We start from the raw sequence: 101986 nt of genomic DNA, 5'->3' as shown, positions 1-101986 counted from the left end.
GGGTTCAATCCTTATTATGAATATGGTTTAATGCCAAATATGTTACCAAATTTATTACATAAAAAATCTGAATTAAAAGAATATTTAAAAAAAAATAAAACTAAAAATGTTAAATAGCCTAATGTTTATTAAATTATTTTTATACAATTTAAATAGTACAATTTTTTGTATTATTAGAATCTATCTTAAACGCATTAAATAACTATTTAAAAAATAAAATATATAGTATTAGTATATATGTGTTCAGATAACCGAATAAGAGGAAGGCCAAGAATTTTTACTAAAGAACAAATCAAACAACATAGAACTTCATATATGCTCTCAAAACCATGGCATTGTGATTCATGTAATAAAACATATAGTTTAGCATATAAAACTTTACATCTTAGAACTAGAAAACATTTCAGAAATTCAAAAATTAAAAATAATATAGTTTTATAAAAAGTTTTAAATATAGATTTATTTCTATAATTAAAATTAGTGCGTTTAAAAAAATAAAAATAAATATATATATATATATATGAATAGAGATTATTTAAATCGAAAGGTACTTAAAGACAAACCTATATTATATAATATGCCTAATATGAATAAAGATAAAACAAAACATAAGGTACTTAAAGACATGAGTATTTTATATAGTATGCCTAATATGAATAAAGATAAACTTCAAAAGTTGACTAAAGACGATTTAATTAATATAATTTTAAATCAAAAACCTAAGGTTGAAGTTAATAATACTTCAATTTCCAAACCAGTACAAAAGTACTATCACAATCCAATATCAAACAAATGAATGTATCTCAGTTAAAAGTTATTGCTAAAGAAAAAAGGTTAAAGGTTATTATAAACTTAGAAAAACGAATTAATCAAAGTATTAACACCAGTCCCAAAACCAAGAAAGAGTGTAAAAGAGATGATTAAAGAGTATGAGAACAATACACAGATGCTATCAGATAAAAATAAAAACCAATACCAACACCAAGAGTTAAAATAAAGAAACACACAATGCTCTTAAAGGTTATACAAAGTCATATGAAATAAGCATTATTAACAATAAAGATCCATTGAAACAATTACAGAACACTAGAAAGTATCTTACATATTATATTAAAGAAATATTAACAACAATAAAAGGAATTAAATTTGTCGAAACGCTAAAGGTAACATTTGAAAAATTTGAAATAAAAGAGGGCGGTACTGCTGGTTTTTAAAAAAAAATGCTTATTTCAACAGTCCAGCTTTAACAATTACTAATTCTAATGAAATCAATGAATCCTTACAAATTTCAGAAAAAAATATATTAAATAAGATTGATAAATATACACAAGAAGGTTCTGGATGGCTTATTCGTTCTATAGATAATCATTATCTTAATGTTGTTAAATACAAGCCATTACAAGGATCTTCATACATTAATTTACCACAAGAACTTAAAAATAGTAAAAAAGGTTTGATAAATATCAAAAATAGAGATAATGAATGCTTTAGATGGTGTCATATTAGACATATTAACCCGCAAAATAATACCCCACAACGAATAAAAAAATCTGATAAGGAATATATTAAAAAGCTTAATTATGAAGGGGTTGATTTTCCAGTGACTGTTAAACATTATAATAAAATCGAAAAGCAAAACAGAATTAACATTAACGTTTTCGGTTATGAAGATAAACAACCATATCCATTATTCATTTCAAAAGAAAAATTTGAAGACCATATGGAACTACTATTGATAACTGATAATGAAAACAAACATTATATTCTAATAAAAAATTTTAATGCATTTATGTATAATCATACAAAGCATAAGGAAAGGAAACACTTTTTATGCGCTGCCTTCAATGTTTTAGTTCTGAAAAATATTAAATAACCATATAGAAAACTGTATATTAATAAATGGTACACAAGCAGTAAAATGCCTGATAAAAATAATAACATACTGAACTTCAACAACTATCATAAACAACAAGCTGTTCCGTTTGTTATATACGCTGATTTTGAAGCTATTACAGAAAAGATATCTGGTTGTAACAAGATAATGGTAACTCATATACAGAAGCCTATCAAAACATACTGACTGTGGTTATGGGTATAAAGTTGTTTGTTGCTATGATGATCAATTTACTAAACAAATTCAACTATATAGAGGTGAAAAGGCTGTTTACAAATTTATGGAAGCTATGTTAAAAGAAGTTAAATATTGTAAAAATATTATGAAAACTTACTTTAATAAACCATTAAAATGACCTCTGATGATGAAGAAGAATTTAAAAAAGCTGATGAATGTCATATCTGTAACAAAAAATATACTAACAAAGATATTCGAGTTCGAGACCATTGTCATATCACTGGAAAATATAGAGGGTCAGCTCATCAAGATTGTAATTTAAAACTTAGAATAGACTCTGATAAATTTAAAATCCCAGTAATATTTCACAATCTGCGTGGGTATGACAGCCATTTTATTATGCAAGAAATCGGAGCTATTGTTAATAAGCATACATACAAAAACAAAAAGGTGAAGAAACATATGAATATAAATGCTATACCTAATAATATGGAAAAGTATATGGCTTTTATGTTAGGAAACCATTTAACATTTCTTGATAGTTTTCAATTTATGAGCTCTAGTCTTGAAAAGCTTGTTTGTAATTTACCTAAAGATTCATTTAAATATACCTATAAGCAGTTTCAAGGTGAAAAATTTAATTTAATGACTCAAAAAGGTATATACCCATATGATTATATGGATAGCTTTGAAAAGTTTGATGAAAAATTACCTTCAAAAAAAGACTTTTATAGTATTCTTACTGCTGATAATATATCAGATGAACAATACCATCATGCACAAAAAGTGTGGGATACATTCAATATGAAAAACATGGGTGAGTATCACGACCTATATCTGAAATCAGACGTTTTGTTATTAGCTGATGTATTTGAAAACTTTCGAAAAACATGTCTTGAATATTATAAATTAGACCCATGCCACTATTTCACATCTCCTGGGTTGTCTTGGGATGCTATGTTAAAGATGACAGATATTAAATTAGAATTAATGACAGATATTGATATGTTTCAATTCATTGAAAAGGGTATGAGAGGAGGCGTTAGTTATATTGCTAATCGATATGGTAAAGCTAATAACAAATATCAATCATCTTATGATAATAATAAGCCATCGAAGTATTTAACGTATTTAGATGCTAACAATCTGTATGGCTGGGCTATGTCACAAAACTTACCTACTGGTAATTTCAAATGGTTAACTGATAAACAGATTAACAACATAAACCTTGCTAAATATCAAGCAGATAGTAAAAAAGGTTTAATTTTAGAAGTTGATTTAGAATACAATAAAGAACTACATGATTTACATAACGATTATCCTGTTGCACCAGAAAAAGTTAAAGTAACTAGCGACATGCTGTCAAAATATTGTAAGACAATTGCTTCTAATTATAATATATCAACAGGTTTAGTTTCAAAATTAATTCCTACATTACAAAATAAATACAAATACGTTTTACATTATAGAAATCTTCAACTATATTTAGATCTTGGGTTAAAGTTAAAAAGTACATAGAGTACTTGAATTTAATCAATCTCCATGGTTGAAAAAATACATAGACTTTAATACTCAAAAAAGAACTAATGCAAAAAATTCTTTTGAAAAGACTTCTTCAAATTAATGAATAATTCGGTATTCGGTAAAACCATGGAAAACTTACGAAAACGAGTAGATGTTAGACTAGTAACTAATAAAAATAAATTATTAAAATTAGCTTCAAAACCTACTTATGTAAGTAGTAAAATCTTCAATGAGAACCTTGTGGCTGTGCATAAGATCAAAGAAACACTAACCCTTAACAGGCCTGCATATGTTGGCATGTGTATCTTAGATTTAAGTAAAACGTTGATGTATGATTTTCATTACAATTATATCAAGAAGAAATATGGTGATAAAGCTAAACTTTTTTCACAGACACAGATAGTTTAACATATGAAATTGAAACTGAAGATGTCTATCAAGATTTTTGGAATGATAAAGATAAATTTGATTTCAGTGATTACCCAGAATACCATAAATATCATGATAAAACTAATAAAAAAGTTATTGGTAAAATGAAAGATGAAGCTGCTGGAATAGTAGTTAAAGAATTTGTTGGTTTAAGAAGCAAGATGTATAGTTATATTAAAGATAATAATAAAGGAGATAGAAAAGCTAAAGGAATTAAAAAAAATATTATTAAGAGTGAAATAAAACATGAAGACTATAAAACAGCATTATTTGAAAACAAACAAATGCATCATACAATGAAAACTATTAGAAGTGTAAACCATCAACTTAATAGTTATGAAATTAATAAAGTATCACTCAGCTGTTTTGATGATAAACGATATATATTAGATGATGGTGTAACAACATTAGCTTATGGCTATTATAATATCGGTTCAAATAACTAAATATTAACAAACAGTTATAATGTGTAGTAAGCATGTAGCGTGGGCCTCTGTTAGAGTAAAATCATACATACCTGCTCCTCATGTTTGACTACATATCACATAACTCTTTGTAATAAGTAATTAATACAAAAGCGATATACAAAAAGATTCAAAATCCTGAAACAATTAGTAAAAACACTTTTAACAAAAATTATATAAAACATTGTTAAACATGTACATGTGACAAACGCTTGACAGACAAATTAAAAAAAACATATAGATTCCATATTTTTAAACGATAGATTGTAAAAGAGCATATATTAATCCTCTGTTATTCGATGAATATTCTTCGAATATTCATCGAATCCAATGGGGGCGACCCCAATTTTTCACTTCGTGAAAAATTTTCCCATCGTCGCCCTAGAATTTTCGGGGGCTCCATCCCCTGCTCGATCACTTCGTGATCTGCGCTGCCGAGCCCCCTCAAAACCGATGCTTTATTAACACTTGATTATTAACACTTGATTTTTGAAGAGCCTTTTTTAAGCCTCTGTTATTCGATGAATATTCTTCGAATATTCATCGAATCCAATGGGGGCGACCCAAATTTTTCACTTCGTGAAAAATTTTCCCATCGTCGCCCTAGAATTTTTGGGGGCTCCATCCCCTGCTCGATCACTTCGTGATCTGCGCTGCCGAGCCCCCTCAAAACTGATGCTTTATTAACACTTGATTATTAACACTTGATTTTTGAAGAGCATTTTTTAAGCCTCTGTTATTCGATGAATATTCTTCGAATATTCATCGAATCAATAGAACGACCCAATTTTCACTTCGTGAAAAATTTTCCCATCGTCGCCCTAGAATTTTCGGGGGCTCCATCCCCTGCTCGATCACTTCGTGATCTGCGCTGCCGAGCCCCCTCAAAACCGATGCTTTCTTAACACTTGATTATTAACACTTGATTTTTGAAGAGCATTTTTTAAGCCTCTGTCGTCCTTCGGACAAAACGGGGGCGAGCCGAAAATTCTAGCTAAAGCTAGAATTTTTTACCCACCGGGCTCGCATGAATTCTCGGGGGCTCCATCCCCCTGCTCGAGCACTTCGTGCTCTGCGCTGCCGAGCCCCCTCCGAAACAATGCTTTCTTAACATTTATTTCTAAAGATAGTTTTTAAAATTTAAACGCACCTATATATTTCAAAAACATATAGATTCCATATTTTTAAACGATAGATTGTAAAAGAGCATATATTAATCCTCTGTTATTCTCGAATTCTTCGAATTCTCGAATGCCACTTTGAACCCCGAATTTTTCACTTCGTGAAAAATTTTACCCACCGGGGTTCAGGGATTCTCGGGAATTCCATCCCCCTGCTCGAGCATCTGAGCAATATCATTTCATGATATTGCATTATGCTCTGCGCTGCCGAATTCCCACCGAACCGATGCTTTCTTAACATTTATTTCTAAAGATGGTTTTTAAAACATATAGATTCCATATTTTTAAACGACAGATTGTAACCTCGAGATTTTTACCCCCCTTTGAAACAATTGTTTGTTAAAGATAGCTTTTACCCAAGGTTAAAAGTAGTATCGTACATGGGGGATATGAGAGCACTTTCTGTGCTCTCGAACCCCCATGTACTATACTACTATCACGTGATAAAATGTGATTGGCCAACAGAATCTTAGGGGCCGTTCACACTTAGCACACTTTGAGATCGACTTAAATTAGAGCGATCTCAAACCGACCGAGATCTATGCTCGCACGTTTTTCGGAATATCCACACTTCAACAAAATCGTAACCAAATTACCGGATAAGCGTGAATTTGGAATGGAGTCGAAGATGGCGCATCTTCATGATCTGGGACTGGGTAAATTATAATAATATAAATTTGCTCCATATTTAATATGGCTGCAGAAAAGGAGTTTTTTGCGAGCTTAGCGCTTGTTTCAAACCGTGTATGTGAAAGATTTATGCAGAAACAGAGACAGCAAAAGATTAAAGCATATTTAAAACTGTTGCTAGCTTGCAGTTAAACGAAATAAAATCGGGTTTCTTTGTTTTTTCAAGCTTTGTAAAGTTCATTTACGACGGGAAACAGTACCGAGGAAGTTCTAGAAAGAACCAAGCAGAGAGCAGAGCCTTTTTTGGAAAAGAACTGCGAGCCAATGGGCGATTACCTCTGAATTGAGAATTTACGCAAGTCCAGGAATTCCTTTTTTCTAGTATGTAGAGATTTACATGAAGCATTATATAAAAAGGATACAAGATTTCGTAAAGCTGTTCCAGTTGAAAAAAGTGGCTGTTTGTTCGTGGCACCTAGCGACAGGCGAAAAATTGAGATCCTTATGCTAGCGATTTGATATTGCCAAATACACAGCTTGTCAAATTGTTAATGAGCTGTGTGAAGCAGTAGTTGACGTGCTTGTGCCTAGTGTCATTAAATGGCCAGAAGAAGAAGCATTGAAATCAGTTATAAATGGTTCTGCAACTCAATGTTATTTTCCTCAGTGTGGTGGTGCTATAGATGGAACTCACATCCCCATTACTTTCCCATTAAAATACTCAAAAAATTACTACAATAGGAAGTGTTTCTTTTCCATTATCATGCAGGTAGTCGTCGACCATGCATACAGGTAAACTACTGAGTTCAGAATATGTTAACGTCAGAAATAATAAAGTACAGTAGCTATGAACTTAAAGGATCTAAACAGTATTAAAGGAAAAGAATGGTCAAATTAGAACTAGGATTCGTCTGTCCTCTCACTAGAAACATGAAAGATGTAAGTAATCAGTAGTGAAATATCTTCTATCTTCTAGTCATCTTATCTCTATTTACAATCATCTCTCGTAAATATTACTATCAACTAACAAAAAAATACTACAGGCAATTCAAAATACATCAAGTAATCTACTTTATATTTTACTAACATGTAATGCATGCTTCTTCTAAGAATAACCTTAGGCACTATTTACTTTGAGGTTTACAAATATTAATATATAATGGCCAGGAAAGGTACATGATGCGAGGGTGTTCTCTAATTCATCGCTGTTTTTGAAGAGGTAACAAGATAAACTTTTTCCCACTGTAAGTATGAATATCACATTGAATTTGTTTTTAAATGATATGTAAGAAATTTTGTATTACGTAAAATGTGTTCAGGGCAGAAAAATTAATTTTATATGCAACGTAATGCACACCTAATGATGAAAAATTCGTACCATGCAGTTTTGAAAGCACCTGCATTAAACTACTGGTGATTGGTTTCTATGTTTGCTCATTTTCCTAATAACTCTGCCTTTGCTAAGTTCCATATCTTAGTTTTGACGTGCAAATGTTGGTAGTAAAAACTTAATTAAAATTGCAGGGCTCATCCTGAAGATATAAGGAGTAATTTTTTGCAGGTAATTTGTGCAAAATTTAAGTCTTTCATAATTATTTGGGACTCTAGCCCACCCCCCTCCCCCTGGTGTCTGCCACTGAAACATGCAATGCTGCAACAAGAAATTATAAAACTCTTGCCATTAAAACATTTTTTCATCTCCCAGTGGACAGAGAACATGAATAACTGTGTCCTAATTTTATTAATTGGAGATGCTGCATATCCTTTTTACTCTGGCTTATAAAGGGCTTTCCAGATAACGGCAATCTAACAAGAACTCAGATACATTTCAGTAAATCTCTCAGTAGTACACGCATGGTAGTTGAGGGAGCATTTAGTCGGTTAAAATGTCGATTTCGCTGTCTTCTAAAACGAAATGATATCAGTCTGGAAAAATTACCCGTCAAAATTGCAGGATGCTGTGCTCTGCATAATGTTTGTAAGATTAATGGTGAAATTTTTCGACAAGAATTGCTAGTAAATCATATTGATGATCTCAATGATATTAACAATGAATATGTCCCTATTGAATGTCCCCAATGAATGTCTCTGCCACATAAATTATGCAAGCACTTGCTAATTTTATAAATCAATAAGTATAAAGACACTAACTGTAACATTGCGCCATCAGTATTTTAGAAAAGATGTCATTATCATGGATTAGCAGATTAGCTTGCTGTTTTATTTCTGCAAGGAACTTCTCATCTGATTCCTTTTGGAATTCCTTTGTAAACTCCATCATGCACTTGGTAAATTCTTCATATTTTGATAATTTTTGCTTCTTTTTGTCACTTCTAATAGACCTTTCACATTTTTTTTTCACATGGAGATGATTCAATTGCTACAGAAGCCTGCAACTCTGAGTCGAATACTACCTCGGGGTCAGGTTTTTCCTGCTCTGACAGCAATTCAGAGGCATCATCATGATCATCAACATTTCCTTCGTCGTAAGACCTGTCACTTTCATGAGCATCATCTTCTAAAATAAATTATAGCATGTAATACGTTCTACTGTACCATTACAAGGTAATGACCATGTATATAGATCATGTCATACCTGGTATTGTAAAACCACAAGAGGAACATTCGAACTCATCGTGCTAACTGAACACACTAATGCATCCAGTATCTCCAGCATGCACACTAGGGGCCGGTTGTATAAAACTCTTGACTACTTTTTAACTACATTTTTTGCAGATAAAAAGTACTTAAATTTAACCACGCGATTAAGTCGGTTGTATAAAAAAGTAGTTAGTGCTAACTGCAGTTAAAAGGTAGTCAAAGTTAACTATGCTATGGAGCATAGTTAACTTTTCAAAACACAGTTAAATATGGCAGCTTAGCTTCTCAAAGACAATTATGGCGAGATGTTGTTGATCAACAATGTTTTAATTTGAGTTTTTAATCACATATGTATCTTCCATGGCAAAGGCTTTTAGAATAAGAGTATTATGGACGGTGTACTACATTCGTCAGTGCTGTAAACATCCCAAGTTTTGCTGCCGAAAAACAGCCTACAACTTATCCGCGTAACCAATGCTTTAGAACTAAATTTATCTGATGGGGTTCTTCTCTTGACTAAGCTGAAGCCATGAAATTATGAAAAATGCGTGACGTCGTCGTATGACATTATCATGGATGTTCACAACGTTTCACTAAAATGACCCATAGATGTCAGATCATAACTCATAGGTCTTACAAGTAACGACCACTACTTTGATAAATGTTTGAAATAGACTTACACTCAGTCATATTACACTATGGTTGACAAAGCTCGTCAGATAAAAAGTTAACAATCTGCGAGAAAATGAGTCTGCTACATAACATAAGTTATGATTTAGAAATGATTATCATTTGACAAACAGTAACGATAGCAAAAAACATTACGTATCGTTGTATAGTAAATACTATTACTCTACTACTACTAAATCATTTGCATTCTACAACAGCTTACTTTTTCATTTTATCATCTGATAAAACGTCGGCTTATAATCTGAACCAATTTAATAATCTCTTATCTTCCCTGAATTGAGTAGAGTTATGTACAAAACTCGTCTTAAACTCAAAAAGTTAAAAAAGAAGACAGATTCAGAAAATGCACATGCTGCACAACACTAATACTAAAAAAGAAATTTGGTTAAAACACTTTATCGCTTCCGCTTAATCATAGCAAAATCCAAATCCAAAGGAGGTTCTGAGGACAATGAGCTCTGATTCTGTGCGCATGACAATAAAGAGTACTCTCTTTGGGATAGAAATTAGCAATGTGTGAAAGCACATGTCGGTTTAAAAAAATAGAAATAACAAATATAACATAATTGAAAGTAATTATTTTACACAATTTAAACAAAATTTTTACGAATAAAGTTTTTCTGTATAGCACAGAAAAGGTGGGGTGATAAAAACGCCATAAGCCTCCTGAACTAAGGAGGCCGACCCATTCCATCAGCCGCAGAAACGCCTGTACAATAAATATAAGAACACATATGATTTTAAAACGAGCAAGACAAATTGTTAAGAAGATGATACCTAATAACCATGAAAATACCACAACTGTTAATATATGAGGGAGATAAAGATTTATCAATTCCACGTGCTTTGCTGTTAATTGTGAACGTAGCCCCTGCATCCGAACACAGAATGAACACAATGCAAAAGGAAATCATGCAGCCCCCGCATCAGCTAAACGACAACAAGTAAGATCATTTCGCCTAACCACAACTTTAACAGAATATGTACTATGCTCATTCGTCTTGCCAAACAAGAATGCAGCCACCGTAAGTCCCAAGCCATTACAACGAAGAAACATTTAAACTTGGAGCTCTAATGTATTTGAGAAATGCATCCGATTGCCAACGACCCATCGTACTTATCTGGACATCAGAAAAACCCCGCACTGCTGCAAACGTGGCTGCTCCGATCCAAAAACTATGCCCTTTGTATTTGGATGAATCCAGGCCACACGCTCTAAACACTGAAACTAAGAAATTGGTAAATAAAGTGCGTGGAACAGGGTTGCCTGAACTTAGTTGAAACAACGGTCCATTAGAGGAATCTACAACAGAAATGTAATCCAACAAGCTTTGAACCGGACAGATATCTGAACGTCGTGATAGCGTTAAAACGGCAGGTCGTTCGTTATACGAATGCTTGAAGTCATTTAATGTTATCTTAATTTCGATTGTTTTATTAGTTTCATCTACCACCTTAATTACCTGGTTAATATTGATAACTGAAGGTGACCTATGGCAAGTTGTTATCTCACCTATACGTAAAAAGGCAAATGCAGTGGTGCACATGGCTTGAAAAAGCCTCTTGCCATACACAGTGGAAGTTAATGTTGCCATATTTTGCAGAATACTGCGAAGGAATGGCAAAGCAATTGGCAACAGAAAATCAATTCGAGTTCCCATCTTTTTATAGCCTTTTAAAATCTGAACAATCTAAAAAGCTTTACTAGGGTCAGGGTAATCCGCCAGTCGATTACAGTACCCCAGAGCGGACACATATGTAAGCACCGTAGAAGGCGCATATTTACGTTGGAACAAGAAAGCAATAAATAAACTGAGATCTGTCGGTAAAATGGGAAGTGAAACGAAAGCTCTTTGACGAGCCTCGTGCGAAAATTGTCGGTATAATTTCCAAGCACGACGATGGCTACAAACTAGATTGTAGTAAAATAGAAGTTACAGCTTCCATTTGTGCGGTAGTAGATGTTCGGGAACAATCGACGGTAAATTGTGAACGTTAGCAGGGGCTAGCTATATAAATGTTGAAACCTGAAAATGCGACAAGGCATCAGCTAGATGGTTATAAACACCTGAGATATGTTTGGCACGGAAAAAATGTTAAATTTTAAACAAGCTAGCACCAAGCGACGAACAACTATCATCACTGTCGGGTCCCGAGACGTAGATCTACTTATAATTTCGACCAATGCTGCGTTGTCTGTTTTGAATAGTATGCGTTGATCACGCAAAAGGCGACCCCATAACAATACGCTTAGAAAAATTGGGTAAAATTCCAAAATAACAATGTTTAATTTTTTTCAGTGCTCAGGCCACGCCCCGTAACACCGAAATTTACAGAAAATGGCTCCAAAGCCAAAGGTTGTAGAAGCATCCGTGCACAAATTCAAAACATTAGATGGAAGCCAATATTCGGAAAGAAAAAATGACCGACCGTTAAAATTATCAAGAAAAGATTTTCAAAGATTCAAATCTGCTTTCACAGACCGTGTTAAACGAATGTGGCAATGATTTACCTTACCTCCCTTGTGATGTCAATTAGCTGACGAAGAAATGCTATGCCTGGTACGACGACCATTCATGCTAAGTTCAATAAGCCAATCAAAGACTGGAATTCTTTTAACGTGGCCTTTTTCCTTTTTAGGAATTCTCCGAGAAGCGTGCCTGTTTTGAGGATATTATTGACCTTACGTTCTACCGGACAGCAATGCGAACGCCAACGGCAACGTAGGCCTAAATACGTGTACGCATGCGACGATTAAAATAGTGCCGTTCTCGCTAAGCGTGTCCGACGCCATTCTCTTTAATTTGATGTTGTGCGAGAATGGCATTAATAAATTGCACAACTAATCGATATCTTCAGAAAGAACAACTTCAAGGTGAATTGTTTTGATATTAGACTATTTATTTAATATAATTTTACAGGTATTGAGACTTTAAAATATCATGTTACGTCAAAGCTTCACTTGCTTTTGTACTTCTGTCGATATTTTTATTATATCTTTGAAGGATGAATAATTTAACTGCAAAATACTTCGAGGTTATTACTATTTTGCTATGAAATCGTATTTTTCTGTTCAATTAGTGTTCCTATGAAATGGACTGAGCTGCATGATCAGATATTTGTATGAGAAATTTTGTTGATTCAACCATGGAGCAGTAGGAAAGCATCTCCTGAAAGAGGAGAAGCATGGATGAAGATAGCTACTTCATTAAATTCTTTGGAAACACCAACATCTCGTGTAACTCAAAGGTCTGTACGTGATCGATATGCTGTGCTTGAAAAGAAACATAAGAAGAAGATACATGATGAAAATCTTGCAAGTGGAATATCATGCCAGGAGAATGAAGTAGACTTGGCATGGATGAAATTATCACATTGTTTCATGAAGCTGATATGGAGCACGGAAGAGAATTAATGGAAAAGATGAGAAAACGTGAGGAGGAAGCCAGTCAGGCAGCTGAAATGAGACAGCAATACCTTGAATCATTTGATGAAACTTGCAGGAGATCAGAGCTTACTGATTCTGAGATAAAAACGGCCAAAAGAAAACGCAGTAGTGGTTCTGACATGGTTTTGTATTTGAGTGAAAAAAGTGAGAGAGAGGCTGAGTTGAAGAAGAAGGAATTGAAAATAATGCAGCAGCAAACTGCCAAAGATTATGATTTAAAAGAAAATGACATGAAACTTAGAAAAGAAGCAATGGAAGTAGTCCAAAATCAAAATAATTCTGTGCTGAATCAGCTTATCAAATTGCAAAGGAATCAACAACAGCAGTTCACGCAGTTGATGAGGCACCAGCAGGAGCAAAGTCCATGCATGATGGCCCTTTTGAATAAGTTAATTTCTCGAAAACGAACATTGACATAGACTATTACCGGAGAACAGCCTCCTCTTTTTGTTTATGCTGTGATGATAACAGATCAAAGTAAACTTGTTTACGAATCTCAATTGTTTCAGGTTTTTAAAGTAAATATGTAAAAAAAGTATATGAAGTTCATGCTTTCTTTCATATTTTACAACTATTGTGCAAATGTTTAACTTTTTGCATTTAAGTCAATTTATTATTGTTCTGTTTTGAAAAAATTCTTAAGGACAATGGCCTTTTTTATTCATTTACATGAAGTAATTGTGTATAATGGGTGGGTCAATGCCAAAGTATTTTGCTGTTGCCTTGCCATACAGGCATGCCCTTGCATTTTCTATAAGAGCACACACAACATATATTTTCCCAACTGCACTCAAACGTACTTACAATGTCACCAAACAGCCATTCAACAGCTATTTTCTCTTGACTCATAGATTCGTTCCATTGTTTTTGTTGTTCTGTAACTACAGCTCCTCGGAAAGGGCCTTGTAATTGTGGTCTTAGTGGGTATGCACTATCACCATATATGCATAAAATATCCCATTACATGTTAAATGAACATTGCTGCAACATGTTGAGAATACCAGATTGGGCAAGCATTGCACTATCACGCCTTTTTCCTTCGACTGGACCATAAAGATTAGCTATCATGCCTGATGGTGTTGCATTGGATTCAAACTTAATAGCATGTACTTTCTTGTGTCCATTATAAAGTGTACGTTGCAATCGACCTGGTCGTGCAACAGGATGAACAGACCGGTCGATGAACCCCCAGAAGTTGTTAAGAGCTGCAACCTTTTGGTGTATAACTGTGGCAAACTCCTCTAAGTGTTCTGGTTGCAACTATGCCTGGTTAAGATCAGTGAGCAAATGATGTCATCGTTTATGAATTATGTTCAGAACTTGATTCGATATCATGCACAACTGTGGTTCAGGTCTGGCAAATCTATGAATCATATCAACATATCTGCAGGGATAAGTAAACCTCTTCCAAAAATACCTAGCTCCTCAATGTTGTCTACTTTTAGTCCAAAAGGTGAAACATGCAAGTTTGGAAGTGGAATTTGAGGAAAGGGACCTGCAATTCTACCTGCCGCAATCTCTTTTTCAAGCTTAGCGCTGACCACATCCGGATTTTGATGCGCCGAAACTAAATTATGCGCCTGAAAGGGGCTATAAACACCCTCAGGATGAAGAGGAAAACCATGCCTAAAGCCTTCCAATAACTCTAAAACGCTTTGGGCATTGTATCCTTGTAATAAAGGTGGTAAACAGTTTATTCTTACGGGGGGTTGAAGGTTGTACAATTGTTGCAGATTTTCCAGCTGTGCGAAACTTGCCTGAAGGACGAAAATTACACTCTTTAGCTGGATGCTGCGAACCACATTTAAAACAAGTATGTTTGTAAGAGCAACCTGAGCATTTAAATCCTCTGTGAAAGACTTGACAAAAAGCCAATGGAACGAAGATCTCCGATGGAGAAGACTGACATTGTCCGGGACTTGACCGATTTACGATATTATGACTATAACTTTGCGCTCTGATTCACAACTCAAAATGAGTTGTCCCCCAAGGCATATCGCGCAACTGAGATCCGCGCATACAATGAAACTGTGTGTCATAAAATTACCAGTTTGCACCACGCGCGGCTAAAGCGCGAACAACCTCAGAACACTTCATCAATGCAGGGGAATCCTAGGGAAACTTACTGGTGTATATCCCAACAAAAATCTGAAAGGCAGAAGTCCATATCACAATTTTTGTTTTGGGCTTAACCTTTGTAGTAGGTTCCAAAGAGAGGGTGGGAATGAAGTCATCATTTTGAGTTACTGAGAGTTGATATTGACTGTCACAGCCCCTTGAACTAATAAGAGAAATGAAGTCAATAAATTCGTTTGCCCAGATCTTAGCTTTAATTTTTGAGCTTACTTGAGCATCAATGGGAATCGAAACTGAATTAAAATCTTTACATGAAGAATGTGGACTTTCCACCGCCTGACGAAGTTGCTGCTTACCTGCCAAGTGTTCTAAGGAAGATGTCACTGGCCCCTGTATTTGGGCATCAACCTCATTACTATTAAGAGGTACTTCTCTTGTGTCGCTTACTGTCGCAGATGTCTGCAAACTTTCTTTCACAGCTTGAGCCACCGCTGTGGTGATTTCGATATGATTGCATCGTTGATATTGGTCGCGGTAGACGATGACATCGAGGATTCGGGCATAGCTGACGACTCATTTTCTGTTGACGTGGGTATAGAACCAGTACGAGTTCGTTGACCCCGAGGCCTTGGTGTCGATACCTGTGCTTGGCGTTGAATCCTGGTGCTTGGTCTAGTAGCAGGCATCATTACACTGATATACTAAAAGGAAACAAATGGAGAAGCTAAAAGCTTCAAGGAAACGATAAAATGCAATTGCAAACAATGAAAAGGAGTAATTACACAACTTAGGACAACAAAGTTTTTAGTGAATGGCATAAAACAAAGGTAGCCGATATAAATGATCAAAAGTACAGAAACGGTGACTAGCCCCCGGTTTATTGAAACCAGACGAAGCATCTTAAACATTCTATGAAAACCATACTCTGTTACTGACAAAACCGGACAGAGACAAATGAAACGCAACATAAACAAAATAAATACCAATATAAGAAACAAGCTATAAGTGTTGAAGTGTCGCCTGGAATTGAAGGAGAATTGCTGATTTCCCAACAGGAGATACGCTTGCCATGACCGTGTGTACAGCCCAAAGACAAATAATCCCGTGGATTCTCGGGATATTAAAAATTTGCAACTCGGAAAATAATCGAGTTGGTAAAACTAAATATCTACTCCAAACAACAAATAAATCCAGAACAATGTGCATTATGTGATGTTAGTATGGAAAAGAAAGGAATTCGCCAGCACATGCAACAATCAAGAGTTTAAAGAAGAGATTTCTTTCAAGATTGCTCCTCGTTAACTTTTATGCAAAACAAACTGTCCTTGCGTATTACAAAGATCACCATCAAAGACAATAAAGTTTGGCCAACTTTATTAAATGCACGATGCACCCAAAGAAAAATGCCAGGTATTTTATCCAGAACAACAGACAAATCCTGACGTAAAACTGCAGCTTTCTTGTTAAATTCATAATCATGAGTTTGCGAGTGACTGATGTACCTGTTAATCACCTGACACAAAACTACTGTCCTCACATTAAGGTCATTCTTTAAAAACAAAACTAATTCTTCCATACGAGAGCCTGCCGCCTCGGGAGATAACTCTGACAAGTCATTTGTCCCTAATTCTAAAATAACTATGCCTGGACCTTGGTTTTTAATAAATGGTAGGTCATATTGAAGACTTTATCAACTCTACGACCTCCAATACCATGTAGGCAGACGCAGCACAACGAAGCAAAGTTAAAATTTCGTTTTGTCCGCGGGTCGAAATGTTTATCTAAGTCCTCCCGTGAGCGGCGAACAAATGAAAGTCAAAAAATTGAAATTTGTGGGACATTGATCCACATATTTAACAAGATAAGCGCAGAATAATAAAATGCACGCAAAAACTTATAATGTAGTACCTGGATTTTTTTCGAAACTTTCCCTGACGATGGCCACGTGCTAAGACCCCGTTTCCACTCGGGCTTAAGTTTTCGCATTCATCGTAAATCTGGGATATTTTATGTTGGATTCATTTTTCTGTTTACATTTTCAGTCATAAATCCGATACAAAATTATTTCGGATGCATGAGGAAACTGGATATTTTGAATCCGGAAAAGTTTGTGGGATTGTTGTATCCAAAAAGTTTTTATCTCCCTAAAATCTGCGTGTAAACGGAAAGCCGGACGAATCCGAATACAAAAAATTCAAGATGGCGGATAACACAGGAGTGAATGAAATTGATATAATGAAATAGCAGTTCGATTTCGTCGTCAGACCAGACTAAATTACTCGCTCGTTCTCTTTCTTGAATAGACTGAGACTTTGCTTTCTTTTTAGGAGGCATACTTGATACAATAAAAAATGAAACTAGTTGCATTAAAAGCACAACATTCTTGGAACAATTCCATCTCTTAGGTTTCGACAATCGAAACTCGAAGTGTGAACGACCGAATCCAAAACAATACGCTGAACGCTCAAAAACAACTAATCGATAGTTTAGTAAATCCGGAAAATACTGTTTAGTGTAAACGATGTCTGAATGACATGGGATTTGTTTGTGCATTACCGATGATGCTATCCCCTCTGCACGTGAATCACACTATGTGCATGTGAAAAAAATACAACTAATTGTAGCAAACAGCCTGTTTGCTCTTGCAGCGTCCGCAATTAACCTTGATCTTCATGACCTTAGCACGCAAAGTGTTTTGAGTAAATAAAGTAAAAGTAACAAACTTCTCCAGTACTTTTGTATATTTTAACAGAATGTTTCCTACCCTTTCTCCGTTTCTCCCTGATTAACATATCTCCTACAATTTAAACTACAAAATAACGCGCGGAAGCAATAAAAATATTATTTAAGAAAGAAAAGATGTTTACTGTGTTTGCACGGGCTTATGCAAATTGAGGACACCTTTGGGAGAACTCGAGATCAGAGCAGTGCAAGCCCGAGACCGAAGGTCAAGCGTTGCCCATGCTCGAGAGTTCTCACAAACGTCTCCGAGGTTTGTATAAGCCAGTGCAAACATGAAAGACATCTTTTATTTCTTTTATAAAATCACTCATATTTTAGATCATCATACTTTGTCCTGCATTCGGTCATGGGTTGCACATAACTTTAGCAATCTTGTGTAAGATAAATAAAAGTTTGCTCTCTATCAGAAACAACATGCTTTTCCATCCTTTAATTAGATTTACCTGAAAATTTAATGGTGACGTTTCACTATTTTTATTGGAAGTTCAGCGGTATCTAATTTTTTTTTATCGATGAGTAGGTATCAGTTTCATACATCAAACAACTTACAACACTAATTGTCCGAAAAATTTATTAACTAATAAGTCATTGTAACATATTTTGTTATTGTTTGTCTCATTGAGTTATTATTTCCAAGTTAAATTTTTGTAAGTCTTGTCTTCCAAACATGTCTGTTTTGCCGATTCTATAAGGAAGACACTGGACAAGAGTTCATCATCACTCACATCATTTTAGATCATCATACTTTGTCCTGCATTCGGTCATGTGTTGCTCATAACTTTAGCAATCTTGTTTAAGATAAAGAAAAGTTTGCTCTCTATCAGAAACAGCAGTTAGAGTAACATAAAAATGTAAAAGGGCACCAAATTCACAAACCTTTAAGGTAAATTATGTTTATTGTTAGACAAAGGAGTTGTTGTTGTAGTTTCGCTCCTCATGTCATCCACAAGCCATGTTGCATATCTCAGACAATTCTCAACTAACTATTTAGACCTTTTTCCTTTGATAATTTCAAATTGTACTTTATACTGCCTAAGAATAAATGTTTCATTTGAGATATCTCCTCCCAACATATGAAGAACGCCATTGCACCTCGCCTAACATCGTCTTCGCCTTTGCAACGAGACGATGTCACATCCATCATTTTGGTACTTTAAACAATTTTGCGTCTTGGAAATGATCAAGTTTGAATTATACACTTCTTAATCTCGTGAATGTATATCGAAATTCTTGGATTATCATAATAAGAGACAAAATAAAACACAACAGTGATAATGACAACACTATTCATAAAAATCTTGTCAAGTTTTTGGTAGAAAATAAGCAATAAAAAAAAACAGTAAAAGATCACAAATGTTTGGCATGACTTAAGCGCCAACAAACAACGAGTTCATACAAATCATGACAAATCAAGGCCCGACAAAATAGTATTAAAAACAATGAATACAAAACACAAACCTATAACTCTATCGACGACGCCATCTTGATATATTTATTAAATCTTTTTACATGAATGCATCGTTACACTGCTTGAAGATCTTTTCGAATTGTTTATCAGGTGATACCAAAGAGCAGCATGTTCATTCTCGTTTCTCATGGGTTTGCTGAATTGCTTCTTGTCTGGTTTCCTGGGTTGGTTGGAAGCTGCCACTAAATTGGTTGCAACAAAAATCAATTTAGATTCTAGATTGCAATTGTTTTCAATATGGCTATTCTCTGTTTGTGGCTATATCAGCATAAAAGCAAGACATCGAAATAAAAGTACAAACAATAAAATAGAAATAGAAACAGAATAAAATTTGGAACTCTTTGCGAATTTGCGTGTCATATCCTTGTCACCATCTGTCTACACAATATCAGGAGAGGTACACCATCTTTTTTGCTATCAACAAGTCCTGTTCACATTTCCGAGTGGCGACTTCCTTCATATGCAATCTGAACACTGATCAATATTTGGACGAACTCAATTCGAACATATGTTATCCAAGAGGCCGAAAAACTATTGTATTGTTGTGACTAACTTATTGTGGTGTAAATCCACAATAAGCAATTACAGTAACTGATTCACTATATAATTGTTCACAATAACTTGTACTTGACCACACAATAACTATTAAAGAAAGCTTATAAATTTTGAATACTAATGGTGTTTTTAACTACAAAAGATATTCCAACTTAATATATCACATAACATCAAAAATTTTTTTCAAGGTAATCTCACCTCTTTCAATCATGATTTCTGAGAAATTCAGCTTGTCCAATATTTTTCTCGATGAGAATGTGTTTGAATTGGCCACGAAAAATGTAAAACTTGCATCTCCTTTATTTGGAAGATGTTATGATGAAATTAATCAGTAAGAATTGCATTCCAATTTTATAAGATGTGCAGTGTGAAAATAGAACCCTGAAACGTCTTTTATTTCACTCCGACAACAAAATTCATGGAAAGAAATAATTTTATTGTAGTATCACAGTAGTTTGGTGATATAATGAGCAGCAAAGTTCTAAAACTGAGTAGAACAAATACTTCGTAAAGCTTATTTTCTACACAATGGTACAACACCGAGTACATTACTCAAACTTCCGGTTCTTCTTTGGAGAGAATTTATGCAGTAATCACCCCACTTAGTAAGAAGTAAACAAAATTCTGTAGAATGACCCATTTTTCAGAGTAAATTCTTATTTGAGGTAAAAACTACCCCATATTCCTACTGGGCTAAATTTTAAGTTGCGGTAAAAATTACCCCATTTATCGACTGGGGTAAAAATTACCCCATTTATCGACTGGGGTGAAATTTACTGTGGGTAAAAATTACCCCTAAAATTAGAGTAAACTAATGTTCCACAGAATCACCCAATTTTTATAGTAAAATCCACTAAAATTAAGCAGAGGGTAAAAATTACACCGTTTGGTGGGTAATTGGGAGGCCGGTGAGGATAGATGTAAAATATAGCATATGATCCAAAAAAGACATCTTGTATATTGAAATTTAAGCTATAAAGAAGACAATTAACTGTATTATTTCGGTTTTATTTTAAAAGCATCATTAAAAATTATTTGAAATAAAGCTGAAATATTACTGTTTAAATTTTCTTACTTTATAAGTTAAATTTGAGTTTACAAGATGTCCTTTTTCGAATTGTATGTGTTTGACTTTATATCTATAATAAAGTTGTCGTCTGGTTAAACACTATTACGTTAGGAATCGTAACAAATATGCCATGACAATATATATAAAATACAAAATAGATGTTTAAATTTAACACTTATAATGTGAAAATGTACAAATTATAAATAAAAAACGTAGAAAAATCATTATTTTGCGTTATAAATTCTAAATCGTCAACTAACATTTTCATCTAAAGTAACACTTTAACGATTTAACAAAATTCCGCAAAAAGATTCTACATCCTGAGGATTGTTGAAGCCCAATCAGAATAGAATCCACTAAAAAGAGTAGATCTTTATGAGCATTGAGTTACTCAATCGAAAAGATATAATACACGGCGTGCAAACAAAAAATGCTGTTTCCAAACAGTAGGATGAGCCATCCAACAATTGTTGCCCTCCACGAATAACAGTACACGGTCCAATTTCAAAATCGTCTAGCCTTGGTTTGTTGTTGACTTTATGGCTGACATCTTCATCCTAAAAAAAACATGAGATTATGAAACATATAGGGTTTGAAATTTTATGCACTATGTATATCACAGTTAAAAAGGCCTTCTGCAAACTAAACCAAATCAACTAATATACGCAAAATTAATTAGCAATGAATAGGTATGGTATAAGTCAAACTTTTGTGAACAAGAAAATATGATCTAATAAGTACTCAAAACATACTTTTCTGACAAGTAATAACTTCTTTTAAGAGTGTTTTAGAGAACAATGTAAAAGAAGTAATCAAGGGGGCCCTAAGCCATAAATATGCACAATAAGCAAAAATTTACGTGTTATTCACAATTACGTCATCAATAGTTTTCATAACCAAAAAATTGCAATTTTAAAAAATTCTCAGTACCATTCGATGGACTAGTATAAAATGAGTAAAAAAGTATTTAACATTGTTTACTTTCAGTCACTCGTTTATGAAGCATCAACGAATGTTTTTATACCATGATGGTGACCCAGCATTTTAAGGTTATCTCTTATACGACAGGCAGCATGTCAGGTTTCCTGGCTTCAACAGCTGTCACCAAAAGGTAATAACAAATCAAAAACATCACTTTCTTTAATGACAAATAGTTAGTGAAATAATTTTGAACGAATCATGTCGGACCGAGTATTTAATAGCGATATAGCTATATTAAGAATTTTATATGTTATGCATTTAAATTTTCCCACACACTTTCTTATCATGGACAAGAAATCGACTTGGGATTTTTTAGTTTGCGGTTTTTGTGGGTGACCACACGCATGCGTGGCTAACCACTATGTTATACGCAAAAAAGTGAAAACGTATGGTGCAGAAAGGGGCGGACAGCAAATGGACGCACGTAGTTCATCCGGAAATACGTCATAATCCCGAACTTTTTCGTGTGTGCGCTACGCGCATAGAGCATACGGCATTGCAATATTTCAAGTCAACTAAAAACATCCGACGGACAGCACGGCTTAGCTTGGTCGATTAATACGCACTTGTACTTAGTATGGTTATGCACACTCAGGTGAGTAAAAGACAAAGCAAATAAATGTATTTTCAGACGAGTTTTAAGTGCATTAAAGTAATCATCTCGATATGGATTAACATGAAGTCATAACGACAGTGCATCAACACTCATGCTGCATGTCAAACATAGTGCGTGCATTGTTTACCTATTGAACTGTTCACTCTGGTCATAGATAGCAATTTGTTCGGCTTTTCTTTTGAATCTTTAACAAATAGCTAATAATATGTTTGCTGATTTTCAAAATATTAGAATTACCATGTCATGAATATTAACTCATTGTACAATGAAATCCGAAATGTATGCTTTGGTACTTGTAATGTGTAAAGCTATCGAACGTCAAAAGCCTCAACAGCATTTGAAATCGGCACAAAATTTTAATTAACATTGGTATAGGAAAAGTAGCAAGTGTCGCCTAAATGTCAACAAATACGAATCATATTTGTGTGTTGATTTATCGGTTGAATGAGATAACATATCAAAAATCCTGCTTATGTGTCTGAAAATTTAAAAATTAAACGAGATTTATCTTAAGTTGAAGTTTAATTTGAATTCTACGGTCATCAGCCGGGTGTGGAAGAGTTCTATGAGAGAGCATACGCATGCGCAAGTTAGCCACATTTCAAAGACAGTCTGAGATCATTGTTTGAGTTTAAGAGTTGGGTGGGAGTGATTGTTAAACAATGGCTTTGGGCGTAGAACTCTTAGAATTAAAATTAAACTTCAACTTAAGCTAAGTCTCGCTTAATTTTTCAATTCTACCACGTCATTAGCCTAGGTCATGTCAAGTTGTATGAGATTTCTACCGTGGCCCACAAGGGACACAATACTTCCATGCAAAATATTATGTTTCCCATTGAACATTTAATATTTCCACGCAAATTACTATGTTTTCCATGGAACATTTGTTTCTTCGCCGTTCAATATTACTTGTTTTCCGTGAAACGTTCAAATTTGTGCGTGCGCATATTAAGATCGAGAAATGGATCAAGGACATTGTGATCGAAACCATCGAATCGAACCCAATCGAACCAATATGGCAGCTTGTAAACATTGCTTAGTGGAGTTTCCTTGTCACGTTCACAGTACGTTTTGTCCTTCATGTGGAACTACACAAACGGGTTAGATATTTCTTAAATACTGAATTCTGTTTATTATTCACATTTAGCCCTAAATACGACATAATTTTGTCAACAATAGAGAATGAACGAGAAACTATTGAAAATTATTTTCATGCTGGATATACATACGACTTCATTGTTTGTTTGCTGATGACGAAACATGGTATTGAAATGACTGTTCGTTTTCTCAAAAGACGTTTGAAATCATATCATTCTCAGGCAAGAAATGCAAGCTGCTGGAGGCTCATTAGCCGGCTATCGGAAGATGTGGCACATTCTTCGAATTAAACATCATGTGCATGTTCCCCGGAAACTTGTTGCGGGAAATTCTAAAACAGCTTGACCCAGAGGCCAGTATAATAAGAAGAAAGAAAAGGCTTCAAAGGCGTCAGTATATTTCTCAAGGTCCAAATCAATCCTGGCATATTGATGATATGTTTTTTCATGTAAAATTTGTTTATATATCTACATCAGTGACAAAAGTTAGCGTATGAATTATAATTGGCTACCAACAGAATATGATAAATTGAAGCCATTTGGTTTTCCTACCCATGGTGCTGTTGATGGCTTCAGCCGGAAAATTTTTATGGATGGTAAAGTGGTAAAGTCAAACAATGTCCCTGAATCAGTTGCACAGCTCTACTTTGATGCTATCAGAAGACAGAGGTTGTCCACTTTAAACAAGATTTGATTGTGGGTACTGAAAATGGTGTGATTGCTGCTGCTCAATGCTACTTTCGAGCAAATGATAATTGGCCAATGGAAGGAGAAAAGCTCATACATTAGGGACATATAACCATAATCAGAGAATTGAAAACTGGTGGTCACATTTTAAAAAGTCATGTACAAGTTGATAGATCCAGTTTTTTAAAGACTTTTTTTAGCAAAGGCAGCTGAACTTGTGTGATGACTACATTAAACAATGTTTATGGTTTGCCCTTTCATGGAGTTGTTCAAAATTCTCTTGACGAAGTGCAATTATATTGGAATATACATCATGAAACTGTCTCGGGAGTACCTGATACATTGTTTTCCATCCCAAAACAATATGGAGATTTTGAGTGTCTAGTCCAAGTCCCCCGATGAGAAAATGCAGGAAGTTGAAATGAGAATTGCACAGCAAGAAACTGAAAATTGGAAAATATTCCAAGACTATTTTATTTACTTAGTAGACATTCAACAACTAGAGTCTCCAGAAGACTATAATGATGCTGCAAATGTTTTTGATAATGTGACGAGTTATGTGTAGTTAATATGCAGTACTTAAGAAGTTTGCAAAAATAATTCTTTTGACAACAGAACAATATCATATTTACATTGAAGGACTTTGTTTTCAAGTTCATATAAAACCAAATCCTGAATACTCCAGTAAGGGATTGTTCATCTCTAACTCAAAATCATTAGTATTATCAAAGTGAATTGGAAAGCAGATACTTGGGTCACATGTAGCAGCAGTTGGACGGCATTTACAATTCGCAGGGCAGCCATGCTTAAATTTGACAGTGATGTGCTTTTCTGCTCCTAGTGGTGTTACAGAGTGGCTTCCAGTGATGAATCTGTACAGCGTTTTTAATGAAGTACTATAAAGTCTATAAAGGAAAAGTGTGTAAGATAGTCAAAAGCCATCAAATTAGGTACAATTTCATTTATCTCTCATTCATCTTTTGTGTCCAATTCTTGAATATAGTCACAAAAAAATTTGTGGACATTTATTTCCAATTGCTTTTCTTGCTTCGTCCTGGCTAAACTCCACAGTCATATTTTCAAGAACAATGTCTGTAGTCAAGCAAAAATAAGCAACACCATCCAGTGTAAGCATTGATGCCATTATCTCCCGGTGATGTTGAATTTGCTGAAGAACCACAAAAAGTGTAAGACCAGTTTTTAATTGGTCCATCTTTGCCAGCATATGGCTAATTCCTGCAATTACAATCGACCTACAACAAGCGATATTGATGCGTCAAAAAAGATGAACAATGTAGATTGAACTGTACGTATGAAAACATGATCATGGTTTTATACCGAATAATTTTGTCTTGTAAGGCCAATTTCTCCTTGGAGGAAACACCCCTGTAGCCGATTGATTGCATAATGTTCATCATGTCATCTGAGCAAAGTAATTTCCTCAGGTCCTCATCACTCTCTCATTTAACTAACTTAATGTAATTAAGAATGCTATGTTAATAAGTAGAACAAATGAGAGTTAATTTTTTCTATTTTTTAAGCACAGCTTTGAGATATTTCAAAGTGAAGTTTGCTTGATTTTCTTAATGAGTGCATATTTTTTACCTTTTCAATTTCACCTTTGAAATTAACATCATGAACCAAATCCAACCAGTTGTTGGCCTGTATGCTATTTACCCCTTCATCAAAATAATCATATACATTCTTTACCAAGAAGCATGGGGCTGGTCCTCCCTTGGCGAGAGGATGATATTAATTCACCAGCAATCATGAACTCTTCATTTGCTAGTGCTCGTGCACTAAACATGGGATAACCATTTACATCATCTGACAAAGTTGATTTGATGTGTTGTAGGACATCAATCAATGCAATGGAACAGACTTAACATTAAACAAGGTATAAAAGAAACATTCAAATTACTACATATTGGTTTCTTTGCACAGTTGTGCAGTATGAATTGAAAAAAATCTTCACTGATTTTCTCACCTGTGAAAAACTCCCTCCTTGGGCCACCACCATCAATAGAAGGTTCACCAGCTAAACAAATTTTAAGATTTCTTCCTTCAGCAAACCATTCTCGTTTCCGTGCATCCACATAATCTGCAAAAGCTAGTCGCCTACAAATGTTAACTCTTTTGGTCGACATTCTGTTAACATTGTCCTGAATTAGATGAACCACTTCTTGCATAGTTGCAACAGTTGGCTGTCTAGTTTCCTTTTCAGCAATGAGTTTTTTTCCAAGTTATTTTGCTCGTCATCTGATAACTTGCCAATTGGGTCTATCCACCTTTCTGCACACATGTCTACATGAGCCTCTATGTCTGTACGTGAATAGTATCCAAGACATGTAGCGCATTGATGCTGAAATAGATATTTTTCTATTCACGCTGAGAAAAATGTCCCTGTGACACACTACAAACATGAGACGTTGAGCTAAATGAACTTTGAGAAGACAAAGAATAGGATTGGAGGATTTTATTATTTGCATCTTCCTTGAAATCCCCACAGCCTGTTGTGGCCAATGACTTTTATGTTGAAGGTTGAGACTCATGATACTTCATTGAAATCTCTTCAAATTCCTTGCCAGAACTTTCATCAGAATTTGAATTTTCAAAATTATCTCCTGTACATAGCCAGAAATACATTTTGGAGTATGGCTGCAACAAATCTTCTTTATATTTTGAAAGCACAAATGGTATGTAGGTCTGTGGTAAATACCTCACAATTGACATGTCATTATACAAAAGAACATATTTGTTATACTTGCTAAATTGTTTATGATGTCTTACATGTTTATAAGTTTCTTTTTCAAGAAGGCATTTTCATCAATATCTTCATCAACTGCAATTGCTATTGTCCTTGACTTTACCATGACCAATGCACCATCTCAATTTTTGTCTTTTACAATGTCAAACTGCACCTTAACCTCCTTTTACATTTTCGCTTTTCTTCCGCCTGGTTTTGGCTTAAATTTTGATGATCTGGCTTCCAATTTCTTCTTACGAAAGTTTAAATGGAAGCGGCTTTGCTCCAATGGTATTGCTTGGAGGTTTTGAGCCTAATACTGTGTTTAAATACAGTTTGAAATATATTGTTACAGAAAATAATACAACAACCAAAAATATGAGAAAACAAATAAAAATAATAGGGATAGATAAAAAGATTTTAATTAAGTAGAAAGAAGAATAAACAACTTCCATTTTACAATCGAAGGAACGTTCGTGCACTTGTATTTTATAAACTGTAGGATTGTGTACTTAACGACATCTGATAATGCACAAAATCCGCAGTTGTGGAAAAATTTGGCTTTATCCAAAAGCTTTTTCCACAACTTTGGCAGAACATTTTGTCATAAAAATTCCACTTTCAGATTCGTGTTTTATAAGATTCATTGATAAGATTTACCAAATAGATTTCCTCGAAACTTCAAGTAACTGCATTATATTCAACTCATGCACGCTCAAGTTTGAAATTCGCACTGACAATAAGCAATATTGTACGGCGAAACAGGGGCAGATCTAGAGTATGTCAAATCCGTCGCGCGACTGATGTTTGAAATTCAAAAATTACCTATTCATATTAATTAAAAATTCATTAATTATTCTTACTTTACATGTTTGTACGTGATGGTCGTCCAGGTTAATAAAGTCCTGAGAAGGACTGTTTTTGTTGTTGTTGACTGACGTTTCGACAACCTTAGCGGTAGTCATCTTCAGAGTCAATGACTTTGACTCTGAAGATGACTACCGCTAAGCAGGGGCGGATCTAGGAATTTTCAAACATCAGTCATAAAACGTCGGAGGCGCTCCACACCTGAGGCATTCTCCCCTGAGAAATTTTGAATTTCAGAGCCTTGAAAATGCCATTTTCAGCCTTTTAGAGCAATACAAAATGTATTTTGTGGGCATCGTTTTTGCGTAAAAACAGCATATTTTGCTTACGTTTTTTTCCAAAAAAAAATAAAGTGAACAATACTTGAATGTTTTGTCAAATATTCAGGCTCATTATCATGCCAAATACATGGCTCATTAGCATGTCTAGGAACGTAAAATTTATTTTACAACAATGCTATTTAAAAACAGATATAGTCTTTAAAAATTTCTACCAAGTTGTCAGGCATAGACCCCCTAGAGACCCCCATTCAAACCTCTATGTAATGAGTTAAGTTAGAAATTTGGTACTACAAGTGACAGTTCATAGATATAGAAAAGCTCGCACTTCAAACCACGCAAGTTTATTCTAGCCCTTTACCCATCTCCACATCAGTGCCAGCAAATTCACATTTTTTTCTACCAAAGATTAAACAAAAATTATCAGAGTGAAAATTTGCAGTTAAGGACAGCTTAATGCCATAAATGTTTATTAGGCATTTTACTAGACTATTATCTTCTGTAAGTATACGATAGGTGTGCTAAATAGCAATCACTAGTAGCATTGTATTTGCAAATACAAACAGAATGTAACCAACATGTCTTTAATTATATAATTACATGAATGTTAAAATTGGTTCATGTGTCATGCTTACTGGTTATGATAAATATCTTTTCATATGATCAAAGCTCGTTTAAATGTAAATCTGAAATAATTTAGTTTAGAAATTGTAATGATCATCAGAAAAATTACCTAGTGATCATGAAAAATACTTTGCTGTTTTGCCAAATTTCAAGGTTTATCTGCATACATAGGAAGATATTTTTACTTTATAGAAAATGCTTTTCATACATCAATAGCCCTTTGGAATTTATGGCAGACAATCTGGTATGAGCCGTAGATTAACACACCTTTACATCTCTACATGAGGTGTTCAGTTAGAAAAGGGGACAATATGTGACATGTGACAACTTTTCATGTATGTGAAAAACTCAGGTTTAATACCATTCCAGTCAAATTGTCATAATAAAAAGCTTCATGCATCAAAAGACTCAAAATCACAAGTTATAGTAAACAGCTTCTCATGTAATCAATGTTAGTTTTCTCAAATCTTAAACAATATGTAGTATAACTGTCCAATGATTGATGACCAATGATCATAAACTGAAAAGCCCCAAACATTTGTTTATGATAAAGTAAATAACAGTATGGCGCCTTATGGCTACAGATTTTTTGTCCATTGAAATATATTTGCAGGAATGTAGGATTTCGCTGCCATATAACGGTCACGATTCCCCAAGCACTAAAGAAATCATAGCTAAAAGTCCTCGGCAACAACAATTTTAGAAGCATCAATCTGCTTACCATACGCCATATTGACATAAATCGCATCACACACTCACATAAATTGACTTTGATATATTACATTCATGCATACACTTCACTTGTCCTTTACTTACGATTTTGGATGTAAATTTCTGCTGATAAAACTCAAAACAATGTTGGCTTTCTTTTGAACATCAATGGCTGAAATGTCGCTCGCGAGATCGTCTTTGCCAAGCATTTACAATTTATCCATAAATTTTCACCCTCTTGAAAAATTCACAGTTTGGACAGCAGCATTCATGTCAATATATGAATTTGTAAAGATTTCAATAAATTCCATCTGATTGTAGTTTAGTTTCTATCATGCTTAAAAATTACTATGAAACGATCAAACATTCAATTCAGACAGTGAGCTTGACTATGTTAGTTCAGTTGGCTATCAGTCGAAATCCTTCAAACCAATCACAATAAAACAAAAATTCAAATGAACAAATTGTAAGATAGCAATTGGACTCCCTTATACGTCCGGCAACCCCTCTTATCAGTCGAGATCATTCCAGACTGTCCACTGATCAGGCCATTGACCAATAAAATAAGCGTTTTTAGCGTTCATAGACTCCTTTATCCGTCGAACCAGTCAAGCCACCCCCGCTTATCAGTCGGTTATTCCAGGTCAATAAAATTCAACTGATCTGGTTTCCAACGAGATATTCATTGGATTAGTCATTAGTTTTCAACTATAAATAAAGCTGGATTTTTATCACGAAGTAAATGCGATAATAAAGTAAGAATAATTGATGAATTTTTAATTAATATGAATAGGTAGTTTTTGAATTTCAAACATCAATCGCGCGACGGATTTGACATGCTCTAGATCCGCCTCTTCCGCTAAGTTAGTCGAAACGTCAGTCAACAACAACAAAAACAGTCCTTCTCAGGACTTTATTAACCTAGACGATCATCATTTACAAACATGTAACAATACTCCAGGGTTCAAAAGTAGTTAAGGTGCAGGTATGGTCCCGGAAGTAAACGGAGCTCTTACCCGTGTCAATTAGTTTCCAGTCCTAGGAAGTAAACAGGGCGCGCTCGTGTAAACCGGAAACGAACTTAACGGGGGAATGTTGAATGTGATAGGTTATCATAATAAAGGGAAATGAAACAATTGACAAGAAATATTATCTAATTTATTAAAGCATCCAATAAAATGTCTTAAAGCCCTCATTGTGTATTTCATTACGCGACTCACTATATAGTCGAACTATCGTCTTAAAAAAATGTTATTTGCGTTGTTCATTATTGCATTGCTTTTGGACGTTTTGAAAAAGACAAAAATATGGCACACATGTTTAATCAGATACATGCAGACACTGTTGAGTTTGAAGAAGTTAGTCACAGCGATCTTATCAATTTGATTTTCGTCGATTTTATAAGTAAAAAGATTCAAGAGCTACGAAGAGCTGAAAAGGATGAAAGTAAAGCAGATCCTTGGGCAGAGTATCAAAACGTTTTAGAAATGATGACTGAGGAAGATCGTTGGTTCAATTTTGCAGCTCGAGCAGTCGAAACAATTAATCGCGAACATGTCTGGAATGGAATATGTGAAGCCTTTAAGTTTTTAAAGAACTGTGGACCTTCGAACTCTCACAAGACATATTTTGACAAACTGTTTAGTGCTACTTGGGTAGAACTAATGTTAATTTACACGGAGACAAAATGTCCTCCTTTTTTTCAACATCTCTTTGACTATGCTGATTGTAGTTGTAAACTGAAATACAAATCAACTATGTAATTGCTTTGACAAAAAGAAAAAATAAAAATATAAATTTCAATGTTATTGCATTTTGACTTCAGTTGTTTTATGACCATGTCATTGTGAAAATGGGAATCGTTAGCAGCAAACGTGAAAATAGAAATGCAAAAAGGGATAAAAATCATAATCGTCATAAAATGTTTCGCTTGGGTATAAGTTTCGGACGCAACGATCTCAATCTTGAGGGTCATTTGCAAGCAGGATACACAAGTAAAACTGTTAAAAATTATGGACCCGCCGCAGTTAAACTTCCAACAGATAATGCGATAGAAGAAACACTGCCTGTAACTGAAAACATTGAACCCGTCGATAATGAGTAGTTAAAAGAAATTGACATCTAATTGCAAAATTATTATCACGAGAACATTGTCATGAGTAACGTTGACCAGTACTTAGCCGGTGTATACTTCAATCCAAAACGTCCTGGAAGCTACGGAGGTGTTGAACGTTTGTACCGCGATGTAAAGGCAGAAGGAATATATGACATTAGTCGTGAAAGAATTAAAGAATGGCTCATGCAACAAGACGCATACTCTTTGCATAAACCTATTCGAAGAAAGTTTGAAAGAAATCGTGTCGTAGTGAGTGGTATTGACGACCAGTGGCAATTGGATCTTGCAGACATGCAATCTTTGCAAAAGTATAATGATGGTTATCGCTATCTTCTTATCTGTATCGATGTTTTTTCCAAATATGCATGGGCTGTTCCATTAAAAAGAAAACAGGATCGTCGTTGGTAGAAGCTTTTAAAAAGATTTTGTCATCAGGGCGTAAACCGACACACATTCAAACGGATCAAGGCTCGGAGTTTTTTAATCGAGACTTTAAGAAACTTTTGGCAGAAGAAAACGTTACCTTATTTAATACATTTAACGAGACGAAGGCATCCATCGTTGAACGTTTGATACGTACACTGAAAACTAAAATGTGGCGCTACTTCACAGCAAACAAAACCATGAGATACATTGACATGCTTCCTGATCTACTGTATTCTTATAATCATAGCATGCATCGCAGCATTAAGGAAAAACCGATCAACGTTACAAGTGAAAATGAAGATAGAATTCGGCAAAATCTATACGGGATAGCAAATTAAATAAACCTATGCATGTAAAATATAAGTTTAATATAGGTAACCAAGTACGAATAAGTAAAATAAAACGAAGGTTTGAGAAGGGGTATTTACCGAATTTTTCAAAAGAAATTTTCACTGTAAGTCAAAAAATACCGCGCAATCCTCCTGTATACAGACTGAAAGATCATGAAGGGGACGAACTTCAAGGAACATTTTATGAAAAGAACTTCAAAAAGTCATCAAGAAAGACGATGTTTATGAGATTGAAAAATACTTAAGAAACGTGGTAGAGGGGCAATGTACAATATTTTGTAAAGTGGTCTGGCTACCCTAACAAATTTAATTCATGGGTACCAGCATCGGAAATACATATATAAAACGTAACCGTTTTCATGATTTTTTCATTTCACATTATACCTTAAAGATGAGCGGGACACACTTCTATCTGACATTACCTAGTAATGCATCTCTCTCTGTATTTCCTGAGAATAAGATTTCAGGTTATCGCGTAAAACTACCTCACGTTGTGAATTTAAATGGTAATTGGGAAGTAGGATTGTATTCAATTACATATCCTCATACATGGTACACGTTGAAAAAGGTTTGGATACACATATATATGTAACTCACAAACAGGTCTACCTACTCCGGTATTTGTCGACTATGGCTTGTATGAAAAGCCTTCGACCTAGTAAAATCAGTTAACGAGACTCTTGACAAAGAAGTAAAAGACAATATCAAATTGAGCTTTGACCCGCGAACAGAAAAATTAAAGTGCATGTAAGACAGGGTTACAAAATATCATTTAATCAACGAATGTCGGTCTTACTCGGCTTTGGCGGAAAAGACGTAGAGATTTTAAAACAACCGAAAGTCCTTATGCTTGTGATTTGCACGGATCCGTCATGATGTATGTATATTGCAACATTGTACAACCGCAAGTTGTTGGAGACGTCAATGTAAAATTACTAAAGGCAGTTGCTATTCAAGGAAAATATGGAGACATTGTTTCAAGAACATTCACTAATATCCAATACTTACCCGTGCAAACAAAATCTTTGAGGACATCGAAATTCTCTTAAGGGACGAGTTAGGAAATCCCATCGCATTTGAACGAGGGAAGTCGATAGTGACACTTCATTTCAGAAAACAATCCTTATCTTATTTTACATAAGAAAAAAATATGAGTAGAACAAACCGTTATGTTCAATATTATCTCGATCAGCAAAAAGGATACGGATCACAACCTGTCTTTAGAGGAGCATCCTGGCAAAAAGGTTATGGGCAGATGGGTTATGGTCTTGGTGGTTTATTTCGTAGATTGGCTAGAGCTGCAATACCTTTGGCAAAAACCGGCGCAAAAGCTCTAGGTAAAATTGCCCTCGATACAGGTGCAAACGTTTTGGGTGATGTTATCTCAGGGAAAAGTTTTAAAAAGTCTGCAAAATCTCGTGTTAATCAAGCAGCAAAGAAACAGGGAAAAAGCTGTAAACCGTATACAACAGTTTGCTCAAACAGGAAGAGGAAAACCCAGAAGAAACAGGCAAAAACAGCTAGAAAAGCATCGTCTTCTCATGTCATTTACCATTCAGCCAAGAGACATAAAGCAGCTAAAGAAGCAGAAGATATTTTCGGTTAAATATGGAGTTCGTTCATCCAAAATCAGCAGAATGTACAAAAGTGAACTTGATATATTTTCGTACCCCAACGCAAACCAGTTTGGAAAAGGGCGATGGATAGACCATCCACCTGTCTCTAGTGTATCTGAAAGCGGTCCGATTACCTTTTAGCGCCAGGTACAGAAGATTATGTTGACTTGTCTAACACAATGTTGATGGTCAGAGCAAAAGTAACGAAAGCTGACGGTGGAAATCTCGACGATGGCGCTAAAGTAGGACCGGTGAACAATTTCTTGCATAGTTTGTTTAAGCAAGTTGATGTGTTTTGAAAGGGAAGCTAGTAACCCAAGCGACAGGAACTTATCCTTATCGTGCATATATCGATACACTTTTGAATTATGGTCCATCAGCTAAACAATCCCAGCTGACAGCTGCGTTGTTTTACAAGGACGAAGCTTCAAAATGGAGGTTGCCGACCCAGCAAACGCCAGTCAAACAATGGCTTGAAAACACGAAGTAAGTTTAGTGCGAGAAGTGCAATTGTCGAAATGGGAGGCCCTATATTTTGTGATGTTTTCTTCGGTGAACGCCTCCTGCTTAGCTATGTTGATTTGAAAGTGGTATTGAACCGTACCAGTGACGAGTTTGCCCTAATGGCATCCGAGGACGATGCAGCATTTAAAGTGAAACTGGTGGATGTTTATCTAAAAGTTCGCAAAGTTAAAGTGAATCCTAGTAGAGCTATGTCTCACGAAGTTGCACTGAAAAAAAGCCCAGCCGTTTACCCTGTAAGGCGTGTGGACTGCAAAAGTTTCATCATTCCATCAGGAAACCCATCGTTGCAAAAAGATAATCTTTTCAACGGTTTGGTACCGAAATCACTTGTCGTCGGGCTTGTTGCAAGTGCTGCATTCAATGGTGCTTATAAATTAAACCCATTCAATTTCCAGCATTTCAACGTTTCATCCTTAGGCATTTCTGTAAACGGCGAATCTCTACCATCTAAACCTTTCAAGCTGTCGTTTGGTAACAATCCTAGATACATAGAAGCATTTCTATCACAATTTGCTGGCACTGGAAAAATGTTTTGAACGCCGGAAATGGAATTGATCGTGACGAGTTTCTAAAGGGTTTTGCTTTGTACTGTTTTGATTTGACGCCTGATATGTGTGGTACGGGAGAACATTTTAATACAGTGCAAAAAGGAAATCTTGCCATTGACATACAATTCTCAACAGCACCAACTAATGCTGTTAGTCTTGTGTGCTATGGAGAGTTTGAAAACGTGATCTTTATCGATTCTGAGAGGAATGTTGTCTATGACTACATTGGTTGAATGAACACCTCACAAATATCGTCTGCTTTGAGATCGGATCCTGTTACAAGCAAGAAATTTCTTGGTGTTTTTCCAGCCAATCGTTTACCTAAAGTAATCAAAAGTTATCCGAATGGGTTTATAGCAAACACCGATATCAGCGGAAAACCTGGAAGTCATTGGGTTGCATTTTACTTTCCGTCTGAACGAAAAGCCGAATTCTTCGACAGCTATGGCCAGTCGCCTGAGACTTATCATAAATTCTTTAGAGACTATTTGAAACATTATGATTGGGATTTTAATGCACGCAAATTACAAAGTATTTGGACCGATGTATGTGGACAATATTGTATATTTTACCTAAGCCAAAGAGTGCGAGGTCATAGTATGAGTAGAATTGTAAGCATGTTTGATGGTAATACTGTTGAAAACGATAAGAAGGTATCGAATTTTGTAAACAAACATTTTCAAATAGAAACTAGTGTAATCCCTAACGACGGAAATCAGTCAAGTACAAACTTATTTGTAAAAGATTGAAGTGTTTAATAATCAATAAAAAAGTTCTTTGTGTGACTTAATTGCTTGCATTTTGTATTTACATATTTTCATTGACAACAAGGAGGAAAATGATATCAACTGCGATTTTTATTTAAAGAAAAAATCCTTTACAAGACATATTAATAGCTTAACCAACGTAATTGAGTTTTCTTGTGTGTAGTGGAAGCTTTGGGCGTTATGAATTTCGTTTTGATGAACTAGGATAAACTGTTTCGTTTTCTTCACGTGGTGAAGTTTCCATTTGAGCCTCCTTCCATCTCATATCGTTCCTAACCAAATCTCGAGGAATGTTTATTTTGATAAAACACGAAAGAATTCTTTAGACCCTTTAGGATTGAAATTTTTCCTTCCTCTCACAGCATCGCTAATTAGATCTGTTATGTTTGATTGCGGAATGGTGACTCCCTCAAGTTTGACTTGTCCAGAACCGTCCCAAGATATTATACTTGGCTGTGTTCTAAGGCGCTGCAATATTGCTTTCGCCCGCTCACGCATAGTTTTTGGCACACTTTGTACAATGACAGAGTCAGCTAATGTCTGATTTTCGTTGTCACTTATTATGTTTTTTTCATTCCCATCAAGGGTGTCTACCACGCGTACCATGGGTATCTGATTATCTTTCTGTTGCTTCAATTTAAGGAATTGTTCAAAGTTTGCGTTAAAAAGTTTTTGTCTTTGATCGTCACTCATATCGTCTTGTTGAAGAATATGTGAGAGCTGCGAGTCTTTATTCATCATATTCATCATGATCGGACTAGTTTCAAGTTTTTGTTGTTTTTCGTATCTGTTAAATACATCTTCAGGTACAAGAATCATACGCTTGGCATGCTTCATTTTGTCAACAAACTACCTAGCACTGTCAAAACCGGAGGTAGTAACGCAGTCAGCAGATTTCCTCCTTTTTGATTTAAAAATTTTTTCTTCTTTGCTCGTGAGATTTTTTTGTTAGCTAGTGCTCTCAGATGTTTCTTGTACCTTGACAACACTCGCTTTTGACTGGCAGATACTGGAACAGTTCCTTTTAAAACATTGATAGCACATTCACATATGCACACAATAATGTCGGAGGGTCCATGCTCAATTATCACCTTTCGAACTTTTGGTTTAGATTTTGCGAGTACTTGCAAATACGGAAGATTGTTCCTAATTCGCTTAGACATAGTGCTTAAATGATTGTTGATGTCGATGATTATCGCTTTTGTACATACACAATGTGCTTTTCATCAGGCAGGATATTTGTTCTGACACGCATATTGTCAGGTGTTAATTGATGTAAATCGAGCATGAGATAACCGTATGCACGACTTGTAGCATCTTGAAATGACTCCAAAATGTAGTTGACATTTTTAGGTACATTTGACGGGCCAAAGTTGAAATACCTAGAAATCTCTCGGGTTTTAAAATGATCATATAATGGGAGTTAAGGCTTATCGTTCTTGATTGTTTACCCGGAGGGAATAAATTTTGCGTTAAATACATGACAGATATCCCTCGATGATGTGACCCACGGGTGAATAAATCAGACATTCGTGGATCATTAGAACATTCTGACATAAGATCGTCTACAATGACTAAAGAGTTTTGACATCCTTCCAAAATATCGGTCAAGTTCTCAGGGAATCCTTCGACGAAGCAAATGTTTTGAATTTTCGATTCCATTTCACCAAATTCACTTTGCCGTTCGCCATAACAGTAAATAATTTTATTTGGAACGGGATGAAAAAGTTCATTTAAATTATAAAGCATCGACCTAACCAGATAGCTTTTGCCCGACTGACCTTGACCACAAACATAAAAGTTGGCAGGTGTTCTAAAACGTACGTCCATTGTCTCGCAAATAAAAGCAAACATGTTCTGCTTTCACTTTTATAACCACTCGCTAGTAAACATTTTGACATATTCAAAGAAAGAAGGAATGATTCGACTGGCTTGAATGGGGCGGTATTTGTAAAATAATGACAAAGTGCATACATTAAGAATACATTGGACAATGAGCAATTTTTTTTAAATATTTTTCTAATTATCTACATCAATCAAACAACAAAATCTCTTTTCATTACACATCAATACTTCCCACTCTAACAAATATTTTTGACAGAGCATGCAAAAGCGCTTCAAAGGTTTACTTTAAAGGTCTCACAAGCATAGGACTGTTTTCAAATTTTTCATTCGTTTGTATTGTTTACAGCATAGCTATTTTTTACATTTCGATAAAATGAGTTTTTCGTTGCTTTTGGGGATTTTTTTGCGGTAGTAGGAGGAATCCACACTGAAAAATGTAAATTTATAAAAGTGTACCATTTGTTGGATTGTTCCAATTTAAACCTTAATGGTGTTCCTGTAAATGAAAGAGATGCAAGAGTGACAATAATCTCAGCCAGAAAGAACCATATCAGAAGTGTTGACGAGACATCTGTAATTCGTGCGTTCCCGAACATTCTGTACATAGATCTTCGTGAAAACCCACTGGTCTGTCCGGTAAACTTCACATTGTTAAACATTCTTCACGATCCATGTCCAATGTCAAAAACTGTTGTGCTATCGTTGTCGTCCGTCAACTCTTTAACGTCCATATTACCATCAGTTCAATTTATTCCCACAAATTTTTACATACATCCCTCTACGACCTCTTTGAAATTTACATCGTAACTGCCGTCGCCATCATTGTCGCTGTCTTCGTCGTTTTCATCGCCACAGTCATCACGGCCGTTACCGCCTTCCTTGTTACATTTACTGCCCTCCTCTTCAAATTGAGTTGGGGAAGGACAGGGAGATACTGGTATTTTGACGGTACAACTTCGTCGTCTTGTTCTCGCACCTTCAGTATCCTAGCCACGTATCCCTTTGGATCTCGTTGACGTCTCTTTCCCATGCTTACCCTTGTTTCGATAAAATCTTGAGGCTGAGATGAAAGAAATTAGTAGCATGTGTTAGGATTTTCATTCAATCGATAGAAAATGACACGTTAAAAGCATTTTCTTACGTCCTTTTCCATTGCCGGCAAGTTTTGGTGAGAGATAAACCGATTCCTTGTGTTTTCCTTTCTTTCCTCTGGCACTTCGCGCGGAATTGGAAAGTTGACATTCGTCTTGAGATTCATCCAAATGTCTACATTATTACATCAAAAACCAAAAACATATATCCCATGGATAACATGAAGTATAAAATGTGTAACACTCAGTAGGAATGCATTGACACAAGTAACAATGATGAAGCGACATAAGTTATTTTTCCCTCGGATTCGCCCATGCATAACGTGAACGGTCAATTAAACTGCCATAATACGTCTTGTTACGATAGTTTATATTGACGACCAAAACACCTGTAATATATACGTGAAATAAACGACATCCATGATGCTTCAGGTAGGACATTTTAGGAAGTGATCATTTTAACAGTAAAGTGAAAATGATGAAGTTTAACCAGAGTAATTATCAATCTGCCTGTAAAACGAAAGTTCGTTGTCGGAGTGATCAATGTCGTCAAGAAACTCCACATCGGATTGTCTTTCGGAAAAGACTTCTTCATCATTTTCGGAGTCGGTTATCGGTTATCATTAAATCAATCGACTTGCTAATTTCCTCCTCTTCAGACCCGCTTTCCATGTCCTTTTCTTGCACAATTTGATGAACGGATGTAAACAAAATATCATCCGTCACCGAATTGTGTGTGGGAGAAGTCTGATGGTGTGAACTTTCAAGTGTCGGCACCTTCGTCTATTATTATTTGTTAGTCAAAGACAACTTGATATTTTTTAATTTGGTTTCTATTTACAAGATTGCGCGACCATTTTGCTCTGACTATTTTACATTCTTCTATTACTACAGTTGATGGTTTTTCTACATAGTTATAAATCATTTCTTTTAACGAATCAAAGTTTAAAAGCAAGCTATTTTTAAAATTTAATGTAAAACCTCTTATTTTACAATGCTGTTTACCATTACTAACTGTATAAGCATTATTTTTAGGACCTCCAAAGACAAATTCAGTAGTGTACTCGCCTTCGTCACTCCATTAGTCAAATCCCACAAATAGTCTCCCAGAGGAGGCTTTTCTGAATCAGGCGTTGCAACAAAAACTACGGTGCTCATATAAAATATTATTATGCAATCGGTCTAACACGTTGTACAATTCTAAACGTACCCATGCAGTAGTAAAAATACCAATAAAAATATTTGTTGTTTTATTTTCCTTTTGAAACTCACAATGACGCTTGTAAATAACTTCAACTAAATCATCATTCAGTAATTGCATATCGTGAATCACGGTATCGGCGCTATTTAGTCGATTGTACAATACAAGCGCGTTGTGAATAAATTCAGTAATTAACATATCATTACATTGTGCAAACTTACCCCGCAGTGAATTCAAACAAAGCTTTGCTTGTGCTCTTAACCCTACATTTTTTACAATTTTCTCCTTACGCAATAGAATTCCCTTATGCTTTAGGTAGTCATTGATATATTTTGCCTGGTCTGATTCTGAGGAAATCCATGCGGGGTAGCCTGAAGCCTCTTGTTTTAATCGCAAAAAGAAATTGACATTTTCGCTAAATAAGCTGTCAGAGCTTTCTTCGAAATGCCAGATTTCATGTATCTCTAAAATTTTTTAGCCTTTTTCAATTGCCTTAGTCATTTCAATGGTAGTAAAGTCCCCCAAAAAGCACGCTCGTTTGCTGAATGATGACATTCTGCCGAGTAATCCATTCTTCCAAAGTAATTAGAAAGGTCTTTAAAGTTTTTGCGAATAATTGTGGGGCGACCCGTAGGATAACGTCGATTTTTCATAACAAACGTGTAAAGACTTGTAAAATCGTAATAAAATATTTTCTCGTTTTCTTCAGCCTTATGAAACAACTTAAAGCCTTCAACTCTACCTCCAAAAAACTATCAGTCGGGCATAGGTCTGTTATGAATTCGTATGTGTTTAGAAAATACTGCATTTGCGGTGTCTGTCTCAGTCGTTTGAAATCATGCTCACATATCGTTTTCACATTATACCTTAACTCTAATAATCTTTTCTCACGCTCAATGGTTCGATTGTACCCGTCTCTTAGTGTTGTCCCTCTGTGATAAGGATTTTCACCGCTCAAATCAAGACTTAAGGGGCAGCCGTGATAAACTTTACCATAAAACTCATACACAGTATTAGTGTCTTCGCAAAATCCGTTGACGAAATAACTTTTACCTAACCACGGATCGAAAATAACTTTCTCGCCCCCATGGCGTTGGGCGTGCTTGATAATGCTTTTTGTTTGAAAAGAAACAAACTCCAACCACTCAATGGACAAAGATCGTCATTGCGCATGTCATGATGTAATAAGCAAAAAATTGTTTTGAAATTTAAATTCATACATAGATTATATTGTAAACACATCAAGATTATATGAAATTTAAAATTTAAAGTTTGTAAATTATGTCCTTCGACATCAGTTTTCTTCAACATCGGATGAATTTTCGACAATTATTTTGGAGCACTTTGATTCTTCAGCTTTTGGTACCTTGGTGCTCGACTCTTCTTTTAGGCGCTGCTGGTTTTTTAGTTTTTCCAGTTCCTTTAAACGATTCGCCAGCCCAATGAAAGAATGAACATTTCTTTTCACTTGCCATATACTTACAGCGAAAGTATGGTCGGCCAGGATTGTTGGTCGAGTTCGATACCAACAGACATGCAAACACTTGGCACTCGCAGAGTGGAAAACGGTTCGGCTTGAATTCCTTCAGCACCATTCTTATCGTACACGTCTATAAGCTGCAAGTACTTTTCTCCGGGCGTGAATAAATTACATTTTTCTTTGGCGCACTTTAGGAAGGCGCGCCCTCGTTAGAAGTAAAACGTTTCAGACCGCCGTTTTTTTGCAAAAGCATCTGTGCTTCTCAATAGAAACCATTTTTTTCATTGGTTCTTTTTTTCTATCTCTGGCTGCAAAACGTTTGTCGAATTAATGCAAATGATCTGCAGTGCATGAGTTTTTATAATGTCACAACCACTCCATTTTGTCTTCATTTTTCGATTATTTGATTAAGGCTTCTTTTAATCATATTTCTGTTAAAATTTTTTCCCATGAAATTACCAAAATAGTAAATATACAGTTTCGTAAATATGTGGTCTCTAGCTGTGCTAGCCGATTATAATTACCTCAAGGAATAATTTTTGTCTGCATTTTTTAATTGTTTGATTAAGGCTTCTTTTAATCATATTTCCATCAAAATCCTTTCTCCATATTAACGATACGAAAATAGGAATTATTTAACTTTGCAATGCGCAGGTTCTGGCTATGTTTAAGATTTTGTCCACACGTAGCCGGGTATTTTTCAAAAAACAAAGGTTTTTTTCTCTGTTTTGGCCTCCCGTCCATACATAACGATTATAATTACCTCAAGGATTAAGTTTTGTCTGCATTTTTTAATTGTTTGATTAAGGCTTCTTTTAATCATATTTCCATCAAAATTCTTTCTCCACACGAATGATGAAAAATTTCTTCTTGCTTGTTTTCATAGTATAATGACAAGTTAAAATTGCAGAGATAATAATTGTTAAGACTCATAGCTATAATTTTAAGACAGTTATGATACATAATATTTTTTCCAAACCAAAACTGACAATGACCTTGCACGTTATTTCACAATCTTAATTGGCGGTGTTTGAAATACATTAGGCCTGCAGACATACGAGTTAATTTACTGTTTTAATACTTTAATGCCTTCATTCAATCTGCATGAACGCACGCATGCCAAAGAAATAATCGATCCATTGGAAAATTACTGCTAACAAAAGAGCCTATGTCAATAATGTGCATGTAAAAGCACTCACAAAGTCTCAGGCAAGTAAACGGCGAAGGCATCAGCAAAGAAAGCCAACAGCTAGAATGGCTACACAAAACACCATTAGACCGATTTTAAGTAAGTTGAATTGGAATACAATTTCAATGTTACATATGACTTTAGAAAATTTAAGTTGTGATTTTGTTCATTGTTTTAGGCCAGTGTGAACACTGCCACCTATGGGTGATCTGTCCACCGAGCTCTGGGCATAAAGTACATCTATCTTTGGTTTGAAGAGAGGCTAGTAGAATGCTTGCCATTCAAATGTCCGATATGCTTTAAAGTCAAATAATTAATATGCTAGCTGAATGTTGCAGTCGTGTTTTTTTTATGTAATGTCCATTGCTTTATACTCTAGATGTTTTGACGAAGATGTTGATCGCTTCTTAGAAGATTTTTTTGAGTATGTATTTTTATAATTCTTTATCTTTTGAAAAGTGATACAGTAGAACAGTCAGTAAGATTGATTTCTTTTTATTTCAGAGTGATCGTTGCTAGTTTCTTTCAATAAAATGTTTATTTCAATAAAATTTATTTAAGAATATCAACGTCTCATGTTCTAATTTGTTCTTTTTTTCTGTCAAAAATATATTTCTCCAATCATTACAAGTGTACTTGATAAGTTCTAGCCCATTTACTATCGGAGTCATGTCTTGTAAACTATCAAAGAAGGATTTCATCACTTCTTCCTCATCAATTTCGTATATTTTAAAACCAATTTCAGTAGCATAGCACTTTAACAATTTATTCTGTATATTGCTTTGGCGTTCATCTAAAACATGGCTCTCATCTTCAAATTCGAAGGACGATTTCTTCACTTTCTTTGCTTGCTCAATGTCTACTTTTAAAGCCATTTTCGTTTTAGTAAGACAAAAATTACCAAATAACTTTAACTCAATAAAATTGTAACGTGTTCTCCTTTTTTTATATTTGCAAAAGAAACAAGAAAACGGATCTAATATTGCTTTAAGAATAGAAAACAATTGACAATTTTAATTAAGTTTTATCGTGTTTCAATTAATCATGTCATCCAATAGCAACCTTCGTTCATTTTATATCGTTTCCGGTTTACACGCGCGCGCCCTGTTTACTTCCTGGGACTGGAAACTAATTGACACGGGTAAGAGCTCCGTTTACTTCCGGGACCATACCTGCACCTTAACTACTTTCAAACCATTTACTTTATTCTTACTTTCTTATCGCATTTACTTCGTGATAAAAATGCAGCTTTATTTATTAGTGAAAACTAATGACTAATCCAATGAATATCTCGTTGGTAACCAGATCAGTTGAATTTTAATTGACCTGGAATAACCGACTGATAAGCGGGGTGGCTTGACTGATTCGACGGATAAAGGAGTCTATGAACGCGAAAAACGCTTATTTTATTGGTCAATGGCCAGATCAGTGGACAGTCTGGAATGGTCTCGACTGATAATAGGGGTGGCCGGACGTATAAGGGAGTCCAATTGCTATCTTACAATTTGTTCATTTGAATTTTTGTTTTATTGTGATTGGTTTGAAGGATTTCGACTGATAGCCAACTGAACTAACATAGTCAAGCTCACTGTCTGAATTGAATGTTTGATCGTTTCATAGTAATTTTTATAAGCATGATAGAAACTAAACTACAATCAGATGGAATTTATTGAAATCTTTTACAAATTCATATATTGACATGAATGCTGCGGTCCAAACTGTGAATCTTTTCAAGAGGGTGAAAAATTTATGGATAAATTGTAAATGCTTGGCAAAGACGATCTCGCGAGCGACATTTCAGCCATTGATGTTCAAAAGAAAGCCAACATTGTTTTGAGTTTTATCAGCAGAAATTTACATCCAAAATCGTAAGTAAAGGACAAGTGAAGTGTATGCATGAATGTAATATATCAAAGTCAATTTATGTGAGTGTGTGATGCGATTTATGTCAATATGGCGTATGGTAAGCAGATTGATGCTTCTAAAATTGTTGTTGCCGAGGACTTTTAGCTATGATTTCTTTAGTGTTTGGGGAATCGTGACCGTTATATGGCAGCGAAATCCTACATTCCTGCAAATATATTTCAATGGACAAAAAATCTGTAGCCATAAGGCGCCATACTGTTATTTACTTTATCATAAACAAATGTTTGGGGCTTTTCAGTTTATGATCATTGATCATTCAATCATTGGACAGTTATACTACATATTGTTTAAGATTTGAGAAAACTAACATTGATTACATGAGAAGCTGTTTACTATAACCCGTGATTTTGAGTCTTCTGATCCATGAAGCTTTTTATTTTGACAATTTGACTGGAATGGTATTAACCTGAGTATTTCACATACATGAAATGTTGTCCCATGTCACATATTGTCCCCTTTTCTAACTGAACACCTCATGTAGAGATGTAAAGGTGTGTTAATCTAAGGCTCATACCAGATTGTCTGCCATAAATTCCAAAGGGCTATTGATGTATGAAAAGCATTTTCTATAAAGTAAAAATATCTTCCTATGTATGCAGATAAACCTTGAAATTTGGCAAAACAGCAAAGTATTTTTCATGATCACTAGGTAATTTTTCTGATAATCATTATAATTTCTAAACTAAATTATTTCAGATTTACATTTAAGCGAGCTTTGATCATATGAAAAGATATTTATCATAACCAGTAAGCATGACACATGAACCAATTTTAACATTCATGTAATTATATAATTAAAGACATGTTGGTTACATTCTGTTTGTATTTGCACATACAATGCTACTAGTGATTGCTATATAGCACACCTATCATATACTTAAAAACATTTATATCATTAGGCTGTCCTTAACTGCAAATTTTCACTGTGATAACTTTTGCTTAATCTTTGGCAGAAAAAAATCTTGAGTTTTTTCTCAAAAGGTGAATTTGCTGGCACTGATGTGGAGATGGGTAAAGGGCTACAATAAACTTGTATGGTTTGAAGTGTGAGCTTTTCTATATCTATGAACTGTCACTTGTAATACCAAATTTCTAACTTAACTCATTACATAGAGGTTTGAATGGGGGTCTCTAGGGGGATCTATGCCTGACATCTTGGTAGAAATTTTTAAAGACTATATCTGTTTTTGAATAGCATTATTGTAAAATAAATTTTACATTCCTAGACATGCTAATGAGTCATGTATTTGGCATGATAAAGAGCCTAAATATTTAGCAAAACATTCAAGTATTGTTCACTTCATTTGTTTTTTGAAAAAAAAGTAAGCAAAATGTGTTGTTTTTACGCAAAACGATGCCCACAAAATACATTTTGTATTGCTCTAAAACGCTGAAAATGGCATTTTCAAGGCTCTAAAATTCAAAATTTCTCAAGGGAGAATGCCTCAGACCCCGCCAGATGCGGAGTGCCTCCGACGTTTTATGACTGATGTTTGAAAAATCCTAGATCCGCCCCTGCGGCGAAACAACAAATGTTCCATGGAAAACAGTATTTTGGGTGGAAATATTAAATGTTCAATGGAAAACATAGTATGTTTCATGGGAATATTAAATGCTCCACGGAAGACATAGTATTTTGCCTGGAAATATCAAATGCTGAATGAAAAACATAAACTTTGCATGGAAGTATTGTGTCCATTGTGGGCCACCGTAAATTTCACAGTGAACAATGGAATTAGACTTAAATTTTTTCATTAAGAGAAAAAACAACAATTTCAGCAGTCACGATTAAACATCATATTACAGATTAAAAATAAAAACATATTACTTATTTTCTATCGGTGTCAAAATTGTCGAACCAAGGTTAAATGAAGTCTTGATAGCTTTATGGTAGAATGTTTAAAAGGTCCTGGTATTTTACCATCCGACCGACTCAATAATCTGATTGATGTCTGCTAGTTTAAGAGCTGCACAAGATGTTGAGGCTGTTCGGGTAGTGTGTCAGCCAAAATCCTTTGTATTAATACCAGCGGCTGATAACACTGTCTTGCACCACCGCGATATTGTCTCACACGAGACCAGTTTGTGCGATTTCGTATAACTTATCAAAGGTTAACTTCGAAAATTCTCTTGATGTATTCCGTTAGGTGCCGAACGATACAGAGCTCAGGCTCATGAGGGTAAGCCTCGAAACAATTGGTGGAATATGGTGTCCCACTCGAGTTTGTTTGATTTTTTCTTGAATTACAAAGACACATTTCTTCACTGATAGTATAAGAAAGTATAAAAACTTAGTATAAAAAGCAGAAATGCTAAACGGCATGTAGGGTCTTTTAAAGTTAAATTCTGCATTCTGGGTTGTTTTCTTAAATAATCAAAAACCGCATTAACATCCCAAATAGAGTAATAGGGAGGGAAAGTTGACCTTATTTCAAATATGCCTTTCATAAAACGTTTGGATAGTTGGTGCAGCCCAAACGGTATAGAATGAACATTTGTCTGGCACAAGGCTGATAGGGCACTACGGGCTGAATTAATTGCTAAAAACGATAAACCTGTGTGAAAAAGTTCGGAAAGAATGTCATTAATTTCTGAAATTTGGGGAGTAATATTATTGCTATTTGTAGCGCTACTAAACTGGCCCCATTTTGTAATATATGTTTGGTACTCGCGAGATCGTCTTTGCCAAGCATTTACAATTCATCTATCAATTTTTCACCCTCTTGAAAAAATTCACAGCCTGGACAGCAGCATTCATGTAAATATATGAATTTGTAAAAGATTTCCCTCAATTTCATCTGATTGTAGTTTCTAAAATGCTTTATTGAATTACTATTAAACGCTCAAACATTCAATTCAGACAGTGAGCTTGGCTATGTTAGTTCAGTTGGCTATCAGTCGAAATCCGTCAAACCAATCACAGTTAGACAAAAATTTAAACGAACAAATTACATGATAGCAATTGGACTCCCTTATCGGTCCGGCCACCCCGCTTATCGGTCGAGATTATTCCAGATCGTCCACCGATCTGGATATTGACCAATATAATGGCTTGAATAAGCGTTCTTGAACTCCGTTATCGGTCGAACCAGTCGAGCCACCCCACTTATCAGTTAGCCAGTTAATATAATTCCAGATATGTTAAAATCTACTGATCTGTTTAGTAAGGTGGTATTTATATTAGTTTTAATATATAAACAGAATTTTGACGATGAAATCCAAACGATTACAAAACGGGAATTTAACGATCACAAAAAATTGTAATCATTAAATTTGATTAATAATTTATAAACATCAGTCGACTGACTGATTTGACATTCCCTAGATCCGCCTCTGGAGTGACTCTAGACTTATTTGCTGCATCCCATTATGCGCTCAATCTATACGATTACTTTTCCCACACCGGAGTGGAGACTTTATGAATAAGAAAAAATGTTCTTAAGCTTGATGTTAAATGTTTTGTAGTTTTATAAAAATTACAAAAATTATCTGAGCTGATTAACATTACGTCAAAATGATATTAAACATTAACACATAACACGTGTCAACGATTAGCCACATATCTTTCACTAATATTTTGTGAAGCCAATGCGTTCAAAAGTCATTTGATAAACTCACAAAAAATTATGAATAAAATTAAACATTCGCTTTATTTTACAATGCTGCAACAAAGGGGAAACTTACGAGTCATACGAAAAATGGGCGATTTTAACTTACACACATTTTCTGATCATAGTATGCTTTGTTAGGGTAATACATGGGCTGTGAAAACACTACACTGTAATGTCTTAAAATGAGAAAAAATACGCGTGCTGTTTTACATGTGTGTTGAAATAGTACTAAAAACGTAGCTATGTTAAATTCACGTGTAAAAAAAACCCCACAAAATTTCAAGAATTTGAACTTTGCATTTTAAAGACAATTACATATTTTAATTTATCTACCACCATCTGCAATTGAGTGTTACCAATTGCATTTTTATTATACATCAAAATTAAACTAGATTATTAAACGCACATTCAAAAAAAAAATTTTTTTTTGAATAGCTAATAACACTTTAGCTTTTTAACACGTAGTTAACGCAAGATTCACTCGTGTGTAAGCATAAAAATTCAAAAGCTCCTTACAACTGTAGCTACGATAAGGATACAATACCTTAGAAACTCTGTACCCCCTGTCAAATGAGCATTGATCTGCCGACTTGAAATAACAATAGTTTCGCGGTGGCTTTATTTCACCAAACAATTGCTGTGATTAGACTGAACCGAGCAACAGATAAACAAAGCCAATAAGTAATTATACTAAACCGAACTAAATGCAAGTGCAGTATATTGTACAAGTTCCTCGTATCTTTCGTCCGAAACCTTCTGGGTGGAAAGGTTTGAAAGGATGAAGGACGAAGGGATGAAACCTTCTCTTAAATCTTTGACAATGGAAGGCCTCCTTTGCATGTAATGCTCTAACGATTGATGAATAAAACACAAAATTAAAGAACGTTTGCATCTAAGTAGTACGAAGTGATAGAAGTTAGTAAGTAAACCCATTAAAAGTAAACGGAAGTGAAGAAGGCACTATTAACGCGAGTTATTTTGACATCAAGAAAGGGAAGTTTACCATATTTTTCTATTTTTCTTTCAAAACGATTGTTTGGGCATTATTGACTGAGGGAATTGTTACTGAAAGTATGAAAAATTTCCAAATTTTCCGGTCTTAATTACTTGTGCTTAAAAAGCGTTAAAATTTTGGGTTATGATTAGGGTAAGACTAAAGTATAAATTGATCACTTGAACTAATTTATTCCGCAATACAAATCAAGTACTTAACCTAAAACGGAGCACTTAAACTAATTTATGTAGCAATGAAATAATGATAAACTAGCTATCACGTACACTACACTCTGCGCAGGGAAAAATGTAATCATTTATGTAAATGTGAAGCGTAACCTGGGTATTTGGTGTATATTCATTTTCGTCGGGGTAGCGGTCTATTTTGTTTACGTAGACAAAAAGGCTGTTCATTGGATTATAAGAAGAACATTCGCTATTTAGCTTTGCATTATTTTTGCAGGAGTTTGGTGTATTACATTATTGTATCTTTATTTTTAATACAGGCAAAAAAGTAATTGTGCAATTACCCATAACCATGCGAGTGTACGCTTTTGAAAAAAAAAGTGAAAAAAAGACCAATTATTTTGAAATGTAGAATAATTATTTAGGTAAATTTTTCTTAATAGATGAACTTTTTTCGTTGTATGTGGGAAAAGGAGTGGGGTAATTTTTTTAAATCGATTGAGATGTTTCGAGTTATGAGCAATTTGACACACCTAAAAATGTTTTACTTTTTCACCCTTTTCTTACGAAACTCTCATGAAGAGGTTCGAAGAGAAGTCATTGTGACCTTTTAACAAAGCTGCCCATATCAGGGAAGTAATAGCTGGATTCGAGTAAATGGCTAAAACTGACTGAGGTTGTGTGAAAAGTTATTTCACATCCATGAAATGTCTCATATGGTCACTTATTTCTAACTTGAAGTGGTTACGCAACGAATTTCTCACTTTGTTTTTTTGAGATTGTTTTATAAATGTCTCTTTCATGATTGGAACTCGAAAAACATAATTAAAATTGGTCTTTTCAAACTGTTTCTACACTCATCTAAAGCTGCGATTTTCGTCAACTTTTCTGGGAATTTTTGATATTGGCGATGACGAAGAAACGAGTATTGCCTTCCAACATGGCGTATAGCATTACTAGCGACGACCTGCCATGCAGTGGAAAATGTTGTGTTTCCAGCAGTTTGAAGTAAATCAAATGCGATAAAATACTCCACAAAGTAAAACAATAGCTATCCATGTGTCTCTTAATGAGAAGGTCGACAGGTCCTCAAAAGCGAATATAACGAGTAAATTTTTGTCCACAAACATAGACAAAATTTTGACGCTATGGCCACGTCGTGTTTATGCTTGTCACATTTTAGGAATTCGTATTATTATATGAATCATGAAGTCATAAAATTTTTAAATCCGAAACAGTGTTTAAAGAAAAATCTTCTGCCAATGATAATAGGAATATGAGCATTACCGAAGAACAGTAAACTGAAATATAACAAAGAGACGTCTTTTGAGCATGAACATTGCCATGTGGTTTCATAATACGCGAGGAACAATAAAATAGAATGTGCAATTAATTAACACGAATGAAAGCGTTGTAAAAATCTGCTAGACAAGATTTATTCATAATCTTGACATTAAGGAGCATGTTTCAAAAAAGGCAGATGTAGCCAACAGACTACGTTCGTGACTAATCATAAGTTAGCAATTAATTTTGATTGCTGTTGCTCCAAGTGCACATGCAATAGATCCTATATTATTTTTCAAACAAGAAGACTTTTTAAATTTAAAGTCTTCAACAAACTATTGCAAACCTTGCGGACGAGCAATTCATATACATATATTTTTATACCTACTCATGATATTGAAGAAATATTTAATTTGTGCTGCAACAAACACTGCAAACAAGTTATACAAACACTGCAAACTAGTTTATTAACATTGCATTGAGGCAATCACTATCTAAGAATTTTTTTAGCTTGTTTGTACACGTCTTATATGGAGTAGTGGCATTGTTATATGGCATTGTTAAATTATTGGTAAATCTCGATAACTCACAGTTGTTCATACGGCAAACTCAGACCAGCTAATGTAAATATTTCCAGGGGTGACGCAAGGAATTTCCTGAAGGAGGGGCCAAGGTCCTCGATGGGAGTGAGAGAAAATCATTTTTTCACACAAAATTTTCAAAAATTATCATCAATCCTCGCTTTAACTAAATCGTTGATAGTTATAGTTTGTTTAGAAATAATAATTTACATCTACATGAAAAATCAACACAATGTATTCCCCTAGTTTTGAGAGCCACAACTAATATGCTACAATGGGGGATGGATTGTTTTTTCATATATTCGGTTGTGCCCAATTGACTTAATTAAAAAAAATTTTTAAAAAAGTCAGTCTGACACAACTAAATATATGAATATCCCCAACAATAACTGTTGTACTAACAGCCCTGCAAGTCGTGCATGGAATCCTGGGATATACATGTAGTTGGCTATAAAAAGCTATATATTAAGTAAAAAGAATGCCCTGGGTTTTCTAGTAATGTTGGATAGTAATAATCAAGGATTAATTATCTCCGTCAAAGCTTTATAAACATATTGAACATCTTCTTTAACCTATACAAAGCTGTATTCAAAGTAAGACGGGGATGCTTTAGTTATTAGATATACTATTATGTTTGTCTTGTTTAACTTAAATCTTATGTTTTAACGCTTTATCCCAATGTTAACCTGTTAAACTTTTTGCTGGTGAGCAGTTCTTTTAGACTGCATGTATATAATGAGTCAGTGATGTACTACGAAATAATTTATAAACATAAGAGGCAATATAAATATTGCACGAGTAAGATATAACGGTGAATCATTCGATTTGATGGTTTCATGTTCAGAGATCAATTCTGCACTTGGGAAACCTAGCGTTGAACTTGTTCACTACGGTAACCAAATCAAGTTGCTCCCTCGATCACAATGAATTCCTAACATCATTAGCTGTCCAGACGCTTGATGATGATTAAATAGCCGTAATACATGTAACACTGTCAGAATCTGATAGTCATTGCTGATTTGAAACTCAAACAGCAGAGTTTTTTCGCTTTTACAGAAAATTTCCTTTCAAAGTTCAAAAGTCGAGTTGCAAAAAGCCAGACATAAAACTAATAGCGGACAAGCGTCGTGCCGATCGCATATCCAATCAAATCTCATGTAGCATCTGCATATCTGTTGTCTAATGAAAATTCAAAAATAAGTATTTCAGAGTAACTTTATTATTTTATAAATTCGATGTCGGATAGCTGGCGTGTATGAAGATTATTGCCGATGGTGAGAGGACTCAAATTACTTTAAACGAACGGCAATAATCAACATTGGAAATTGCATTTTTTCGTTATTCATTCACCGACAAATAGTCAAAATTTTCTGCGACAGAGGGTGCTAGGATTCCTCAACAGAGGGCTCACGCATGTTTGAGCTATTATTATGAGTAAATTTGTCACAGAAGCAAATTTACGACACCAAGGCCAAATAAAGAAACACAGGCGAATTTAGAACTATGTCTGCCTTACGGGTACCCAGAGAAATTAGTGCTACTGGTATCAGACATTGAATATTGCGTGGGATAATTAGCATATATATTTGTTTGTTCAGCAAATTTTAACGATAGCATTGCGGCGCCACGCTATTTTTGATATGTATATTTCTAGTAGCTGTGTTTAGCAACATTGGAATTCTTTAAGCATGCTATTCCTTCAAAGTTACGCCAAAATCATAAAATTGATTTTTAAAATATATGTGCGCTGTTTTGATCTCGTTTTGATTCATTCTATTCAATTATTGAAAAACATAAAAAATATTCTCTTTGTATATATATATATACCCTTCTGCCATCGTCATCATCTTTTAAACAAAAATCCTTTATTAATTTAAATACCGTACTTATATTATGAGCTGTTTACGTATATATATTACGAAAAAAACACATATTTTAGATGCTTTGCTTGCGTATATTATAAAATCTAGTTCCTGTTAATAGAATTCTGATACGCTTGGTTAATGTCAATTATTCACCCACACACTTCAGAAAGGAGATTTAAAAGCACATAAAATAACATAACTATCATAACACAGGAGCAGATCAAAAGTTCATAATTAAGCGTTAGATCTTTACAGTTAAAATTTCCCAAAAACACTTCAATTGGTAAGTCATTATTTTTGAAAATTAATAATTCACTTTTAGAATTAATTTTTAAGGTATACTTCATTCACAAGATGCATATGTATAATTGACGTTTAGTTATCTTTCGTTTATTGAGTGAATTTTAAAAAATACACTTATATTGCATGATTTTTTTGTCTTTTCTTGTGAAGCTGCTTCAGATATTTATTTCAATGTTAAGTTAAAGTACGATATTTTAGCTGTTACAAAGATTCTTAATGATTTATAACAACTCGTAGTCTTCGTAACAAAATGCTTGACTGCTTCTATATTTTCACTCAATAGCATTAGGCTCTGATGTTTTTATTCAATTCTAACAAAATTTGCTTTTGTATTTTTAGTTATAACAGCACAAGAGGATCAGATACCATTTTTCAGGTAAAGTTTACAACTATACTTGAAACGGCTTCTATTTTAATTCATCATTAAAAGATTTATGAATTGAAACATTGTTAATTCTTGAACAAAGAACATCACGTCTAATATTGATCGTACTCGAAATTTTTTATGTGGTTTGTAGAATGCGGCTGGAACCATTCACAAAAGGGATTTTTATTGCTATTTTCTTAAACTTATGTGGTAAGCGGTTCTTTTATATTTTATTTTCAAGACGCTGTAAGAAATTTTATGTGTCCAGATAGCGAGTTTTTCATAGACATGGAAATTTGGCGAGTCTAAAGCCCGGCGCACACGAGAGGTATGTGCTTAGCAAAATCTCATTCGTGTCAAGTGGCGCGAGCAAGTTGCTCTCGTGTGCCCGTACTGTTTCCGACGACTTTTGCCTTTCCAGGCAGAACTGGCAAATATCAAACATGTTTGATATTTTTTGCCACGCGTGGCGAAATGCTTTGTCGATTTGTCCGTGTGCGGCGTCTTGAAGCAAATTGCTTTTGTAATTTCATCACAGCGCATGCTCAATAAATCTCATATCAAACCAAAATGGCGGCTTCCTCAAATGAGTTAAATTCTGTTTCATTTTCTGATTCCGAAGAACAAGACGAAATAGCACTTTTATGCCTGTTGCTAATTCGCCGTAGACGCAGGCGTTTACCAGCTTCTTGTAGTAAAACATGGACGAAGCGGTGGATTATGAGACGAGAAGCGCAAGGCGCATTTATTAACCTCATAGTCCACCGCTTCGTCCATGTTTTACGACAAGAACCAAGAAGTTGATATTAGATTTATTGAGCATGCGCTGTGATGAAACACAAAGCAATTTGCTCAAGACGCCGCACACGGACAAATCGACAAAGCATTTCGCCACGCGGCAAAAATATCAAACATGTAGATATTGCCAGTTCTGCCTAAAAAAGTCGTCAAAACTACGCCACGAGCAACTTGCTCGCGCCACTTGACACGAATGACATTTTGCTAAGCACATAGCTCTCGTGTGCGCCGGGCTTAAGGAGAACAAAAGTTTATGTCACAAACTTTAATACTTTTTCTTTACTTTAGTAAATTCAAATAATAAACTAAAGTTACTTTAAATAATTATTTCTGTAGAGGTAATTTCCTTATTCAATCAAGTAAAATATTTTGGTAATGCAAATAATTGTCTTTGTGAGACACGACATAAACAGACCTTTCATTTTTCCGTTGCAACTATAAAAACGAATTGAATCAGGAACAACTTATGTATTGATGTCATCATTGCATTGAAAAAATAAAAAAAGTTGGCATTTATAATAACTACAATCAATATCTAAAATAAATATTGCTTTATAAAAAAATAATACAATGTTATAAAATTAAATGTTTGTAGTGCATCTTTCTACTGTTTATCCATGTCCTACATATTTTCAATTTTGATATCAATCGTGAATTAATTGCAAGTGAATCTGCAAAATTGGCATAAGGAATTAGATCTGAAACAGCAAAAGTTTTTCAGTCTGTTTTTTTTAGTAAGGTCAAAAGGCGCAAAGCCTTTTTTAGAAATTAGCTTGCAAGCGAGTCTCGTTGCTTCTTTAAGTTTAATTTTTTTTAATTTTATTCACACTCCACATATTGGCTATTAAAAATTGCGAAATGAATATATTTTTGAGTAACGCAATTTATTTTATGCAAAAGCTTACCAAGATGGAATGTAACGGTCCAAGTTGTTTTCGACGTTGCATAGAGCTATAAATAATACGCCTAATATAATTTTCGCTGGAACAGATCTCCATATATATATATACATTTGTTTTTTTTCTTTCTGGAAGTAAAGCCACCAGATAAAAAAATTTTTTCTTTTCAGGATCAAAACGACGTTTTAAAAGTAAACGAATGTCAATTATCTAAATTAAAAATTAAGTAGCAGTTCGTTCTCTAGTCTGAAAAGCTTTATGAATAAATGTCTAGTGCATGTCTAAAAGTGCGTTTACACATGAGATGCAACAACGCTCTCGTATTTTGATACTTTCGTTTCCCAAACTGACAGAAAACATTATTAAAATTATCTTTAAATAATCATAATATGCTTGTTTCATTAGCCATAACACCTTACTTAACATCGGGAAAAAACTCTTTAACTTGCCACAGATTTTCATACGATTTTTGAGTCGCAAATTTCTGAAGCTATTACATGCGATTTTCCAAATATAGCAAGAACGACTTATATGGCGTCAGTGTCCGCGCGACAAATTGTTGTGTGTAAACGTATCTTAACTCTTATTAGATATTTACTTTTGATTCAGCTTTTTCAGCACCCATTATTCTCTGATCAGTATCAGGTTGTTAGTTATAATCTTATGGTTAATGAGTTCATTTCCTTGTTGTGTTTGTCTGTGAATGAATTTGTCTTAATGACAAAAAACTTTGCAGTCATCTACTTGCATTGTATATTGAACTGGTCCAGTCTGTGTCTGACACCTGGCTCCTCTTCTGTAGTTTACAATTTGCTTTTGGAGTACTGGATTACGGGGTCGTAACGCAGATACACTGCATGTTAAGCTTGAAATTCTTTCTGTTTTCTCTGGGGTTTTTTCTACACTCTTTCATTCGTATCTGGATGTAACAAGTCTAAACGAGACTGTGGTTTTCTGCTTATTAATATTTCTGCTGTCGAAATTCATCGGTGGCAAAAGTGAAGCGTTGTTTCTCAATCTCCGCTCTCGACAACGCCTTGTTTGTTGGAAGCAGCTTAAGAAACTTTGAATAAACATCTACAATAAATAGGAAAATTTTCCCCGAACATGGACCAACTTATGCAATGTGAATACTTGTGTAAGGTCTGCTGGGCCATATCCACAAGAGGAGTTTTTTTGTTTATGTAACAGTTGTTATATATACATACTTTACTTTTCGATACTTTATCCATTTGTGGCCACCACACATACATAGATTATTGCTAAACGTTTTCTGTTGCACATTCTATTGTGAGTTTTATGCCATTCTCCTATTTCCGGACTTCTCTTTTGACGTGGAATCATTATTTTATCTTCCCAATAAGGTACAATAACCTTGTACGCTTCCTGTCTTCCTTTAAAGTATAGTTGCTAAAGTATAGATGATAGCATTATCATCTATACACAGATAAGGCCTCCCATGCTTGACAAATTTAAGACTTTTGCAAGAATAATTTCCTTTTTAAAACAAAGAAAAAGCAAAACAAAGAAAGTCTTTGCTAAAGTATTTACCTATAGGATTCTGGAGTGGAGTCAGATATCGTAAAATTCCGTTCGCTGCTAGATTTCCACTAGCTCCTTTGCCATCATTTGCAATCATGACTTTAAAAATTTTTTAACGAGATGCAAATAGAAATATTTAATTTCCTAATTTAGTCCTCCTAATTCATTATGTTGATGCTTACGACTCTCTTTTCTTATTTTTTTATTTTTTTATATGTTTGTAGCTAAGTAGACAATAAATTTTCATTAAAGCATTTATAAACATTGTGTACTTCACAGCAGTGCAATTAAGTTATTCATAATATAAACTTGCACTGCTAGCTTTAAAAATTTTTGTATTTTAGGTGTTACTGTCATTTCATCAACGATTTATCCAACTCCGACGATTTCCTACGGTGAGGACTGCTCACATATTTTGGAATTCTCATTAGTTATAGCTACTTTCTTTACATCTCCAAAACACACAGGACTTACGATATTGAAGTAATTTAAATGCAAATGAATAAATATATAAAATGGGCAAATTAACGACTGACAATTTTTCAAATTTTTTTTCTGAATTTATAGGGTACTCGTCAACAATTGCAGTGAATTCTTCTACACCTTCGAGCTTTTATCGTGAGTTATTACTCTTTTATTTTTATTCTGAATTTTTTAATGATTTTATACAAACAATTTATTAGGTAATGAACTTTGGATCTGATATTCACATAATTATGTAGGATGCAATATAAGAATATTTGAGTATTTGAATATTTGCATGAAGTTATAAATTTGCTTTTGCTGGTCTTTAAAGTATTTTTTATGTATAGCTCACTCAAAAATAATTTTTTCATAGAAAAATGTAATAATTATTATTTTTAATAAACATTTAATCTTTAAAAACAGTTTCTTAGAAATAAATTTCTCTTAAGAGAGGGGCATCAACATCTGTTCTAATTCAACAATCAACTCAACGACAGGATCTATCGTATCTCCAAACTATCCGAATGGCTTTGGAAGCAGGACCTGTATCTTAACAATCAGGCAACCCTTAAACTTCGCAGTGAAGTTCAATGTTTCGTATATAAATTTAAAACATATAAAAAATGGTAAGTATGTTTGACTATTGTTCACTGATGAAGTATGAATAAACTACTGATTAAATAAATCTGTTAAAAAATTGACCAAAAGTTTACAAAGTAGCCAAAAACTCATTCACTTTTTATATTAATTTTTGCATTACTACATTGTCAGACTTTACTGGAAATTCATTACTACCATTTATGTTTGGTCCTTTTGGCATCAAAATAAGCAAAATTAAACTTTCATTGATATAACAAGATAAATGAATTTAACAGGTAACCAAATAATATGTTTGGATTCCATTACTATATCTGGTGGAACATCAAAACAATTCTGTGGCAACGAGACCTCTTTAACATTTACACCATATACCAATGTTGTAACATTGACATTCAGATCAAGTGGAACGGCACCTATGGAAGGATTTAATCTTACATTTGCAAGTTTCTATCGTAAGTATGTAACGGTGCTTTATATACAAATGCACACCATACAAAAACAAAAGTAATGATACAAATTTGTTTGCAAAAACAAATGTAGAGTTTTACCATAAAGCTGTTAAAGACAAATAAGAATACAAAATTAGTTAGTGTAACTCAAATGTGTTACAGCCCCAAGCAAATGCAGCTACATGATCTATCTTAACTTAAAAGAATCATTTTTTTAATCTAAGGCTTTTCACGTTGTTCCAGTTTAATTGTAACACAAATGAAACGAAATATCTCTTGACTCCAAGCCTCTGTAGCTCTGTTGACAAAAAACCCTGCAATTTTTTTTATCTATGCATAATTTATATTCAGCAATATTTTCGATTATTTATTATGAATTATTTGGGAAAGTAAATACTTCACTCGTTACAATCGCTTTTTCATTTATCTACTGTTTACCTTTGTCTAAATCAATCAAATGTAAATTTTTGACGAGACTTTCCATAAATAATTGGATAATTATTAAAAAATATAATTTCATAAGCTCTCTAAAAACAATAAACTTGAGTTTTCTATGACAAAATTGCTTTTATCTTTGACATAATTGACAATGACAGTGTCAAAAATCTTATGTGGGTTGATTTTGTTACTACTTGCAACTACAAAGAAAAATTGACAATCTGGAAATTTAAATAAAAACTAAAAGAACTAAAGAAATAAAAACCTTATTGAAGAATCTTTCTATCATTTCTTTTTTGCAAAAAATGGGCCATAGTAATATTTGCAAAATTTGGTCGATAATTTGTTAAAGAATATTGTCATTCGTATTTCATATTCGAAAAAATATTTTTAAAATTAACTGTTTTGAAAAATTGCTTCGTGCCCACTTCGCTATATACTTACATACACCACCTTTTCATTTTTATAAAACCATTATTTGTCCTAAATTATCTAGGAACGGATTTACCTTCTGCAACAAGTGTTTGCTCGAATAAAATGATATACACTTCTGCTGGTCGAATTTACTCACCTGGATTTCCTAATGCCTACAGTAACAATCTAAGATGTAGTGTTACAATTGTTGTTCCTTTTGATAAAGCACTGGAATTCGTCATCAATTATTATGATATTGAATGTAAGTTAAATTTCTATGCATTATCTCCATGTAAAATTGTATCTACCAAATAATTAAAAAAATGTCATCGATAGCTATACATAGGTTTTTGTTTATGTTACGTTAAAACGTTAGAATCCTGAAAACTTTTTGCACAATAACTTTCGGACATCAGTTTACATAAGATTGCACAAACAATGTTGTAGATGCGACGAAAATTTTGTCATCTTGTAAACTTTTTCTAAAATAATTGTTGATTCTTTTATATGAAGAATAAAATAACAAATCTTGTTCTTTAATTCAAGTTTAACACAGTGCCCACACATCATTTGAATTATTATCCCTAAATCAGGAAACGGTGTACAAAAACACAAAGAAATTTTTCAGTTACCATTCAAATACAGCATAATCGACTTTCCGTTTCTTTGTTGATAGACAAATATGTCCTGATCGATTAAAAAGGTTTAAATTAAGAGACTCTACTTGCGTACTTTGACTTTGATAATTTTCATTAATGATATGAGATAGAGACAAAAATAACTCTAGTAACTTCAAAGAATATCAAAAAATATGCGTATAAAAGATGTAATAGAATGAAAATAAAAACAAACAAAAAATCCTCATCAGTTATATTTTAACTTATATTTTGAATTTAAAAACTTCAATGCATTTAATTAGTACATCCCACATGTGTATGGGATAAATTGTCATTGTCAAATGGTGCCACATCAAAGGTCATTTGCGGTCACTCGCCAATCAACGGTCGGCCACAGAAATTTAACGATGGGAATGTTGTCATAAGTTTTACGTCTGACGTCATTATTACTCGTCCTGGATTTTTGCTGACTTTTCGTAGTATTCCTTTAATACGTAAGTGGATAACTCTTGTTATATAATTTTAATGTTGAATTAGTAAGAAAAATTTACAATGTAGTGCATTATACTCGTGCCAAATAATACCTCCATTTCGTTCGAAAATTTGTCACAATTCAATATTTTTTCTAGGATCGTCTATTAACTGCATTTTTGATGATGGTTTTTGCAACCAGACAAAGACAGATAATTGGGTAAGAACTAATGGGGCATCAGGAATTAATCGTCCCACCTTCGATCATACAGCTGGCACTTCAACAGGTATGTAGAGTTAAGTCTTATCTAGAGTTTGAATATTTAGTTTTCCCTTTGCCAATAAAAACTTATAGAGACCACAAAGAACATGACATGTAAAAAAGTCCTGGAACTGTTAAGAAAAAAATTCATTTCTATCATAGCCTTGAATAGACTCTTTTTTATTGCGAACTGTTTTATCGCATTCGTTTAATTTTATACGCTTACATATAAATTTGCAACAAAATTTATATTAATTGAAAGTTCGCAATGTTTAGTCATACATAGCATTGTTTCAGTTTTTTATAAGCAGTAAGTAAAATAAAAAGTAAGGTTCTGCCAAAAATTTGCAAAAAAGTGGTAAATTAATATTTAGCTTTTAGCTTTAGAAAGAATTAATATTTAGCTTTAGAAAGAATTAAAGTTTTTCTATTTAAATACGATTTCCCGTAACAAGGATTTTGCAATTGTGGACAAGTGTAAGCATGAAATCTGATAAGTGCCAATTTTATAATGTAGAATGACCAAGGACTTGTATCACGCTTCATCTAAAAACTCTTGTAATAAAATCTTGAAATAGCGGTGATAGTTATTTTGTGGAAATTATAAAGATTTTAACTTTCTTTTATAATTGTGCTCTGAGAACTTAAATTCTATCGCATTCTAATATATACAATGTTAATGTTAGTTTGTTAATACGCTCTTGGTAGGATGTTTAGGTTCACTCATTAAAGTCATGTATTTTATAATCTAAACTATGACACATACTATAATGTTATTGCACGTAAGCACTGCAGAGCATAAGAGACTGAAGGCCTCATTCCACCCCCCCCCCCAAAAAAAAATTCTTTTGTTTGATATGTTATTGCAAGTTTGTAAGCTATAACCAACACTACTAGATTTTTATGAAGAAATAATAACAATAAAAGAAACTTCAGTACACTTATTGAGCAGGATCTATTTATATAATTTTAAAACTAAAATTAATGACTAACTCTATCATTCTGATTAGAATACCTTAACAACTTTTGTGTTAAGGTAAGGACAAATTACTTTTTAACAAAACTTTATCAATAGCGGCTCATCCAGTAGGCTAAATACTTAAGCGTAAAAGCACATGATTTTATGAGGTCAGTTCTTTCTTGACGTATAATTAGCCACTGGCCGGAGGCCAGGCGACTATCGGTTTTGACAAGCATTTTTGTTCGATGTCGGATCTTTGCTGATGTCCACAAATTAAACACTTTATGTAAACTGAACAAAGAATCCATAACAATGGCGATGGGAAATATATGTAAAACGGATAATTTGTTTAACTTGTACAAAGAAAAAAGAAATCATGCCCAAAAGCTAAACGTTATTATATCTACAATACCTGCACAAAATGCATGTCAAATTAAAGGCAATAAAGACATAGAGATCGATATTAATTACACTGCGTGAAATTGTTTTGCCCCTAATTGTTCTACGGATATCAATAGTTAGCCACGAGTGCCCTTTGTGGGGCTTTCCGGCTACCTGTACAGCTTGCATTTTCATTATGAAAATCTTTTTCTTTTTAAATCTGTATTTTAATTTGTCTAAATCTGACGTTATGTCCAAATGTTAATACGTATATGATACATTGATTTTTTTCCAAGCTACGGCCCGGCAAATAACGTTAAAAAAAAGCGTCTTTTCAGTGATAAGTTTTTGCCACTCCGCTGACTACATACATGTGATTTATTTAGAACATTTATGCTGCTAAAATATTAATAGTAGGAGAAACGACTAAGTATTAAGAAAATGCAATCTCAGTATTGATTACTATATACTGATTAATATGCTATACTCATGCATGTCATTGATTTTCAAAATTTTGTTTGAACTTTAAAATGAACTTTTCTCCATTGTTTAAACTACGAGTAGCAAACACAAGTTGCAAACGTCGTCAAGAGACGGAACATGGTCGAGAAATATAAGTATGACTTAAAGGCACAAAACTTTTCATAGCGTACAGAACCCGTAACTTGTTATTCGGCATTAAAATGTAATTTCGAACTATGGGTGTTTATATTTTGTATTAATTCAAAGAGCAGTTGTTAAAATTGTTTGTACTTTACGAATTTTCGGATGAAAGTAATAAAAATTTTTAACTTGGTGACCCAAGTCTCCAATCTAGGAAGCCCTTTTTTTGGTCCCCTCAATCTAACATTAGACAGCTCTAGCAAACATGACGCGACGTCGATGATAACGAGAAAATTGAGTGTCGTAGCGTGCTTGTATTTCCGGTTAAGTTTAGAACGGCGTTTATGTTTATTTGAGGACGTGAAAATGGGTGATTTGACGTTCTTCCCATGGTTTTATTGAATCACGTACATACTAAAAATTATGCAAGTTGCAAGAGAAATTGCTCTCACACGCAGTTAAACATGGCTTTATATTGGGTTTTAGCTTTTTAAAGGATTCATGTTTCCTAATGACAAATTCATAGGCGTTTATTCCCATTTATTTAAATTGCCTTTTTTATACGTGCTCTAAATTTCGTTGTGGGAATTTTTATATCATTAGGTAACTGATAATTTTGACATTCTTCAACGTTGTTTCACTTTTATTGTTAATTATTTAATTTCTCTACTTTTAAGGTTACTTTATTTTGCTACAAACAAACTATAACGAAAGAATTCAGTCTGGAAGCATCACTTTCAATTTGACTGCAAATGTAACAAAGTCATGCTTAAGTTTTTGGTATCAAAGCTCTGGCAATACGAGTGCTCCAAATACTATTGGCGTTTATTTGATCTCAAATGAAAGAGTCATGCTCATGTGGAATGATACGCTAAAGCATGATTTGTTCTGGAACAAAGCTCAGTCAACTGTTAATCTTACTCATGGAAATTATACAGTAAGTAGTGCAATAGAAAATTGATGAAATGCATAAGTCATAAAAAAATTCAAATTTCTTACGTACTGATAAAATTTTCCATTACCAAATTATTTGTTAGATCCTTAATCTTTAAAAGTTAACATATTGTAATCATTTAAATACGTAATGATCCCTTTAGATCATTATAGCTAATGCACATAAATCATTGTTAGCAGATGGCAAAAAATAGCTTTGCCAAAATAGAAAAAAAACTATACAAGCTATAAGTTTGTAAATACCTAATAATATTTATAAAAAAAGTTTTCGGTTTCATAGCTATAAACAAAAAACAAAAATGACTGATACTGCTTGTCATCAGGTGCCACAAAAGTGTTACTTGTTTGATTGCTATTTACTGTTTGTAATTCGAAAAATTTTTCGTGCGAGTAGATAGACGGATATTCAAATAGCTATATTTTTTGTTATACACTTGCATATTTCTTTTTCGGTAAAAAGAGTTTTAAAACGAAAGATTTCCATAATTTCGTAGAAGCATTATTGCTAATATGCATTTAATATAGACGACGAGTTTCATGAGAATAGACATGTTTCGACATCTCATGATGCCATCTTCAGTATAAATGAACAATTACATAAATACTACAAAGTTTATATAAAAGTATTATGATTTAGTGAAATAAATATATAAATATAGATAAATCATAACAATAATAAGGAAATTTAGATAAGTTAATGGGTAGCGTGTTACAAACAAATATTGTGTTGAATCTAAAAACTTGAACATTGAGGTCAGGGTCAGTTTTGGTATTGTGCAGTGCTTCTTTGATTTTAAGGGAGAATGTGGTGTCTGCAGCGTAAATGTTTTTAAAGCAAGAGGGTGAATAGTTGGTTTTACATGAGAGAGATTTAAGAAAGTGTCGGTAGATATGAGAGTTTTTTCTATTGTGTTATGTTCCTTGATTCTGGTGAATAAATGGCCCAACGTTTCGCCAATATATTAGGAATCACATTCCGTGCAAATGAGTTCATATACCACCATGTATTTAATGGAATCAGGGATTGGGTCTTTGAGTGAGAAAAGGTTTTTGATTTTGAATGATGTGAAAACTACTCGAATGTAAATATCTGTACAGAAGCGTTTCATAATGTTGGTAAGTGTGCGCTGTGTATGTCGTGGGTAATGTACCATGTATGGTAGCTTAAATTATAGAATTATTATTTTGGAATTTTTGTTTATGTCTCGTTGAAAGCCAATGTTTGTATTGTTAAGATTGTATGCTCTGTCGATAAGTATGCGTATAAGTGCGGTTTTGTATGAAAGTGACGTGAAATCAAAATAGTTCGTCAGAAGTCCTGTGTATGTTGGTTTGTTATATGTAAACTTAGTACAGTTGTCATAGGCTTTTGTTAGTAAAATGTCAAGAAGTAGCAGTTGATCTTGTTGTTAAGTTTCCAACGAAAATTGGAAATGTTTGCGTGCTGTATGTTAATGTAATTATAAAACTTTATGTCCTCGTCAGAAAATTTTCAATCAAATAAAAAATGCGTCTGTGCTGTTCTTACTAAAAACAGTTGTGTGAGGTCTGTCTTGTGCATATTTAACCTGGAGTTGTGAGTGAATATTGCGTCAGTTGCTAGGTTGATATTCTTCACCTCGTAGGAGATGAAGAATTTTTAAAAAGAAGTTTGATGAGTTGAAAGATGAGAGGTCGTCGAAGAAACTAAAAGAATCTTTTTTGTGTACTGGTCCTCTGGTATAATTGGTTTTAGTAGAGAACTATAATACTTAGCTAGATTATAATTGTATGCATTAATTGATGAAACTATGGGTCGTAGTAAAGGTAATTTTTCTGGTTTTCATTTTTTGTGTTGTTTTTTCTAAACATTAAAAGTCCCAATCCCTGATTCACTTAAATGCATGGTGGTATATAAATTCAATTGCACGGGATGTAATTCCCGATACACCGGCGAAACTTTGAGCCATTTATCCACCAGAATCAGGAAACATACCACAACAGACAAAAACTTTCATATTTACCGGCACCTTCTTAAATCTCATTCATGTAAAACCAACTATTCACCCACTTGCTTCAAAATAATCGACACTGCAGACACCTCGTTCTCCCTTAAGTTAAAAGAAGCACTCCATACTAACAATTAAAACTAATTAACCCTAACCTCGATGTTCAAGTTTTTTGATTTAACACAATATTTGGTTTGTAACATGCTTCCAATAATTTATGTCATTTCCTTATCATTGTTAAAATTTATCCATATTTATATATTTATGTCACTGTACATATCACTTTTATATAAACCTTGTATTATTTATGTAATTATTCATTTATACTGAAGATGGCATCATGCGATGTCGAAACATGTTTATTCTTAAAAACTCGTCGTCTTTATGCGCATTTTAGGGTGTTTTAATAAAATTTTCCTTGTTTTATAGATAGTCTTAAAAGTACTCGTCGAGTCATACCCAGGTTATGTTGCCTTAGATGATATTTCAGTTGTTCTTGGAGAATGTGTCAAACAAGGTAGTTTTTGAAGGTTTTGATTGTCTTAAGTTACTGTTGCCGTTGTGACTAAGTTCTTAAAAATGTACAGTAAAGACAGTTCTCTTGTCATTTCTGAACCAATAAGGCAATTTTATTTATAAGATTCCCGCCAACATTTGAAAATCACTACTTTTCAAATAAATCCCATTTTAAAATAACACTTATAACCAAAACATTTAAGTGAACAAACTCGACTTGTGACAGACTTTGTAGCATCAACACAATTAATAAACTATATAAGATGCGAGAGGTGATAAAGTACATGAGAAAGTATAACCACTTATTGACAAGTGCAATTCGCAGACTATTCTAGAAAGCAGTTGCTGCTTACAGAACTTGTAACACTAACTCTTACCTATGTCCAGTGGCAAGGCTTGCCCGATCTTCTAAACCTAAAATTCAGATTTTCTCAAAATTATTATTCATAGCTTTAGAGAAAACTATTCCATTAACTGTTTTTCTTTAAATTTTTGTAAATGTAGAACGTCTAGTTCAGTATAGATTTCTGTTCTGAGAACTCAAATTGACTTTGAAGATAACTACCACTAATGTTGTGGAAAAGTCAATCAACATCAACACTTACAGTCCTTCCTATAACTCTATACTAACCTACACAATGACGATCTACATTTAAAAACAAGCAACGATACTCTCGGGCTCAAGCTATTTGTACTTTAACTGTTTTTCCTTACAGAGATTGAGCACAAAAAGATTCTTGTTTTAAGTAAAAAACGGGCTTGCTTTGTTTTAAAGATAACTCCAAACCTTACCTCTAGCCATAAACCTTTAGATTGTCCCTAACTCTAATACATCTCCAACAATTTAGCAAAGCCATTTTGATAAGCATTGGAATAATATTATTTTATTTATTGTTATCTCCTAAAATTTAAATATTTTTCCTATTATCAATATGCTCTTAGTCTCTATACTTTAATATCTCTATCCTTGGGATATCAGTTTCTCTTTTAGTTATTCTAGATTTGAACTTTCCTGGATAAGTGACTCATGAACAGTGCCAATTTACTTTGAACAGATGTTTATGCTTTAGATAAGATTTGAGAGACGAAAAGTTTTGCGAAATTGCTTGGAAGACATATTAGCACTTATTCCATAAAGAAGACTATGACATAAATCATTCACAATTTTATTTTTTCCTTTTTCAACTTCTTAGTCAATTTTCAAATAAACTGTTGATACCGACACTATTATAAATGTAGGCTATGATGCCGGCTAGAAGAAAGTTTACATTAATAAAATTTTACCTCTCAAGTAATTCGATTTCAATGTTTTAATTACTTCTGATAAAAAAAACTTTCCAAATACCACTTTATTTATGACTAATTTACTGTAACGAACCACTTTTTTTAACAAATTTTTAGAAAAATCACGTCATGTAGCAGCTAACAGAAATGTAACATAAAAACAAAATGTTTTACCTTTCAAACCCGATGAACTACTGACTTTTGACCTTAAAATGCTCATTGTTAGCTTTGATTGTTGCTGAAACACCTATTTTAAATACTCATCAGTAATTTTTGGCTTTAAATGGAGGAAGATTTATCTTAATTTGTCGATTAATTAAAGCTTTGTCTTGTAAAATAGGATATTAATATCATTAGGTGTAAAATGCAGTTAATATTGATATACATCCACGTGCAAAACAATGAGCTAGTTTTCTCTAAAGATAAACAGTTAGTTATTTTGAAAAATACTATGTATCAATTTTTTGTCAAAGTCTAAAATATTTACTTGGATGTAAAACAACTGACGGCATGACGTCCTTAAAATTGCACTGACCCATTTTTCTTCAACTCACTTGATATTTAACATTATAATTGAAGAAAAGTAAACCAAATCAATAAAATGACAGAGCATCCTAGTTTTTGTATTACCGACTAAGTTTTATTACAAATTTATTGACAGAGTAAAATGTTTGTTGACTAACTATAATAGAAATCTGATGAAAATTTGACAGGTATTTCTTCTCAAATGAGCTCCTGTGGCAAGCGCAAGGTACTCCCTGGATCTCAGTCTCCACAGTCTCTCATTGTAGGAGGAACAGAAGCTACACCAAACTCTTGGCCATGGATAGTTAGTTTGACTCGAAGAGGCTCTATTCATTGTGCAGGATCAATTATTAACAAATATTGGATTTTGACAGCAGCTCATTGTCTTGTACAGTCAACAATACCTGCAACTTTTTTCACAGGAATTACAATAAATGTTGCAGATCATAGAACAGATACAACCAGTGTTTATGAATACTCTTTGACGTCAGTGGCCATGTATATTCATCCTAAATATTATGTAAACGGACCTGTATATTTTGCGGACTATGACGTTGCTTTGATGAAACTCCCGACACCTTTGAACTTTACCGAACGTGTGCAGCCTGTCTGTCTTCCAAGTCAAGATGATATTTTTAACGGAAATGATACATGTTTTGTGATTGGCTGGGGACGTACTGCATCTGGCTTCACTTCTCCATATTTACAACAGGTGAAACTTGATGTTATTAGTCTTCAAGAATGCAATAGTTTTAGCTTTTTTAACGGGAGAGTCTCACCAAGATCAGTCTGTGGTGGTCGTAGATCAGGTGGAGTCAGTGCTTGTAATGGTGATAGTGGTGGTCCCTATCAATGTAAACGCAATAATACTTGGATACAATTAGGGATAGTCTCTTGGGGACGCTCTTGTGTGCAAGCTAGATATTACAGCGTGTTTATGGATGTCAGAAAATTCTTGCAGCCATTTATTGAAACAATTCAAAGAGGTAAAAACAAACTTTATTTTTTTCATTAATTTTATTCAAAAAAGGTCAGTTTTTTTCTCTACAACCAGCAGTAACGAAATATAAAGGATTTTAATGTAGACAACAACTGAACTTATCGCTAATACGATGGAAAGAATTTTTACAGCTCCAAATTCTTTATTAATGTAATGCAAATTTCAGTAAAACGATGTAAGCACAGAGTAGATTATTGCATAATAATCAGCAACACTTCAAGTGATATCACTGATATGCAGAAAAGTATTCTACAAATTGCTTTAGTGTCAAAGATTGCTTATATTTTGCTAATATTTCAAAGTTTAAGGAAAGATAGACAGAGCTTCTACACAAGCTGTTGAATTTCAGCCAAAAAAATTTTTCCTGTTTTGATTTAGTTTGTTTTTAATTGTTTAACACTAGTTTACGCTCATTGTACTAGTAAGAAACAGGCCTAGTTTGACACTGAGTTTAAATAGTAAGAAGAAATTTAAATAATATGATGTTAATTATTCAAGTAGTAATTAATTTGAAATGTAAATTCAATAAATGAGGTAATATAATTAGCAAGAGTTTCTCTTGTAGGTCAGAACACTAATCTAACCATGTACTACTCAAGAGCAATTGGAGTTGTGTTTCAAAACTTATCAGAACTATATTCCTCGAATCTTTCGGTTATTTTAACGAGTAATGGAGAATTTTCTGATATCGATATGGTTGGATATTTCCAAGCACTTCCTTATCAGATTGAGCTTGTGAAGCAAACAACCTTAATTGATCTTATTACGGTTTCTGGACAGCAAAATTTAACTTCAAATACGACGACAATACAACATATTGCTTCTGTTCTTGTCCGGTATATAAGTAGCCTGTATGCTGATTTTAGATCTGGAAGATCGGGCAGACGTACTTGTAAGTATACACATGTTAAATTATGCGTTTAAAATACTAGTACGACATAATTTTTTATGAATACTTATATAATTGCATCATTTTTTACCATTCACCAACGCTATTGCTTATAGTATAACTAGTTATATACATTTTTAACAAAAGTTAGCATTAGTTTAATTATACTATTTGTTAATTATTAGTTATAACTTCACAGGAAGTTATCTTATTATGCACAAGCCGATCTAGCGTTTATTTATTACGGTGCCGGTGTTTTTTTGTAACTGCTGTATATTAATGATAATGATAGTTAAAATTGGGATTTTATTTAATGAAAAAAAAATTAACTGTCGTGAACGGAGAAAGGAAGAAACAAGTTGAAATCATAAAACAGTACAGCAAGCTTTCAAAACATTAATGACATCTTTAAATGATCCGCATTTGTTGTGATGGGGCAAACCTAATGTTTACTCCTTGCTTAAATCAGAATATAAACACTGCTAAGATTGTCGAAACGTTAGTTAGCATCAACACCAACAATCCTTCTCAGGACTCTACCATCTTGAATGATCTGTTCCTACTAACATATAACGACGTTTCCTGGTTTAAACCATTAACTTTATACACACCTTGCTCATATTAACTTCTTAATTAAAAACAGAATTAATTGACTTGTAAAGAGTCTCCTCTAACGCTTTTATTGTTTGTTTTTCAGTTGCACCAGATTCAAATAGTATGATTGGGGAAAATGGTAAGAATTTCACTTTGGAATTTTTTTTAGATTTGTGTTTTTAATAAATAATAGCCTAAAGTTTCTTTTGTAAAAATAAAGATAGAATGATGTTCGCATGAACATTAATAAAAAGTGTTCCTTTTTTATGCAAACGTCTTTGTTCATTAGGAGCAATAGAAAAATCTGTAAATGCGCATTTATTCGTGTCAAAATATAAATCTAAGAATCCTTTGATAAAATTTGGAAAGTATGGTAATCAAAAATCGTATTTTTTCAACTTGGAGCCCATTTATTAATTATCCATGTTTGAACATATTTTTTGCTTTGTTTATAAACTGTTTTTCTTGTAATAATTATAATGACGGATTTTGAAACATATAATTCATTAAATTGATGTATTCTAAAAGAGGAGTATGAAAAAAAAACTTTTCATTTGAATAGGTAGTTGCTCCTTTGAAACTGGCATTGACAATTCCAGATGCACATGGAAGAATGTTATATATCCACTTGACAACTTTGATTGGACAATCCATTCAGGCTCAACATCAAGTCTGAGCACTGGACCTAGCTCAGACAGAAGAGGATCGATTACTGGTAAGTCTTTAATTAAAATACATGTTTTAAAACTATCCTTAAATAAAACATTGAAGTTAAATAAAAGAGTCTAAAATGACGAAAGCAACTAAATTTTTGTGAATTATATAGAAATCTTAGTTGTAATTGCATGTAAAAGGCTATTTCACTTTACATAGCTTTCCAAAATCTTATTCGATTTTCATAGATATTTTAAAAAGAGTATTATTAATGTTATCATTGACAAAATTGAGTGCAGCCGGGGAAGTATTTTAGCCTAAATTAGCGATATTACTTTAAAGTGGGAAATTACGACATTAAATAGAGTACATACAAAGAAGCAAGCATTAAGTAATTATTCCTATTATTTTCCCCAACACAGTTACATCTACATACACTTTTTCATAAGTTAAGAATGATCATGGAACCACGATTAAGCAACCGTACACTATGCCTATAGTTTCCTAACAAACGCCGCTGTTCATTTCAGATTGTTTTAAAAGATTCTATTTTTTTCTAAATATATTAAAACAAGTAATTTAGGCAAGTTGAGCTACACTCCAATAAATAAGATTAGATTTTAAGGTCTACTGTGCTTTAAGACAAAAATATTTCCTTTTTAGACAAACAGAGATTCTATATAATCACATAACCATGAATGATGCGTTTAAGGCGAAAGACATCTATTAACAAACGCAACAATTAAAGCAATGCAAATCTTTCTTGATGTATTATAGATATGCACAGAGGATATATCACAGATATGCTCAGAAATAATTTATCTACTGAAACATATATACCTAGAAGTAATGATAGCAAAGTTTTTGGTTTTTAAACCAAATACTTGAATTTATAGAAATATCTCTCTCGTACTCAGGATATTTCACATGGAATAGTCTTCCAACAATATTGTAACATCGCCTTAATTAAAGGAAAATTTAATTATTTTTTTTATATAATACAGTGGAACCCATGTCTTTCCATTGACTGTTTCCAGAAGTACGAAAACAATTGGTGAAATGGTCACTTCTGTACTATCGTACATACTTTTTACGTCTCTAATAGAAATCCAGCTGATTTTGTCATTGGCATTTTACAAAAAGTCTTTGCATCTCTTAATACTTAAATTTAACAAAAAAAAATTAAGCAATATTTGCCTAAGATCAATATATATTGAGAAAATCACCACTATGGTCATATGTCAATTTTGCATAAATCAACAAATATTCTTGGCAGCGATTAAATTTTTTATTTTCAAAGAAAGAATCATATGAAGCAAAAAAGAAAACTTAATTCACTCTAATCATGCATTATTTAAAAGTGATTAACATCGTTTTGTTGACCTACACTGGACTTTATTTTACCTAGCTTCCTCCAAAACACGTTTTAAACCATATTTTGTCATTTTTAACATTAGAGCTATGTCGACACTGCCATTTCAGGTCGGTCTCGATTAGGGACTTTCTTCCAAAATTAGGGACTTTGCCCATATGCTATGTTGTTTGTAATGGCTATTTTACCTAAAAACAACTGAGATCAATTCCAGTAAAGGAAATGGATACAAACCTTTATGCAAGTGTATGACTAAAACATATTTGAAACAAATTGTAGTTTCAAAAAACGAGAGTGTTGTTAAAAAAAACAAAAAAAAATTTCTTGAATTGCTTAAAAATGTCTTTTAGGAAAATACATTTACATTGAAACATCAAGTCCCCGTGTGCTGGGTGATAAAGCATGGTTGGTTAGCAACTACTTTAATACAACAACCAAATGTTTTACATTTTGGTATCATATGTATGGATCAACAATTGGTTCTCTTAATATATACCAACAATATATGGGAGGTAGATTAAAGCTGTTGTGGACATTAAGTGGCAATAGAGGAAATCAATGGAACAGAGCTCAAGTTACAACAAACTTTACAGAAGCAAAAACGAGGGTGAGTATAAACATCAATGTTCTCAAACTCTGCATATCAGAGTACAAAAATGCTTTGTTTCAACATTGAAAGCTTATTTAGATTTTTAAAAGGTGTCGGCGGGAAATGAGAATATAAAAAGTTCCAAGAAAAATTTTCAATTGTATGTTCACACCTCATAAATAATTTTATCTTGTTTCTTAACTCTTCAACCAATTAAATGTTTGGCTGTAGACTTTCCCCAGAAAATCATTTTTCTTTCCCTTTCAAAAGTTTTTTATCTTGTAAAATATTTTAAATTTTGGATGCTGTTGTATAATTATAAAGAAGGATTGATGTCTTAAAACTTATATCCGTGTTACAAATGTTACAAACTTAAATCCCTGTAAGCCACGTGTCTCCAGACAAAAATTTCGCTTGTTCTCAATCATAACATTACAAATCGACTTTTTGGCTACCCTTTGTGGTTTCAAAAACATCCTTCTTACTTTTGTTCATATAATTTGCTACTAACTTTCTATTAAAAGATCAAACAATCTATATTAGCAACTAAACTTGATGTTGCATGTTTTCATTCACCTATGACTCCAAGACTCAGGGCACTTATTTATTATAACTGCTCATTTGGCAATCAAAAGTGAAAAAGCGCGTATGTCTAACGTTAAATTACTAAAGTGCATAATCGTTTTTGAGTAAACTTTGCATACTACCTTGTAAAAGTTTGAATATGTAATAAAGTAAACAATGTCTATATGAATCACCGAACAGCATATTTTCTTGCTAAAAACTTGCTAAAACCTTGCTTAAAAGCTCTTTTTATGTAGATCATCGTTGAAGGTGTTTGTGGCTCCAGCTTTACGGGTGATATTGCTCTAGATGATTTTGTTTTTCTTAATGGTTCATGTGATATCCATCCCACCTATGCTGAACCACGTTTTATCAGTAAGTTATTTAATATAAGGACGAGTTTTGATCGCTTTTTTACGAAATTACTTAATTTTTAACAGGTATTTCATGTATTTTCTATGCAGAATAAAGAACTGCAATGGTTATGTTTTGATGTATAAATAAAATTTTTAATAAATTTTAATCGTTGTTAACCAGTCAAATTATTCCTAAACAACAAATAAAAAAAAGCACAAATCTCAATAAAAGAACGGTTTTAGGAAAAAAAGCTTTGACGTTTACGTAAAAGATTGTTTTTTAAAGAGCTAAAAGATTCAATGAACTTAGTTTTGTCTTTTTTTCGTTGTAGCAATTGCTACGAACATTGTAACCATGTAACATTCTTGCACACAGGTCTTATCAATTCCCTATAGTTATCCAATTTGTTAACTTTCGAATCAAAAAACTGATTTTTATTCGTATTAGATAGTCGTATAGAGACAATCGTATTAGATAGTCGTATAGAGATGCCGCATGTCCCTTTTACTTTCAAACGATTCTCCAAAAAATTTCAATCTTTTAGATACTACATCAACCATTTCCCCAACTCCGACAACCTCGTACGGTAAGTATATATAAAAATTAAAGAAAGGGCTAATTTGTTACTCTTTTCAACTCGTGTTTCAAATGGAGGACATACGTCTTTTATTTTATTTCTTACCCATATTTACCCTAATGCAATGTTCGATTATGGTACGAGTTTCTTATTTGTCAATCTTTTTTTATAATTGTTAGTCCATAGACTTTTGCTTGTTAAAAACAAAAGAGTTGTCTTAACTTTGTTATACTAAGTGTATACCAGTTTTATTTAAAGTACATGCAGAACTTGCAATATAATGACAATTGTGAAACAACATAGATGTTCTGTTTGTTCTACAGCCACACCTACCTCAACAACCACGATTGGTGCAAATGGTAAGGGTTGTACATTTAAATTTAATTATATTATACTGTTAATTAATGTGTAAAAATAATTTAAGTGTGTGTATGTTACTTAAAGTTCTGGTCAGTTTTTAGAAAATTCAATTTAGTTATTATTTTAAAAAACAAACCCTCTGAAATCTATTTCTCTTTAAGTGCCGGGAATCAACATCTGTTCTGCTGCATCAATCAGTTTAACCTCTGCGACTATTGTGTCTCCAAACTATCCCAATGGCTCAGGAAATAGGACCTGTACTTTGACAATAAGGCAGCCCCTTAACATTGCAGTGAGGTTCAATATCTCAATTATTAACTTGGAACGTATACAAAATGGTAAGTGAATTCTACTACACCTCAAGGATGTTGTATCGAGTAAGGGTTTACTTTGACTGAACAGTTCAAGTAACTTTCTCAGCGAAAAGTTTTAACTAGGATATTAGATTTAGCTGTGATTTTTAAAATATCATTGAAAACAGTTTTTGAAATTTGCCAAATCGTTTCATTTTTATGCCTATTTCAATTTGGCAAAAAAGCTTCTTATAATGGACATCGTCTATTATTCTAAAATTCCGAAACTATTTACTATTGGATTCTGCAATAAAAGAGATATGTACCAACTACTAAGATGACGATAGAAATTGTGTTAACTTGGACTTACTGTCCTGGCGGACAAGTCCATTGAAAGGAATATTTTAACAACCATCACAATAAGATAATTTGACTAAATTTAAAACTGTTTCCACAAATACGTTAAACAATTCACTTACTTATGATATCTTATATAAATTATTTCACAAATCCAAAGATATACAGAGAGCTACATTTTATGTGAGAGCTACATTTTATTAAATTTCCAGAGAAGGATCACTTGTGTTTAGGATTTTAAAAGAAGTACATATTTTTTTATAAAATTTGTATTTTAATTAATGTTTTAATTTGCGCTTTATAAAGGCATAATGAATTAATTTAACAGGCAGAAGAGTTATATGTTTGGATTCCCTCACAATATCTGGTGGAACATCTAAACAATTCTGTGGCAACGAAACCTCTTTAACATTTACACCATATACCAATGTTGTATTATTGACATTCAGATCAAATGGAACGGCACCTATGGAAGGATTTAATCTTACATTTACAACTTTCTATCGTAAGTATGTAACGGTGCTTTATGTACCAATACACACCATACAAAAACAAAAATAATGATACAAAATATTTGCATAAACGTATGTAGAGTTTTACCATAAAGTTGTTAAAAGGCAAATAAGAATACATAATTAGTTAATGTAATTAAAATGTGTTACAGCACCCAATAAATTCACAATGACAATACACATTTCCTGTACACACAATACAATGACGTAAGAACCAGATAACAAAGACGGCTAACCTGACGTTTACTCCTCATTTGACTCTGAAGATGATTATCACTAATGTTGTCGAAACGTCAGTCAACAACAACAAAAACAGTCCTTCTCAGTACTATACCAACCAGGACGATCGACATTTACAAACATGTAATGAATTATTTGGGAAGGTAAATACTTCACTTATTACAATTTCTTTTTCATGTATTTACTGTTTACCTTTGTCTAAATCAATCAAATATAAATCTTCGACAGGACTTTCCATAAATAAATATATGAGCATAAGCGCTTAAAAACAACCAACGTCAGTTTCGTATAACAAAATTGATTTTACCTTTGACAAAATTGACACCAACTGTATCAAATATCTTATGTGGGTTGGTTTTGTTATTACCTGCAACTACAAAGAAAAATTGATTATCTGGATAATTAAATAAAAACTAAAGAACTGTGTTCCAATTTTTAAACAATCGAAAACCTTATCGGAAAGTCTTTCCATCACTTTTTGTTGCGAAGAATGTGCCATAGTAGTATTTGCAAAATTTGGTCAATAAATTGTGAAAGAACAATGTCCTTCGTATTTCATATACGAAAAAAGATTTAATAAAATGAACTGTTTTGGAAAATTGCTTCTTGCCCACTTCGCTATATATTTACATGCACCACCTTTTCATTAATATAAAACCATTATTTGTATTAAATTATTTAGGAACGGATTTACCTTCTGCAACAAATGTTTGCTCGAATAAAATGATATACACTTCAGCTGGTCGAATTTACTCACCTGGATTTCCTAATGCCTACAGTAACAATCTAAGATGTAGTGTCACAATTGTTGTTCCTTTTGAAAAAGCACTGGAAATCGTCATCAATTATTATGATATTGAATGTAAGTTAAATTTCTATGCATTATCTCCATTTAAAATTCTGTTTACCAAATAATTCAAAAAATTTCATCGATAGCTATATATAGGTTTTTGTTTGTGCTACCTTAAAATGTTAGAATCCTGAAAACTTTTTACACAATAAGTTTTAAACTTTGGTTTACAATACATTGCAAAAACAATGCTGTAGATGAGACGAAAATTTCGTCACTTTGTAAACGTTTTTCTAACATAATTGTTGATTCTTTTATATGAATAATAAAACAACAAATCATGTTTTTTATTTCAAGTTTAACACAGTGCCCACACAACGGTTGAGGTTTGTTGCAGTTTGGGGGAAATTTCTTTATCCTCCTGTCTACAATTGTAAACTATTATCCTTAAATCAGGAAACGGTGTACAAAAACAGAAAGAAATTTTTCAGTTACCTTTTAAGTACGGCGTAATTGACTTTCCGCTGCTTCGTTGATGGACAAATATGTCCTGATCGATTAAAAAGGTTTAAAAATAAAGACTCCACTTCCGTATTTTAACTTTGATCATTATCATTAATGATCTTTTATTTAGAACAGATAGATCAATATACGCAGATAGAGACAAAAACAACTCTCGTAACTTCAAAAAGTATAAAAAAATATGCGTATAAAAGATGTAAATAAATAAAAATCAAAACAAACAAAAAACACTCATCAGTTATATTTTTGCTTCTTTTTTAAATTTAAACACTTCAATGCATTTAATTAGTACATTCCACATGTGTATGGGATAAATTGTCATTGTCAAATGGTGCCACATCAAACGACATTTGCGGTCTCTCGCGAATCAACGGTCGGCCACAGAAGTTTAAAGATGGGAATGTTGTCATAAGTTTTACAACTGACTCCAGTGTTACTCGTACTGGATTTTTGCTGACTTTTCGTATTATTCCTTTAATACGTAAGTGGATAACTTGTGTTATTTATTCATAATATTGAATTTGTAAGAACAATTCACCATGTAGTGCATTATACTCGTGCCAAATAATGCCTCCATTTCGTTCGACAATTTGTCACAATTCAATGCTTTTTTTTAGGATCGTCTATTAACTGCATTTTTGATGATGGTTTTTGCAACCAGACAAAGACAGATAATTGGGTAAGAACTAATGGAGCATCAGGAATTAATCGTCCCACCTTCGATCATACAACTGGCACTGCAACAGGTATGTAGAGTTAAGTTGCATCCGGAGTTTAAATATTTTGTTGTCACTTTGCGAAAAAAAATTATAGAGACCACAAAAAAACATGACATGTAAAATAGTCCTGGAACTGTTAAGAAAAAAATTCATTTCTACCATAGCCCAGAATAGACTCTTTTTTTATTGCGAACTTTTTCATTGCATTCGTTTAATTTTATACGTTTACATATAAATTTGCAATAAAGCCTAGTTTATATTAATTGAAAGTTGTAATGTTTAGTCATACATGGCATTGTGTCAGTTTTTTATAAGCTGTAAGTGAAATAAAAAGTAAGGTTCTGCCAATTGATTTGCAAAAAAGTCGTAAATATTGGAAGGAATGAAAGTTTTTCTATTTAAATACGATTTCCCGTAACAAGGATTTTGCAATTATGGACAAATGTAAGCATGAAATCTGACAAGTGCCAATTTTATAATGTAGAATGACCAAGGACTTGTATCACGCTTCATCTAAAAACTCTTGTAATAAAATCTTGAAATAGCGGTGATAGTTATTTTGTGGAAAGTATAAAGATTTTAACTTTCTTTTATAATTGTGCTCTGAGAACTTAAATTCTATCGCATTCTAATATATACAATGCTAATGTTAGTTTGTTAATACGCTCTTGGTAGGATGTTTAGGTTCACTCATTAAAGTCATGTATTTTATAATCTAAACTATGACACATACTATAATGTTATTGCACGTAAGCACTGCAGAGCATAAGAGAATGAAGGCCTCATTCCACCCCCCCCCCCAAAAAAAAAAATTCTTTTGTTTGATATGTTATTGCAAATTTGTAAGCTATAACCAACACTGCTAGATTTTTATGAAGAAATAATAACAATAAAAGAAACTTCAGTACACTTATTGAGCAGGATCTATTTATATAATTTTAAAACTAAAATTAATGACTAACTCTATCATTCTGATTAGAATACCTTAACAACTTTTATATTAAGGTAATTATAAATAACCTTTTTTTAACAAAAACTTTATCAATAGCGGATCATCCAGTAGGCTAATTACTTAAGCGTAAAAGCACATGATTTTATGAGGTCAGTTCTTTCTTGACGTACAATTAGCCACTGGCCGGAGGCCAGGCGACTATCGGTTTTGACAAGCATTTTTGTTCGATGTCGGATCTTTGCTGCTGTTCACAAATTAAACACTTCATATAAACTGAACAAAGAATCCATAACATTGGCGATGAGAAAGAGATGTAAAATGGATAATTTGTTTAACTTGTACAAAGAAAAAGGAAAGCATGCCCCAAAAGCTAAACGTTATTATATCTACAATACCTGCACAAAATGCATGTCAAATTAAAGGCAATAAAGACATAGAGATCGATATTAATTACGCTGCGTGAAATTGTTTTGCCCCTAATTGTTCTACGGATATCAAAATAGTTAGCCACAAGTGCCCTTTGTGGGGCTTTCCGGCTACCTGTACAGCTTGCATTTTCATTATGAAAATCTTTTTCTTTTTAAATCTGTATTTTAATTTGTCTAAATCTGACGTTATGTCCAAATGTTAATACGTATATGATACATTGATTTTTTTCCAAGCTACGGCCCGGCAAATAACGTTAAAAAAAAGCGTCTTTTCAGTGATAAGTTTTTGCCACTCCGCTGACTACATACATGTGATTTATTTAGAACATTTATGCTGCTAAAATATTAATAGTAGGAGAAACGACTAAGTATTAAGAAAATGCAATCTCAGTATTGATTACTATATACTGATTAAATATGCTATACTCATGCATGTCATTGATTTTCAAAATTTTGTTTGAACTTTAAAATGAACTTTTCTCCATTGTTTAAACTACGAGTAGCAAACACAAGTTGCAAACGTCGTCAAGAGACGGAACATGGTCGAGAAATATAAGTATGACTTAAAGGCACAAAACTTTTTCATAGCGTACAGAACCCGTAACTTGTTATTCGGCATTAAAATGTAATTTCGAACTATGGGTGTTTATATTTTGTATTAATTCAAAGAGCAGTTGTTAAAATTGTTTGTACTTTACGAATTTTCGGATGAAAGTAATAAAAATTTTTAACTTGGTGACCCAAGTCTCCAATCTAGGAAGCCCTTTTTTTGGTCCCCTCAATCTAACATTAGACAGCTCTAGCAAACATGACGCGACGTCGATGATAACGAGAAAATTGAGTGTCGTAGCGTGCTTGTATTTCCGGTTAAGTTTAGAACGGCGTTTATGTTGATTTGAGGACGTAAAAATAGGTGATTTGACGTTCTTCCCATGGTTTTATTGAATCACGTACATACTAAAAATTTTGCAAGTTGCAAGAGAAATTGCTCTCACACACAGTTAAACATAGCTTTATATTGGGTTTTAGCTTTTAAAGGATTCATGTTTCCTAATGAGAAATTCATACCTGTTTATTCCCATTTATTTAAATTGCCTTTTTTATTAACCTTAAATCGCCTGTTTTATACGTGCTCTAAGTTTTGTTGTGGGAATTTTGGTATCATTAGGTAACTGATAATTTTGACATTCTTCAACGTTGTTTCACTTTTATTGTTAATTATTTAATTTCTCTACTTTTAAGGTTACTATATTTTGCTACAAACAAACTATAACGAAAGAATTCAGTCTGGAAGTATCACTTTCAATTTGACTGCAAATGTAAGAAAGTCATGCTTAAGTTTTTGGTATCAAAGCTCTGGCAATACGAGTGCTCCAAATACTATTGGCGTTTATTTGATCTCAAATGAAAGAGTCATGCTCATGTGGAATGATACGCTAAAGCATGATTTATTTTGGAACAAAGCTCAGTCAATTGTTAATCTTACTCATGGAAATTATACAGTAAGTAGTGCAATAGAAAATTGATCAAATGCATAAGTCAAAAAAAATTCAAATTTCTTACGTACTGATAAAAGTTTCCATTACCAAATTATTTGTTAGATCCTTAATCTTTAAAAGTTAACATACTGTAATCATTTAAATACGTAATGATCCCTTTAGATCATTATAGCTAATGCACATAAATCATTGTTAGCAGATGGCAAAAAATAGCTTTGCCAAAATAGAAAAAAAACTATACAAGCTATAAGTTTGTAAATATCTAATAATATTTACAAAAAAAGTTTTCAGTTTCATAGCTATAAACAAAAAACAAAAATGACTGATACTGCTTGTCATCAGGTGCCACAAAAGTGTTACTTGTTTGATTCCTATTTACTGTTTGTAATTCGAAAAATTTTTCGTGCGATTAGATAGACGGATATTCAAATAGCTATATTTTTTGTTATACACTTGCATATTTCTTTTTCGGTAAAAAGAGTTTTAAAACGAAAGATTTCCATAATTTCGTAGAAGCATTATTGCTAATATGCATTTAATATAGACGACGAGTTTCATGAGAATAGACATGTTTCTACATCTCATGATGCCATCTTCAGTATAAATGAACAATTACATAAATACTACAAAGTTTATATAAAAGTATTATGATTTAGTGAAATAAATATATAAATATAGATAAATCATAACAATAATAAGGAAATTTAGATAAGTTAATGGGTAGCGTGTTACAAACAAATATTGTGTTGAATCTAAAAACTTGAACATTGAGGTCAGGGTCAGTTTTGGTATTGTGCAGTGCTTCTTTGATTTTAAGAGAGAATGTGGTGTCTGCAGCGTAAATGTTTTTAAAGCAAGAGGGTGAATAGTTGGTTTTACATGAGAGAGATTTAAGAAAGTGTCGGTAGATATGAGAGTTTTTTCTATTGTGGTATGTTCCTTGATTCTGGTGAATAAATGGCCCAACGTTTCGCCAATATATTGGGAATCACATTCCGTGCAAATGAATTCATATACCACCAAATGTTTAATGGAATCAGGGATTGGGTCTTTGAATGAGAAAAGGTTTTTGATTTTGAATGATGTGAAAACTACTCGAATGTAACTATCTGTACAGAAGCATTTCATAATGTTGGTAAGTGTGCGCTGTGTATGTCGTGGGTAATTTACCATATATGGTAGCTTAAATTATAGAGTTATTATTTTGGAATTTTTGTTTATGTCTCGTTGAAAGCCAATGTTTGTATTGTTAAGTTTGCATGCTCTGTCGATAAGTATGCGTATGAGTGCGGTTTTGTATGAAAGTGACGTGAAATCAAAATAGTTCGTCAGAAGTCCTGTGTATGTTGGTTTGTTATATGTAAACGTAGTACAGTTGTCATGGGCTTTTGTTAGTAAAATGTCAAGAAGTGGCAGTTGATCTTGTTGTTAAATTTCCAACGAAAATTGGAAATGTTTGCGTGCTGTATTTTAATGTAATTATAATACTTTATGTCCTCGTCAGAAAATTTTCAATCAAATAAAAATGCGTATGTGCTGTTGTTACTAAAACAGTTGTGTGAGGTCTGTCTTGTGTATATTTAACCTGGAGTTGTGAGTGAATATTGCGTCAGTTGCTAGGTTGATATTCTTCACCTCGTAGGAGATGAAGAATTTTTAAAAAGAAGTTTGATTAGTTGAAAGATGAGAGGTCGTCGAAGAAACTAAAAGAATCTTTTTTGTGGACTGGTCCTCTGGTATAAATGGTGTTAGTAGAGAACTATAATACTTAGCTAGATTATAATTGTATGCATTAATTGATGAAACTATGGGTCGTTATAAAGGTAATTTTTCTGGTTCTCATTTTTTGTGTTGCTTTTTCTAAACATTCAAAGTCCCAATCCCTGATTCACTTAAATCCATGGTGGTATATGAATTCAATTGCGCGGGATGTAATTCCCGATACACCGGCGAAACTTTGAGCCATTTATCCACCAGAATCAGGAAACATACCACAACAGACAAAAACTTTCATATTTACCGGCACCTTCTTAAATATCATTCATGTAAAACCAACTATTCACCCTCTTGCTTCAAAATAATTGACACTGCAGACACCTCGTTCTCCCTTAAGTTAAAAGAAGCACTCCATACTAACAATTAAAACTAATTAACCCTAACCTCGATGTTCCCGTTTTTTGATTTAACACAATATTTGGTTTGTAACATGCTTCCAATAATTTATGTCATTTCCTTATCATTGTTAAAATTTATCCATATTTATACATTTATGTCACTGTACATATCACTTTTATATAAACCTTGTATTATTTAGGTAATTATTCATTTATACTGAAGATGGCATCATGCGATGTCGAAACACGTTTATTCTTAAAAAACTCGTCGTCTTTATGCGCATTTTAGGGTGTTTTAATAAAAATTTTCCTTGTTTTATAGATAGTCTTAAAAGTACTCGTCGAGTCATACCCAGGTTATGTTGCCTTAGATGATATTTCAGTTGTTCTTGGAGAATGTGTCAAACAAGGTAGTTTTTTTGAAGGTTTTTTGATTGTCTTAAGTTACTGTTTCCGTTGTGACTAAGTTCTTAAAAAATGTACAGTAAAGACAGTTCTCTTGTCATTTCTGAACCGATAAGGCAATTTTATTTATAAGATTCCCGCCAACATTTGAAAATCACTACTTTTCAAATAAATCCCATTTTAAAATAACACTTATAACCAAAACATTTAAGTGAACAAACTCGACTTGTGACAGACTTTGTAGCATCAACACAATTAATAAACTATATAAGATGCGAGAGGTGATAAAGTACATGAGAAAGTATAACCACTTATTGACAAGTGCAATTCGCAAACTATTCTAGAAAACAGTTGCTGCTTACAGAACTTGTAACACTAACTCTTAGCTATGTCCAGTGGCAAAGCTTGCCCGATCTTCTAAACCTAAAATTCAGATTTTCTCAAAATTATTATTCATAGCTTTAGAGAAAACTATTCCATTAACTGTTTTTCTTTAAATTTTTGTAAATGTAGAACGTCTAGTTCAGTATAGATTTCTGTTCTGAGAACTCAAATTGACTTTGAAGATAACTACCACTAAGGTTGTGGAAAAGTCAATCAACATCAACACTTACAGTCCTTCTTATAACTCTATACTAACCTACACAATGACGATCTACATTTAAAAACAAGCAACGATACTCTCGGGCTCAAGCTATTTGTACTTTAACTGTTTTTCCTTACAGAGATTGAGCACAAAAAAGATTCTTGTTTTAAGAGTAAAAAACGGGCTTGCTTTGTTTTAAAGATAACTCCAAACCTTACCTCTAGTCATAAACCTTTAGATTGTCCCTAACTCTAATACATCTCCAACAATTTAGCAAAGCCATTTTTGATAAGCATTGGAATAATATTATTTTTATTTATTGTTATCTCCTAAAAATTTAAATATTTTTCCTATTATCAATATGCTCTTAGTCTCTATACTTTAATATGTCTATCCTTGGGATATCAGTTTCTCTTTTAGTTATTCTAGATTTGAACTTTCCTGGATAAGTGACTCATGAACAGTGCCAATTTACTTTGAACAGATGTTTATGCTTTAGATAAGATTTGAGAGACGAAAAGTTTTGCGAAATTGCTTGGAAGACATATTAGCACTTATTCCATAAAGAAGACTATGACATAAATCATTCACAATTTTATTTTTTCCTTTTTCAACTTCTTAGTCAATTTTCAAATAAACTGTTGATACCGACACTATTATAAATGTAGGCTATGATGCCGGCTAGAAGAAAATTTACATTAATAAAATTTTACCTCTCAAGTAATTCGATTTTAAGGTTTTAATTACTTCTGATAAAAAAACTTTTCCAAATACCACTTTATTTATGACTAAATTACTGTAACGAACCACTTTTTTTAACAAATTTTTAGAAAAATCACGTCATGTAGCAGCGAACAGAAATGTAACACAAAAACAAAATGTTTTACCTTTCAAACCCGATGAACTACTGACTTTTGACCTTAAAATGCTCATTGTTAGCTTTGATTGTTGCTGAAACACCTATTTTAAATACTCATCAGTAATTTTTGGCTTTAAATGGAGGAAGATTTATCTTAATTGGTCGATTAATTAAAGCTTTGTCTTGTATAATAGGATATTAATATCATTAGGTGTACAATGCAGTTAATATTGGTATACATCCACGTGAACAACAATGAGCTAGTTTTCTCTAAAGATAAACAGTTAGTTATTTTGAAAAATACTATGTATGAATTTTCTGTCAAAGTCTAAAATATTTACTTGGATGTAAAACAACTGACGGCATGACGTCCTTAAAATTGCACTGACCCATTTTTCTTCAACTCACTTGATATTTAACATTATACTTCAAGAGAAGTAAACCAAATCAATAAAATGACAGAGCATCCTAGTTTTTGTATTACCGACTAAGTTTTATTACAAATTTATTGACAGAGTAAAATGTTTGTTGACTAACTTTAATAGAAATCTGATGAAAATTTGACAGGTATTTCTTCTCAAATGAGCTCCTGTGGCAAGCGCAAGGTACTCCCTGGATCTCAGTCTCCACAGTCTCTCATTGTAGGAGGAACAGAGGCTAGACCAAACTCTTGGCCATGGATAGTTAGTTTGACTCGAGGAGGCTCTATTCATTGTGCAGGATCAATTATTGACAAATATTGGATTTTGACAGCAGCTCATTGTCTTGTACAGTCAACAATACCTGCAACTTTTTTCACCGGAATTACAATAAATGTTGCAGATCATAGAACAGATACAACCAGTGTTTATGAATACTCTTTGACGTCAGTGGCCATGTATATTCATCCTAACTATTACGTAAACGGACCTGTATATTTTGCGGACTATGACGTTGCTTTGATGAAACTCCCGACACCTTTGAACTTTACCGAACGTGTGCAGCCTGTCTGTCTTCCAAGTCAAGATGATATTTTTAACGGAAATGATACATGTTTTGTGATTGGCTGGGGACGTACTGCATCTGGCTTCACTTCTCCATATTTACAACAGGTGAAACTTGATGTTATTAGTCTTCAAGAATGCAATAGTTTTAGCTTTTTTAACGGGAGAGTCTCACCAAGGTCAGTCTGTGGTGGTCGTAGATCAGGTGGAGTCAGTGCTTGTAATGGTGATAGTGGTGGTCCCTATCAATGTAAACGCAATAATACTTGGATACAATTAGGGATAGTCTCTTGGGGACGCTCTTGTGTGCAAGCTAGATATTACAGCGTGTTTATGGATGTCAGAAAATTCTTGGAGCCATTTATTGAAACAATTCAAAGAGGTAAAAAAACTTTATTTTTTCATTAATTTTATTCAAAAGGTCAGTTTTTTCTCTACAATCAGCAGTAACGAAATATGATGGATTTTAATGTAGACAACAACTGAACTTATCGCTAATACGATGGAAAGAATTTTAACAGCTCTAAATTCTTTATTAATGTAATGCAAATTTCAGTAAAAGATGTAAGCACAGAGTAGATTATTGCATAATTATCAGCAACACTTCAAGTGATATCACTGATATGCAGAAAAGTATTCTACAAATTGCTTTAGTGTCAAAGACTGCTTACATTTTGCTAATATTTCAAAGTTTAAGGAAAGATAGACAGAGCTTCTACACAAGCTGTTGAATTTCAGCCAAAAAAATTTTTTCTGTTTTGATTTCGTTTGTTATTAATTAGTTAACACTAGTTTACGCTCATTGTACTAGTAAGAAACAGGCCTGGTTTGCCACTGAGTTTAAATAGTAAGAAGAAATTTAAATAATATAATGTTAATTATTCAAGTAATAATTAATTTGAAATGTAAATTCAATAAATGAGGTAATGTAATTAGCAAGATTTTCTCTTGTAGGTCAGAACACTAATGTAACCATGTACTACTCAAGAGCAATTGGAGTTGTGTTTCAAAACTTATCAGAACTATATTCCTCGAATCTTTCGGTTATTTTAACGAATAATGGAGAATTTTCTGATATCGATATGGTTGGATATTTTCGAGCACTTCCTTATCAGATTGAGCTTGTGAAGCAAACAACCTTAATTGATCTTATTACTGTTTCCGGACAGCAAAATTTAACTTCAAATACGACGACAATACAACATATTGCTTCTGTTCTTGTCCGGTATATAAGTAACCTGTATGCTGATTTCAAATGTGGAAGATCGGGCAGACGTACTTGTAAGTATACACATGTTAAATGATGCTTTTAAAATACTAATACGACATAATTTTTTATTAATACTTATATAATTGCATTATTTTTTACCATTCGCCAACACTAATTTTTCTAGCATAAACCAGTTATATACATGTTCAACAAACGTTAGCATTAGTTTAATTATAGTATTTGTTAGTTATTTGTTATTACTTCACAGGAAGTTATCTTATTATGCACAAGCTGATTGAGCGCTTAGGTATTACGATGCCGGTGTTTTTTTGTAAATGCCGGATATGAATGATAAAGATAATTAAAATTGGGATTTAGTTTAATGAAAAAAAGTTTACTCGTCGTGAACGGGAAAGGAAAAGATAAGTTAAAATCATAAATTATTGCAGCAAGCCTTCAAAACATTAATGACATCTTTAAATGATCCGCATTTGTTGTGATGGAGCAAGCGAATGTTTACTCCTTGCTTAAATTAGAATACAACCACTGCTAAGACTGTCGAAACGTTAGTCAACATCAGCACCAACAATCTTCTCAGGACTCTAATAACCTGAATGATATATTTCTACTAACATATAAGGACGTTTCCTGGTTCAAACAATTAACTTTATACACACCTTGCTCATATTAACTTCTTAATTAAAAACAGAATTAATTGACGTATAAAGAGTTTCCTCTAACGCGTTTATCGTTTGTTTTCCAGTTACACCTGATTCCAATAGTACGATTGATGGAGCTGGTAAGAATTTTACTTTTGAATTTTTTAAGATTTGTGTTTTTAATAAATAATAGCCTAAAGTTTCTTTGTTAAAATTAAAAATAGAATGATATTCGTATGAACATCAATAAAAAGTGCTCCTTTTTTTTTATGCAAGCGTGTTTGTTCATTGGGAGCGATAGCAAAGTCGGTAAAATGCACATTCCTTCTTGTCAACATATAAATCTTTTAATAAAATTTGGAAAGTACAATAATCAAAAATCGTATTTCTTTAACTTGGAACCCATTTATTAAATATCCAAGTTTGAACATTTTTTGCTTTGTTTATAAACTGTTCTTCTTGTAATAATTATAGGGATTCTGAAACATACAATTCATTAAATTGATAAATTCTAAAAGAGGAGTATGAAAAAGATACTTTCCATTTGAATAGGTAGTTGTTCCTTTGAAAATGGCATTAACAATTCCAGATGCACATGGAAGAATGTTAATTATCCACTTGACAACTTTGATTGGACCATCCATTCAGGCTCAACACTAAGTTCGAGCACTGGACCTAACTCAGACAGAAGAGGATCGATTTGTGGTAAGTCTTTTATTAAAATACATGTTTTAATGGTTATCCTTAAATAAAACGCTGGAATTAAATAAAAGACTCTAAAGTGACGAAAGCACCTAATTTTTTTTGAATTATATAAAAAACTTAGTTGCAATTCCATGTAAAATGCCATCTCAGTTGACATAGCTTTCCAAAATTTTATTCAATTTTCGCAAATATTTTAAAAAGAGTATAAATAATGTTATTATTGACAAAATTGAGTGCAGCCGGGGAAGTATTTTAGCCTAAATTAGCGATATTACTTTAAAGTGGGAAACTCCGACAATAAATAGATTACATACAAAGTAGCAAGCATTAAGTAACTATTCCTATTAGTTTACCTAACACAATTAAATCTACATACACTTTTTCATAAGTTAAGAATGATCATGGAACCAAGACTGAGAAACCGTACACTATGAAAGTTTCCTAACAATCGCCGCTTTTCTTCTCAGATGGTTTTAATAGATTCTATTTTTTTTCTATATCTATTAAAACAAGTAATTAAGACAAGTTGAGCTTCCCTCCAATAAATAAGATGAGAATTTATGGTCTACTGTGCTTTAAGAGAAGAAGATTTTCTTTTAGATAAACACAGATTCTATATAATCACATAACGATGCATGATGCATATAAGGCAAAAGACATCTATTTATGCAGAAAACATTAGTACTCTTATACAGTGTAAAGGATTACCAACAACATGCCATTGAGAAGATTAGCAAACCTTCTCAAGGGTTAGGAACCAATGGTGGCGCAAAAAGTCAAGCATTATTTTTCACATTTGTGTATTTCTAGCTGGCAAGCAGTGTTGTTATTCAATGCATGAAGCATCACTTTTGCTGTTTATAACAAATAATTTTACGATCGACAGTGTACATTGCCGATTTTTTGTTACTTTGCTAAAACGTTTTTAATGCAATATTTCAATTAATGAAGCCTATTATAAAAACACTGTTTTTTAAAAATATATATATTATGTTAATTTTGAATAATACAAAATATTAAGAGGTAGCTAAGAGATAGTAAAAAACGAGTACGCTTGGATGAAAATGAATTTTTATTTAATTATGTACAAAAGAAAAACCACTTACACTTCACGACGAAGATAAACGAAAAATTATTTAAAAAACGGGGATTAGAAGATACATCAACTACAGAGCATCCATGCTTGAATATCGATGAGTATGGAAAGTACGAACTAAGCACGTAAACATTATATTTGACATCGTTTCCACATCCAGCCGGACATTACCCTCTTTCGACAAATTTATCCAAAGCTCTTAAATTTGATATGTTACTCATTTGTTGATCCAATGAAAACCTCTTTGGAAACGTACATATGCATTGATCAAAGATATTAGCAGCAATATGGCGACATAAGCGGCGAAGAACGACAAACGAACAATGTGGTTTATTTTTATAAAAATACGAATGTTAGTAAAGACCATCTGCTTTAATTTTTTGCACAAAATGTCAATGAGTATTTTACAACATTTTGCAATCAGATGGACATAACAGTTCTAAATTCAATTTTGACAAAAATCAAGCTATTAGGTAGCCCGAAAGTGCCAATAATAGAAATCAAAAAATGAAGTATCACAAGTGGTTTAACTTAGATCCTAGTCGAGTGGCAAATAATTCATAAACTAGTTGAAACAGTAATTTTAGAAGAAAGTACAGCGCACTGAAAAGTTAGCCAACTAAAACGTGATATCTGGTGTACCATCAAGAATGCGCTCCAAGACGTCTTACAGAGATATCTACAAAATTTCGAGAGACTAAGTATGTTCCACGAATTTAAACTCTATGTTGGTTATAACGCTTAATATGTCGCTTTCCCAGTAAGATCAGTGCCATGTAGTTTGAAAGAAAGTGCTGGAATACGATCGAAAAGATGACAGCCTAAGAGTTTGCCCAACAGTTTCAAGTGTTAAACATCGCAATGATATGTAGAGAAAAACATAAATTTTTATTCCTGTTTGGTTATTATAACTACTTACAAGCAAATAAACTACACGAAATACCAACAAAAATGATTGCCTCCTGTCAGCTTCTGAATGGAAACAGTATTTTACAAAAGATCCATATTGTAATTTATTGTAATTAGAAATTACATCATTATGCAGGTGAAAAAAATTCTTTGCATAAATTTGAAAGAAAAATTGAAATGAAACAATAATAATGATATTTATTGAAGAGAGATTACGAAATTCGTAGCTCTGGTGAGATTATTTAGACAGTTTGATGCACAAGACGTGCCAATTAATATGTACGAATATTTTGTTTGCTATTTATATCATTAAATGTATGGTTCGGTGAGTAATCTTGCGTGCATTGAAAAGCATTTAAAATGCAAAAAAGAGTTTCTCCCGTCATTATACTTGATCTAATTATGAGGTAAAGCAAAGAATTTGTGTAAAGCATCAGTTTGTAGCCAATGAAACAAATCTGAACAAACGCAACAATTAAGGCAATGAATATCTTTCATGATGTATTATAGATATGCTCAGAGGATATATCACAGATATATTCAGAAATAATTTATCTACTGAAACATATATACCTAAAAGTAATGATAGCAAAGCTTTTGGTTGGTAAAATAAATACTGAATTTATGCAAATATCTCTCTCGTACTAAGGATATTTCACATGGAATAGTCTTCCAACAATATTATCACATCGCTTTAATTAAAAAAATTTGATTAGTTTTTTTATATAATGCAGTCGCAGTCGCACCCATGTCTTTTCATTTACTGTTTCCAGAAGTACAAAAACAACTGGTGAAATGATCACTTCTTTACTATCCTACATATTTTTACGTCTCTAATAGAAATCCAGCTGATTTTGTCATTGGCATTTTACAAACAGTCTTTGTATCCCTTAATACCCAAATTAAACAAAATGTCAAATAAGTGATATTTGTGTAAGATCAGTATAGATATTGAGAAAATCACCATATACCCAATTTGGCCAAGTATCAATTTTGCATATATCAGCAAATATTCTTGACAGAGATTGAGTTTTTTATTTTTAAAGAAAAAATCACGCGAAACAAAAAAGGAATTTTAATTAACTCAAATCTTGAATTATTTAAAAGTGGTTGACATTGATTATGGAATTTGCACATATGCCATATTGTTTGTTATGGTTATTTTACCCAAAAAAAATTAGGAAAATACCCAGTAAACTAAATGCGTACAGATCCTAATGCAGCCCTATGACTAAAACATAATTCGAAAATATTTGTAAATTCAAAAAACGAGAGTGTTATTAAAAAAAACAAAACAAAATTTCTTGACTTCCTTAAAAATGTCTTTTAGGAAAATACATTTACATTGAAACATCAAGTCCCCGTGTGCTGGGTGATAAAGCATGGTTGGTTAGCAACTACTTTAATACAACAACCAAATGTTTTACATTTTGGTATCATATGTATGGATCAACAATTGGTTCTCTTAATATATACCAACAAAATATGGGAGGTAGACTAAAGCTGTTGTGGACATTAAGTGGCAATCGAGGAAATCAATGGAACAGAGCTCAAATTACAACCAACTTTACCGAAGCAAAAACAAGGGTGAGTATAAATATCAATGTTCTCAAACTCTGCATATCAGAGTACAAAAATGCTTAGTTTCAACATTGTAAGCTTATTTAGATTGCTAAAAGGGTTGGGCGGGAGATGAGAAGATAAAATGTTCCAAGAAAAATTTTCAATTGTTTGTTCATAGCTCATAAGTAATTTTAACTTCTTCCTTAACTCTTCAACAAGGTAAATGTTTGGCTGTAGACTTTCCTTAGAAAATCATTTTCCTATCCCTTTTAAAATTTTTTTATCTTGTAACGTCTTTTAAATTTGGATGCTGTTGTAGAATTATAAAGGAGGATTAATGTCTTAAAACTTATATCCGTGTTACAAATGTTACAAACTTATATCCCTGTAAGCCACGTGTCTCCAGACCAAAATTTTGTTCTCAAACGTAACATTGCAAATCAACTTTATGGCTGCCTTTAGCAGTCTCAAAAACATCGTTCTTACTTTTTTTCATATAGTTTTCTACTCACTTTCTATTGAAAGATCAAGCAATCTATATTAGCAACTAAACTTGATGTTGCATGTTTTCACTCACCTATGACTCCAAGACTCAGCGCACATATGAACTGTAATTGCTCATTTGGCAATCAAAAGTGAAAAAAGCGCATGTATCTAACATTAAATTTCTAAAGTGCATAATCGTTTTTGAGTAAACTTTAATGAGTAAACATACTAACTTGTAAAAGTTTGAATATGTAATAAAGTAAACAATGTCTATCTGAATCACTAAACAGCGTATTTTCTTGCTAAAAACTTGGTAAAAATTTTCTTATAAGCTGTTTTTTATAGATCATCGTTGAAGGTGTTCGTGGCTCTAGCTTTACGGGTGATATTGCTCTAGATGATTTTGTGTTTTTTAATGGTTCTTGTGATATCCATCCCACGTATGCTGAACCACGCTTTATTAGTAAGTTATTTTATATAATGACGAGTGTTGCTGGCTTTTCTACGAAATTACTTTATTTTTAAGATGTATTTCTCGTATTTTCTATGCAGAAAAATCAGCTGCAATGGTTTTGTTTTGACGTATAAATAACGTTTTTAGTAAATTTTGATCGTTGTTAACCAGACAAATTATCCCTAAACAACCAATAAAAATTAACGCAAATCTCAACAAAAGAACGGTTTTAGAAAAAAAGCTTTGATTTGTACGTGAAACATTGTTTTTTAAAAGAGTTAAAAGATTTAATGAACCTAGTTTTGTCTTTTTTCGCTGTAGGAGTTGCTACGAGCATTGTAACATTGTAACCATGTAACATTCTTGAACACAGATCTTAAGAATTCCCTATAGTTATCAAATTTATTAACTTTTAAATCAAAAAACTTATTTTTATCAACAATGGTATTAGATAGTTGTATAGATATGTCACATGTTCCTTTTACTTTTAAACGATTTTCCATAAAATTTTAATTTTTTAGATACTACAGCAACCATTTTCCCAACTCCCACGATTTCTTATGGTAAGTATGTATAAAAATTTAAAAGAGTTTATTTGTTGCTCTCTACAACTCGTGTTTTAAATGAAGAACATTAAACACGTAATTTTATCACTTACCCATACCTTACCCTCATGCAATCATCTATTATGGCACGAGTTTCTTATTTGTGAATCTTTTATCATGATTTTAAATCCATTAACTTTTGTTGTTAAAAACAAAAGAATTGTTTCAATTTTGTTATACAAAGTACTTAGTAGTTTTGTTTAAAGTACATGCAGAACTGGCAATATAATGACAATTGAGAAACAATATATATGTACTCTTTGTTTTACAGCCACACCTACCTCAACAACCACAATTGGTGCAAATGGTAAGGGTCGTACTTTTGTATTTGTTTATATTAAACTTTTTATTAATAATTGTAATAATAATTCAAGTGTGTGTATGTTACTTAAAGCTGTGGTCATTTTTTAAAAAATTCAATTTAGTTATTACTTTAAAAACAAATCCTTTGAAATTTATATTTTTGAAATTTATCTGATGACGAATATTGAATCGTTTCAATTTGCCTAAATTATTCAACGCTTGGCTGAATCCCGGCTACCCGGGCTTATATAATCAGCCCCCAATACAATTTAAACATATAATCATTGTGGATTTATATGATTTTTAAGTCCGATGTACTGCGCTCTTGGTTTTATGTGTTTTGGTGTGCTAAAATGAAATACGTCAAGATTAAATTTCTAAAGTTTCATACATTATTCAGTAGAACAAGTTTAAAGTACGTCCATTTTTTTGTTCTTTAAGATTACTATTTTATCAAATGATAGTACCAATTAGTTCCACAGTTTTATAGTTAAAACATCTGAGTAATTTGTGAAATTTGTTGTGTTTAGTATATAGTGTTAATTATAGAGTTATAGTTGTATATTTTAATTTCATTTTTTAAAAACAGCATAGATACGCATTGGTAATAATAGTCATACTCAGTGACTGTGAGTGTGATTAATAGTAACAAGATTGCGTGTGTTTGACTGGACAAAAATGCAGAAAATAAATCCAAAATTGTAATGTGCTTTTATGTCAGTATTTAGCTATTATTTTTTATTTAAATATTAATAGTATTTTTTTATACAACACATGAAAGCTTTGATAAATGTCTGTTATTTTTAATATGGCCAACCACAAGAATAATCAATGTTCCATTTTTATGAAAAATTATTTTAATTAAGACAAGAATCAGAGTTTGCAGCTATGTGTGCATTAATTTTAGAAACTATATAACTATTTTGTCTTAAGGACCGATTTTATTTGACGATTGTGTCGAAGCTCATGAAAAATCTTGTTCAAGGTAAAAATTTTTAAATATAGAAAATTTAAGTATATATCATCTAGTTTAATTTTTGTTGCTGTTAAATTACGTTTACATCTACGCACTGCATTTCTATTTTATATTGTCATTTGCACATAGTATTTATTATCTTTTTTACTTAGTTTTGTTCATTTGAAGAATTACTTTTAAAATTACTTTACTAGCGATGAAAAAAAATATTATCTGAAATCACGAAACGATTTGGGTTATGCTGAAACGGAATGTCATATAGGTGGTAGCCTAAACCTTGGATGTACTGGTATCGGATGGACATTTCTTGGAAACATAAGTGGAAGCTCCTCATCAGTAAGTCATGATACACTTTTATAGATTATGTTTTTTACATCAAGTATAATCCTCTTTTAAGCACGACTAAATTCATTATGTTTTTCTCGTTGTCATTGTTTTTTGATTACATACTTAAGCATAAGTTTAAATTGCTTCTAACTCCTAACTGTAGCTTTATTTAAATATTTCGCCTTTTAACGTATTGTGTTGTATATTCCACTTAAGTATTATACTGATAAAATAATCTTCTATGATAGCAAAAAGTTACTGCAACATCAAGTCTCAAAAAAAATATTATCATGATCCCGTAAGGTGGGAATATAGCTTTATTTTATGCTTTATAGAGCTCAACAAACTACGAATCGAGAATTTGGCAGTCAAAAGAAGACGAACAAACAAACTTTAATTCTCAATTTTGGAGTGCCAGTGTCTCCACTATTTGTCTGCAGACATATTACGGCTTTATGCAAATTTCAGTTTCAGCACCATCTGCTCGTAGTTTATTTTTCGGTCAAAAACTCTTGAATATTTCAGCATCATATTTTTTAAATTCTTTTACAAAACTATGGATTCACACACAGCTGCCAAATTTTTCATCGGGATGTTACGAAAGTGGATTCAACATTGGAGATGTAAATTTCATTCAGGCTCGTTTTGGTATTGTTTCTGTTAACAGACCAGGTAACAAAACTTTTAAAAAAGGATTGTTTGACAATTTCCATCTACATTTAAAGGTTTTAAAATAAAAATATTTTGTTAATACTGCCTCCCCTTTGAGTTTATTGGTACTCAACACAAATTTAGGCGGATAAGTTGCAAGAATAATTGAAATTAATTTTAAAAGATCAGTCTTCACTTCTAAAGTAACTGCAAATTTGTGTTTTCTCTGTTTTAGGATGTAATAATACTGTTGCTCAAGCCATTGGTGTAGGAATAAAAATACCTGGGAGGAAGAATATCAGTGTTAACGGTGTGGTTACCAATGTAATGTCACTTAATTTTGCTTCCTACCTAGACTTTAGCTTTTATGTTCGTTCCCGTCCTCCTAGAACTTAGTTTTTAATTCTTAGTTTTAATCTGCTATTATGCCGCCTGCACTTACTTATGTGATTCCAATATAGCTAATTTAGTCTATTGCCTATGATAAATTTTTTGTAAGTTAGATTTATAAGCACAACACCACTTGTTCATTTTAAAATATGTTAGACTTATTATCTACAACAAAATCCACTAAAGTAAAAAAAAGAACTGAAATGAAGCGTATCGTAGTAAATGAATATTGTTCTAGCTAATTTAGAAATAATATAATATGATGGATCTACGTAAAAATAATGGTTATGCCTTAATAAACATAGTCATCACAAATAATATTGTGCTTATGGTATGATTTTCGACCGTGTAAAAGAGTGGCATAAAACTATAGGCATGATATAATAAAGAGGAACAAGAGAGCGAAAGATCTATAGAGTGTTTGCACGCACGTCACCACTACGTCAAAAATTTGACTGACATACGACATTGCTTATTGCTGTATCGAAGCAAAATTAATCATAAAAGTCATAGTTACTAAATAGAATAATGTAGTTCTGTTCTGCAAAACAGCAGTTGATTGAGGGTTGTGCAAAATAGTTTACAATAAATCAGTAACATCTTGGCTAAAATTATTATAGATTTTTAAACAGCAATAGCATTATATAATGATATTTTGAGTTCTGTTTTTATAACTCAGCAAATTTAAATTGTTGTCTTATCCTGTATTCAATAGAACTTCCAGAATTAATGCATAAAATCTGCCAGTATACAAGCAAGGTTTACTCAAAGTTCAATAACAGCAAATTAAAGTAGCAATTGACTTGCCGTAGGACACATTCTCATGCCTTCAAGTCGCTTTAATCAATAAAGATAGTTGTAGTAACTTGGGCACAATACATTCACAGCCCGAACTCCAACTGACGAATATCGACTTGTGCTGTGTTATTTTTGTTTGAAATTGCCGTATAAGAATAGCAAAATTAGCTCACATGTGAATTTTTACTTCTTCATGTATATACATTCTCTAAAACTGTGCAATTCCTGAAATAAAACATTGTTTCGAAGATTACCAAATTTTTTTCGTAAGAAAAATACAAACACCCCTTTTACTATTTTGAAAATTTTCGCTATCCAATGGATAATGCTATCCAGGCTTCGTGCAACCGCCCCCTGAATTCCAATGACGTATTTATTAGGAGTGCAATTGATTCACGCTCCAGTCGCTGACTCAAGCGCCGATCAGATATTGCACATTGCGCACGTAAAGAAATAGTCAAAAAGCAGTGGTTTGCTCAATTTTGATTAATATAAGGCGTATAAGAAGCTCTCTGGTTGCTCAATAAATATTTTGACTAGCGGTTGCGGGCTTTTTGACTAATGTGGAGTAAAATTTCGTAAAGTTCAAAACATAGAGGAAGTTTTGTGATAGGTTCCTTGATAGAGAAGTTTAAAAAACGGAGTCGCTGATTTGTTGTATGAAAACACTCACAACGCCTCTGCCATTCGCCCTCACACGATGGTGCATAGTGTATGTGCTGTGTTTTGCTTGGTGAAAATTATACATCCAAAGCTGGAAGGATTTTTAAATTAGTTACTGAGCCACTTGTGCAATGGAATAATGCCATGTACACCTTTCAAAAATATGAAGGCAGAGGTACTGGGGGAGGGAGGAATTGATTTACATGCTTCTACCATTAACATCAACTGAAACTCAACAAGAATGCCTGAGCCCTAAGGCGTCAAAAGGGTATAATGGTGGCAATTATGAGCCTATGAGATACTTTGTAAAAATGGCCTAGTTTGTTTATTGTTGAAATCATCGTTTCTTTCAAAAAATAAACTTATCTACGAAGAACATCAGGTGACTTTTAGTCAATTTCGGTGCCTTTTTTGAAGCTTAAGTGTCCAGGTTAGTATAATGCCAGATTGCCAATTAACCTTTTACATAAAACTGTCCATGTCCAGAATAACAATATGTGTTTTTTAGGCATGCTGATGAGCCCTGACACTGAGCGAAAAAGCCATTATGTAAGTATTGTTCAAAATATCACTAAAAAATGCTACGAAAATGTTATTTTTGCCCACGAATGATGCGTAAAAAATATGATTAGCACTCGCTCTAAAATGCTGGAGATGGCATATCCGAGACACTAGAAATAAAAATTTTCCTGAGAAGCATGATCCTGGACCGCCATAGGTGGCAAACGCCTCCGCCTTTTTTTTGGCTCAAATTTAAAAAATCCTTCATCCACCAACACACCCCTGATTGTATACAGCGACCACAACCCATTGGTATTTCAGCATAAATTACGTCAAAAGAATCAACGACTCTTACGCTGGAGTCTTATACTGTAGTAGTACAACATAGAAATCCGTCACATCAAGGGACGTGACAACCTCATTGCAGATTGTCTTTCACGACCGTAGGACATTATTACATTGCGACTTTAAAAGAAAGCCCTTGTGGGCTTTCTTTTTCTCCAAGAGGGAGGGTGTTACATGATAGCAACTACTATCATGTAATATCGTTATTATATCATATTATAATTTCATATATAATTAATTAGAACGTTATCTAGAAGCTTGCTTGCATGCGCTAGAAGCTTGCTTACATGCGTAAACACTTTAGAACCGCAAACGCATTTGTTGTTATTGTGGTTAACTATATCTTGCTGTAACATACTGTATTGCGTATGGGATGTAGGTCACAAAACCACAATACTTCCCGTTAGATATTATATATATATCAGTAGTTTAGACCACTGAGTACAACCTACGAGGACAACGTACGAGCACAAGCTACGAGAAGACAAACTTGGGAGGCATAGCCTACCGAAGTAGGTTGACAAGCTACAATCTACCAGACAACTATCTTGGCTTCTGTGCCATAACTATCTTTTGGCTTCTGTGCTTTAATCTATTGGAAAACTATTGTGAGTCATTGTTGGACTCACGAACGCTCAAGAATAAAGACTCGCGGTTGTACTCAGACAGAGGAGATACGTTTTACTCATACTTATTGATATTATTATCAAGACACTTATCTACTTTTTATATTTACGCGTTAATTAATAAATTGTTTGAGAAATATAACTGGTTCACACTATCTTTGTTGCGTGTGGAAATAGAACCAAAATTAATAGTTATTCTTTCGGGACCACGCACGTAACACCACCATTGTGCTTTTGGTGAATCTCCCAAATCATCTCTGGCTTGTTCTCCGTCCATTGGTCGTCGACGACGAGGTCGTGTAGACCTCCATTCTCGACATCTAACGCAAAAGAATCGGTCATTTCAATGATTTTTTCTGGTTTGTCACGTATGATTTGAAATCTAGAAATTGAGCTATCAACCATATCCATTGCTTTTCCAAACTCAGCATTTACGCTCTGTAGATATCGACTTAAAGGTCCAGTAATTCCAAAAATTTCTTGGAAAAGACAGGCAGTCGCAACAAATTGCTTTGTCTGAAAAGCTGCTTGCAATCCATTTGCTGTTGCTCGCTGACTTTCAGTGAACGATATTTCCTCAGCTACTTTTTGGAGCACTCGCATGATGCACTCGAACCTCAAAAGAAATACGTTTAGACAAAATTCTCTTGCATTCCATCGAACTGTATTAAGACGTTTAATCGAAAAAAGTTTGAGGTTTTCATTCTTTTGAACCAATTGAAACAATTCGTGTACTTTATGAGAATTATTAAAGAGAACGTGCAGTTTTTCGAGAGAGTCAAAAAGAGTAATGACATCAATAGCAACACAAGCTGAATCGGATAAGACGAGATTTAGCGTATGCGCATAGCAGTGAACAAAGATGATGTGGTTTCCTATTTTCTCTTTTATAATTGCCTGCAAACCATTATAACATCCGCTCATAGTGGATGCTCCGTCATAAGTTTGGGCAACAAGTTTTTCAAATGAAACTCCATGCAATTGTAATATTGTTGTAATAGCAGTGTATAGGTCATGTGCAGTTGTTCCAATTGCTTTTTGGCATGACAAAACGTGTTCAGAACACTCGCCAGTTTCATTAACAAGCCTTACGCATATACTCAATTGTTCTGTATGAGTTATATCGGGTGTCGTATGAGCAATCAATGCCCATGCTTTGCAGTTGCGTATTTTTTGTACAATTACAGAAGATATTTCTTTACCAATGATATTGATTAACTTATTTTGAATATCGTTGCTCAAAAACCTTAGCCATGAGCCACGTCCTTTGATTCCTTTTTCATCATGGTTTTACCATGATGGTTTTACAACCATCCTTGTCGATTGCTTTACTTGGTGATCACGAACTTTCTCAACATGCTCATTGATTGGTTGATCGTACTCTGACAATAATTTAAGCGTTTCCAAAAACTTTCCTGTATTAACATAGAAATTTGTCAGTGATTCACAGTGACCCCTAAAGGAAAGACCTTGTCTTCCAAGAAACATAATAACATATATCACACGTTTCAAAAGTGTTTTATTTAAAACAACTTCCTTTTTACTTCTTTCAGACTCGATTCTCCCCTTGTTTTCAACTTTATGTTTTTTCATCCACGTAGAAAAATCTTCCTTTATCTTGCAACATAAAACTGTTTTTTTGGGATTTGAGTTAGACTCGACAACTATGAAAATACAATCCAGTTCGGAAAATTTTTCCAAAATCACTTCTCGAATTAGAGCTCCTTTAAACTCAAAATTCACCATACGCGAGTTTGCTCATTGATCTGTTTGCATCTTGCTTAAATCGTCAATTTGGTCGCTACATTTCTTATAGACCAGACCCTTACTCACATGCTATTCATCCACAAGATAATAGAAGAAAAGGCCAGGGGAGTTTTAATTTTTTCTGGACTGGCCAACTCGGTCTTGGTACCCATTGTTGGTACAAATATAAGAGAAACCGCCTCGACGTCTACCACCGAAAACCGACTTACTGATTCTTTCCTTTCAACCCAATCTCAAACACTCATAACACAAAGAAACTGAACATTCTTATCTTGTTCCCAGGGCAAACTACAAGTAGAAAGGTTTTCTTTGGAGACAGTAAACATTATTCTAAACTTATGGCGTGATGGCGCAAGAACGCAATACCAGTCAACAGCTAAAAAATGGTTTGAATTTTGTCGTACAAATGATTGCTATATCGTATCCCCCCCTTTGCCCATGGCTGTCACTTTTCTATCAAACTTATATAAGTCAGGACTATATAAGTCAGGACTATCATATAGTTCAATGAATACGGCAAGAAGTGCTTTATCTTCAATCCTCACATGGGAGGGTAACAATACGCCATGCAGACAGTGGCTATATGTCAAAGGATTTATGAAAGGTATACACGAAACTCGGACATCGATACCAAAATATTGCTCGACATGGGATGTTAACGTTGCATTTAATTATCTCCACCCTCTGGCAACTCCAGTATCACTCTCCCTCAAAGAACTGTCTCACAGACTTGCTTTCCTCCTGT

General features: G+C 33.3%; 2 protein-coding genes across 2 annotated transcripts; both read left to right on the top strand.

The window, feature by feature from the left end:
• Positions 1-34581: 34581 nt before the first annotated feature.
• Positions 34582-35124, top strand: LOC124455730 (uncharacterized protein F54H12.2-like). The gene has a single exon (XM_047006366.1). The coding sequence runs from the start codon at positions 34582-34584 to the stop codon at positions 35122-35124; it is 543 nt and encodes a 180-aa protein (XP_046862322.1).
• An 18243-nt stretch (positions 35125-53367) lies between these two features.
• LOC124448197 (MAM and LDL-receptor class A domain-containing protein 2-like) lies at positions 53368-96859 on the top strand. The gene is made up of 39 exons (XM_046999210.1): positions 53368-53438; positions 53798-53834; positions 53977-54035; positions 57409-57459; positions 57632-57682; positions 57979-58155; positions 58405-58581; positions 59513-59692; positions 60350-60541; positions 60677-60805; positions 63403-63662; positions 66097-66184; positions 68181-68978; positions 69558-69884; positions 70579-70614; positions 71038-71190; positions 72852-73108; positions 73912-74029; positions 74556-74597; positions 74912-74947; positions 75110-75286; positions 75927-76103; positions 77033-77212; positions 77952-78143; positions 78280-78408; positions 81004-81263; positions 83697-83784; positions 85792-86589; positions 87162-87488; positions 88181-88216; positions 88629-88781; positions 92117-92373; positions 93181-93298; positions 93811-93852; positions 94166-94201; positions 95131-95182; positions 95368-95509; positions 95836-96172; positions 96387-96859. The coding sequence occupies exons 3-39, from the start codon at positions 53978-53980 to the stop codon at positions 96545-96547; spliced, it is 6792 nt and encodes a 2263-aa protein (XP_046855166.1). The 5' UTR covers positions 53368-53438; positions 53798-53834; position 53977; the 3' UTR covers positions 96548-96859.
• The last annotated feature ends 5127 nt before the right edge of the window (positions 96860-101986 follow it).

The sequence above is a fragment of the Xenia sp. Carnegie-2017 genome, unplaced genomic scaffold (assembly GCF_021976095.1).
Source record: "Xenia sp. Carnegie-2017 unplaced genomic scaffold, XeniaSp_v1 HiC_scaffold_13, whole genome shotgun sequence".
Taxonomy (NCBI): domain Eukaryota; kingdom Metazoa; phylum Cnidaria; class Anthozoa; order Malacalcyonacea; family Xeniidae; genus Xenia; species Xenia sp. Carnegie-2017.
The sequence above is the reverse complement of the archived record's forward strand: the minus strand, read 5'-3'. Positions and strand labels throughout refer to the sequence as shown.

Excerpts from the sequence above, each read along its gene's own strand:
- LOC124455730 (XM_047006366.1), top strand. The coding sequence starts at position 34,582 with ATGGGAGGCCCTATATTTTGTGATGTTTTCTTCGGTGAACGCCTCCTG.
- LOC124448197 (XM_046999210.1), top strand. The coding sequence starts at position 53,978 with ATGCGGCTGGAACCATTCACAAAAGGGATTTTTATTGCTATTTTCTTA. Across the intron at positions 87,489-88,180 it reads AAGATCGGGCAGACGTACTT|TTACACCTGATTCCAATAGT; the intron begins GTAAGTATACAC and ends TTTGTTTTCCAG. Across the intron at positions 96,173-96,386 it reads TGTTTCTGTTAACAGACCAG|GATGTAATAATACTGTTGCT; the intron begins GTAACAAAACTT and ends TCTCTGTTTTAG.